This window comes from Somniosus microcephalus, chromosome 5 (genome assembly GCF_052327205.1).
Source record: "Somniosus microcephalus isolate GS21.2 chromosome 5, FLI_Smic_1.0, whole genome shotgun sequence".
NCBI classification, from domain to species: domain Eukaryota; kingdom Metazoa; phylum Chordata; class Chondrichthyes; order Squaliformes; family Somniosidae; genus Somniosus; species Somniosus microcephalus.
In genome coordinates this window covers 53641201-53785379 of record NC_140991.1, presented here as the reverse complement: position 1 = coordinate 53785379, position 144179 = coordinate 53641201, and positions in this window count along the sequence as shown.

Here is a 144179-nt window from a genome sequence, read left to right as displayed (position 1 = left end):
TTTAATACACAAGAAATTAGTCAAGCTTAACAACTACTGTAAAAATGTATTTTGTGTTGCTGCCACTTGCTGCTGTTCATATTACTATTTCATAAATTTACGCCATCCTCTGGGATTCTGCTGATCTCCTGCTGATGTTACGGCAGGAGATTGAAAGTTCCCCATGGAAATTCAGGGCCAGTATATTTATATATACAAGTGTTTGATTCCTCTAACACAGTACATTATATATACAGTGGTATCTCTGCAACACTGCATGTTATATACACAGGTGTTTAGAAGAATGAGAGGTGATCTCATTGAAACATACAAAATTCTTACAGGGCTTGACAGGGTAGATGCAGGGAGGATGTTTCCCCCGGCTGGGGAGTCTAGAACCAGTGGTCAACAGTCTCAGAATAAGGGGTCGGCCATTTAGGACTGAGATGAGGAGACATTTCTTCAGTCAGAGGGTGGTGAATCTTTGGAATTCTCTACCCCCGAGATCTGTGGAGGCTCAGTCGTTGAGTATATTCAAGATAGAGAGCGATAGATTTTTGAATATTAAGGGAATCAAGGGATATGGGGATAGTGCAGGGAAGTGGAGATCAGCCATGATCTTAGTGAATGGCGGAGCAGGCTCGAAGGGCCAAATGGCCTACTCCTGCTCCTATTTCTTATATTCTTATGTTCTTACGTTTGATTCTTCTGTAACACAGTATATTAATGTAACACAGAGACGCTGACATTACTCTGTGGGGCACTAGTGGATGAAATCTAGCACACTTGTCTTAAGTTCTCTCTGCTATCTGAGCAGAGATGTTAACCTGTTTAAAATGGATAAATACTGCCACTAACATAGCAGAGAGAGGAGCTTCAGACAAATGCGACAGTGTTCATCCTCTAGCATATCAACAACAACAACAACAACAACTTGTATTGATACAGCGCCTTTAACGTAGTAAAATGTCCCAAGCTGCTTCACAGGAACATTATCAAACAAAATTTGACACTGAGCCACATAAGGAGATACTCGGACAGGTGACGAAAAGCTTGGTCAAAGAGGTAGATTTTAAGATGTGTCATAAAGGAGGAGAGAGAGGTAAAGAGGCAGAGAGATTTAGGGAGGGAATTCCAGAGTTTAGGGCCTAGGCATCTGAAAGCACGGCCACCAATGGTGCAGCGATTAAAATAGGGGATGCGCAAGAGGCATGGCATAATCTGGGACCAGAGTTTCTTCAAATATATCAGTGTGATACATCTGTAGCTTAGAGTGTATTATTATATAAATTGTTACAAGGGAATAATGCTGGTGTACATATACAATAGCACACTGCCCTGCAGAGGTCTATAATTTTACTCCTGTACCTCTATCATATAATACAATATGTAGGAACATAGTGTACCAAAGTTTAACACTCCTATAAATATATCATATATAAATCTCTTGTACATAAATAACACATGGTGCTTTAGTTCTAACACTCCTGTACATGTATATTAATGTACTGCGTGTAGTTACTACATTCCTATACATGTATGATAATGCAATAGTTACACTTTTGTACACGTATATTACACACAATATACAGCAGAAAAACAGGCCATTTGGCCCAACTAGTCTGTGCTGGTGTTTATACTCCACATGAGTCTCCTCCCATTCCATCTCAGCCTCTCAGCACATCTTTCTATTTCTTTTTCTCTCATGTAAGAAGTCAGACAACACCAGGTTATAGTCCAACAGCTTTATTTGAAATCACAAGCTTTCGGAGCGCTGCTCCTTCGTCAGGTGAAGTGAAGAGTTGCATATAAGCACAGCATATATAGTCAGAGAATACTGCCAGATGATTACAGGTAATCTTTCTAACTGCCCTTTATCACACCTCGGCAGAGAGATAATCACAGCAATCAAAGGTGTGAATGGTGTCCAAACAGGTCAGTCAGGAAAACATTACATCAAAGAACAATGAGGTGGGGTCACAAGGGGTCAAATGTTGCAGGTGCTGGGGTCTGTATGAAAAACAAAAAACAAACAAAAAACTATTTTTTTGCTGGAAACCACAGCAGGTCCGGCCGCATCTGTGTAGAGAGAACAAGCCAACGATGACTCAAGTCTGGATGACTCTACATCAGGTGGGGTTACATGTAGTGTGACATGAACCCAAGGTCCCGGTTGAGGCCGTCCTCATGAGTGCGGAACTTGGCTATCAGTTTCTGCTCGACGATTTTGCGTTGTCGTGTGTCTTGAAGGCCGCCTTGGAGAATGCTTACCCGAAGATCGGAGGCTGAATGTCCTTGACTGCTGAAGTGTTCCCCGACTGGGAGGGAACACTCCTGTCTGGCGATTGTTGCGCGGTGTCCGTTCATCCGTTGTTGCAGTGTCTGCATGGTTTCGCCGATGTACCATGCTCCGGGGCATCCTTTCCTGCAACGTATGAGGTAGACAACGTTGGCCGAGTCACATGAGTGGTGCTCGTCTAGTTTCCTTTTGAATGAAGTTAATCCATATGCCTCAACTACTTCCTGTAGTAACGAGTTCCACATTCTAACCACTCTCTGAGTAAAGACATTTCGCCTTATTTCCCTATTGGATTTATCAGTAACTATCTTGTATTTATGACTATAGTTGCAACACTTCTGTATATATCATATAATAACACTCTAGTACATATGGAGTACATCTGGAATGCACTGCCTGAACGGGTGGTGGAAGCAGATTCAATGGTAACTTTCAAAAGGGAATTGGATAAATACTTGAAAAGGAAAGTTTTACAGGGCTGTGGGTAAAGAGCAGGGGAGTAGGACTAATTGGATAGCTCTTTTAAAGAGACACCATGGGCTAAATGACTGCCTTCTGTGCTGTAAGATTCTATGATATCACATTGCCCATTCTGTGTTATAGAAAAATTAAACTCCTTCAATACAATTCAACGGTAATTATGATAATAAATTATCACTCCACATTCTGCACAGCACATACTATTTTAGATTAGTTTTTCAAAAGAATAGCAACACTCATCTGTTATATATTAAAAAAATGTTGAGTGCCCATAATATTCCCTTGATATTGTGCCTGTAGGTGGCGCTGTGAGGGTCATGTCATGTGACCCATTAAGTATAGTGAGGCCCAACTAACATTACACGCCAACCCCAGTGGTCTGACCTTTCCCTTTCCATTCAGTTGGAAGAAGTACTCATTGTAAAAACCCAGACTTTTTATATCTGAAGACCCACTAAATGAACTCCCACATAGATGAAATTAATAGGTAGTGTCTGGAATTAATATCTTATATTTACTGCCCTATAGTTAAGCAGCCGGGAGGATGCAGTGTGAACAGATAACCTCAACTGTAATTCGAGCTGGTTTGCAATTGAAGCAGAATCTTCTTGCCTGAAATCTTTGTAGCAGGAAATAGTTTTGATGAAAAAGTCACCTTACAGGACTTCAGTAATTTAAGAAGTACTTACATTTCCTAGTTTGGAAGTACAGTCCAGAATCTTCTCCACAACAATTGCGAATAGTATATTCCTGCAATACATCATACATCAATTAGCTATCGCCTAGCTAAAAAATGAGTTAGTTTGCAGTTTATTATACCAACTGAAACCAAGGGCTGGATTTTGCCAGGCCTGGGGAGGCAGGTTTGGAGGCGGGACTGCTGGGAAAATGGCAGATTTTAGGGGTGGGTACCCATCCCGCCCCCAACCCGCCTGTGTGCCATCTTCCCAGGACGTGGTTAGCCGACCCGCGTTGGGTCCCGTCTCCTGGAGGCGGGAAGGGGATTACAGCTGTAATGTATGTACCTTTAAGGGAGAGAACTACTTTTTACAGCTCCTGTATACTGTAGTACCGGCAGTGACCACACCTGTATATAAACCCTGAGTAGTGATCTGTACAGTTAGTTCTAGAGTAACCCTCATTCAGTAAACACCTGTTGTACCGTTTCTCCTGCAGTCTGTGTCTTATTATACACAGACACAACATTGGCGACGAGCAGATTCGAACCTACCTGCAACTCTGCATCACCTCCCAGGGATTCGCTCCTGGAGAACAGTGGAAGGAGGTCGAGTCCAGAAGCACGGGCGTCGACCACGGGCAACTGCCCAGTCATCCAGCGGAGATTTGAGCATCGCAGGGGAGGCTGTCGAGAGCCAGGCTTGGCTTTCCAGTCACGGTGGTCCAGCGAAACGGGCTGGCAACAGGTACTGCGCAGACCCTTCCCGGACAGCGGCGGCTAGAGCCGACCGAGCAGCACAGAAAAAGGCCGAGCAGCATCAACGGGGGGGAGAGAGAGGGAAGAGCGCACAGGGCGCAGCCGGTGTTCAGGACCGAGCGGCGTCAATGGGGAGAGAGACGAGAGAGAGCACAGTGCAGCCGGTGTTCAAGGGCCGAGCAGCATCAACGGGGAAAAGAGGCGCGCAGGAAAACACGAGGCGCTGCCATTGCCACGAGGACCGCAGAGAGCGGCATTGGCAGCAGTGCAGGAGCAGTGCATGAAACCCACAGGGCATCGCCATTTGCCACGAGGACCACCGAGAGCGGCGTTGGCAGCAGCGCGGGAGACGCCATTTTAAGTCGCAGCGGGGAAGAAAGGAAAGCGCGGGAGACGCCATTTTAAGCCGCAGCAGGGAAGAAAGGAAAGCGCGGGAGACGCCATTTTAAGCCAGTCTAACCACACCCAAAAATGCCGAAGAGTGGCAGTATCACAGCGCTCGACAATGAAGTCGAAGATTGGATGACATATGTCGAACGCACAGAAGTATACTGCAAGGCGAATGAAGTGCCAGATGAAAAGAAAGCACTGGTATTGTTGAATTCAATGGGTGCAAAAACGTATGGCTTACTACGAAACCTAGTAACCCCAGAGAAGCCAGTGGAAAAGGATTTTGAAAACATAGTGTCAATCCTACAGGACCACTTAAACCCCACACCGCTGCTGATAGCAGAAAGATTTAAGTTTCACAAAAGGAACCAGCATAAAGATGAAAGTAATGCGTTAAAGTATTTAACGGAACTGCGCAAGCTATCGAAACACTGCCAGTTTGGAACGGGACTAGCAGATACTTTAAGGGACAAGTTTGTGTGTGGGCTTCAAAGTGAAGGAACCCAGAAACGGCTTCTATCAGAAAAGGATCTTACGCTGGACAAGGCTTTCAGCATTGCAGTATCACACGAAGCAGCAGCACGGGGTGCTGCAGAGATACAACGGAGGCCGCAAGAATATGGCACAAATGAAATGTCATACGGAACAGTGAAGTGCTATCGCTGCGGCAGAACAACACACGACCATAATGATTGCTGGTTCAAGGACAAAGTGTGCAGACAGTGTGGGAAAGCAGGACACATAGCAAGAGTCTGCAGGTCGGGAAAGAAAACCAGCAGCAAGAAATCTCCACAGGAGAAGTACAAGAAGGTACATAAGGTGACGGAGAGTAGTTCAGACGAACAGAAAAGTGATACAGACTCCGGAAGCAAGGAGCTGGGTTGTCTGAAACTACATAATGTGATCAAAACGGAGGATCACCAAACTATCTGGGTCATGCTCAAGATAGCAGGAGTCCAAGTGAAAATGGAATTGGACACAGGATCAGCCCTAACAGTCATAAACCGAAGGGACTACAAGCGGCTATTCTCACATATACCCTTGAGAGATACAAAGATTGTCTTGAAGACGTACACGGGGCAAAAAGTCTACGCCAAAGGTAAAATAAGGGTGAATGTTATATATAACGGCAAGGAAACACCAAAAATGGACCTATATGTATTGCCAGATGGAGGACCACCACTACTAGGACGTGAATGGATCCGGAAGATACAGCTAGATTGGCATTCCATACAAGCACTGACTGTAGATGCCAAAAAGGATGACGACGTCACACCTGGACGACTGTCAAAAATGCTAACTGACGCACAAGAAGTGTTCCAGCAGGGACTCGGAACACTAAAAGGCATAACAGCGATGATCAAAATAGAGGAAAATGCAAGCCCAAAGTTTTTTAAGGCCAGACCGGTACCTTATGCGATCCGCCCAGCCGTCGAAGCAGAGCTGGAACGTTTGGAACGTTCAGGAGTACTGTCCAAAGTGGACTGGAGCGAGTGGGCTACACCCATCATTCCTGTAATGAAGAGGTCGTTGAGTAATACGCCTGGGGAACCAAAGAAGGTTCGCATCTGTGGGGACCTTAAGGTGACAGTGAGCCCAGTCCTTCACACTGTACAATATCCGCTTCCGCGGATTGAAGATATTTTTGCCTCGCTATCTGGAGGGAAACGCTTCACTAAGATTGATCTGGCCCAGGCGTACCTGCAAATGGAGGTAGAAGAAGCCTCGAAATAGTACCTCACGATCAACACCCATAAAGGTCTCTACCAACACAACTGGCTGGTGTTCAGGGTAGCAGCAGCTCCGGCTATTTGGCAAAGGGCAATGGAACAAGTCCTGCAAGGGATTCCAGGGACCCAGTGTTATTTGGAAGACATCCTGGTCACGGGCGAAAATGACAGTGATCACCTCGCCAACCTGGAGCAGGTGCTCACTAGATTGAAGGAATATGGGCTCCAAGCTAATCGCCACAAATGCGAGTTTTTCCAGAAGCAGATCTCGTATTGTGGCCACGTTATTGATAAAGAGGGGTTACATAAGTCCCCTGAAAAGATTGAGGCAGTAGTCAAGGCTCCAGCACCGGAAAATGTGTCACAACTGAGGTCGTTCCTCGGGCTGGTGAACTACTACCATAAGTTCTTGCTGAATTTGTCTACCGTACTACACCCACTGAACACCCTACTGCAAACGGGGGTACCATGGAAGTGGAGTGATGAATGTAAACGAGCTTTCCAGAAGAGCAAAGCATTGATCACATCAAAAGAGGTGTTAGCTCATTTCAACCCAGCACTACCAATTCGGTTGGCGTGTGATGCACCACCCTATGGCATTGGAGTGGTGCTGTCGCACAAATTCCCGGACGGCTCGGAGAGGCCAGTAGCCTTTGCGTCTCGGTCACTAACCTCAGCCGAGCGTAACTATGCCCAGATTGACAGGGCGGCCCTCAGCCTAGTGTGGGGAGTGAAAAAGTTCAATCACTATCTGCACGGGCAGAAGTTCACCTTGCTGACTGACCACCAACCACTTGTCTCCATCTTTAATCCAAAGAAGGGCATTCCGGTGATGACTGCGCAACGGTTACAAAGATGGTCCCTGTTTCTAGGGCGAACCAATATGAAATCGAGTATAAGGGCACGAAACAGCATGGAAACGCTGATGGGCTATCACACCTGCCACTGCCTACTGCGGAGGAAGCACCAGCAGTGGATCCTGTCGAAATATTTCATTCAACTATAATTGAAGGCTTGCCAGTAACTAACGCTGGTATAGGGAAGGAGACCCGAAATGACCCGACACTGTCTCGGGTATATGATTTGACGGTGAAGGGATGGCCAGCACATGGCGACTCACTGTTGCCAGCATTTTCATCCAGAAGAGAACAGCTGTCAGTATGCCAGGGGACCTTGATGTGTGGATCCCGAGTGGTAATTCCACCCAAGTTAAGGGAGAGAGTGCTCAATGAGCTTCATGAAGGTCATCTGGGAGGGGTGAAAATGAAAAGCCTTGCTAGGGCTTATGTGTGGTGCCGGGAATCAATCAACAAATCGAGGACCTGATAAAGAGCTGCTCAGGATGCCAGAAGGTCCAAAATGCACCACCACATGCCCCTCTACACCCATGGGAGTGGCCCTCATCTCCATGGCAACGGGTGCATATTGATTTTGCTGGTCCATTCATGTACTCAATGTTTTTAATAGCCATGGATGCGCACTCGAAATGGCCTGAGGTGATCAAAATGTCCTCCACCACCACGGAGAATACTATTGCAGTCCTACGGACCATTTTTGCCAGGAACGGCTTGCCAGAGCAGATTTGCTCTGATAACGGACCACAGTTTGTGTCTGAAGAGTTTTGAAGATTTATGAAAAGGAATGGGAGAAGGCATTACACATCTGCCCCGTATCATCCAGCCACAAATGGATTGGCTGAGAGGTTCGTACAAACCTTTAAAAAAGCAGTAAAGGCCATGTGCGATGACGACATTCCACTGCAGCATAAGGTGGACAATTTCCTGTTAGCCTACAGAAATGCGACACATGCAGTCACCAACCAGGCCCCGGCCATGATGTTCTTTAACCGAAGGTTGAGATCTCGTCTGGATTTGCTCAGACTAAATGTACGAAGAGATGTTGAGAGTAAGCAATTCCAGCACATCAATGAGAAGCCGACAAGGAGCTTCAATGTGGGGCAACTAGTTTTGGCCCGTGACTACCGAACAGAGAAATGGCAACCAGGAACGATATGCACACGGCAGGGGCCACTAATGTACACAGTGGATGTTGGGGAGGACATTGTGAGACGCCATGCTGACCAGATCCTAGAGTCACAGGAACGAGTCAACCCCATGTCTCGGCCATACATACCTGGTGAGGAACCCAACGTACAGGTCGCATCTACCTTGGAAACAATAGCATTGGAAGCTGATGAATCAACTGACGACAGGGTGCTAGAATCACCTCCGCACCAAGAGCGAGACACTCGGGAAAGGCATTATCCAGAAAGAATCTGGAAGCCTCCCCTAAGACTGAATTTATAAATAGACTATTTTCAACTAATGTTGCATGTTAAAAGTGTTAATTGTAATTAGTTTGATATTTAATTGTTAAATGAGTGTTATGGTACTGTTAATCTAAAAGGGGAGGAATTGTAATGTATGTACCTTTAAGGGAGAGAACTACTTTTTACAGCTCCTGTATATACTGTAGTACCGGCAGTGACCACACCTGTATATAAACCCTGAGTTGTGATCTGTACAGTTAGTTCTAGAGTAACCCTCATTCAGTAAACACCTGTTGTACCGTTTCTCCTGCAGTCTGTGTCTTATTATACACAGACACAACAACAGCCACTTAACTGTCTGTTAACAGGTAGTTAACAGGCAGTTAAGAGGATTATCCCCATTTTTCCAACACAAGTGCAGGCTTCCCGACGTTGGGAAACCCAGCCAGGGTCACCGAGGCGAGCAGTGGGTCTGCGGGGGTTGGAGGGGTGCAAAAGTGTGCTGTGGAGGTAAGGGATGGGTGTAAGTGTGGAGAGGTAAGTATGTGAGGTGAGTGGAAAGTGATAGAAAATGTTTACTTACATTTGTTTTTTCTTGCAAGCTCTCGCATCTCACCGGCAGAGATGACAGATGGCTGCTGCATTCTCCGATGCAACAACCATCTAATTTCTGCTCACAAAAGAGGTTTGATGAGTCTTGAATACAGCCTATGATTTTCCATCCATCAATTGTAATGAAAGATGGAAAATAAAAGGACTGTGCGCCTGTGATCGTCTGAGATGTCCTCCTTGTGAGTGCCAAGTCACCCGGCAGCGGCAGATGTTGGAATCATATCTTCAATGCAATCGTTATGGCTGTGATTTGGATTTCATTAAATCTTCCCTACGAGATTACTGCTGTATAACTATTCTGAGCTTTCCATCATTCTTTGCATAGTCATATCTGAACACTGCAATGTAATAGCTTGTGATATATAGTTTAGTTGAAGATTCCATGAAGGAACGAGGCAGTCAAAAGCATGGTTGAAAAAGATAACAAGAAACAATTATGAGGGATTCAAACTTCTTTTTTTATTCGATCATGGGATGTGGGCATCGCTGGCTAAGCCAGCATTTATTGCCCATCCCTAATTGCCCTTGAGAAGGTGGTGGTGAGCCGCCTTCTTGAACCGCTGCAGTCCATGTGGTGAAGGTACCTCCACAGTGCTGTTAGGGAGGGAGTTCCAGGATTTTGACCCAGTGACGATGAAGGATCGGCGATATACTTCTAAGTCAGGATGGTGTGTGACTTGGAGGGGAACTTGGAGGTGATTATGTTCCCTATTGCTCTGGTCCTTCAAGGTGGTAGAGGTCGCGGGTTTGGGAGGTGCTGCCGAAGAAGCCTTGGCGAGTTGCTGCAGTGCATCTTGTAGATGGTACACACTGTAGCCACGGTACACCGGTGGTGGAAGGAGTGAATGTTTAAGGTGCTGGACAGGGTGCCAATTAAGTGGGCTGCTTTGTCCTGGATGGTGTCGAGCTTCTTGAGTGTTGTTGGAGCTGCACTCATCCAGGCAACTGGGGAGTATTTCATCACACTCCTGACTTGTGCCTTGTAGATGATGGAAAGGCTTTGGGGAGTCAGCAGGTGAGACACTCACCAAAGAATACCCAGCCTCTGACCTGCCCTTGTTGCCACAGTATTTATTTGGCTGGTCCAGTTAAGTTTCTGGTCAATGGTGACCCCCAGGATATTGATGGTGGGGCATTCGGCAATGGTAATTCCATTGAATGTCAAGGGGAGGTGGTTAGACGCTCGCTTATTGGAGATAGTCATTGGCTGGCACTTGTGTGATGCAAATGTTACCTGCCACTTATCATCCCAAGCCTGAATGTTGTCCAGGTCTTGCTCCATGTGGGCATGGACTGCTTCATTATATGAGGAGTTGCGAATGGCACTGAACACTGAGCAGTCATCAGTGAACATCCCCATTTCTGACTTTATGTTGGAGGGAAGGTCATTGATGAAGCAGCTGAAGATGATTGGGCCTAGGACACTGCCCTGAGGAACTCCTGCAGTGATGTCCTGGGGCTGAGATGATTGATCGCCAACCGCCACAACCATCTTCCTTTGTGCTAGGTATGACTCCTGCCAGTGAAGAGATTTCCCATCGATTCCCATTGACTTCAGTTTTACTAGGGCTCCTTGATGCCACACTCGGTCAAATGCTGCCTTGATGTCAAGGGCAGTCACGCTCACCTCACCTCTGGAATTCAGCTCTTTTGTCCATGTTTAGACCAAGTCTGTAATGAGGTCTGGAGCCGAGTGGTCCTGGCAGGACCCAAACTGAGCATCAGTGAGCAGGTTATTGGTGAGTAAGTGCTGCTTGATAGCACTGTGGATGACACCTTCCATCATTTTGCTGATGATTGGGAGTAGACTGATGGGGCGGTAATTGTCCGGATTAGATTTGTCCTGCTTTTTGTGGACAGGACGTACCTGGGCAGTTTTCCACATTGTTGGATAGATGCCAGTGTTATAGCTGTACTTGGACAGCTTGGCTAGAGGCACGGCTAGTTCTGGAGCACAAGTCTTCAGCACGACAGCCGGAATGTTGACGGGGCCCGTAGCCTTTTCTGTGTCCAGTGTGCTCAGCTGTTTCTTGATATCACGTGGAGTGAATCGAATTGGCTGAAGACTGGCTTCTGTGGTGGTGGGGACCTCAGGAGTAGGCCGATATGGATCATCCACTCGGCACTTCTGGCTGAAGATGGTTGCAAACGCTTCAGCCTTGTCTTTTACACTCACGTGCTGGGCTCCACCATCATTGAGGATGGGGATATTCATGGAGCCTCCTCTTCCTGTTAGTTGTTTAATGGTCCACGACCATTCACAACTGGACATGGCAGGACTGCAGAGCTTTAATCTGATCCGTTGATTGTGGGATCGCTTAGCTTTGTCTATAGCATTCTGCTTCCGCTTTTTAGCATGCGTGTAGTCCTGTGTTGTAGCTTCCCCAGGTTGTCACTGCATTTTTAAGTATGCCTGGTGCTGCTCCTGGCATGCTCTTCTACACTCCTCATTGAACCAGGGTTGGTCCCCTGGCTTGATGGTAATGGTAGAGTGTGGAATATGTCGGGCCATGAGGTTACAGATTGTGATGGAATACAATTCTGCTGATGGCCCACAGCGCCTCATGGATGCCCAGTTTTGAGCTGCTAGATCTGTTCTGAATCTATCCCATTTAGCACGGTGGTAGTGCCACACAACACAATGGAGGGTGTTCTCATTGTGAAGACGGGACTTCATCTCCACAATGACTGCTACCAGTGCTGTCATGGACAGATGCATCTGCGACAGGTAGATTGGTGAGGACGAGGTCAAGTAGTTTTTTCCCTCGTGTTGGTTCTCTTTCCACCTGTCGCAGGTCCAGACTGGCAGCTATGACCTTCAGGACTCGGCCAGCTCGGTCAGTTGTGGTGCTACCGAGCCACTCTTGGCGATGGACATTGAAGTCCCCCACCCAGAGTACATTCTGTGCCCTTGCTACTCTCAGTGCTTCTTCCAAGTGGTGTTCAACATGGAGGAGTACTGATTCATCAGCTGGGGGGGGCGGAAGATGGTAATCAGCAGGAAGCCATGAGACTTCATGAATTCCGGAGTCAATGGTGAGGGCTCCCAGGGCCACTCCTTTCTGACTGTATACCACTGTGCCACCACCCCTGGTGGGTCTGTCCTCCCGGTGGGACAGGACATACCCAAGGGTGGTGATGGAGGAGTTTGGGACATTGGCTGAAAGGTATGATTCTGTGAGTATGACTATGTCAGGCTGTTGCTTGACTATTCTGTGGACAGCTCTCCCAATTTTGGCACAACTCCCCAGATGTTGGTGAGGAAGACTTTGCAGGGTCGACTGGGCTGGGTGTGCTGTTGTCGTGTCTGTAGCCAGTGCCGAGGTCGATGCCAGGTGATCCGTCCTGTTTTATTCTTATTGTTTTTCGTAGCGGTTTTTTACAACTGAGTGACTTGCTAGGTCATTTCAGAGGGCAGTTAAGAGTCAAGCACATTGCTGTGGGTCTGGAGTCACATATAGGCCAGACCAGGTAAGGATGGCAGATTTCCTTCCCTAAAGGACATTAGTGAGCCAGATGGGTTTTTACAACAATCTGATAGGACAAGAAACTGTGGCCTAGAAATTCGGTATAGCCGCGTTTGGGGCGCTACAGCCGGGCGGTCACAAAACTTTGCGCCCGGCGCAACTTAGCGCCACCTTCGCCGATATTCAGTTGCATCACCCCAAGAGGTTGCTGCAGCGCTAAAGCAGGTGATGCACGAGTATCATAAGGTGCTAAGACGGCGATCTGGGGTGCTACCACCGAGGGCGGGCACAGCGCAGGTGCGGCGAGTTATTGATTGAAGGCAGACAGTCAGGCGCCGGTCAGCACTTAAAGGGGGAGGGTGGAATTGTTTGGCTGCCACGCCCTGCACACTGCAGCCCTGAGGGAAGGCCTGAACAGTGCTAATTCATCTGCTCCATGCCCAGGAGAATGGAGAAGCCAAGGGAGAGAGCGCAGCGCTTCGGCGAGGGTGACCTGAGGGTGCTGGTTGGCGCAGTTGAGCGCAGGCGCCATGTTCTGTTCCCTGAAGGTGGCAGGAGGCCGCTGCCCTCCGAATATCGGAAAGCCTGGAGAGAGGTGGCAAGCAGGGTCGCCTCCAACAGCGTGGTTGCCAGGACTCCCCTCCAATGCCCTAAAAAATTCAACGACCTCACTCGGGTTGTCAAGGTGAGTACCCTTTCCAGTATCCTCCTCATCCCTGCATGTGCTCCTCAGTTGATGGCCAAAGGGACGTGAAAGCCCTACTGCCCAGCCCTCATCCAGCAGTTATGGGACTGTCATGAAAAGTGTAGTGCATGTACCCGTCTACCTTTAAGGGAACTATTGAATGTAACCGTTCACCTTTAAGAGAACTACTTTAGGTGTGGCACTATTTGTTTGGCTTCTGTATACTGTAATACCGATAGTGACCACACCAGTATATAAGTGTTGTGGCAGGATTGCTGGGGCAGATTCGCCCGGACCTTCGAATAGTAAAGACCTGTTTGTTTGTTACTTCTGAAGTCTGTGTATTTATTAACTGCACAACCCACAGACTTTACAGTGGCGACGAGTCCGATCGTACCCTGCGGCAAGACTACCAAAGCAAGAAGAGCGTCGAAGAGAGGCAACCGCCCTCGTCGTGCTGCTGGAAGAAAACACGAGGCTGCAGCAGGAGAAAGGTGGAAGACTTTAGCAACAAAAGCTTCCATCTGCAACAGGCACTGACTACCCCTCTACCACGGTACAGAGTGAGCCGATCAGCAGGGAACAAGGCGGCCGAAGAGACTGTGAGTAGGGGAAGGTGTAGAGAATATCCGGAGGATAAGGGCAGAGCACTCGACCTCGGTCGAGGGGGAGCTGAGCCGGTCAGAAGTCGGGTCCAACGGCGTCGGGTGACAGCCGGACCGCGATCGGCGGGAAAAGCCGGGCAGCGCCGCAGCCACGAAGCGCTGAGACTGGGAGTAGGCGCGGGAAGAGAAACCCAGCCGCAGCCGGGGAGGGAAACACCGGTCTGCGAGAGGGCTGGGAGGCGAACAGGAACCGTGCGGGTGGGAGAGAGAGACAGAGCCGAGCAAGGGGAGAGAGACTGCGCGAGAGCCAGTCCAGCGGCTGAGCTGTCCTCCACCAACGGGGTACCCAGAGCCGGTAGAACCGAACGTGCGGGAGAGGGAGAGACAGAGCCGAGCAAGGGGAGAGAGACTGTGCGAGAGCCAGTCCAGCGGCTGAACTGTTCTCCACCAACGGGGTACCCAGGGCCGGTAGCACTGAACATGCGGGAGAGAGAGTGACAGAGCCGGGTACGGAGAGAGAGACTGCGCGAGAGCCAGTCCAACGGCTGAACTGTCCTCCGTTAACGGGGTGTACCCAGCGCCGGTAGAGCCGTGCGGGCGGGAGGAAAAGACAGAGCCGAGTAAGGGGAGCTGTGCGGAAGCCAGCCAGCGGCTGAACCTGTCCGCTGTGGGGGAAGCGTACCCCTTCCACCGGGAAGAAACGCGGGAAGCCGCCATTAGGCGGAGAAGACGCCAGAAGCGGGAAACCGCCATTGAAGTGGGCGGGGCGAGAAAGGAAGAGCGGGAAACTGCCATTTTCGCGGGAAAACCGCCATCTTAACTGACATACCGCCATTGAAGTGGGCGGGGAGAGAAGGAAAGAGCGGGAAACCGCCGATTTCGCGGGAAAACCGCCATCTTAGAAATAAACAAATAAATAAGAATACTTAAAGAAATACTGGTGCTGCTCCCAAGGGACGAAAGATGCCTAAGCGAGGGAATATTAACGACTTTAATTCTGAAATAGAAGACTGGGCCACGTACGTGGAACGCATAGAGATCTATTGCGAAGCCAACAAAATAGAGGAAGACGACAAGGCGATAACATTGCTAAACTCGATGGGGGCAAAAACATACGGGCTCTTGAAGCATCTAATAGCACCAAATAAACCAGCGGATCAGACCTTCGAAGAGATTGTGGCTGTGCTGAAGGACCACTTGAACCACACACCGTTGATGCTGGCTGAACGATTCAAATTCTACGCAAGAACGCAGAGGAAAGACGAAAGCAATGCGGAATACTTGGTCGAACTGCGTAGGCTAGCGAAATACTGCCAGTTCGGAGGGAATCTGACAGAAGCGCTGCGGGACAAGTTCGTATGCGGATTGTCCAAAGAAGGGACGCAGAAGCGACTACTGGAAGAGAACGACCTCACACTGGACAGGGCTGTCCTTATAGCTGCATCCCACGAAGCCGCAGCGAAAGGAACGGCGGAAATGCAACTAAAGGCGGCGGCACTCGGGGTGGACCAAATTACTTCAAGCACAACAAAATGCTACCGTTGTGGGAAGGCAACGCATGATCAGAATCAATGCTGGTTTAAGAACCAAGAGTGTAGGAAATGTGGCAAACTGGGTCACATCGCGAAGGTATGCCGGTCCGGGAAAAAGACCAACAATCAAAGGAAGCCACCACAAGAAAAGTACAACAAGGTACACAAGGTGGCTGAGAAGAGTTCAGACGAACAGAATTCAGACTCAGACCCAAACAACCAGGAGCTGGGTAGTCTGAGAATCCACAATGTGGGTAAAGAAACGGATCTACAGACCATCTGGGTCATACTAAAAATAGCTGGAGTCCAAGTAAGAATGGAGCTGGACACTGGATCAGCTCTATCAGTCGAAGGGACTACCACCGGCTATTCTCTCACATACCTTTAAGAAATACCAAGTTCGTATTACAGACATACACGGGGCATAACGTATACCCCGTGGGGAAAATAAGAGTCAAGGTGAGAGATAGGGGTAAAGAACACCCAAGAATGAACTTGTACGTATTACCTGAGGGAGGACCACCACTTCTAGGACGGGAGTGGATTAAGAAAATAGACATGGAAGGGCATTACCTAAAAGCCATAATGAGGGAGGACTCGGTGCAAGCTATTAGCTCAGATTCTGAAATGGATGATGATAAGACCAATTCGAATATGGAAGACAAGGCAAAAAGGGACTTGCCGATGATGGGGAAGAAAACGAAGACATGCAGAAGGACTTATGGTACCAAGAAGAATAAAGCTGCAGAGCAGAACTCCAGGTTGACAGAGAATTCTGAGCCTGTTCAAGCAAAGGATTCATCCACGACGGAAGAACACCGAGCTCGGACGCAAACTTATGTCAAAGTACGACAACAATTAGAACAGTTGAGTGACCGTCTCGTACAAGAGATGAAAAAGATGGAAAAGTTCTGGGACACCGAATGGGAGAACCTGGAAAGACAACAGAGACAGCTAGCTCAAGCAGTGAGCGACCATAGAGCCATCGTGGCCAAATACCAATCACATTCCCCTGATGCTGTTCAGGAACTAGAATATTTACAGAACGAACCAAAGGAAGAGGAATCTTCAGGAAGCCAGGATTTTATTCCAGTTCTTCTCTACGACTCCTTACAAGCAGAGTGTGAGAAGTTGAAAGAACAGTATGAACAGGCCCAGGCTACAATTCTGGAGGGGGTTAACTCGGCAGCCTCCGAAAAGCTAGTTTCAGTAGAAGCATATGAACAACTAAAGGTTGAACATGAGCAAGAAGTCCAAAGGCTGCAGGAAATTCTTGATGAGCTCAAGGCCAAGACAGACTCATCGGTAGAAGTTCCATCCATAGATGAGAAATTAGAGGTGAAAAACATGGCAGAGCATGAAAGACAGGATGTCCAAGAACTCATAAAAACATTGAAGGACACCCAAGACAAATATGAGGCGGCAATGACCGAGGTTCAACAACTTGAAGAACAGATTCAACTGGGAATCCTTTCAGTGGAAGAAAAGGAAGCTGTAAGAAACTCAGAGACTGTAAGAATGGTCCCTGAACATGAACTAGAGAGCATCAGGGCGCAACTTTTCCGAGCGCTGAAAGCCAAAGTTCAAGAGGAACGTAAGGTGGAAGTATTGGAGAAAGAGGTGGATGAAATGGAGAAGACTCTGATCCACCGTGTTCCCAGGGAAGAGTTAACGGTCAGCCAACTCCTTCATATGCTGAAGGACAAGACTCTGCAAGGGGAACAATCTGAACACGAGCTTCAATCTTCAGGGGGAACGAGTTCGGAGCTCTCAAAAGTCACGGAGATAGCTGAGGTGGCAACACAAATTTTACAAGGATGCCAAAAGTACGTTGAATCACGTCAAGGTGAACAGAAGAATGTGGAAACCGTTACTTCAGTAGAAGGTTTAAATAGCCTGATAACGCAATTCCCGATGGAAGGGAAGGTATTGAACTCACAAATGAGGTCTGTCGTGAAGGAATGGCAGATAACCCAGGAAGAGCGGGATGAATATGAATGCATGAAGAAGTCTTTTCAAGCAAGATGTCTAGGGAAGGAACCACCGTCGGCTAATGTCCAGACGGGTGAGGAGGAAGAAGAAGGCTCTCTCGCTGGCCTAACTCAGGACGAACCCGAATATTACCATGACCTGTTGAGTGACACTGAATATTACGAGGATGTGGTCTGCCCAGCTTGTGATGAAAACTCCCAAAGTGCTGAAATCCGGATGAAGCACTTAAGGTCTAAGGAACATTGAGAGTTGGTGGCGCTACAGCTGGCAGCCGAGAAAGGAGCTCCAAGAGTTTCAAAAAGGCAGAAAAGAAAAAGAAGAAGCAGAAGATAATAACTGTCTAAAATATTAGCACTTCTACCATTCCAGGCGGGACATTACGAAAGGAGCTAAATTAGTTGAAAAACTGGGAAAATGTCAAGACAGCCAGTTGGTTGTAAAAGTCCGCACTGCTGGTTCAACAGGACGAAAGTTCAAGCTGTTACGTCAAGAAAAAGGCTATGGAGGAGTCACGCTAGCCAGGTGAACCGGCTACACCAAAGAAATGTTGTTCGGAGCGAGTCAAGATCAGAGACTGAATCTATGAACTGTTTCCGCAGAGACTGAACCTGTGAACTGTTCCCACCGAGATTATATCTGTAAATTGTTTTATATGACATTGACTCCACCGAGATTATATCTGTAATTTGTTTTATAGGAAGTTGAAGATATGTATGTTTAACGGGGACTCTGTAAGTAATAAGCTAAAAAGGGAGGATTGTAGTGTATGTACCCGTCTACCTTTAAGGGAACTATTGAATGTAACCGTTCACCTTTAAGAGAACTACTTTAGGTGTGGCACTATTTGTTTGGCTTCTGTATACTGTAATACCGATAGTGACCACACCAGTATATAAGTGTTGTGGCAGGATTGCTGGGGCAGATTCGCCCGGACCTTCGAATAGTAAAGACCTGTTTGTTTGTTACTTCTGAAGTCTGTGTATTTATTAACTGCACAACCCACAGACTTTACAAAAAGCACTTGCATATTCAGGAGTTTATACACTGTCAGGGCTATTCCACCATGGGAGGCTGTGCAGGCAAGATCAGGGCTTCACACTGTCAGGGCTATTCCACCATGGGAGGCTGTGCAGGCAAGATCAGGGCTTCACACTGTCAGGGCTATTCCACCATGGGAGGCTGTGCAGGCAAGATCAGGGCTTCACACTGTCAGGGCTATTCCACCATGGGCGGCTGTGCAGGCAAGATCAGGGCTTCACACTGTCAGGGCTATTCCACCATGGGAGGCTGTGCAGGCAAGATCAGGGCTTCACACTGTCAGGGCTGTTCCACCATGGGAGGCTGTGTAGGCAAGATTAGGGCTTCACACTGTACTTAGAGGCCGTCCTCTCTCTTGCAGGGCAAGCTGGCACACGACCGGAGACAGCAGCGCCAGACCAGGGGAGGCCGTCCTGATATTAAGCAGCTCAGCGACCTAGAGCTGCGAGTGGAGCAGATCATGGCAGGACGGCTGATTGGCCCCGTCGCGACTGCAGATGCCGACCCTGTTCTGGGCGCCAATGGTAAGGTCCTCACCTTACAACAAGCCTGAAGGCTTTGTGTCTTAATGCGAGGAGCATTTGTAATAAGGTGGATGAATTGGCTGCACAAATAGAGGTAAACGAATATGATTTGGTTGGGATTACGGAAACGTGGCTCAAGGATGGCCAAGACTGGGAACTCAACATCCAGGGGTATTCGATATTCAGGAAAGATAGGCAAAAAGGAAAGGGAGGTGGGGTAGCATTACTGGTTAAAGAGGGGATTAATACAATTGTAATGAAGGATATTAGCTCTGATGATGTGGAATCTGTATGGGTAGAATTGAGAAATACTAAGGGGAAAAAACATTAGTGGGAGTGGTATATAGACCTCCAAACAGTAAGACGGAGGTTGGGGACGGCATTAAAAGGGAAATGAAAGAAGCGTGCAATAAGGGCACTGCAGTCATCATGGGTGACTTTAATCTACATATAGATTGGACCAACCAAATTAGTAACAATACTGTGGAGGAGGAATTCCTGGAGTGTTTACGGGATGGTTTCCTGGACCAATATGTCGAGGAACCAACCAGAGATCAGGCCATCTTAGACTGGGTATTATGTAACGAGAAAGGATTAATTAGCAATCTTGTTGTACGAGGCCCCTTGGGTCGGAGCGATCATAATATGATCGAATTCTTCCTTAAGATGGAGAATGAAGTAGTTGACTCAGAGACAAGGGTCCTCAATTTAAAAAAGGAAACTATGATGGTCTGAGGAGCGAGTTGGGTTGGATTGATTGGGGAATGGCACTAAAAGGGTTGACGGTGGATAGGCAATGGCAAACATTCAAAGACCGAATGGATGAGCTACAGACTTTGTTCATCCCAGTTTGGCATAAAAATAAAACAAAAAAGGTGACTCAACCGTGGCTAACAAGGGAAATTAGGGATAGCATAAGATCCAAGGAGAGGACATATAAATTGGCCAGAAAAAGCAATAATCCTGAGGATTGGGAGCAGTTTAGGAGTCAACAAAGGAGGACAAAGGGATTAATTAAGAAAGGGAAAATAGAATATGCGAGTAAGCTATCAGGGAACATAAAAACTGACTGTAAAAGCTTTTATAGATATGTGAAGAGAAAAAGATTGGTGAAGTCAAGCGTAGGTCCCTTGCAGTCAGAATCAGGGGAATTTATAATGGGAAACAAGGAAATGGCAGACCAACTAAATACATACTTTGGTACTGTCTTCACAAAGGAGGACACAAATAACCTCCCAGAGATGCCGGGGAACATAGGGTCTGATGAAAGGGAGGAACTGAAAGAAATCAGAATTTGTAGGGAAATGGTGTTCGGAAAATTGATGGGACTGAAGGCCAATAAATCCCCAGGGCCTGATGGTCTACATCCCAGGGTACTTAAGGAAGTGGCCCTAGAGATCGTAGATGCATTGCTGGTCATCTTCCAGAACTCGATAGACTCTGGAACAGCACCCATGGATTGGAGGGTAGCTAATGTTACCACACTATTCAAAAAAGGTGGTAGAGAAAAACCAGGGAATTATAGACCGGTAAGCCTGACATCGGTAGTGGGGAAAATGCTAGAGTCTATTATAAAAGATGTAATAGCAGAGCACTTGGAAAGCAGTGACAGGATCGGACAAAGTCAACATGGATTTACAAAAGGTAAATCATGCTTGACTAATCTACTGGAATTTTTTGAGGATGTAACTGGTAAAATAGATAAAGGAGAACCAGTGGATGTGGTGTATTTGGACTTTCAGAAGGCTTTCGATAAGGTCCCACATAAGAGATTAGTGTGCAAAATTAAGGCACATGGGATTGGTGGCAAGGTATTGACTTGGATAGAGAACTGGTTGGCGGACAGAAAGCAAAGAGTTGGAATAAACGGGTCGTTTTCCGAGTGGCAGGCAGTGACTAGTGGGGTACCGCAAGGATCGGTCCTAGGACCCCAGCTGTTCACAATATATATTAATGATCTGGACGAGGGAATTGGATGCAATATCTCCAAATTTGCAGACGACACAAAGCTGGGTGGGAGAGTAAGCTGTGAGGAGGATGTCGTGAAACTCCAGTACGATTTGGACAGGTTGGGTGATTGGGCAGAAACATGGCAAATGCATTATAATGTGGATAAATGTGAGGTTATCCACTTTGGTGGCAAAAACAAGAAGGCAGATTATTATTTGAATGGCAATAGATTGGGAGAAGGGGAAGTGCAAAGAGACCTGGGTGTTATTGTGCACCAGTCGCTGAAGGTAAGCATGCAGGTGCAGCAAGCGGTTAAGAAGACAAATGGTACGTTGGCCTTCGTAGCAAGAGGGTTCGAGTACAGGAACAAGGATGTCTTGCTACAGTTGTACAGGGCCTTGGTGAGGCCGCACCTTGAGTATTGTGTGCAGTTTTGGTCGCCTTACATGGTGAAGGACATTCTTGCCCTCGACAGCGCATCAGCAGCAACATTATCCTTCCCCGGACGATAAACTATATCAAAATGGTAACATGCCAACTCAATCCTCCACCTCATTATTTTATCATTCTTAATCTTTCCAAAATGTTTGACATCAAACATAAAGGACACAGGCCTAGAAATTGGGTTTTGGCTTAGCCAGGGCTTTAGCGCCGGAAATTAGTGCCGGCGCTAAGTCCCCTGCGTGCGCCAAAAATTCAGTGGCGCCGCGCCCAAATGGCTGCCGGCGCTACTGAAGGGTCTTAGCGCCTGGAAAAGGGCGCTAACTGCCGTTTCGCGCCGCAATTCCGGCGCTGCGGCACCCGATGCGGTGCGGCAGGCTGGGGAAGTGCAGGCCTCCTCCTTCCGTTAAGGAGGAGCTGCCTGCACCCGGCCGCGGCCCGCGCAAATCTCCTCAAAAATGAGCCCGGCACCTCGGACAAGTGCCGGGCTTGCATCTGTTCCGGGGGGGGGGAGAAGTCCGGGGAGGGAGCTGCGGGCAGGCGGCCGGCGGGAAAGCGGCCGGCCGCCGCGCCTCCTTAAAGCGCCGGCGCAGACTCCGGCAGCACTCGTTTGCCGGAGTCTTAGTTGCGGCTGCCACTGGCAAGGCGGCCGCAACTGAATTTCGGCTTGGGGCCGGGTTACCACGGCAACCGGGACGCTGCGCACACCGATGATGTCATCGGTGCCGGCGCAGCGCTACCGGTCTACCGCGGCGGAAGGGCCCCAGGCAATTTCGGCGACGGCGCCAATTGCAGCGCTAGGCCCTCTAGCGCCGCAAAATCGGCGCTAAGGGCACTGAATTTCTAGGCCATAGACTTTTGATCAGTTACCAACGTAAAATGTCGCCCCGATAAATAATGTCTCCATTTACGCAGTGCTTCTACTATTGCATACGCCTCTTTCTCTATTGAAGAATGCCTTTTTTCACTATTGTTCAAGGTACGTGAGAAAAAGGCCACAGGTCTTCCATTTTGGTTCAGAGTAGCCCCAATTGCAAAATCAGAAGCGTCCGTCTCAATCACAAAAGGAACCTGCTCATCAATAGAATGCACAACTGCTCCAAGGATATCCTTTTTAAAATTATCAAAACACGTCCTGGCCTCCCATGATAGAGGATATGTTGTAACCCGAATAAGAGGCCGGATCTTCTGTGAAAAATTTGCAATCCAATTAGAATAGTAAGAAAACAGTCCAACAACTTGTTGCAAAGCCTTAGAATTAGTAGGACAAGGTAAATCAATCAATGGTCGCAGACGTTCTGGGTCTGGTTTAATCTTGTTTCCCGAGATAATGTACCCCAGTAGATTTACCTCAGTGGTCGAAAAGGTACACTTCTCTTTATTGAAAGTTAAACCAACTTTTTCCGCAGCTTGAAGGAATCTTTCTAAATTAGAATCATGCTCCACCCTTGATTTGCCACACACCGTGATGTCATCTAAGTATGAAAAGGTGTCAGAGAGAGAGTTATCACTTATAAAAGCATCCATTGCCCGTTGAAAACAAGCAACACCATTAGTAACACCAAATGGTATTCGGCAAAACTGATACAGCTTTCCACCAGCCTCAAAGGCCGTATATGGTTGATCCTTCTTAACAATAGGAATTTGATGATAAGCACTCTTTAGGTCAATAGTGCTAAAAACCTTATACTGAGATACTTTATTGATAAGCTCATCAATCTTAGGCAAAGGGTATGCATCTAATTGAGTATACCTATTAATAGTTTGGGAATAGTCTATCACCATTTGTTTCTTATGTCTCTTGTTAGTCATGACAACTACCTGTGCCCGCCAAGGCGAACAACTAGGTTCAATGATTCCTTCCAATAAGGGACGTTGAACTTCAGAATTAATAAATTCTCTATCCTGACTGCTATACCGTCTTGACTTGGTAGCAATTGGCTTACAATCCGGCATCAAATTGGAAAAAAGTGATCATGGAGAAATGGATAAAGAGGTTAATCCACAAATAGATAAAGGTGGCTTAGTCCCTCCAAATGAAAGACTGAGAGACTCGTGTAACTGAAGCACATCATGACCAATCAAAATATCCGCACAGAGATTAAGCAAAACAGATAGGCGTATATCAGTATACGTATTACCTAAAAGAATCAATTTCACAAGGCACCAACCAGCTACTTGTGAAGTGAGAGTCGTCTGAGCCATACACACCTGATAGGAAACAGGCGAAATTTTCAAATGCTTCTCCTTTGCAAACTGAAGACTTATAAAACTCTCGGTACTGCCCGTATCTATAAGGGCCTTCACTTCCAACCCATTAACTTGGGCCGTAACTATAGCTTTGTTTAGGCCATGAGCAAATGCAGCAGAAATTGATGCAATAAACGCCCTATCTAAAGGCTGAATAGTCACAGAGGAGGTAATTGAACCTGATGATTTACACACACGTGCGTAATGACCTCTCTTGCCGCATTTACTACACACAGCCTCCCGAGCAGGACACTTCAGATGAGGGTGCCGGACGTTCCCACAAAAATAACACTTCTGAATCCTAGAGGCAACAGCCGCTGAAGTAGAAACTGTTTCAGAATCTAGTAAACCACTCCTATTAAGTCCACATAATTCCTTTTCATCCGGAACTGCCGAAACCACAGTCACAGGCCGATTAAAAAGAGCATAAGAATCCGAACTTCTCTGAGCCACATCCAATGTAGAAGCTTGCTCAAAAGCACTCTTAAGATCCAAAGTCTTATTTTCTAACAACCGCTGACGAATTGATCTAGACAGTAATCCATTAATAAAAGCATCCCGTACCGATTCTTCCTTATATTCTTCAGCCGTCACGGCCTTATAATTACAGTTAACACTAAGGCACCGAAGTGCTTGTAAATAAGTATCCAAAGATTCTCCCACCTGCTGCCTACGGGCAGATAGAAGGTGACGTGCAAATACCTCATTCTTTGGTTTAACAAAAATCTTTTCCAATGTAGAAATAGCCACTTCTTAAGTTTTACAGTCCAAAATATACTTATACACATCCGGAGCAATGTAGTTGATCAGCATATTCAGCTTATTTAGAGACTCTTGATCCAACACGCCCAAAAAGTTTTAAAATGTACAATACCAGTGTTTCCATTTATCATCCACTCCTGCAGAATTAGGGTCAGCATTGAATCGTTCTGGTTGAAGATATCGCTCCATTCTGACATAAAGTTAATAAATTGAAATGAAGAATAGATTTGCCTTTCTAATCTAGGCTTTATTAACTTAAAAATCCTGTAGCACATCTTTCAACACCCAGTCCCAGTCGGGACCAGCGGGAGCAGCGAGGAGGAGCTCGGGAGAAAACCCGGCGACCAGCGAGGCCCGAGACCAGTCGGGAGCAGCGTGGTGAGACCGGTATAAAAACCGGAGAGAGGCGAGGCCCGAGACCAGTCGGGACCAGCGGGAGCAGCGAGGAGGAGCTCGGGAGAAAACCCGGCGAGCAGCGAGGCCCGAGACCAGTCGGGAGCAGCGTGGTGAGACCGGTATAAAAACCGGAGAGAGGCGAGGCCCGAGACCAGTCGGGACCAGCGGGAGCAGCGAGGAGGAGCTCGGGAGAAAACCTGGCGACCAGCGAGGCCCGAGACCAGTCGGGAGCAGCGTGGTGAGGCCGATTTCGCGGGAAAACCGCCATCTTAGAAACAAACAAATAAATAAGAATACTTAAAGAAATACTGGTGCTGCTCCCAAGGGACGAAAGATGCCTAAGCGAGGGAATATTAACGACTTTAATTCTGAAATAGAAGACTGGGCCACGTACGTGGAACGCATAGAGATCTATTGCGAAGCCAACAAAATAGAGGAAGACGACAAGGCGATAACATTGCTAAACTCGATGGGGGCAAAAACATACGGGCTTTTGAAGCATCTAATAGCACCAAATAAACCAGCGGATCAGACCTTCGAAGAGATTGTGGCTGTGCTGAAGGACCACTTGAACCACACACCGTTGATGCTGGCTGAACGATTCAAATTCTACGCAAGAACGCAGAGGAAAGACGAAAGCAATGCGGAATACTTGGTCGAACTGCGTAGGCTAGTGAAATACTGCCAGTTCGGAGGGAATCTGACAGAAGCGCTGCGGGACAAGTTCGTATGCGGATTGTCCAAAGAAGGGACGCAGAAGCGACTACTGGAAGAGAACGACCTCACACTGGACAGGGCTGTCCTTATAGCTGCATCCCACGAAGCCGCAGCGAAAGGAACGGCGGAAATGCAACTAAAGGCGGCGGCACTCGGGGTGGACCAAATTACTTCAAGCACAACAAAATGCTACCGTTGTGGGAAGGCAACGCATGATCAGAATCAATGCTGGTTTAAGAACCAAGAGTGTAGGAAATGTGGCAAACTGGGTCACATCGCGAAGGTATGCCGGTCCGGGAAAAAGACCAACAATCAAAGGAAGCCACCACAAGAAAAGTACAACAAGGTACACAAGGTGGCTGAGAAGAGTTCAGACGAACAGAATTCAGACTCAGACCCAAACAACCAGGAGCTGGGTAGTCTGAGAATCCACAATGTGGGTAAAGAAACGGATCTACAGACCATCTGGGTCATACTAAAAATAGCTGGAGTCCAAGTAAGAATGGAGCTGGACACTGGATCAGCTCTATCAGTCGAAGGGACTACCACCGGCTATTCTCTCACATACCTTTAAGAAATACCAAGTTCGTATTACAGACATACACGGGGCATAACGTATACCCCGTGGGGAAAATAAGAGTCAAGGTGAGAGATAGGGGTAAAGAACACCCAAGAATGAACTTGTACGTATTACCTGAGGGAGGACCACCACTTCTAGGACGGGAGTGGATTAAGAAAATAGACATGGAAGGGCATTACCTAAAAGCCATAATGAGGGAGGACTCGGTGCAAGCTATTAGCTCAGATTCTGAAATGGATGATGATAAGACCAATTCGAATATGGAAGACAAGGCAAAAAGGGACTTGCCGATGATGGGGAAGAAAACGAAGACATGCAGAAGGACTTATGGTACCAAGAAGAATAAAGCTGCAGAGCAGAACTCCAGGTTGACAGAGAATTCTGAGCCTGTTCAAGCAAAGGATTCATCCACGACGGAAGAACACTGAGCTCGGACGCAAACTTATGTCAAAGTACGACAACAATTAGAACAGTTGAGTGACCGTCTCGTACAAGAGATGAAAAAGATGGAAAAGTTCTGGGACACCGAATGGGAGAACCTGGAAAGACAACAGAGACAGCTAGCTCAAGCAGTGAGCGACCATAGAGCCATCGTGGCCAAATACCAATCACATTCCCCTGATGCTGTTCAGGAACTAGAATATTTACAGAACGAACCAAAGGAAGAGGAATCTTCAGGAAGCCAGGATTTTATTCCAGTTCTTCTCTACGACTCCTTACAAGCAGAGTGTGAGAAGTTGAAAGAACAGTATGAACAGGCCCAGGCTACAATTCTGGAGGGGGTTAACTCGGCAGCCTCCGAAAAGCTAGTTTCAGTAGAAGCATATGAACAACTAAAGGTTGAACATGAGCAAGAAGTCCAAAGGCTGCAGGAAATTCTTGATGAGCTCAAGGCCAAGACAGACTCATCGGTAGAAGTTCCATCCATAGATGAGAAATTAGAGGTGAAAAACATGGCAGAGCATGAAAGACAGGATGTCCAAGAACTCATAAAAACATTGAAGGACACCCAAGACAAATATGAGGCGGCAATGACCGAGGTTCAACAACTTGAAGAACAGATTCAACTGGGAATCCTTTCAGTGGAAGAAAAGGAAGCTGTAAGAAACTCAGAGACTGTAAGAATGGTCCCTGAACATGAACTAGAGAGCATCAGGGCGCAACTTTTCCGAGCGCTGAAAGCCAAAGTTCAAGAGGAACGTAAGGTGGAAGTATTGGAGAAAGAGGTGGATGAAATGGAGAAGACTCTGATCCACCGTGTTCCCAGGGAAGAGTTAACGGTCAGCCAACTCCTTCATATGCTGAAGGACAAGACTCTGCAAGGGGAACAATCTGAACACGAGCTTCAATCTTCAGGGGGAACGAGTTCGGAGCTCTCAAAAGTCACGGAGATAGCTGAGGTGGCAACACAAATTTTACAAGGATGCCAAAAGTACGTTGAATCACGTCAAGGTGAACAGAAGAATGTGGAAACCGTTACTTCAGTAGAAGGTTTAAATAGCCTGATAACGCAATTCCCGATGGAAGGGAAGGTATTGAACTCACAAATGAGGTCTGTCGTGAAGGAATGGCAGATAACCCAGGAAGAGCGGGATGAATATGAATGCATGAAGAAGTCTTTTCAAGCAAGATGTCTAGGGAAGGAACCACCGTCGGCTAATGTCCAGACGGGTGAGGAGGAAGAAGAAGGCTCTCTCGCTGGCCTAACTCAGGACGAACCCGAATATTACCATGACCTGTTGAGTGACACTGAATATTACGAGGATGTGGTCTGCCCAGCTTGTGATGAAAACTCCCAAAGTGCTGAAATCCGGATGAAGCACTTAAGGTCTAAGGAACATTGAGAGTTGGTGGCGCTACAGCTGGCAGCCGAGAAAGGAGCTCCAAGAGTTTCAAAAAGGCAGAAAAGAAAAAGAAGAAGCAGAAGATAATAACTGTCTAAAATATTAGCACTTCTACCATTCCAGGCGGGACATTACGAAAGGAGCTAAATTAGTTGAAAAACTGGGAAAATGTCAAGACAGCCAGTTGGTTGTAAAAGTCCGCACTGCTGGTTCAACAGGACGAAAGTTCAAGCTGTTACGTCAAGAAAAAGGCTATGGAGGAGTCACGCTAGCCAGGTGAACCGGCTACACCAAAGAAATGTTGTTCGGAGCGAGTCAAGATCAGAGACTGAATCTATGAACTGTTTCCGCAGAGACTGAACCTGTAAACTGTTCCCACCGAGATTATATCTGTAAATTGTTTTATATGACATTGACTCCACCGAGATTATATCTGTAATTTGTTTTATAGGAAGTTGAAGATATGTATGTTTAACGGGGACTCTGTAAGTAATAAGCTAAAAAGGGAGGATTGTAGTGTATGTACCCGTCTACCTTTAAGGGAACTATTGAATGTAACCGTTCACCTTTAAGAGAACTACTTTAGGTGTGGCACTATTTGTTTGGCTTCTGTATACTGTAATACCGATAGTGACCACACCAGTATATAAGTGTTGTGGCAGGATTGCTGGGGCAGATTCGCCCGGACCTTCGAATAGTAAAGACCTGTTTGTTTGTTACTTCTGAAGTCTGTGTATTTATTAACTGCACAACCCACAGACTTTACAAAAAGCACTTGCATATTCAGGAGTTTATACACTGTCAGGGCTATTCCACCATGGGAGGCTGTGCAGGCAAGATCAGGGCTTCACACTGTCAGGGCTATTCCACCATGGGAGGCTGTGCAGGCAAGATCAGGGCTTCACACTGTCAGGGCTATTCCACCATGGGAGGCTGTGCAGGCAAGATCAGGGCTTCACACTGTCAGGGCTATTCCACCATGGGAGGCTGTGCAGGCAAGATCAGGGCTTCACACTGTCAGGGCTATTCCACCATGGGAGGCTGTGCAGGCAAGATCAGGGCTTCACACTGTCAGGGCTGTTCCACCATGGGAGGCTGTGTAGGCAAGATTAGGGCTTCACACTGTACTTAGAGGCCGTCCTCTCTCTTGCAGGGCAAGCTGGCACACGACCGGAGACAGCAGCGCCAGACCAGGGGAGGCCGTCCTGATATTAAGCAGCTCAGCGACCTAGAGCTGCGAGTGGAGCAGATCATGGCAGGACGGCTGATTGGCCCCGTCGCGACTGCAGATGCCGACCCTGTTCTGGGCGCCAATGGTAAGGTCCTCACCTTACAACAAGCCTGAAGGCTTTGTGTCTTAATGCGAGGAGCATTTGTAATAAGGTGGATGAATTGGCTGCACAAATAGAGGTAAACGAATATGATTTGGTTGGGATTACGGAAACGTGGCTCAAGGATGGCCAAGACTGGGAACTCAACATCCAGGGGTATTCGATATTCAGGAAAGATAGGCAAAAAGGAAAGGGAGGTGGGGTAGCATTACTGGTTAAAGAGGGGATTAATACAATTGTAATGAAGGATATTAGCTCTGATGATGTGGAATCTGTATGGGTAGAATTGAGAAATACTAAGGGGAAAAAACATTAGTGGGAGTGGTATATAGACCTCCAAACAGTAAGACGGAGGTTGGGGACGGCATTAAAAGGGAAATGAAAGAAGCGTGCAATAAGGGCACTGCAGTCATCATGGGTGACTTTAATCTACATATAGATTGGACCAACCAAATTAGTAACAATACTGTGGAGGAGGAATTCCTGGAGTGTTTACGGGATGGTTTCCTGGACCAATATGTCGAGGAACCAACCAGAGATCAGGCCATCTTAGACTGGGTATTATGTAACGAGAAAGGATTAATTAGCAATCTTGTTGTACGAGGCCCCTTGGGTCGGAGCGATCATAATATGATCGAATTCTTCCTTAAGATGGAGAATGAAGTAGTTGACTCAGAGACAAGGGTCCTCAATTTAAAAAAGGAAACTATGATGGTCTGAGGAGCGAGTTGGGTTGGATTGATTGGGGAATGGCACTAAAAGGGTTGACGGTGGATAGGCAATGGCAAACATTCAAAGACCGAATGGATGAGCTACAGACTTTGTTCATCCCAGTTTGGCATAAAAATAAAACAAAAAAGGTGACTCAACCGTGGCTAACAAGGGAAATTAGGGATAGCATAAGATCCAAGGAGAGGACATATAAATTGGCCAGAAAAAGCAATAATCCTGAGGATTGGGAGCAGTTTAGGAGTCAACAAAGGAGGACAAAGGGATTAATTAAGAAAGGGAAAATAGAATATGCGAGTAAGCTATCAGGGAACATAAAAACTGACTGTAAAAGCTTTTATAGATATGTGAAGAGAAAAAGATTGGTGAAGTCAAGCGTAGGTCCCTTGCAGTCAGAATCAGGGGAATTTATAATGGGAAACAAGGAAATGGCAGACCAACTAAATACATACTTTGGTACTGTCTTCACAAAGGAGGACACAAATAACCTCCCAGAGATGCCGGGGAACATAGGGTCTGATGAAAGGGAGGAACTGAAAGAAATCAGAATTTGTAGGGAAATGGTGTTCGGAAAATTGATGGGACTGAAGGCCAATAAATCCCCAGGGCCTGATGGTCTACATCCCAGGGTACTTAAGGAAGTGGCCCTAGAGATCGTAGATGCATTGCTGGTCATCTTCCAGAACTCGATAGACTCTGGAACAGCACCCATGGATTGGAGGGTAGCTAATGTTACCACACTATTCAAAAAAGGTGGTAGAGAAAAACCAGGGAATTATAGACCGGTAAGCCTGACATCGGTAGTGGGGAAAATGCTAGAGTCTATTATAAAAGATGTAATAGCAGAGCACTTGGAAAGCAGTGACAGGATCGGACAAAGTCAACATGGATTTACAAAAGGTAAATCATGCTTGACTAATCTACTGGAATTTTTTGAGGATGTAACTGGTAAAATAGATAAAGGAGAACCAGTGGATGTGGTGTATTTGGACTTTCAGAAGGCTTTCGATAAGGTCCCACATAAGAGATTAGTGTGCAAAATTAAGGCACATGGGATTGGTGGCAAGGTATTGACTTGGATAGAGAACTGGTTGGCGGACAGAAAGCAAAGAGTTGGAATAAACGGGTCGTTTTCCGAGTGGCAGGCAGTGACTAGTGGGGTACCGCAAGGATCGGTCCTAGGACCCCAGCTGTTCACAATATATATTAATGATCTGGACGAGGGAATTGGATGCAATATCTCCAAATTTGCAGACGACACAAAGCTGGGTGGGAGAGTAAGCTGTGAGGAGGATGTCGTGAAACTCCAGTACGATTTGGACAGGTTGGGTGATTGGGCAGAAACATGGCAAATGCATTATAATGTGGATAAATGTGAGGTTATCCACTTTGGTGGCAAAAACAAGAAGGCAGATTATTATTTGAATGGCAATAGATTGGGAGAAGGGGAAGTGCAAAGAGACCTGGGTGTTATTGTGCACCAGTCGCTGAAGGTAAGCATGCAGGTGCAGCAAGCGGTTAAGAAGACAAATGGTACGTTGGCCTTCGTAGCAAGAGGGTTCGAGTACAGGAACAAGGATGTCTTGCTACAGTTGTACAGGGCCTTGGTGAGGCCGCACCTTGAGTATTGTGTGCAGTTTTGGTCGCCTTACATGGTGAAGGACATTCTTGCCCTCGACAGCGCATCAGCAGCAACATTATCCTTCCCCGGACGATAAACTATATCAAAATGGTAACATGCCAACTCAATCCTCCACCTCATTATTTTATCATTCTTAATCTTTCCAAAATGTTTGACATCAAACATAAAGGACACAGGCCTAGAAATTGGGTTTTGGCTTAGCCAGGGCTTTAGCGCCGGAAATTAGTGCCGGCGCTAAGTCCCCTGCGTGCGCCAAAAATTCAGTGGCGCCGCGCCCAAACGGCTGCCGGCGCTACTGAAGGGTCTTAGCGCCTGGAAAAGGGCGCTAACTGCCGTTTCGCGCCGCAATTCCGGCGCTGCGGCACCCGATGCGGTGCGGCAGGCTGGGGAAGTGCAGGCCTCCTCCTTCCGTTAAGGAGGAGCTGCCTGCACCCGGCCGCGGCCCGCGCAAATCTCCTCAAAAATGAGCCCGGCACCTCGGACAAGTGCCGGGCTTGCATCTGTTCCGGGGGGGGGGAGAAGTCCGGGGAGGGAGCTGCGGGCAGGCGGCCGGCGGGAAAGCGGCCGGCCGCCGCGCCTCCTTAAAGCGCCGGCGCAGACTCCGGCAGCACTCGTTTGCCGGAGTCTTAGTTGCGGCTGCCACTGGCAAGGCGGCCGCAACTGAATTTCGGCTTGGGGCCGGGTTACCACGGCAACCGGGACGCTGCGCACACCGATGATGTCATCGGTGCCGGCGCAGCGCTACCGGTCTACCGCGGCGGAAGGGCCCCAGGCAATTTCGGCGACGGCGCCAATTGCAGCGCTAGGCCCTCTAGCGCCGCAAAATCGGCGCTAAGGGCACTGAATTTCTAGGCCATAGACTTTTGATCAGTTACCAACGTAAAATGTCGCCCCGATAAATAATGTCTCCATTTACGCAGTGCTTCTACTATTGCATACGCCTCTTTCTCTATTGAAGAATGCCTTTTTTCACTATTGTTCAAGGTACGTGAGAAAAAGGCCACAGGTCTTCCATTTTGGTTCAGAGTAGCCCCAATTGCAAAATCAGAAGCGTCCGTCTCAATCACAAAAGGAACCTGCTCATCAATAGAATGCACAACTGCTCCAAGGATATCCTTTTTAAAATTATCAAAACACGTCCTGGCCTCCCATGATAGAGGATATGTTGTAACCCGAATAAGAGGCCGGATCTTCTGTGAAAAATTTGCAATCCAATTAGAATAGTAAGAAAACAGTCCAACAACTTGTTGCAAAGCCTTAGAATTAGTAGGACAAGGTAAATCAATCAATGGTCGCAGACGTTCTGGGTCTGGTTTAATCTTGTTTCCCGAGATAATGTACCCCAGTAGATTTACCTCAGTGGTCGAAAAGGTACACTTCTCTTTATTGAAAGTTAAACCAACTTTTTCCGCAGCTTGAAGGAATCTTTCTAAATTAGAATCATGCTCCACCCTTGATTTGCCACACACCGTGATGTCATCTAAGTATGAAAAGGTGTCAGAGAGAGAGTTATCACTTATAAAAGCATCCATTGCCCGTTGAAAACAAGCAACACCATTAGTAACACCAAATGGTATTCGGCAAAACTGATACAGCTTTCCACCAGCCTCAAAGGCCGTATATGGTTGATCCTTCTTAACAATAGGAATTTGATGATAAGCACTCTTTAGGTCAATAGTGCTAAAAACCTTATACTGAGATACTTTATTGATAAGCTCATCAATCTTAGGCAAAGGGTATGCATCTAATTGAGTATACCTATTAATAGTTTGGGAATAGTCTATCACCATTTGTTTCTTATGTCTCTTGTTAGTCATGACAACTACCTGTGCCCGCCAAGGCGAACAACTAGGTTCAATGATTCCTTCCAATAAGGGACGTTGAACTTCAGAATTAATAAATTCTCTATCCTGACTGCTATACCATCTTGACTTGGTAGCAATTGGCTTACAATCCGGCATCAAATTGGAAAAAAGTGATCATGGAGAAATGGATAAAGAGGTTAATCCACAAATAGATAAAGGTGGCTTAGTCCCTCCAAATGAAAGACTGAGAGACTCGTGTAACTGAAGCACATCATGACCAATCAAAATATCCGCACAGAGATTAAGCAAAACAGATAGGCGTATATCAGTATACGTATTACCTAAAAGAATCAATTTCACAAGGCACCAACCAGCTACTTGTGAAGTGAGAGTCGTCTGAGCCATACACACCTGATAGGAAACAGGCGAAATTTTCAAATGCTTCTCCTTTGCAAACTGAAGACTTATAAAACTCTCGGTACTGCCCGTATCTATAAGGGCCTTCACTTCCAACCCATTAACTTGGGCCGTAACTATAGCTTTGTTTAGGCCATGAGCAAATGCAGCAGAAATTGATGCAATAAACGCCCTATCTAAAGGCTGAATAGTCACAGAGGAGGTAATTGAACCTGATGATTTACACACACGTGCGTAATGACCTCTCTTGCCGCATTTACTACACACAGCCTCCCGAGCAGGACACTTCAGATGAGGGTGCCGGACGTTCCCACAAAAATAACACTTCTGAATCCTAGAGGCAACAGCCGCTGAAGTAGAAACTGTTTCAGAATCTAGTAAACCACTCCTATTAAGTCCACATAATTCCTTTTCATCCGGAACTGCCGAAACCACAGTCACAGGCCGATTAAAAAGAGCATAAGAATCCGAACTTCTCTGAGCCACATCCAATGTAGAAGCTTGCTCAAAAGCACTCTTAAGATCCAAAGTCTTATTTTCTAACAACCGCTGACGAATTGATCTAGACAGTAATCCATTAATAAAAGCATCCCGTACCGATTCTTCCTTATATTCTTCAGCCGTCACGGCCTTATAATTACAGTTAACACTAAGGCACCGAAGTGCTTGTAAATAAGTATCCAAAGATTCTCCCACCTGCTGCCTACGGGCAGATAGAAGGTGACGTGCAAATACCTCATTCTTTGGTTTAACAAAAATCTTTTCCAATGTAGAAATAGCCACTTCTTAAGTTTTACAGTCCAAAATATACTTATACACATCCGGAGCAATGTAGTTGATCAGCATATTCAGCTTATTTAGAGACTCTTGATCCAACACGCCCAAAAAGTTTTAAAATGTACAATACCAGTGTTTCCATTTATCATCCACTCCTGCAGAATTAGGGTCAGCATTGAATCGTTCTGGTTGAAGATATCGCTCCATTCTGACATAAAGTTAATAAATTGAAATGAAGAATAGATTTGCCTTTCTAATCTAGGCTTTATTAACTTAAAAATCCTGTAGCACATCTTTCAACACCCAGTCCCAGTCGGGACCAGCGGGAGCAGCGAGGAGGAGCTCGGGAGAAAACCCGGCGACCAGCGAGGCCCGAGACCAGTCGGGAGCAGCGTGGTGAGACCGGTATAAAAACCGGAGAGAGGCGAGGCCCGAGACCAGTCGGGACCAGCGGGAGCAGCGAGGAGGAGCTCGGGAGAAAACCCGGCGACCAGCGAGGCCCGAGACCAGTCGGGAGCAGCGTGGTGAGACCGGTATAAAAACCGGAGAGAGGCGAGGCCCGAGACCAGTCGGGACCAGCGGGAGCAGCGAGGAGGAGCTCGGGAGAAAACCCGGCGACCAGCGAGGCCCGAGACCAGTCGGGAGCAGCATGGTGAGACTGATATAAAAACCGGAGAGAGGCGAGGCTTACCAACTCAGCAGCGGGGAGAGAGGTAAAAAGTAATCAGTGTGTGACGTCACCAGGGAGCAGGTAGGTGATTGGCTGGTGAGTATTTCTCTTTTTTCAATACAAGCTTGAATTCTGTGGTGTTAAATTTCTGTGGTGTAGTGGGGATAGTTGATAAATAAAGCGCCCTAGAGCATACCTGTAACTGGGGTATTGAATAAATTTTTTAAAGTAATTAAAGGGGTAAGTCATGGCAGGAGAGTTCAGACCCATGCTCTGCTCCTCCTGCTCTATGTGGGAAGTCAGGGATGCTGCCAGTGTCCCTGACGACCATGTGTGCGGGAAATGCATCCAGCTGCAGCTACTTGTAGACCGCATTGCGGCGCTCGAGCTGCGGGTGGATGAATTTTGGAGCGTGCGCGATGCTGAAAGGCTCGTGGATAACACGTTTAGCGAGTTGTGCACGCCTCAGGGCAGGGCAGCACAGGGGGTGACCATCAGGCGGAGCAACAAAGGCAGGCAGGTAGTGCAGGGAACCCCTGCGGACATCCCCCTTTCAAACAAGTATACCACTTTGGATACTGTTGAGGGGGATGACTCACCAGGGGAAGGCAGCAGCGGCCAACTTCCTGGCACTGGGGGTGCTCCTGCTGCCCAGGAAGGGGGGAAAAAGAGTGGGAGAGCAATAGTGGTAGGGGATTCTATAGTAAGGGGAACAGATAGGCGTTTCTGTGGCCGTAGACGTGAATCCAGGATGGTTTGTTGCCTCCCTGGTGCCAGGGTCAAGGATGTCACTGAGCGGCTGCAGGGCATTCTGGAGGGGGAGGGAGAACAGCCAGAGGTCGTGGTCCACATTGGTACCAACGACATAGGTAAAAAGAGGGATGAGGTCCTGCAGCAAGAATTTAGGGAGCTAGGTGAAGGATTAAGGAGCAGGACCTCAAAGGTTGTAATCTCTGGATTACTCCCGGTGCCACGTGCTAGTAAGTATAGGAATAGGAAGATAGAACAGATGAATGCGTGGCTAAAGGGATGGTGCAGGGGGAGGGCTTTAGTTTCCTGGATCACTGGGTCTGCTTCTGGGAAAGGTGGGACTTGTACAAGTCGGACGGTTTACACCTGAACCAGGGGGGAACCAATATCCTTGCGGGGAGGTTTGCTAGCACTGCTGGGGAGGGTTTAAACTAACTTGGCAGGGGGTTGGGGTACAGAGTGGAGCTATAGTAGGGGGTGATTTACGGCCAAATACAGAGGGAAAAACAAGTCAGCTGGGAAGGCAGAGCAAATATGTGAAGGCAAAAGAGAATATGGCAGGGCTGGAAGGCATTTATTTTAATGCAAGGAGTCTTGCAAATAAGGTGGATGAACTGAAGTTGTTGTTGAACACATGGGAGTACGATATTGTTGCTATCACGGAGACATGGTTGAGGGAGGGTCAGGACTGGCAGCTCAATATTCCGGGGTATAGAATCTTCAGGCGAGACAGAGGGGGGTGTAAAAGGGGAGGGGGTGTTGCAATATTAATTAAGGAGTCAATTACTGCTGTAAGGAGGGATGCTATATTAGCGGGTTCCTCTAATGAGGCCATATGGGTAGAACTTAAAAACAAAAAGGGGGCAAGCACTTTGCTGGGAGTGTACTATAGGCCCCCAAACAGTCAGGGGGAGATAGAGGAACAGATATGTAGGCAAATCTCAGAGAAGTGCGAAAATAATAGGGTAATAATAGTGGGGGATTTCAACTTCCCCAATATAAATTGGGACAGTCAGAGTGTGAAAGGCTTAGAGGGTGCAGAATTCTTAAAGTGCATCCAGGAGAGCTTTTTGAGCCAACATGTAGAAAGTCCTACAAGAGAGGGGGCGGTACTGGACCTAATTCTGGGGAATGTAGCCGGGCAAGTGGTGGAAGTGTCAGTAGGAGAGCATTTTGGCGACAGTGACCATAATTCGGTGAGATTTAAGGTGGTCATGGAAAAAGACAAAGACGGCCCGGAAATAAGGGTTCTAAATTGGGGGAAGGCCGATTTTAATATGATAAGGCAGGATCTGGCCAAAGTGGACTGGGAGCAGCTGCTTATAGGAAAATCCACATCAAAACAGTGGGAGACTTTCAGAAGGGAAATAGAGAGAGTACAACGCCAACATGTTCCTGTAAAGGTCAAGGGTGGGACCAACAAGCAAAGGGAACCTTGGATGACAAGGGATATACAAAAATGCATTAGAAATAAAAGGGGGGCTTTTGGCAGTTACAAAAGACTAAAGACAGAAGAAGCCCTAGAGGAGTATAAAAAGTGCAGGGGCATACTTAAAAAAGAAATTCGGAGGGCGAGGAGGGGCCATGAAATAACACTGGCGAGCAAAATAAAGGAAAATCCTAAGATGTTTTATAAGTATATTAAGGGCAAGAGGATAACCAGGGAAAGGGTAGGGCCCATTAGGGACCAAAGTGGCAATCTGTGTGTAGAGCCAGAGGATGTAGGCGGGGTTTTAAATGAATTTTTTGCATCTGTGTTCACTATGGAGAAAGACGATGCAGACATAGAAATCGGGCAAGGGGACTGTGACATACTTGAACATATTAGCATCGAGAGGGAGGAGGTGCTAGCGGTTTTAGCGGGCCAAAAAGTGGATAAATCCCCAGGCCCGGACGAGATGTATCCCAGGCTGCTGTGGGAGGCAAGGGAGGAGATTGCAGGGGCTCTGACACTAATTTTCAGAACCTCTCTGGCCACAGGGGATGTACCAGAGGACTGGAGAACAGCTAACGTAGTACCATTATTCAAGAAGGGTAGCAGGGATAAACCAGGGAATTACAGGCCAGTGAGTCTAACATCTGTGGTGGGGAAATTATTGGAAAAAATTCTGAGGGACAAAATTAATCTCCACTTGGAGAGGCAAGGATTAATCGGGGATAGTCAGCATGGCTTTGTCAAGGGTAAATCATGTCTAACAAATCTGATCGAATTTTTCGAGGGGGTGACTAGTGGGGTGGATGAGGGAAATGCTGTGGATGTGGTTTACATGGACTTCAGTAAAGCTTTTGACAAAGTCCCGCATAGGAGACTGGTCAAGAAGGTAAGAGCCCATGGGATCCAGGGTGCCTTGGCGCGTTGGATCCTAAACTGGCTGAGTGGCAGGAGGCAGAGGGTGATGGTCGAAGGTTGCTTTTGTGACTGGAAGCCTGTGTCCAGTGGGGTACCTCAGGGATCGGTGCTGGGTCCCTTATTGTTTGTGATCTACATAAATGATTTGGATGAGAATGTAAAAGGTATGATCAGTAAGTTCGCAGATGACACGAAAATTGGTGGGGTGGTAAATTGCGAGGAGGAAAGCCTCCGGCTACAGGACGATATAAACTGGTTGGTCAGATGGGCGGAAAAGTGGCAAATGGAATTTAACCCTGAAAAGTGCGAGGTGATGCATTTTGGACGGACAAATAAGGCAAGGGAATACACAATGAGTGGTAGGACCCTAGGAAGTACAGAGGGTCAGAGGGACCTTGGTGTACATGTACATAGATCCCTGAAGGCAGCGGAGCAGGTAGATAAGGTGGTTAAAAAGGCATATGGGATACTTGCCTTCATTAGCCGAGGCATAGAATATAAGAGCAGGGAGGTTATGATGGAGCTGTACAAAACGCTGGTGAGGCCACAGTTGGAGTACTGTGTGCAGTTCTGGTCGCCTCACTATAGGAAGGATGTGATTGCTTTGGAGAGGGTGCAGAGAAGATTCACCAGGATGTTACCTGGGATGGAGCGCCTCAGCTATGAAGAGAGGCTGGACAGGCTGGAGTTGTTTTCCTTGGAGCAGAGAAGGCTGAGGGGGGACCTGATTGAGGTGTACAAAATAATGAGGGGCATAGATAGGGTAGATAAAGAGGAACTTTTCCCCTTAGTGGGGGGGTCAATAACAAGGGGGCATAGATTCAGGGTAAGGGGCAGGAGATTTAGAGGGGATTTGAGGAGGAACTTTTTCACCCAGAGGGTGGTTGGAATGTGGAACTCAATGCCTGAAAGGGTGGTGGAGGCAGGAACCCTCACAACATTCAAGAAGCATTTGGATGAGCACTTGAAATGCCATTGCATACAAGGCTATGGACCAAATGCTGGAAAATGGGATTAGACTTGACAGGGATGGATGGGCGGCGCAGACACGATGGGCCGAAGGGCCTCTTTCTGTGCTGTAAAACTCTATGGCCTAGAAATTGAGTTTTGGCTTAGCCAGGGCTTTAGCGCCGGAAGTTAGTGCCGGCGCTAAGTCCCCCTGCGCGCGCCAAAAATTCAGCAGGGCCGCGCCCAAACGGCTGCCGGCGCTACTGAAGGGTCTTTGCGGCGGTAAATCGGCGCTAACTGCCGTTTCGCGCCGCAATTCCGGCGCTGCGGCACCCGATGCGGTGCGGCAGGCTCGGGAAGTGCAGGCCTCCTCCTTCCCTTAAGGAGGAGCTGCCTGCACCCGATCGCGGCCCGCGAAAATCTTTTAAAAAATGAGCCCGGCACCTCGGACAAGTGCCGGGCTTGCTTCTGTTCCGGGGGGGGGGGGGGGGGGGAAGTCCGGGGAGGGAGCTGCGGCCAGGCGGCCGGCGGGAAAGCGGCCGGCCGCCGCGGGGCCTTTAATGCGCCGGCGCAAAGACTCGTAAGACGCTGTTGCCAGAGTCTTAGTTGCGGCTGTCACGGGCGAGGCGGCCGCAACTGAATTTCGGCGCTGGGGCCCGTCGGCATGGCAACCGGGACGCTGCGCACACCGATGACATCATCGGTGCCGGCGCAGCGCTACCGGTCTACCGCGGCGTAAGGGCCCCAGGCAATTTCGGCGCCGGCGCCAAATGCAGCGCTAGGCCCTCTAGCGCCGCAAAATCGGCGCTAAGGGCACTCAATTTCTAGGCCTATGACTCTAAAGGCTGGAAAGAACTGAATTTAAGATGGCCACCACAAATCACATGACATCAACTACCAATGAGATTACAGCATATATTCCAAGGCAGGAAACAAACAACCAATCACAATACTTCTTACTAAACATAAAGAATAATCACCACATGAACCAATGCAGTGCATGGCAGCACTCATGCCTCCCTCGCTGCCGTCATGTCCTCACTCTAAAGCAACTCTTGTGCCTCCCTGCTTTCAGATGTGACTTGCCAGGTGAGGAGGCGGCCCCTCAAGCTGGCACTGTGTCGGACTCAGACCTAGAGGAGGAGGAAGAGGAAGCCGCCCCATCAGGGGCACCCTCGGCCGAGGCAGCCCATGGCCATGCTGGGGACATGTCTTCCTTGGAGGGGAGCAGGGGGGGGACGTGTCGGAGGAGAGTGATGCTCCAGGGACCAGCGGGCTGCAGCAACGCGGGAGGGGTGGGGAAGCTCGGCGGCCTTCTCCCCGGAGGGAGAGTGTGGCCTCCAGTCCTGCTACAGTGAGCACAGAGGAGGTGCGGCTACTTGCGGAAATGGGCGCCCAGGCTGAGCGCAGGCACACTGAGCTCATGGCTGCAGTGGCAATGATGCCTGACTCCATAGAGTCACTGGCAAGGAGTGTGCAGGAATTCGGGGCAGCACAGGCCAGGAGTCTGCAGGACTTCGCGGCAGCACAGGCGGCCTCCAGCCAAGTGCTCAGTCGTGCCGTGCATTCACTAGCTATTGTCATCCAGACACAGACCAGGGCAACATGGGCACTAACTGCTGCCACACTTGCTGGCTCGGCCAGGCATCGCCGGGGCACTCGCCATGCCGCAGCAGCCCAGCAGTCTGTGCTTCAGCAGATTGCTGCGCATGCTGCAGTGCTGGCCCGTGCGAGTGCCAGTGAATCAGCCGACCAGCGAGTGCCTGTGCTCTGTTAGGTTGGCAGCATTCCTGCAGCCAACTCTGTCACTCCTCCACTGCAGCTGCCACCACCTGTAGGACAGACTGCTGCCGCCCAAGCTGAGTTGAAGCAGTCAGCAGCCGGGCCCTCCAGGCCCAGAACTGGTCCAGGCCGACCCCCAAGGGCATCTGCTGTCTCACCAACTAACCCTCAGCAGCCTTCCCCCAGCCTTGCTGCAGCCACTGGGGTCCCATTGAGGAGGAGCTGCAGGGCGGGTAGGGGCCATGCCCGGAAGCGAGACGGATCACCCTCGCAGGTGAAAAAGTAGAAGGTATGGCCAATTTTGTTGTTTTTTATAAACAGGCCGAGACTGTTGTATTTCTTTTTTATATGAAGGCCGAGACTGGCGTTTTTGTTTTTTATATAAAGGCCGAGACTGGTGTGTTTGTTTTTTATATAAAGGCCGAGACTGGTGTGTTTTTGTTTGGGGGGTTTCTCTGAATTAGTTTGTCATGCGGGAAGGGCACAGAGTTATAAGAGTAAAAATTTTCTTTAATCGCACTGTCCATGTTTGCTTTTGGAAGTATTGGTTGCCTTGATCGGCTGAGGGCTTGCGGAGCGGCTACATTCATCTTCCTTCATTGGCACAAGCCATTCCCTGAGAGGGGACCTAGAACCGAGTTGCAATAAGCCGCAGACGGACAGCCCTTGCACTTTCTGCCTCCCTCCCATCCTGGTCCTCCTCCTCCTCCTCCTCCTCTGGTGGTCCTCCAATGTCTGCTGGCAGTGGCTGAGTCCTGCGGATAGCCAGGTTGTGCAGCATGCAGCACACGGCAACGAAATGGGAGGCTCGCTCAGGCGAGTACTGTAGGGCTCCCCCGGAATGATCCAGACAGCGGAACCGTTGCTTGAGCACGCTGATTGTGTGCTCAATGATGTTCCTGGTTGCTTGATGGCTGTCATTGTATCGCTGTTCTGCAGGGGTGCTGGGCACACAGAGCGGGGTCATCAGCCAGGTGCACAAAGGATAGCTTTTGTCCCCGAGAAGCCATCCTCGTGGGTGAGGCTGGGCCTGGAAAAGGTCTGCCACAGAAGTCTGGCGCAGGATGAAGGCATCGTGGCTGCTGCCTGGAAAGCGGGCATTGACAGCTAGTATGAGCTGCGTGTGGTCACACACCAACTGCACGTTGAGCGAATGGTAGCCCTTCCGGTTGCGGTAATCCTCGGCATCCTCCAGAGGTGCCTGCAAAGTCACATGCGTGCAGTCAATGGCGCCCTGCCCATGGGGAAGTCCGCTAATGCTGCAAATCCCATTGCACGCTCTTGCTGCTTGTCGAGGGTCATGGGGAAGGAGATGAACTGACATCTCCTTCTGAAAAGGGCATTGGTCACCTGGCAGATGCAGCAATGTACCGCGAACTGGGAGATGTTGGAAATGTCCCCAGTAGCGGATTGGAAGGAGCCAGTGGCATAGAAGTTGAGAGCCACCGTCGCCTTCACTGCCACCGACAGAGACATCCTGCTCCTCAGCTGTGGCTGCAGATCTCTCTGAAGCAGGTGGCAGATCTCTGTGACCACCTCCCTTCTGAATCGCAGCCTCCGAACACACTGCTCCTCAGACATGTTCAGATATGAGAACTGCTGGCGGTATACCCTGGGTGGGTAAGGCCTCCTGTGCCGATGCCTGTTGGCCCTTCTCCGTCTGGCCATGACTGGCAGTCTCTCACGGCGTCTCTGAGCCCTCTGAATGCAATGCTGTAAGCCAACGTTTGCACCCATTGCAGCCCCCATTAGATGTATCGAATTAATGCTATGGCACTGAAAGTTAATTACAAGTGCAAAGCTCTGGCCTGAAGCCAGAAGTACCTGAGCGAGTGTTGATTCAAACCAGAAAGCTCGCTCCCTTTGTCTCTCTCCAAATAGCAGGTTTTGCGCCGACGCTAAATCGTTACTGAATTTCGCGAGAGGCACAGATCGCGCCGCGCCCGGTCGCTAGATGCTTAGTGGCCCACTTCTCACTCTCTTAAGGCGCTAGTGGCTGGCGCAACCAACTGAATTTCTAGGCCCGTTACTTTGAAGTTCAAGATGATGGATTTAATCTTCTTGTATGTTTATTCTACATTAATGCCATGGTGTATGAATGCTAGGCTTCTGAACTCTCTGTGTAATTATATCATTGTCAAAAAGCACTTTGAAACTACTACTTATTTGGGGCTAAAAGATATTGTGCAGTGGGATCCTGTTAGGTCAGGATGCCCAAAAAATATTTTCGAGAACCAGAGTTCCACATGTCAGGAATTGAATGATCTCTGTAACCTCCTCCAGCCTGTCAACCCTCCCAGATTTCTGCTCCTCCATTTCTGGCTTCTTGCGCATCCCCGATTTTAATCGCTTCACCATTGGCGGCCATGGCTTTAGCTGCCTCTGCCCTAAACTGTGGTATTCCCTCCCCAAATCTCTGTGCCTCTCTACCTCGCTCTCTTCCTTTAAGATGCTCCTTAAATCCTACGTCTTTGACCAAGCTTTTGATCAATGCTCCTGTGAAGCACTTTGGGATGTTTTACTACATTTAGGCACTGTTGTTGTAGTTATGTTAGCGCTGACTAAATTTGGTATAGATTGGAATATAAATGCAAGTTCTTTCTTTCTTAGATTGGAATTAGGTGCAATTTGCCTTCAGAAATTTATTATGAGATTTCATTAAATTAAATACCACACTTTATATTGTTTATCAGTTATTTAGAAGAATTTTTGTGTTCATTGTGGTAAAGTTAGTGGTGAGAATGGATAATTTGTTTCACCCAGTATTAGCATCAAGTACTCCTCCATTATGTATAATAAAGGTGAGGGACATCAGTGCTAGGTTTCAGGATCAAGCTGAATATAAGGGTAAATTCACCTTCTTCTTCTTAGGCAGTCCCTCGGAACCGAGGATGACTTGCTTCCACATTAAAAATGATTTCGCAGGTGACTGATGAGTCCAATGCAGGACCTACAGTCTGTCACTGGTGGGGCAGTCGGTAGTTAAAGGGGCGGGTGGGTGGGGTGCTTGGGTTGACGTGTGCTCCTTCCGCTGCCTGCGCTTGACTTCCGCTTGCTCCTGCCGAAGAGATTCGAGGTGTTCGGCACCTTCCTGGATGCTTCTCCTCCACTTTGTGTGGTCTTGGGCCAGGGATTCCCAGGTGTCGGTGAGGATGTTACACTTTTTCAAGGAGGCTTTGAGGGTGTCCTTGAAGCGTTTCCTCTGCCCACCTGGGACTGTCTTGCCGTGCCGGAGCTCCGAGTAGAGCGCTTGTTTTGGGAGTCTCGTATCGGGCATGCGGACAATGTGACCCGTCCATCGGAGCTGATTGTGCATGGTCAAAGCTTCGATGATGGGGATGTTGGCCTGAGCAAGAACACTGACGTTGGTGCGCCTATCCTGCCAATGGATTTGCAGGATCTTGCGGAGGCAGTGTTGTTGGTACCTCTCCAGTGCCTGCTGTACATGGTCCATGTCTCTGAGGCATACAGCAGGGCGGGTATCACTGCTGCTCTGTAGACAATGAGCTTAGTGCCGGGTTTGAGGTCCTGGTCTTCAAACACTCTCTTCCTCAGGCGACCGAAGGCTGCACTGGCACACTGAAGGCGATGTTGGACTTCGTCGTCGACGTCTGCCCTTGTTGACAGTAGGCTCCCAAGGTATGGAAAGTGGTCCACGTTGTCCAAGGCCTCGTCATGGATTTTGATAATCAGGGGGCAGTACTGTGTGGTGGGGGCAGGTTGGTAGAGGACCTTTGTCTTACGGATGTTTAGTGTAAGGCCCATGCTCTCATACGTTTCGGTGAAGGTGTTGACGATGGTTTGGAGTTCGACCTCCGAGTGAGCACAGACGCAAGCGTTGTCTGCATACTGTAATTCGACAACAGAGGATGGGACAACCTTGGATCTGGACTGGAGGCGACGGAGGTTGAACAGTTTCTCGTTTGTTCTGTAAATTAGCTCCACACCAGTGGGGAGCTTACTGAGGGTGAGATGGAGCATTGCAGCAAGGAAGATCGAGAAGAGCGTTGGTGCAATGACACAGCCTTGTTTGACCCTGGTTTGTACGTGAATTGGGTCTGTGGTGGAACCATTGGTCAGGATCATGGCTTGCATGTCGTCGTAAAGCAGGCGGAGGATAGTGACAAACTTTTGAGGGCAGCCGAATTTGAGGAGGACACTCCATAATCCCTCACAGTTGACACTGTCGAAGGCCTTTGTGAGATCAAAGAAGGCCATGTACAGCGGTTGGTGCTGTTCCCTGCATTTCTCTTCTAATTGACGTGCGGTGAAGATCATGTCCATTGTGCCCCTTAGTGGGCGGAATCCGCATCGCGACTCTGGGAGGAGCTCTTCGGCCACTGGGAGAAGACGATTGAGGAGGATTCTTGTGATGACTTTCCCTGTGGCAGACAGCAGGGAAGCTCCTCTGTAATTACCGCAATCGGACTTGTCACCTTTCTTGAAGATGGTCACAATTACGGCATCTCTGAGATCCCCTGGCATGCTCTCCTCCTTCCAGATAAGAGAAATTAGTTCACCAATCCCATACTCTCAGCAGGGAGCCATGCTGGGAGGGAGCATTTGGGGCTTCACCTCTGCTGTAGCCCTGCCTCTGACTCGTTCTCCCTTTCAGCACAGCTCCCTTGCTAGGAACACAGGGTCAGTGAAGTTACCTTCTTAAGTTCTCATGACATTACTCCTACAATGTGCTTTAACTCCAAGGTGCTTTGAATCCCCTCAGAAAAGCATCCACTGCTGCATTCGTATAACATTTCCATTTCCCACACCAGCTGTGTGGCCTCCCTGAGTGAGTCAATTTAGTGTTGAAGATGGCAATTCTGTGCTGTGGATTAGTATCTACTAGGAACTGAATTGAGGCAGATCCAAACACATTTAAACTGACTGCCATCTATAGCAGGTAGAGAGGAAATTAGAGTTGCTTCAGTCTCTCAATTGGTAAGTGTACCTCCCAATATAGAACTGAGCTGTACACATCAGAACGGTGCCAGATTTGTCGTGTACTGAGGTAGCTGATGTCAGTCAGGGTGGCAGTGGAGATACTACAATTGGTGCAGAGAGCAGAACAATCAGATTCCCTGCTCCTGATCACGATCCTCCTGGAGAAATGTGGATGTCAGTTGAGGATAGGGCCAAGCTTGGCTGAATCCCATCACCCCAGTCGAATAATGTCTGAATTAGCACATGAAGAGTGGCCACTTATATGAAGTATTGGAGAGTACTTGGTGCAAGTGGTACCATGCCATAGCATGAGTCAGCAAGGGTGAAAGTGGTCACCGCCAGTAGTGCAAAAGGGGTTGATCGTGAATCGGCAGCCCATTTTACACCGCGCCTGATTTTTTTTCCGTTCACTTGCACAATGTTCAGCTCCGGAGCGGCAGCAGTGCGGACCTGTGTGGGAAGAGGCGGTGGCGGCGGCAGTATTTAAAAGCGACCCCGAGGCGGCGGAGCAGGTAGGCCCCGGAGCGGCAGCAGTGCGGACCTGTGTGGGAAGCGGCGGCGGCGGCGGCGGCAGTATTTAAAAGCGACCCCGAGGCGGTATTGGTGGTATTGATTTGAATTAATTTAAATTGAATTAATTTAAGGGTAAGTCATGTCAGGACAGCCCGGCCCCGCGGTATGCACCTCCTGCGCTATGTGGGAACTCAGGGACACTTCTTGTGCCCCTGACAACTATGTGCGCGGGAAATGTATCCAGCTGCAGCTACTGGCAGACCGCATTGCGGTGCTGGAGCTGCGGATGGAAGCATACTGGACCATTCGCGAGGCTGAGGACGTTGTGGATAGCACGTTTAACCAGTTGGTCACACCGCAGGTGAAGGTTGCAAAGGCAGAAAGAGAATGGGTGACCGCCAGGCAGAGTAATAGGCGCAGGCAGGTAGTGCAGGAGTCCCCTGGGGTCATCCCCCTCTCAAACAGATATACTGCTTTGGATACTGTTTGGGGGGATGGTGTATCAGAGGAAGGCAGCAGCAGCCAACTTCCTGGCACCAGGGGTGGTTCTGCTGCACAGGACAGGAGAAAAAAGAGGGGTAGAGCTATAGTAATAGGGGATTCTATTGTAAGGGGAATAGATAGGCGTTTCTGCGGCCGCAAACGAGACTCCAGGATGGTGTGTTGCCTCCCTGGTGCAAGGGTCAAGGATGTCTCAGAGCGGCTGCAGAACATTTTGGAAGGGGAGGATGAACAGCCAGTTGTCGTGGTGCATATAGGTACCAACGATATAGGTAAAAAATGGGATGAGGTCCTAAAAGCTGAATATAGGGAGTTAGGAGGTAAATTAAAAAATAGGACCTCAAAGGTAGTAATCTCAGGATTGCTACCAGTGCCACGTGCTAGTCAGTGTAGAAATAGAAGGATATTTCAGATGAATACGTGGCTAGAGGAATGGTACGAGGGGGAGGGATTCAAATTCCTGGGACATTGGAACCGGTTTTGGGGGAGGTGGGACCAGTTCAAACCAGACGGTTTGTACCTGGGCCGGGCCGGGACTGATGTCTTAGGGGGAGTGTTTGCTAGTGCTCTGGGGGAGGGTTTAAACTAAAATGGCAGGGGGTTGGGAACCTGAGCAGGGAGACAGAGGAAAGGGAAACAAGGATAAAAGCAAAAGATAGGAAGGAGAAAAACAAAAGTGGCAGTCAGAGAAATCAACGGTTTAAAACAAACATGGCCACAGTAAATAATAATTCTAATAGGTCTAAGAGCATTAAAAAAACAAGCCTGAAAGCCTTGTGTCTTAATGCGAGGAGCATTCGTAATAAGGTGGATGAATTAGCTGCGCAAATAGAGGTAAACGAATATGATATGATTGGGATTACGGAAACATGGCTCCAGGGTGGCCAAGGCTGGGAACTGAACATCCAGGGGTATTCAATATTCAGGAAAGATAGGCAAAAAGGAAAGGGAGGTGGGGTAGCATTGCTGGTTAAAGAAGGGATTAACACAATTGTAAGGAAGGATATTAGCTCTGATGATGTGGAATCTGGGTAGAACTGAGAAATACCAAGGGGCAAAAAACGTTAGTGGGAGTGGTATACAGACCCCGAAACAGTATTGCGGAGGTTGGGGATGGCATCAAATGGGAAATTAGAGATGCGTGCAATAAGGGCACAGCAGTTATCATGGGTGACTTTAATCTACATATAGATTGGGCTAACCAAATTAGTAACAATACTGTGGAGGAGGAATTCCTGGAGTGTTTACGGGATGGTTCCCCGGACCAATATGTCGAGGAACCAACCGGAGATCAGGCCATCTTAGACCGGGTATTATGTAACGAGAAAGGATTAATTAGCAATCTTGTTGTACGAAGCCCCTTGGGTCAGAGCGATCATAATATGATCGAATTCTTCATTAAGATGGAGAATTAAGTAGTTGACTCAGAGACTAGGGTCCTGAATTTAAATAAAGGAAACTACGATGGTATGAGGAGCGAGTTGGGTAGGATTGCTTGGGGAATGTCACTCAAAGGGTTGACGGTGGATAGGCAATGGCAAACATTCAAAGACTGCATGGATGAACTACAGAATTTGTTCATCCCAGTTTGGCATAAAAATAAAACAAAAAAGGTGACTCAACCGTGGCTAACAAGGGAAATTAGGGACAGCATAAGATCCAAGGAAAGGACATATAAATTGGCCAGAAAAAGCAGTAAACCTGAGGATTGGGAGCAATTTAGGATTCAACAAAGGAGGACAAAGGGATTAATTAAGAAGGGGAAAATTGAATGGGGTCGATTTTCTGCCAGCCGTCGGGTGGCTTTCCAGGCGGCCGGAGGCCGAAAATCGCCGAAAAAGCGGGTCACGACCCCCCCCCGCCTGATTACCCGCCGCATCCGACTTTCGGACCGCCGTTTCTCCGCGACCCGCTTCAGTCCCAGCCGCTGCTGACGGGACTGGTTGTCGGAGCACTAATGACCAATTATGACCTTGTTGAAGTAGATTTTCTGGGGCCGTTGCGAATTTGGGGATTTCCCCACCTGAAACACGCCTGCGGGGAACCCCGCTGATGAGACCTGGCGTGAAGACAGTTGGCTTGCTTGCTTGTAGCTGCAGGTCAATCGGAGAAGCTGCGATTTAAAGGGACAGCACTTGTATGTTGAAGGACCTTGTTGTTGCAGGTTTGGGGCTACTTCTTCAAGGCTTACGCACAGCTGTGGAAGGTTGGAGCCTCACACACTTCTCCAATGCAATCTCCTGGGAAGCCCCTCTCACCACCCTCACTCAGCACTTCCTCAGCGTAGGCATCTACGAGAAGCATGGGACGCCTTTTTTTCCTTCCCTTCTTGCCATTAGAGGATCTCCAGCAGCAGAGGCGGCAGCCACAGAACCAGCAACAGCAGGATCAGCAACAGGAGCACCAGGCTGCTGCTCACTCACCTGAAGCTGCACAGGCCAGAAGGGGCCAGTGCTTGGAAGTGGCTTGAGAGCACCTTGCTGCGGTTTAGGGGGCCATGGGGACCCGTTTCTGCACTGGCAGTCCTACTCAGAAGGACTTCCATGAAGATCTGGTTTATCTATTCAACAGCTGGCCAATGCTCCTCAAGAGATGTCATTCTCTTATGAGCACGCAACATGTTTTCCGTACCCTGGCGAGTTATCTTCTCCATGGAGGTTGCCAACCTTTCCATGGTGATGCGTTCATGCACCAATGACTCCACAAAGGCTCTGCTCATCATCGCTATGGACTCCTCCATTCGCTCCACACTCACAGCGACCCTGGAGACAAAACCCGCCAGAGACTCCTGCATCTGTGCATGGAGATCCATCACCTCTTCTCTTGTGGATGGACCCAGAGGCAGAGGGTCGACATGCAGCGCAGCTGAGCTGAACTGGCAGAGTCCTGCATCCTCCAACGAGGACTCTCCACTGCTGTCCCTGTCTCCAGAATTTGCTGAGGCTCACTTGTGAGCTGTGAAACACCAGGTGACAACACTACTCTATGTCTCGAAGATTCCCCCGAAGTGTGAGGGTCTGCGCTGGTGCTGGGTGCGCTTACGCTGACGCTGCACCCTCAGAGGTTGGAGCTTCCTCTGAGGACTCTGGCTGCACAGCCTCTTCCTCCTCCACAGTGAGGACGGGGGCTCTGGATGGTACTGTGGGGGAGTAAAGGAAGGAGTTAGAGATGTAATGCCAAGGTTCTTCTGGTGACTCCCAGCGAGTTGGCATCTGCTGACACCTGCATCCATGCAGCATTGGTCTCAGTGGGAGGCCTCTTCCTCCATGACCTAGGGAAGAAGACCTCCCTGTGGGCCCTAACCCCATCCAATAATGCCTGCAGTGAAGCCTCGTTGAATTTGGAGGCAGCTCGGGGTCTGGCACTGGCCACAGCTGCTGCAGGCTCCTCTGCCATCCTGGATGGTTCGTTTGGAAGCCTGCAGAGGAAGCAATGCTTGCTGTGGACCTTGAAAGCACCACGAATAATGACATCATACTGTGGGGATTTCTGACTTGAATTGGACAATTAGCAAGGCTTCCCACATGCTGGGAATTAATTGGCCACTTGAGGGAAAATTGCGTGGAGCTGGCTGATACATTTTTACATGTGTCAGAAACCCCACATTCGAGGAAACCCGACCATTTCCCACACAAGCCGAAAATCGGGCCCAATATGAGAGTAATCTTGCAGGGAACATAAAAACTGAGTGTAAAAGCTTTTATAGATATGTGAAGAGAAAAAGATTGGTGAAGTCAAGCGTAGGTCCCTTGCAGTCAGAATCAGGAGAATTTATAATGGGGAACAAAGAAATGGGAGACCAATTAAATACATATTTTGGTTCTGCCTTCACAAAGGAGTACACAAATAACCTCCCAGAGATGTTGGGGAACATAGGGTCTGATGAAAGGGAGGAACTGAAAGAAATCAGTATTTGTAGGGAAATGGTGTTAGGGAAATTGATGGGATTGAAAGCGAATAAATCCCCAGGGCCTGATAATCTGCATCCTAGGGTACTTAAGGAAGTGGCCTTAGAAATAGTAGATGCATTGCTGATCATCTTCCAACATTCGATGGAATCTGGAACAGTACCCATGGATTGGCAGGTAGCTAATGTTACCCCACTATTCAAAAAAGGTGGTAGAGAGAAAACGGGTAATTACAGACCGGTAAGCCTGACATCGGTAGTGGGGAAAATGCTAGAGTCCATTATAAAAGATGTAATAGCAGAGCACTTGGAAAACAGTGACAGGATCGGACAAATTCAAAATGGGTTTACAAAAGGTAAATCGTGCTTGACTGATCTACTGGAATTTTTTGAGGATGTAACTGGTAAAATAGATAAGGGAGAACCAGTGGATGTGGTGTATTTGGGCTTTCAGAAGGCTTTTGATAAGGTCCCGCATAAGAGATTAGCGTGTAAAGTTAAGGCACATGGGATTGGGGGCAAGGTATTGACTTGGATAGAGAACTGGTTGGCAGACAGAAAGCAAAGAGTTGGAATAAACGGGTATTTTTCCGAGTGGCAGGCAGTGACTAGTGGGGTACCGCAGGGATCGGTCCTTGGACCCCAGCTATTCACAATATATATTAATGATCTAGACAAGGGAACTAGATGTAATAACTCTAAATTTGCAGACGACACAAAGCTGGGCGGGCGTGTGTGCTGTGAGGAGGATGCCGAGAAACTCCAGTATGATTTGGACAGGTTGGGTGATTGGGCAAAAGCATGGCAGACGCAATATAACATGGATAAATGTGAGGTTATCCACTTTGGTGGTAAAAACAGGAAGGCAGATTATTATCTGAATGGCAATAGATTGGGAGAAGGGGAACGCGACCTGGGAGTCCTTGTGCACCAGTCGCTGAAGGTGAGCATGCAGGTGCAGCAGGCGGATAAGAAGGCAAATGGTATGTTGGCCTTCGTAGTGAGAGGGTTTGAGTACAGGAACAAGGATGTCTTGCTGCAGTTGTACAGGGCCTTGGTGAGACCACATCTTGAGTGTTGTGTGCAGTTTTGGTCGCCTTATCTGAGGAAGGATGTTCTTGCCATGGAAGGAGTTCAGCGAAGATTCACCAGGCTGACGTATGAGGAGAGATTGGGACGATTGGGCTAGTACTCGCTGGAGTTTAGAAGAATGATAGGGGATCTCATTGAAACTTATAAAATTCTGACAGGACTGGACAGACTAGATGCAGGAATGATGTTCCTGATGGTCGGGGAGTCCAGAACCAGGGGTACTTAGTGATAAGGGGTAGGCCATTTAGGACGGAAATGAGGAGGAATTTCTTCACCCAGAGAGTGGTGAACCTGTGGAATTCTCTACCACAGAAGGCAGTAGAAGCCAATTCATTAAATATATTCAAGAAGGAGTTGGATATATTTCTTAAGGCTAAAGGGATCCAGGGGTATGGGGAGAAGGCAGGGACCGGGTACTGAAATTGGATGATCAGCCATGATCGCATTGAATGGCGGAGCAAGCTCGAAGGGCCGAATGGCCTACTCCTGCTCCTATCTTCTATGTTTCTATGTTTATTCACAACTCCTCAGATAATGAAGCAGTCCATGCTCGCATAGAGCAAGACATGGACGACATTTAGGCTTGGGCTGATAAGTGGCCGGTAACATTCGTGCCACACAAGTGCCAGGCAATGACTATCTCCAACAAGAGAGAGTCTAACCACAGCCCCTTGACATTGAATGGCATTACCAATACCAAATCCCCCAACAACAACATCCTGGGGTCACCATTGACCAGAAACTTAACTGGACCAGTCACATAAATAATTTGGCTACAAGAGCAGGTCAGAGGCTGGGTATTCTGTGGCAAGTGTCTCACCTCCTGACTCCCCAAAGCCTTTCCACCATCTACAAAGCACAAGTCTGGAGTGTGATGGATTACTCTCCACTCAGAGCTTCAACACGGCAAGAGAGCCCCAAGTTGTCAGACGAAACACTTCAAGGACACCCTCAAAGCCTCCTTGAAAAAGTGCAACATCCCCACCGACACCTGGGAATCCCTGGCCCAAGACCACACAAAATGGAGGAGAAGCATCCGGGAAGGCGCCAAACACCTCGAGTCTCTTCGCCGGGAGCAAGCGGAAGCCAAGCGCAAACAGCGGAAGGAGCGCACATCAACCCAAGCACCCCACCCACCCGCCCCTTCAACCACCATCTGCCCCGCCTGTGACAGAGACTGTAGTTCCCACATTGGAGTCACCTGAGAACTCATTTTTAGTGTGGAAGCAAGTCATCCTCGGTTCCAAGGGACGACCTAAGAAGAGAAGGATTACTCTCCACTTGCCTGGATGAGTGCAGCTCCAACAACACTCAAAAAGCTTGACACCATCCAGGACAAAGCAGCCCACTTGATTGGCACCCCATCCACCACCTTAAACATTCACTCCCTCCACCACCAGCGTACCGTGGCTGCAGTGTGTACCATCTACAAGATGCATTGCAGCAACTCGCCAAGGCTTCTTTGGCAGCACCTCCCAAACCCGCGACCTCTTCCACCTAGAAGGACAAGGGCAGCAGGCACATGGGAACACCACCAACTCCAAGTTCCCCTCCAAGTCACACACCATCCTGACTTGGAAATATTCGCCGTTCCTTCATCGTCGTTGGGTCAAAATCCTGGAACTCCCTCCCTAACAGCACTGTGGGAGTACCATCACCACATGGACTGTAGTGGTTCAAGAATGTAGCTCACCACCACCTTATCAATGGCAACTAGGGATGGGCAATAAATGCTGGCCTTGCCAGCGATGCCCAGATCCTGTGAACGAATAAAAAAAAACTTCTATGAATAAGTAAGTTCACCAACGCTCAGCGTTGGGAGAAATTTCAGAAGACCCTGGAAAGAACATCCAATCTAGTTGATAATCAGTAAGTACAAAATAAAAAAACTGGCAAAATAATGAACCTGCTAATGAATGTAGAAGAGACTCAGCATGATGTGTAAAAGGAAGAGCTCTCTAGATTACCATGTATTGAAGCTGGATCAGTTCAGCCTTCTAACAAGTATATCACTGCCTAACCCTTGTACTGAATGTTTAATTGTAGTGTGTTACCAGGGCGTTGCCAGGTGATAAGTTGACAAAACACTCACTATCGTCGCTAAGAGAAGTGATTCAGTACCAGACGGCTTCCGCTGCTTCCAAATTCCAGACTAATCACCTGGGATTTCTTGCTCTTAGTAAGACAGTCTGAACATGTTCACTTAGTGCACTTTATTCAAATAATAATTGGCACAAGCAGTGAATGGAGCTGAGTAAATAACTGTGATACACTGGAAAACGTTTTTATTAGTCTTACACAACTTGTGTGACTTTGACAGCTTTTTAATTTAAACCTTTGGGACAGGAGACATAACAATTTATCTATTGAAGTGCCTAACTGAACCTGTAAAACAGTAATGCATGTGTGAGGCACCTGTGTGCATGACCCGGCCAATATTTATCCCTCAATCAACATCACAAAGAAAAACAGATGATCTGGTCATTATCATAGCGCTGTTTGTGGGAGCTTGCTGTGCACAAATTGGCTGCCATGTTTCCTACATTACAACAATGACTGCAATTCAAAAGTACTTAATTGGTTGTAAAGCGCTTTGGGACGTCCTGAGGTCATGAAAGTTGTTACATAACTGGAAGTCTTTCATGTGCATCTAGGGACATATGCACCATCTTTCCTCAGTTGGTAGCACCCTTGCTGTTGGGTCAGAGGATTGTGGGCTCAAGACCCACTCCAGGATTTGACCGCACAATCTATGCTACTGGAGAAGATAAAGGGGCATGGAATTAGGGGAAGGGGAGCAAATTGGATTAAAAACTGGTTAAAAGAAAGGAAACAGAGAGTGGGACTTAAGAGCAGTTTCTCAGAGTGGTTGGAAGTGGGTAGTGGTGTTTCACAGAGTTTTGTCCTGGAACTGCTTCTGCTCACTGTGTACATGAATGATTTGGATATAGGGCTAGAGGAAGTGATGTCCAAATTTGCAGACGATAGTTAAATAGGAGGCACAGTAAATAATTCTGAGGACCGAAGAAAACTGCAAGGAGATATTGATGAGGTGGTGGAATGGGCAAAAAAGTGGCAGATGGAATTCAATGTGAGTAAATGTGAGGTGTACATTCTGGTAAAAAAAATGATTAACTATTCTTTGAATATAGGAAAGCTGGGTGATGTGGAATAGTGGAGGGATTGAGAGATGGGTGGGGGTGGTGTTGGTGGGTGGGTGGGGGTTCAGCTTCACAAGACACTAAAAGCAGTACATCAAGTAAGTAAGGCCATAAAGAAGGCAACTGGAATACTGGGTTTTATGGGAAGAGGTGTAAGCTTTAAAAGCTGAGGTGCAATGGTGAATCTATCTAAAACCTTAATAAGACCACCGTTGGATTACTGCAGTTTTGGGCTCTACTCTATAGGAAGGATGTTGAGGCAACAGAGAGGATATAGTGCAGATTCACTTGGGTGGTGCCTGGTATCAGGAAATACAAATATGAAGAAAGATTTGAAAAATTAGGGCTGTTTTTAATTAGAACAGAGGAGATTAAGGGGTAATATGATAGAGGGGGCGAACTTCCGAGGGGTTTTCTTGCTCATCCGTCATAATTTTGGGAGAAGAGCCATGAAAAACACGGAAAAACGGTGTCAAATGATAACTGAGTCCCGGGTTTCCATGGCTCTTCCGCTGGTTGCGGAGGACAAGTGGGAGAACCCTCCTTTTAAATCCACCCCCAGACTGTTGCCTGTGATTGAGAAGTCCAGAATATGGGGATATAGATGTGATTAACTGCAAGAGATTGAGGACAGAGAGCAGGAGACACATTTTTACACAGGAAGTTTTGAGTTAGTGATTGACATAGGGACCGTTGCCAGCAATCTTCTTGTGGGTTCTCAAGACCAGCTGCTGTGACTTTGGCATTGACCCCGTTTGCGAGATTTGTCCGTGGTTTCCGCTGATCTTCCGTTGAGGTCACGGCGGCCAGTCGGAAAAAAACTCAGAGGAACTTCTTGCCTCATGTCACCATTTAAGAATAGGTTAGATAGGTGGTTGAATGAAAGAGGAATAAAGTGATATGGGAATGGGGGTGGGGAGGTACGCAGGATTAGGACTACTGCTTGTTTGCAGGATAAATACTAACATGGGCTGGCTGGGCCTATTTCTGTGTTGTAATTTCTATGTCATTCTATGATACTCCAGTATTGAGGGAGCGCTGCGTTGTCGGAGGTGCTGCTGTTTGGAAGAACCTGTGTCCTATTCTCCAAGGACTCCACAAGATTATTTGAAAAAGCGCAGTGTATTTTTAGTGGCTTTGACAACATTCATCCATCAACCAATCCAACCCGAAAGAAGTCAGACCAACTGATTCTTGTTGCTATGTGGTGAAATCTGCGATGCGGGTAATGTGCTTGTGAGAGGTCGACAGTGTATGTATGTGTAGAAGTTTCCCTTAATACATGTGGAATTCCTGCTGTGCCTGTGGTTTTGCAACATTGCCCGAAGGTCCTGTGCTGTCAATTTTTGTCTGATTATGCTCCTGTGAAGCACCTTGGGACGATTTACTATGTAAGTGCTGTATATGTAGGCAAGTTGTTGCTGTTGCTGTCGGTTCCAGCCTGTTTAATTTGTGGGGCAGCTTCCACAACACTAAAACAGTGGGAAAACAGCCACCGTTTTTAAAGTTGTAATTTGTGACTTTGTTTCTGGTTGGGGAAGAACCACATCACTGGCCAGTATGGCTCGGCATAAGCATGCTGGCTTGCAGTGACCTTAAAACATACCAACTACATGCATGTGGCAGCAGTATTTATGTTATCACCTGAAGCACCACTGTGTTCAGCTTTTACCCACTTAGCTACCGGAGGGGGGACTTTAACCATGATGTGGTTGCCTCTGTTCATTTGAAGTGAAAAAGGAAGAAGACCGGTGTTGGAGGCAAGCAGCAAAACTTTGCTGTGGTTTACCCACATAACAACCGTCACGGCCTCCGTGCATTTACAGAGAACCTTTAATGTAGAAAAACATCCCAAACGCTTCAGGGAGGTGTAATCGAAAAGATGGACACTGGGCAAACAAACATTAAAGCTCGGTCAAAAAAGGTGGGTTTGAAACTCTTTGATATAGTTTGTTTCAACTTCAGAAGACACCAAAATTACTATTCTTCCTCTGTCAGAGTATTGTACTTTGATCCATGCAGGTGAGAGAAATGTAGGTTCACAGGGGCTGAAGTAAGCAGATGTCCCTTTGTGTCAGAAAACTGTAACACTGCAAATGCAATACAAGGAAACAGACAAACCCGGGAGAAGAGAAAGGTGGCGAGGCAGAGGGGTTTAGAGAAGAAATTCCAGAGTATGGGCCATAGGGTAGGGTCAAGGGGGAAAGATGCACAAGAGGCTGAAGTCAGAAGAACAGAGAGTTCGGGGGAGGGGCGGGGGTGGAATGGGGTTTCTAGGGCTGGAGTAGGTTACAGAAATAGGGAGGGGCGAGGCCACGAAGGGATTCAAACACACAAATTTGAATATTAAATTTGAGGCATTGGGCGGTCTTAGTGATAGAGAAGATATGGGGTCGGAAGCTCAGCTTGGGGTCGAGCAGAATGCCAAAGTTGTGAATAATCTGATTCAGCCTGAGACAGTGGTCGGAGAGGGGGGTTGGAGTTGGTGGCAATGGAACGGAGTTTATAGGGTTCCAGTGGAGGAAGTGGCAGCTCATTCAAGACTGACAGCACAGAGGCAGTGAAGAGATCAAGAGAGGTGGTGGAGAGGCAGAGCTGGGTGTCACCAGTGTACAAGTGGAAGCTGACTTCATCTCTGGATGATGAAAACTTTGAGACGTTTCAGCATGAGAAGATATCATATAAATGTTAGCATTTATTTTATTATTCTTATAACCCAGGGATACAAATTTGGATTGGAAGTGAATTTACAGTTACTGCAAGTTAATTGTCCTCTCCCTATGTTTAAACTCTTTGAAATAGTTTAGTTCAACTTCTGACCACACCAAAATAATTTGTCTTTGAGTATTGTACTTTGATCCTTGCAGGTGAGAACAGTTTAGGTTCATAGGGGTTGCAGAAGGCAGATGTCCCTTTTGTATCTGTAAACTGATTGTAACACTGAATGAAATGCAAGAAGACATACAGACCTGGGAGATACAGAGCAGCAAAAAGACACAGGAAGGAAGGGAAGAGTAAGAGAGAAAACCTGAAAGAGAGAGAAGAGTGTGCATGGGTTTCTGATTCTAGTGATCAAATCTGGTGCCCATCATCAGCAGCTAATCATAACAATAATCAGACTGTGACATTATGAAAAATGAACTGTATATGTGGGACAAATGGGTCTGCTTCATATCCACTTTCCTGTCCTGCAAAGTGTAAACAGTGCTGATAAGTGGCACAAATTGTACCTCCGACTGCTTCCTGTTGTATATTCTGTTTATACCACAGGCTGAATTGAGTGCAACTAGTTTATGTTTATTTGAAAATACTTTTAAAGAGCATCACAGTGGCTTTGGCCAACGGCTTTTTTATTAAATGAAGAAACATAGGTCTCCCAAATAAACACTTTTGATAACTTTTATGCAGTTGGAAAAATATTCCTTTTTGTTCCTTCTCAGAACTAGTACTGAATTACAGATGGCTTGGCTTGACATCCAGTAATAACAAGGGTATTGGTCTTTGCAAATTGAGTTATGCCTAGCTGTGTCCCTGGGTGATGATGAGTGTTTCTCTGGTGACTTATTGTCCTGCAATATTGATCTGCACGTGGCTTGTGGAAAATAATTAAAGGGAGGACTGTAGGAGTCTACGTACCCCTAGCAAAAAATACTGAACTCGGAGAGGTTCAACAGAAAAGGTTTAATTCTTGAGACTGCATGTTGAACACAAAATGGCGTCAGAGCCTACACCAAGTCCGACTGCCTTTCATCAGTCCACAGCTTCGACTGCTCCTCCCCCGCTCTGGGCTTAACTATGTTGCAGATCGAGTTTCTTAAAGGTGTGATCCTTCTTAAAGGCATGACGCCTGATTTATAGTCTACAGATCGAAAAGCGGATTGTGTCCTTTCTGTGGTCGGTGCGCCACACAGCTCCCCCCAGAATCCGCTAGAAGGGAGTGTATGAACCGGCGTGGCGGCTTGATGGCACGGCCGGAACGGCTCTTGGCGGTTGGTGTCGGGAGCGGGGCGGTCGGACGCGTCGGGCTCTTAGGCGGTCTGCCCCGCGGTGGGGGTTGGCCCACTTGAACGGGTTCATCGGGCTCTAGGTGCGCCAGCTTGAGCCGGTCGACCGACACCTTGTCAGTTCTGCCGCCCACTTCGAGGAGGAAGAACTTGTTCCCCGTCTGGAGTACCTTGTACGGTCCGTCGTATAGGGGCCGTAGAGGTCCTCGGTGGGCGTCATGGCGCACGAAAACACATTTGGCCATGTGCAGGCTAGGTGGTACGCGGGTTGCTGGTTCGCCGTGCCGGCTGGTGGGTACCGGAGCGAACTGTTGTGCTCGGTTGGCGAAAGCGCGGCGTTGCTGGTCAGCCGACCAGGGGGTCGTGGCGGTGGGCAGGAACTCTCCGGGTACGCATAGCGGCTGGCCGTACACGAGTTCCGCCATGGAGGCTTGCAGGTCTTCCTTGACCGCGGAGCGTAGGCCAAGTAGCACCCACGGGAGGCGGTCGATCCAAGCCTCGTCCTCGAGGCTGGCGCGGAGGGACGCCTTCATGGACCTGTGGAATCGCTCGCACAGTCCGTTGGCTTGGGGGTGGTAAGCCGTGGTGTGGTGAACGGCCACCCCGAGGTTTCGGGCGATGGCGGCCCACAGATCAGAGGTGAACTGCGGGCCTCTATCCGACGTCATGTCGGAGGGGACGCCGAACCGAGCGACCCAGGTACCGATGAACGCCCTCGCGATGTCGGCGGTGGTGGTGGATGTCAGTGGAATGGCTTCGGGCCAGCGGGTGGTATGGTCCACGATTGTCAGCAGGTGCGTGTGACCTTGTGATGGCGGCAGGGGGCCGACGAGGTCGATGTGGACGTGGTCAAACCTTCTTTCTGGCACGGTGAACTCCTCGAGTGGGGCTTTGACATGCTGGTGGATTTTGGCACGCTGGCAAGCTATGCAGGATCTGGACCAGACGCGCACATCTTTGCGCAGGCCGCGCCAGACAAATCGGTTGGCCACCAGTCTAATGGACGCGCGGGTGCCGGGGTGTGAGAGGCCGTGGACGATGTCGAACACCCGTTTTCACCAGGACGCCGGGACTACAGGGCGGGGTTGCGCCAAGGAGGTGTCGCATTTGACTGTGATGGTGGATGGGCCGCAGGCGACGTCGGTCAGTCGCAGCCCTGGGAGGGTTGTGGGCGTGGAGAGCAGATCGGGGTCGGTGCGTTGCTCCGCTGCCAGTTGAGCATAGTCCACTGCCAGGTGGGCGCCGTGGACGGCGGGGCGGGATAGGCAGTCGGCCACCACGTTGTCTCGACCGGAGACATGCCGGATGTCCGTGGTGAATTCAGACACCGCGGCGAGCTGGCGTTGTTGCCTGGCTGACTACGGCTCCGCAGATTTCGCCATCGCGAATGTCAGGGGTTTGTGGTCGACAAACGCGGTGAAGGGGCGGCCCTCCAGAAGAAATCTAAAATGGCGGACTGCCAGGTACAGTGTGAGGAGCTCGCGGTCAAAGGCGCTGTATTTGGCCTCCGGGGGGCGCAGTTGGTGGCTGAAAAAGGCCAGCGGTTGCCAGGCCCCGTCGACCCACTGTTCGTACACGGCGCCGACCGCGTGGTCGGAGGCGTCCGTGGTGAGGGCCACCCTGGCGTTGGGCTGTGGGTGAGCGAGCATGGTGGCGTCGGCGAGCGCCTTTGGTCGAGTCGAAAGCGGTCAACATGTCCGCCGACCACTCGATCGCCATTCTGTCTTTCTTACCCCGGAGGGCTTCGTATAGGGGCCGCATGAGGGAGGCCGCTCCAGGAATGAAGCGGTTGTAAAAGTTGATCATCCCCAAGAACTCCTGGAGGCCTTTGATGGTGGTAGGCCGGGGGAACTGCTGGACAGCTTGCACCTTGGCGGGCAGGGGGAATGGCTCCGTCCTGCGTGATGTGGTGGCCGAGGAATTCGATCCTGCTGAGGCTGAATTGGCACTTGGCTGGGCTGATGATGAGCCCGTGCTCACTGAGCCGCTGGAACAGGGTGCGGAGGTACTCGATGTGTTCCTGCTTGGAGGAACTAGCTACCAGGATGTCATCCAGGTCGACAAAGAGGAACCTCAGGTCCCGGAGGACCGAGTCCATGAGCCGCTGGAAGGCCTGGGCCGCATTTTTGAGGCCGAAGGGCATTCGGAGGAACTCGAATAGCCCAAAAGGGGTGATTATGGCCGTCTTGGGAACGTCCGTGGGGTGGACTGGCACCTGATGGTAACCGTGCACCAGGTCGACTTTGGAGAAGACTGAGCGGCCGGCCAGTCTAGCCGAGAAGTCTTGAATGTGCGGTATGGGGTACCGATCCGGCGTGGTGGCGTCGTTTAGGCGCCGGTAGTCCCCGCAGGGGCGCCATCCCCCATCGGGTTTGGTGACGATGTGGAGTGGGGCGGCCCAGGGGCTGTTGGAGCGGCGGATGATGCCGAGCTGTTCCATTGTGGCGAACTCGGCCCGCGCGATCTCCAGCTTGGCCGGGTCCAGCCTGCAGGCGTGGGCATACACCGGTGGGCCTGTGGTGGGGATGAAGTGTTCTACCTCGTGCTTAGCAACTTTCGCGGAGAAGGTCGGGTTGGTGAGGGCTGGGAACTCAGCCAGGAGTGCTGAGTAGTCGTCCGTTGAGCGGGCGCGGCACTGCCACGCCATTTCGGCAGGTTGGGGGGGAGCCATGGCGCCCGGGATAGGTGACATGGTGTTCATGTCCACGAGGCGGCGCCGAGGCATGTCGATCAACAGGCCGTGGGCGCACAGGAAATCCGCACCGAGGAGCTGGGAGAGCACCTTGGCGGTGATAAACTCCCAGTGGTAGCGGCGGCCTGCGAGGTCGATGGTGACGGTGCGGGTGCCGTACCTCCGGATGTCGGTGCCATTGGCGGCAGCCAGCGCAGGGCCATGGCTGTTGTGTCTGTGTGTTGATAGAGACACTGAAGACAGGAGTTGGTTTCATAGGTGTTTACTAAACAAAGTCTGGAGGGTAACTAACTGATACAACACAATATACAGGCTTATATAGCCCGAGTGGCCATTACCGGCATTACAGTACACATGGGGCTCTTAAAGGCACATACACTACAATTCCTCCCCTTTTAGCCAACCAGTACATAATATTTTAAGTAATTATTAATTACATGTTACAAGAAAAATAATCTACACATTGCTGCAGTTAATTAACTATAAGTCAGTCTCTCAGGAGGCTTCCTGACTCGGTCCGGATAACGCCTCGGTGGTGTAATCGTTTCTGGTGGTGTAGTAGGTTCTTTTGGCAAGGCTGATTCGGCTTGAATGCCAGTGTCGGGTTCATCGGGTTCCAGTATCCCCGGATCGGAGGTAGATATGGGCATCTCTACTTCATCGTTAGGCGTATAGAGTTGTGGTGTAGGTTGTCCCTTTTCGGATGACTCTATGATTTGGTCAGCATGGCGCCTTATTATGCTTTCTCCGATGTCCATGGTATACATCAGCGGTCCTAGTCGTGTGCAGATAGTTCCAGGCTGCCATTTCTCGGTACGGTAGTCCCGGGCCAAAACTTGTTGAACTATCTGGAAGGTTCTAGTTGGTCGTTCATTCATGCCTTGAAATTGCCGGTTCTCCACGTCCCTTCTGATGTTGGGCTTGATCAAATCCAGCCGGCATCTTAGGCTTCTATTGAAGAACATCATGGCGGGAGTTTGGTTTGTAACCATATGTGTTGCATTCCTGTATGCGAACAAGAAGTTATCCACCTTGTGCTGAAGTTTTATGACTTCATTACCCATGGCCTTTATGGCCTTCTTGAAGGTCTGGACAAACCTTTCAGCCAATCCATTGGTGGCGGGATGGTATGGGGTGGACGTGTAGTGCTTAACCCCATTGCTTTTTAAGAACTTCCTGAATTCTTCGGACACAAATTGCGGTCCATTATCAGAACAGATCTGTTCCAGCAGCCCATTCCTGGCAAATATGGTCCTTAATACTGTGATGGTTTTTTCCGTGGTGGTGGAGGACATCTTTATTACCTCCGGCCAATTGGAGTGTGCATCAACCGCGATTAAGAACATTGAGTCCATAAATGGACCAGCAAAGTCGATGTGTACCCTTTGCCAGGGAGATGAGGGCCACTCCCATGGATGTAGAGGGGCTTGGGGTGGAGCGTTTTGGACCTTCTGGCATCCTAGGCAGCTCTTGGTCATTTCTTCGATGTCTCCATCGATACCTGGCCACCATACAAACGCCCTGGCTAGGTTCTTCATTTTCACTCCACCCAGATGCCCCTCGTGAAGCTCCTTTAGAACTTTATCCTGGAGTTTGGGTGGCATCACCACTCTGGATCCACACATCAAGGTTCCTCGGCACACTGACAGCTGTTCTCTTCTTTGCGAGAATGCTGGCAACAGTGGTTCGCCATGTGCTGGCCATCCCTTCACTGTTAAATCATAGACTCGTGAGAGAGTCGGGTCATTTCTAGTTTCCCTTTCAATGACAGAATTTGTTACTGGTAGACATTTGACTATGGCAGAGTGGAAAATCTCCACTGGGTCTACGGTAGGTGCTTCTTCTACCGTTGGCAACGGTAGGCGCGATAACCCATCAGCATTCCCATGCTGTTTTGATCCTTTGTATTCTATGTTGTATTGGTGTGCCCCTAGAAAAAGGGACCACCTCTGTAGCCTTTGCGCTGTCATAATGGGAACACACTTTTTAGGGTTGAATTTGGAGATGAGGGGCTGATGGTCAGTCAACAAGGTAAATTTTTGTCCGTGTAGGTAATGGTTGAATTTCTTCGCTCCCCATACCAGGCTGAGTGCTTCCCTGTCGATTTGGGCATAGTTACGCTCAGCTGAGTTCAATGAGCGTGACGCAAAAGCTATCGGCCGTTCCGAGCCATCAGGGAATTTATGCGATAATACTGCTCCCACGCCGTAAGGGGATGCATCGCACGCCAGTCTGATTGGCAGTGATGGGTTGTAATGAGCCAAAACTTCTTTGGATGTGATTAAGTCTTTGCATTTATGGAAGGCACGTTTACAGTCTTCGCTCCATTTCCAAATTACTCCTGTTTGTAGCAGTTCATTAAGAGGGTGTAGAAGAGTTGATAAGTTCGGTAAAAATTTATGATAGTAATTTATTAATCCCAGGAACGACCTTAATTGTGAAACATTTTCAGGTGCTGGGGCTTTTATGACCGCTTCAATTTTTTCAGGTGACTTATGCAACCCTTCCTTATTAATTATGTGGCCACAATATGATATTTGATTTGGGAAAAATTCGCACTTGGGGCGATTTGCTCGTAGGCCCCGTTCTCTCCGAAAACCAGTCGATTGTACTGGTACAGACCTTTGTGTGTATTTATCGTGAGATTTTTTTTAGAGGCCTCTTCAACCTCCATCTGTAGATATGCCTGTGCCAAGTCAATTTTGGTGAAACGTTTCCCTCCAGATAGTGAGGCGAAAATATCTTCTATCCTCGGAAGAGGATACTGTACCGTGTGAAGGACCGGGGTTTACAGTCACCTTGATGTCTCCACAGATGCAAATTTTTCTCTGTTCTTCAGATTTATCATTATTCAATGCTTTCTTCATGACTGGAACGATGGGTGTTGCCCACTCGCTCCAATCTAATTTGGATAATACGCCTGCCTTTTCCAAATTCTCCAGCTCTGCCTCGACTGCTGGACAAATTGCGTATGGCACCGGTCTTGCCTTAAAAAACTTGGGAATTGCTGCATCTTCCACTTTTATTGAGGCGGTGATGCCTTTCAAGGTTCCTAGTTTCTCTTGAAACACTTCTTTGGCGTTGGCCAAGATGTCTTTTAATCGTTCAGGTATGACGTCATCATCGTTTTTTTTCTTACTGGTCACCGTCAGTGCCTGAATGGAGTGCCAGTCTAAACGTATTTTCCTGATCCATTCACGTCCCAACAGCGGTGGACCACCATCTTGTAGAATGTATAAATACAACTTTTGTATTTCCTTGCCGTTGTATACAACAGGCACCCTTATTTTTCCTTTGGGGTATACTTTCTGCCCCGTATATGTTTTCAAGATAATGGCTGTGTCTTTTAAAGGTATATGCGGAAATAGCTGCTCGTAATCCCGTTGATTTATGACGGTCAGAGCTGATCCTGTATCTAGCTCCATTTTAACTGGGGACCCTGCTATCGTGAGGGTAACCCAAATGGTCTGGTAATCATCTTTGGCAATTACATTATGTAATTTGAGACAGCTTAGTCTCTTGTTTTCGGAGTCGCTATCGCTCTTCTGGTCTTCAGAGCTACTGTCCGTCATCATTTGTACCTTTCTGTACTTTTCTTTATTGATTTTTTTTTTCCTGTCTGTGTATTTTTTTTGTCCAGATCGGCATACCCGTGCAATGTGTCCAATCTTTCCGCATTGCCTGCATGCTTTGTCCTTGAACCAGCTGTCCCTCTGGTCATGGGTGGATCTGCCGCAGCGATAACATCTCTCGAAACCCTGTGTCATTTCATGGGTGCCGAAGTCCTGTGTCTTTTGTTGTATCTCTGCAGCTCCTCTTGCGGCTGCTTCGTATGATACAGCCATACTGAAAGCCTTGTCCAGTGTTAAATCTTTTTCAGAAAGCAGCCTTTTTTGTGTTCCTTCACTTAAGAGACCGCAGACGAATTTGTCTCGAAGATAATCTGCTAGTCCTGCCCCGAATTGGCAGTGTTTTCATAGCTTTCTTAATTCGGTGAGGTAATCAGTGTTACTTTCATTCTTGTGTTGATTTCTCTTGAAGAATTTGAATCGTTCCGCTATCAGCAGCGGTGTTGGGTTTAAGTGCTCCTGTAGGGTATCAACAATTTCTTTAAAATTCTTGTCCTTTGGTTTGGCTGGAGTGATTAAATTTCGTAACAGCCCGTATGTCTTTGCGCCCATTAGATTTAGCAGTACTGAAGCTTTTTTTTCATCTTCTATTCCATTTGCGGTGCAATATACCTCCACTCTTTCCACATATGTGGTCCAATCCTCTATCTCATTATCAAAAGCATCAATATTGCCAGACTTAGGCATCCTAGAAATAAAATGGCGCTTCCCGCACTTTTCTTTCTTTTCTGCAGAAAAGATATGGCGCTTCCCGCGCTTCCCCGCCGCTGCTGCCGATGACAACGCTGTTTCCCGCGGTTTCCATTCTTTTTATTTATTTATTTACAGTTGGAGACTCGTTCCCGCCGGACTCTCTCTCTAGGTCTGAACGCCGACCTGCTTGCAGCGCCGGCCGTCTCCCGAGTGCTCCCTCCCCGTCTGTTACTGTTTGCCTCCGCTTTCGCTGCTTGGCCTATCTGTAGAGCCAGCCGCTGGAGCCCCAGCCCGATGCCCAGGAAGGATTATTGCAGTACCTGCCACCAGCTTGGCTAGCTGGTGAAACCACAGCTTTTTCTTTTTCTTGATTTTTCTTCAACTTTGGACGCCAGAGGAATCGATGTCCTTGAGGTGCTGCCGAATTGCAGGTAAGTCCGTTTCCAATTCGTCACCACTGTTGTGTCTGTGTGTTGATAGAGACACTGAAGACAGGAGTTGGTTTCATAGGTGTTTACTAAACAAAGTCTGGAGGGGAACTAACTGATACAACACAATATACAGGCTTATATAGCCCGAGTGGCCATTACCGGCATTACAGTACACATGGGGCTCTTAAAGGCACATACACTACAGCGGCCGCCTCGCTGGATCTCGAGGGTGGACGCGGGGATGATGCTGCGCTGCGCGTCCATGTCGCATAGGAAACGGCGTCCGGAGGCGCTGTCCGTAACGTACAGCAGCGCGCCTGCTTGCCCCACGGCCATCGTGTAGGCCGGTGTGGGGGCGGTTGGAAACGTGCAGGGATGGCTGCAGCGGCGTGCCCGTGCGCCGAACCGGGTATGGAAGTAGCAGTAGCCCTGGGTCGGAGGGCTTGGGGGACGTGGGGGCCTGGGGGGCCTCGTGGCCAAGCTGTGTGGCCGCGCGATAGAGGGTGGAGCGTGCGCCGATGCTGTGGAGGCCAGGTCGGGGTTGACGGCGTGGTTGGAGCCGGCGGACAGGAACTTATCGGCTTCGTTGGCCAGGACCTCGAGGTCCGTGAGGCCGGACGCCACGAACGCCGGGCGGATGCTGCGTTTGTGTCAGCCATGGTTACGCTTAGGAGTCGTCCTGAGCGTCGGGGTCATCAATATAGGAGTCTACGTACTCCTAGCAAAAATGACTGAACTCGGAGAGGTTCAACAGAAAAGGTTTAATTCTTGAGACTGCATGTTGAACACAAAATGGCGTCAGAGCCTACACCAAGTCCGACTGCCTTTCATCAGTCCACAGCTTCGACTGCTCCTCCCCCGCTCTGGGCTTAACTATGTTGCAGATCGAGTTTCTTAAAGGTGTGATCCTTCTTAAAGGCATGACGCCTGATTTATAGTCTACGGACCGAAAAGCGGATTGTGTCCTTTCTGTGGTCGGTACGCCACACGGACTATCTTCCCCATGAGCCTTAATGTGCTTCACAGTTGTGTGGTAGGTTAAACTTTGCATCTCTGATTCTTTACATTTGAGTTTCTGATCATGAGGAGGAGCTGAGAAGAGCACAGATTCTTATCCTCAGGGAATTAGTGAAAATTAGAGGCCGAACTATCTTTTAACTCCTCTTGTGCACCGTCCAGTGATAGCTTCAGAGCAGAACTGGAGGTTAGCGAGAAGATTACACATTCATTCCGTTACCTCTGTGTGTTGCCTAACCCTGGAAGGCATGTGAAAGAAGAAAGAGAGAAAATATAAAAGGTCATATTTAACTGACTTGGAAAATTTAATCTAAATACAGGTAGGCTGAGATCATCCACTTCAGACTGCACTGTTCCTTTCCCCCACTCCCTTTCTTTCCTGAAGACTGCTGGGCATGGTTACACAGATTCTGGTCACCTACCTCCATCAATACCTCATCTAATCATGTGTGAGCTTTCGAAGAATAGTGGCAGACTATTCAAGCTTAGGACATCACAGCTCAGTCTTAGAATTCCACATACATTCACTTCAATCAGGGTTGTTGGACAGTGATCCATAACTGGAAATCTTAGGCCTAGAAATTCAGTTGTTAGCGCCAGCCACAAGCACTTTAAGAGGCCGAGAAGCGGGGCGCGAGTCGCGATCTGTGCCTCTCGCGAACTTCAGTCAAGAATTAGCGGCGGCACAAAACCGCAGCGCCCGCTCAGCTGCGCGTGCAGATCCTGACGTCATTTGATGGTGCAACGCCCTTGGTGCGCCCCGAACCGGAACTTCAGTGGCGCCGCCCTTCTGTGCGCCTGGCACCCCCAGTGACTGGTTGAGTGGAATGGTTCCCAGTCGCTGGGGGGTGCGGGGGGCGCTATTTAAAGGGGACTCTTCCTGCATTCTTTGTGGCAGCCATTTTGTTCCACGCCTTCTGTGTGAGAGAGAGAGATTTGGAGAGAGACAAAGGGAGAGAGCTTTCTGCTTTGACTCAGTGCTCGCACAGGTACTTCTGGCTTCAGGCCAGAACTTTGCAGTTGGATTTAACTTTCAGTGCCATAGCCTTGAGTCGCCACATATAATGGGGGCTGCAATGGGTGGAAACATTGGGTTTCTCCATTGCATTGAAAGGGCTCAGAGACGCCGAGAGAGAGTGCCAATCATAGCCAGACGGAGAAGGGCCAACAGGCGTCGGCACAGGAGGCCTTACCCACCCAGGATATACCGCCAGCAGTTCTCATACCTCAACATGTCTGAGGAGCAGTGCATTCAGAGGCTGCGATTCAGAAGGGAGGTGGTCACTGAGATCTGCCACCTGCTTCAGAGAGATCTGCAGCCACAGCTGAGGAGCAGGACACCAGCTCCTTCCAATCCGCTACTGGGGACATTGCCAATATCTCCCAGTTCGCGGTGCATTGCTGCATCCTCCAGGTGACGAATGCCCTCTTCAGAAGGAGACGTCAGTACATTTCCTTCCCCATGACCCTGGACAAGCAGCAAGAGCGCGCAATGGGATTTGCGAGAATAGCGGGCTTCCCCATGGTCCAGGGCGCCATTGACTGCACACATGTGGCTTTGCGGGCGCCTCTACAGAATGCCGAGGATTACCACAGCTGGAAGGGCTACCATTCGCTCAACGTCCAGTTGGTGTGTGACCACAGGCAGCTCATACTAGCTATCAATGCCCGCTTTCCAGGCAGCAGCCACGATGCCTTCATCCTGCGCCAGACTTCTGTGGCAGACATTTTGGAAGCCCCGGCTCACCCAGGAGGCTGGCTTCTCGGGGACAAGGGCTATCCTTTGTGCACCTAGCTGATAACCCCGCTCCGTGCGCCCAGCACCCCTGCTGAAGAACGATACAATGACAGCCATCAAGCGACCAGGAACATCACTGAGCACACAATCGGCGTGCTGAAGCAACGGTTCCACTGTCTGGACCATGCTGGGGGAGCCCTACAGTACTCGCCTGAGCGAGTCTCCCATTTCGTTGTAGTGTGCTGCATGCTGCACAACCTGGCTATCCTCAGGACTCAGCCACTGCCAGCAGACATTGGAGGACCACCAGAGGAGGAGGAGAAGGAGGAGCACCCAGATGGGAGGGAGGCGCAAAGTGCAAGGGCTGTCCGTTGGCGGCTTATTGCAAGTCGGTTCTAGACCCCCTCTCAGGGAATGGCTTGTGCCATTGAAAGAACATGAATGGAGCTGCTCCAAAAACCCTGAGGTGGTCAAGGCAATAAATAGTTCAAAGTGCAAACATGGACAATCTGAATAAAGAAATTTTTTTATTTTACAAACTCAGTGCCCTTCCTGCATGACAAACCAAAACAGAGAAACCCCCCCAAAAAACAGTCAGGCACATAACTGGCTCTCACAACCTGGTGAAAATCAGCAAAACAGTTAAACAAAAATGACCATGATCCTTGGCCTTCATAAAAAACTCAACATACCAATCTCGGCCTTCATAAAAAACTCAACATAACATTCTCGGCCTTCATAAAAAACTCAACATAACATTCTCGGCCTTCATAAAAAACTCAACATTTTGCCACAACTCCTACTTTTTCCCCTGCGAGGGTGATCCGCCTTGCTTGCGCGAATGGCCCCTTCCCGCCCTGCAGCTCCTCCTCAATTGGACCCCAGTGGCTGCAGCAAGGCTGGGGGAAGGCTGCTGAGGGTCACATAGTGAGTTGGCAGATGCCCTTGGGGGACGGCCTGGACCAGCTCTGGGCCTGGAGGGCCCGGCTGCTGACTGCTCCAACTCTGCTTGGGCGGCAGCAGTCTGTCCTACGGGTGGTGGCAGCTGCAGTGGAGGAGTGACAGTGTTGGCAGCAGGAATGCTGCCAATCTGACAGAGCAAGGCACTCCCTGGTCGGCGAGACACTGGCACTCGCACGGGCCAGCACTGAAGCATGCGCAGCAATCTGCTGAAGCACAGACTGCTGGGCTGCTGCGGCGCGGCGAGGGCCCCGGCGATTCCTGGCCGAACCAGCGAGGGTGGCGGCAGTTAGTGCCCGTGTGGTCCTGTTCTGTGTCTGCATCAGACCAGCCAGTGAATGCACGGCACGACTAAGCACTTGGCTGGAAGCCGCATGTGATGCAGTGATGTCCTGTTGGCTCCTGGCCTGTGCTGCCCCGAATTCCTGCACACTCCTGGCTTGTGCTGCCCCGAATTCCTGCACACTTCTTGTCAGTGACTCTATGGATTCAGGCATCCTTGCCACTGCAGCCATGAGCTCAATGTGCCTGCGCTCAGCCTGGGCACCCATTTCACCAAGGAGCTGCACCTCCTCTGCGCTCACTGTAGCAGGACTGGTGGCCGCATTCACCCTCCGGGGAGAAGGCCGCCAAGCTTCCCTACCCCTCCCGCGTTGCTGCAGCCCGCTGGGCCCCGGAGCTTCACCGTCATCAGGCACTTCCCTCCTGCTCCCCTCCAGGGAAGACATGTCCCCATCATGGCCATGGGCTGCCTCGGCTGAGGGTGGCACTGATGGTCCGGCTTCCTCTTCTTCCTCCTTGCCTTCCGAATCACTCACAGTGCCAGCTTGAGTGCCCGCCTCCTCACCTGGCGAATCAGCATCTGAAAACAGTGAGGCACAAGAGTTGCTTTAGAGTGAGGACAGGGCGGCAGCGAGGGAGCCATGAGTGCTGCAATGCACTGCATTGGTTCGAGAGTGGCAAAGGATGCTGGTGTGAGGCACAAGTGGAAAGAGAGAGGTCAAAAAGGTCATGACCTTACCATTGCTGTCCACAACGGGGTCGGCATCTCCAGTGGCGACGGGGCCAATCAGCCGGCCTCCCATAATCCGCTCCACTCGCTGCTCCAGGTCAGTGAGCTCTTTAAGTTCAGGACGGCGTCCCCCGGTCCGTCGCTGCTGCCTCTGATTGTGGGCCAGCTTGCCTTGCAAGAGAAAGGACGGGCTCTCAGTACAGTGTCAAGCCCTGATCTTGCCTGCACTGCCCCCATGGTGGAATAGCCCATACAGTATCAAGCCCTGATCTTGCCTGCACTGCCTCCCATGATCGAATAGCCCTGACAGTGTCAAGCCCTGATCTTGCCTGCACTGCCTCCCATGATTGAATAGCCCTGACAGTGTCAAGCCCTGATCTTGCCTGCACTGCCTCCCATGGTCGAATAGCCCTGACAGTGTGTAAAGTGGTGAATGTGCATGTGATTTTCATGAGAGTCCCATAGGTGTTGGATGAGGGCTGGGTATTGGGGCTTTCAGGACCCTTTGGCCAGAAAGTCAAGTGCACATGCAGGGATGAAGAGAAAACTGGAAAGGGTACTCACCCTGACAACCCGAGTGAGGTCGTTGAACTTCTTCCTGCATTGCGTGGGTGTCCTGGGGATCATGCTGCTGGAGGTCACTCTGTTTGCCACCTCCCTCCAAGCTTTCCTGTATTCGCTGGGCAGCGGCCTCCTGCCACTGTCAGGGAAGAGGACAGGTCGCCTGCGCTCCACTGCGCCAACCAGAACCTTCAGGGCACCCTCACTGAAGCGCTGCGCTTGCTCCCTGGCCTTCTCCATGGTCCTGGGCGTTGCGTTGCGGAAGCAGGTCTGTCCAGGCCTAGATTCAGGGCTGCAGTGTGCAGGGCATGGCAGCAAACCAAATTGACCCTCCCCCTTTTAAGAGCTGACCGGCGCCAGCGTGTCTGCCTGCAATCGATAACTCGCCGCACCTGCGCTGCGCCCGCCCTCGGTGGTAGCGCCTCGGCTCGCCGGCTTAGCGCCTTATGATAGTCGTGCATCGCCTGCTTTAGCGCAGCAGCAGCCTCTTGGGGCGATGCAACTCAATTTCGGCGAAGGTGGCGACCGCCCGGCTGCAGCGCCCCAAACGTGGCGATACTGAATTTCTAGGCCCTAGTCTTTTTTTAAATTGTAATCCAATTTATCTGAGGCCAATTGTATACCCTTACCACCTCCCCATTTGCGAAGTGCTAATTCAACACAAGCTTGAGCACGAGAACTTCCTGCTGTCAATGGCTCAGCTACTCTGCATAAATTGGCGGTGTAGGAACGGAGGTTCCTATCAAAAAGACTGAGTTCGACTCAGGTAATTAAATGAATGAACTTTAATGAAAACTGCAGTGTCCGAGTATCAATAATACACGGACTGCAGGAGAACAATAACAACAGGTATTTACTGAACAGAGGGTAACTTAAGACTGAAGTACAGAAGCCTGCTATGGCTTTATATACAGGGGTGGTCACTGCCGGTACTGCAGTATAGAATCAGTTCTTCTCTTAAAGGTACATACACAACAATTCCTCCCCTTTTAGATAAACAGTACATAACATTCATTTAACAACTAAATAATAACTAATTACAATTACAATTTTCTCTGTACTACATACATCAACTGAAATAATCCTTTATAAGTTCAGTCTTTGAGGAGGCTTCCTGATCCTGACTGGATAGCGCCTTTCTCGAGTATCCTGTTCTTGCGGCGGAGTTGATTCTGGCTCATTGTCATTGGTTGGTTCGTCAGCTTCCAATACCACTGCTTCTGAGGTAGACGCAATCTGTACTTCGGGTTTATTACCAGGTGCACATGCTTGTGGTATGGGTTTGGCTTGTTCCTGTGACTCTAGAATCTGGTCAGCATGGCGTCTCACGATGCTCTCTCCAACGTCCACTGTGTACATTAGTGGTACCTGCTGTGTGCATATCGTTCCTGGCTGCCATTTTTCTGTTCAGTAGTCGCGGGCCAAGACTGGTTGCCCTATCTTGAAGCTCCTGGTTGGCTTCTCATTGATGTGCTGGAATTGCTTATCCTCAACATCTCGTCTTATGTTTGGTTTGAGCAAATCCAGGCGACATCTTAGCCTTCGGTTGAAGAACATTATGGCTGGAGCTTGGTTGGTGACTGCATGTGTCGCATTCCGGTAAGCAAACAAGAAATTATCCACCTTGTGTTGTAGTGGTATGTCGTCGTTATACATCACCTTTATTGCCTTTTTAAAGGTCTGAACAAACCTCTCAGCCAATCCATTTGTGGCTGGATGATATGGGGCAGATGTGTAATGTTTCACCCCATTATTCCTCAGAAACCTCCGGAAATCCTCTGACACAAACTGTGGCCCATTGTCGGAGCAAACCTGTTCTGGCAAGCCATTCCTGGCGAAGATGGTCCGTAGGACTGCAATAGTTTTCTCCGTGGTGGTGGAGGACATTTTGATGACCTCTGGCCATTTCGAATGGGCGTCCATGGCGATTAGGAACATTGAGTCCATAAATGGACCAGCAAAATCAATGTGTACCCGTTGCCATGGAGATGAGGGCCACTCCCATGGATGTAGCGGGGCCTGTGGTGGAGCGTTTTGGGCCTTCTGGCATCCTGTGCATCTCTTGGTCATATCCTCGATTTCTTTATCGATTCCCGGCCACCACACAAGCGCCCTGGCTAGACTCTTCATTTTCACTCCTCCCAGATGACCCTCATGAAGCTCATTCTGCACTCTATCTCTCAACTTGGGTGGAAATACCACTCGGGATCCACACATCAAGGTCCCCCGGCACACTGACAGCTGTTCTCTCCTTGGCGAGAATGCTGGCAAAAGTGAGCCGCCATGTGCTGGCCATCCCTTCACCATCAAATCATAGACCCGAGAGAGTGTCGGGTCATTTCGGGTTTCCTTCTCTATACTTGAGTTTGTAACAGGTAGACATTCGACTATGGTCGCATGGAATATCTCAACAGGGTCCACTGCAGGTGCTTCCTCTACCGTAGGCAATAGTAGGTGCGACAGCCCATCAGCGTTTCTATGCTGTTTCGTACTCTTGTACTCTATGTCGTACTGATGTGCCCCTAGAAAAAGTGACCATCTTTGCAGCCGTTGCGCCGTCATCACCGGAACGCCCTTCTTTGGGTTAAAAATGGAGACCAGGGGCTGATGATCAGTCAGTAGGGTGAATTTCTGCCCGTGCAGATAGTGATTGAACTTCTTCACCCCCCACACCAGGCTGAGGGCCTCCCTGTCAATCTGGGCGTAGTTACGCTCGGCTGAGGTTAACGAGCGCGACGCAAAGGCTATTGGCCTCTCTGAACCGTCAAGGAATTTGTGTGACAGCACCGCTCCGATGCCGTAGGGAGACGCATCACATGCTAACCGAATCGGTAGTGTTGGGTTGTAGTGGGCCAATACTTCTTTTGAAGTGATTAGGCATTTACATTTCTGAAAGGCACGCTTACACTCATCACTCCATTTCCATGTTACTCCAGTTTGCAGCAGGGCGTTCAGTGGGTGCAGAATTGTAGATAAATTCGGCAAGAACTTATGGTAGTAGTTCACCAACCCGAGGAACGACCTCAGTTGCGACACATTTTCCGGTGCTGGAGCCTTGACTACAGCCTCAATCTTGTCCGGCGACTTATGCAACCCTTCCTCATCAATCACGTGGTCACAATACGAGATTTGTCTCCTGAAGAACTCGCATTTGGGGCGGTTGGCTCATAGCCCATATTCCTGTAATCTAATGAGCACCTGCTCCAGGTTGGCAAGGTGTTCACTGTCATTTTCGCCCGTAACCAGGATGTCGTCCAAATAACACTGGGTCCCCGGGATCCCTTGCAGGACTTGTTCCATCGCCCTCTGCCAAATAGCCGGGGCTGATGCTACCCCAAATACCAGTCGATTGTACTGGTAAAGGCCTTTGTGAGTGTTTATCGTGAGGTATTCCCTAGATGCTTCTTCCACCTCCATTTGTAGATACGCTTGGGCCAGATCAATCTTTGTAAAGCGTTTCCCTCCAGATAGTGAGACAAAAATATCTTCTATCCGTGGAAGTGGATATTGTACTGTGTGTAGGACTGGGTTCACAGTTACCTTGAAGTCCCCACAGATGCGAACCTTCTTCGGCTCCCCAGGCGTGCTGCTCAATGATTTCTTCATTACAGGAACGATGGGTGTGGCCCACTCGTTCCAGTCCACCTTGGACAGCACACCCGAACGCTCCAGACTCTCCAGCTCTGCTTCAACGGTTGGGCGGATCGCGTAAGGCACCGGTCTGGCCTTAAAAAATTTTGTGTTTGCGTTATCTTTTAATTTTATCGTTGCCGTTACTCCTTTTAGAGTCCCAAGTCCTTGTTGGAACACCTCTTTCGCGTCAGTTAGAATTTTTGACAGTCGTCCAGGTGTGACGTCATCATCCTTTTTGTCAGTCACAGTTAGCGCCTGAATGGAATGCCAATCCAATTGTATTTTTCGGATCCATTCACGTCCCAATAATGGTGGTCCTCCATCTTGTAGTATATATTGATACAGTTTCTGTGTTTCCTTGCCGTTGTATTTAACTGGCACCCTTATTTTTCCTCTGGGGTAGACTTTTTGCCCCGTGTATGTCTTCAATACAATGGACGTGTCCTTCAAGGGTATGTGTGAGAACAGCCGCTCATAGTCTCGTCGATTCATGAGAGTTAGGGCTGATCCTGTGTCCAATTCCATCTTTACTGGGGACCCTGCTATCATGGGGGTGACCCAACTGGTTCGGTGATCGTCCTTTGCGATCACGGCTTCAAGTGGTCCACCGAGATGTGATCCGGTTTCCCTCCGACGTCGACCAAAAAGGATTTGTCACCCGGTTCGATGACGCGGAAAGGACCAGTGTAAGGAGGCTTGAGCGGATCCCAGTGAGCGTCGTGTCAGATGAAGACATACTCCGCATTCTTCAGTCCCCGTGGCAAGTAGGAGGTCTGCAAACCGTGATTTGACGTAGGTATCGGGGCAAAGCATCTGGCCGCTTCTTGGTGTCGAACGAGTTGCTGGGAGGCGGACCATGGCTCTGTGGGAGAAGGGAGGAAATCTCCTGGTACACGGAGCGGCTGGCCATAGACGAGTTCAGCTGAAGACGATTGTAGATCATCTTTGGGAGCCGTACGGAGACCCAACAGGACCCATGGGAGTCTGTCCACCCATCCTGCGCCTTGAAGACTGGCCCGAAGAGAGGCTTTAAGCGACCTGTGGAATCGCTCGCAAAGGCCGTTTGCCTGCGGATGATAGGCAGTGGTGCGATGAAGTTTGGTACCAAGCCCCTGAGCCACAGTGTTCCAAAGATCTGAGGAAAATTGTGGCCCGCGGTCAGAGGAGATGTCCGCCGGTACCCCGAAACGGGCGACCCAATAGGAGATGAAAGCTCTAGCGACGTCTGCCGAAGTGGTGGAAACCAAAGGAATTGCCTCTGGCCACCTAGTGGTACGGTCCACAATGGTAAGGAGATGAGTATAACTCTGAGAAGGCGGAAGCGGCCCTACAAGGTCCACATGCACGTGGTCGAAACGACGCTCCGGAACAGTAAACGCAGCCACTGGAGCCTTGACATGATGCTGGACTTTGGCCTTCTGGCATACGACGCAGGTATTAGCCCAGTCACAGACATCAATGTGCATACCTTTCCAGACGAACTTGGCTGACATAAGCCATTGCGAAACCTTCATCCCTGGGTGCGACAACCCGTGTATGGCATCAAAAACCCTCCGGCGCCATGCGACTGGCACTATGGGACGAGGAACTCCAATGGAAACGTCGCAAAGGAGCGTGGCACCTGCGTCCTGGAAGACGACGTCGGTCGCTTGGAAGCTGGAGGGCACGGTTCGATATGATTGGACCTCCGAATCCGAAACCTGATCTGCCGCCATGAGGGCGTAGTCGATCCCCAGGTGCACCGCTTGGACTGTCGCACGGGAGAGGCAATCTGCCACCAGGTTGTCCTTACCAGACACATGTTGAATGTCCGTGGTAAATTTGGAAATGAACGTCAAGTGACGTTGTTGACGAGCGGACCACGGTTCGATGGTCTTGGCCATGGCGAACGTAAGGGGTTTGTGGTCGACAAAAGCTGTGAAGGGCCGCCCCTCCAATAAAAACCGGAAATGGCGAACTGGGCTTCAGCCTGGATGAACCAGGCGTCTGGTTGTTGCGCCCAGAACTGTGGCAGTTTCAGCGTGACGGCGTTCGTGTCCATGTCGAATCTTCCACGAAAATCGTCCGTAGAAGTCGGGGTCACCAATGTAGGAACGGAGGTTCCTATCAAAAAGACTGAGTTCGACTCAGGTAATTAAATTAATGAACTTTAATGAAAACAAATGAGTTTGAACTGGAAACTGCTAGGGCACATCAATAACAGGTCTATTCTCCTTGAGGGCTCCACGAGGACTGATCCCCTGATCAGGAGAGTGACGTCATGACGTCATCACGTCATCATGTTCTTCCCGCCATTGGGGCATCACATGACTAACGGCATGACATCATCACGTGCTGTAAAGGTAACCGACATTGTACAGTCAAACAGTGTAATTAAAGGTACAGGTACAGACAGTAACTACATTGCTGTTAAAGGAATTATGTACAACCGCTCTGAGTCCTTTGGTGGCTCCGCCACAGCAGAAACTTTAGGGCAATAATGCCTAAAAATGTACCCGTCGAATATATATTTAAATTAGACCCTTCAACGCTTCCGTAAACTGATACTTTTGGAACACATTTGTCTTCTGAAACATCCAGGGCTGAATTTCCTCAGAGATCCTCCTGCTCCTGCTCCGTAACTGCACCAGAAGTGCAGGGTAAAGCCCGTTTATGCATGTAAACGGGGCTTCTGCCGCACTTCCGGTGAAGTTACTTTGACTGAGCAGGGTAAACTACGAGGAAATTCAGCCACGTGTATTCAAACTGTCTCTCATAGGTGGCTCAGTGAAATAATGATTAAAATGCGTCCAGCAAATTGGAATAATAGGCTTCTCCCTTTTTCTTAGGCAGTCCCTCGGAACTTACGATGACTTGCTTCCACATTAAAAATGAGCTCGCAGGTGGCTGATTAGTCCAATGCGGGACCTATAGTCTCTATCACAGGTAGGGCAGACGGTGGTTGAAGGGGCGGGTGGGTGGGGTGCTTGGGTTGACGTGCACTCCTTGCGCTGCTTGCGCTTGGCTTCCGCTTTCTCCCGGCGAAGAGACTCGAGGTGTTTGGCGTCCTCCACTTTGTGCGGTCTTGGGCCAGGGATTCACAGGTGTCGGTGGGGATGTTGCACTTTTTCAAGGAGGCTTTGAGGGTGTCCTTGAAGCGTTTCCTCTGCCCACCTGGGGCTCTCTTGCCGTGCTGGAGCTCCGAGTAGAGCGCTTGTTTTGGGAGTCTCGTATCGGGCATACGGACAATGTGACCCGTCCATCGGAGCTGATTGAGCGTGGTCAGAGCTTCGATGCTGGGGATGTTGGCCTGAGCAAGAACACTGACGTTGGTGCGCCTATCCTGCCAATGGATTTGCAGGATCTTGCGGAGGCAGAGTTGGTGGTACCTCTCCAGTGCTTTGAGGTGCCTGCTGTACATGGTCCATGTCTCTGAGGCATACAGCAGGGCAGGTATCACTGCTGCCCTGTAGACCATGAGCTTAGTGCCGGGCTTGAGGTCCTGGTCTTCAAACACTCACTTCCTCAGGCGACCGAAGGCTGCACTGGCACACTGAAGGCGGTGTTGGACTTCGTCATCGACATCTGCCCTTGTTGACAGTAGGCTCCCCAGGTATGGAAAGTGGTCCACGTTGTCCAAGGCCTTGTCGTGGATTTTGATAATCGGGGGGCAGCACTGTGTGGCGGGGACAGGTTGGTAGAGGACCTTTGTCTTACGGATGTTTAGTGTAAGGCCCATGCTCTCGTATGCTTCGGTGAAGGTGTTTACAATGGTTTGGAGTTCGACCTCCGAGTGAGCGCAGACGCAAGCATCGTCTGCATACTGTAATTTGACGACAGAGATTGGGACGACCTTGGATCGGGACTGGAGGTGACAGAGGTTGAACAGTTTCCCATTTGTTCTGTAAATTAGCTCCACTCCAGTGGGGAGCTTACTGAGGGTGAGATGGAGCATTGCAGCAAGGAAGATTGAGAAGAGCGTTGGTGCGATGACACAGCCTTGCTTGACCCCGGTTCGTACTTGAATTGGGTCTGTGGTGGAACTGTTGGTCAGGATCACAGCTTGCATGTCGTCGTGAAGCAGGCAAAGGATTGTGACAAAATTTTGAGGGCAGCCGAATTTGAGGAGGACACTCCATAATCCCTCACGGTTGACACTGTCGAAGGCCTTTGTGAGATCAAAGAAGGCCATGTACAGCGGTTGGTGCTGTTCCCTGCATTTCTCTTGTAATTGACGTGCGGTGAAGATCATGTCCATTGTGCCCCTTAGTGGGCGGGATCCGCATTGCGACTCGGGGTGGAGCTCTTCGGCCACTGGGAGAAGGCAATTGAGGAGAATTCTTGCGATGACTTTCCCTGTGGCAGATAGCAGGGAAGCTCCTCTGTAATTACCGCAATCGGACTTGTCACCTTTCTTGAAGATGGTCACATTTACGGCGTCTCTGAGATCCCCTGGCATGCTCTCCTCCTTCCAGATAAGAGAAATTAGTTCATGAATTCGCACCAGTAGTGCTTCTCCGCCATGCTTTAGTGCCTCGGCGGGGATTCCATCTGCTCCTGAGGCCTTGTTGTTCTTCAGTTGTCGGATGGCCTTTTGAACCTCATGCCGGGCTGGGCGGACGTCATCGTCCGAGCGAGGGATTGCAAGGACGTCCGCATCACCCGCGCCATGACAGGAGCTGATGACTGCTGGACAGACCACCGCCTAATCCGCTCTGTTATCTCCATCAATGTAGCCCCAAAACAGCGGCGGCAACAGAAACAATGCCGCAGGAAAATTAATGCTGGAGCACTCAATGACCCCGCTAAGAAAGCCCTATTCAGCCTGCGCCTCACAAACAACCTGATGACTCCCAGTGATGCAGAGACACAGAGTGCCCACAGCATCTGGCCTGCACTCAAGGCCTCCATAATCAGCACCTGTGAAGAGACGCTCGGTCACTCAACCAGGAAACACCAAGACTGGTTCGACGAGAATGACCAGGAGATCCAGGAGCTAATAAGCCGCAAGCGCAAGGCATTTCTGATCTGGAAACAGCAACAGAACTCGAGAGCAAGAAAGCAGCTCTACAGAAGCCTGAAGGCCGAGGTCCAACAAAAAACTCGCGACCTAAAGAACAGATGGTGGGTGGAGAAAGCGCAGGAGATCCAGCAGCTAGCTGACAACCACGACGTGCGTGGATTCTTTAGCGCAGTCAAGACCATCTACGGCCCAAGCACCCTCGGCCCTTCCCCACTGCGAGCGAAGAACAGAGAGGTACTCATCAAGGACAGGGAAGGTGTCAGTGCCCGCTGGAAGGAGCACTTTGAAGATCTCCTTAACCACGACTCTGTCTTCGACACGAGTGTCCTCAACTCCATCCCACAGCAATAGGAGCCTATCATCAGTAGGACATTCAAAAAATATCCTTTTCTACCAGCCTAGTGCAAATCTGCTCCTTCACATTCCATTCCAGCTCTGTGGTCAAGCAGTGGGCTGTTTTATTGCAAGCATCATTGAAATATTTTCTTTATAATGTGATATAAGGACTCTTTCCTGACAATAACTTAAAGCACATTTATATTATTCTCACTTTGAAAATAATAAAACCATAACTCAGCACCAGTCACAGCCAACAGATAGCTTGATGTGCAGGTAATCACAGTCTGTCTCCAACTAATTCCATGTTGAGCGGCACTTTGGCTGTCAAACCTGATGCTGTCATTGCTACTGATCAGTTCTTCAGTGTTTCTTGGATTAAGGATAAGTGTGCAGGCAAAAGTCACTGAGCCGCGGTCAAGATATTGTTTTCCTGTCGTCTCTCACACTCCCAATGAATTCCATTAAGAAAGCTCATTTGCACATAAGTGCTGTAAATCTTTTACCGTACATAGTGTGATTCAGTTGTTAATCCTATTAGCAAGCGTGCCTTGATGATATCACTATTGTTCCGCATTTACATTATAATAAACGTTAGACTGATGATTTTGTAACACCACAGGAGATCGCAATAATATCCAGGAAAGTAATACTGCTCCAAAGTAGGCCGCAATGTTCCTTGTGGGGCCCGGAAGAACACTTCTGCTCCTCTTGGCCCCACATAGGAAAGTTTTAGACGCACCAGTTGGGCTTCTTCAAAGGTCTTCAAACCAGTTGCAGATCCACCGTTGACTCACAGGAAAGCCACAGCAGCAGCTAGTGATGTAATAGGACCCCGATGTGCATTCATTTATGATGCCCTCACCTGCTTTAGGTGGGTGTCTGAACCGCCTGCTAAACCCTGCAGATTAACATTGCAAACAGTCGGATATAGTCAGGATTTGAGCAGGCAAGTAATCTGTTCATTTTTAACAAGCAGCCCCTCCCTCCCACCCCCACGCCCCACCCGCCCCCCACTGTTTCCACCGAGCAGGTATGGTTAAAATCGACCAGTATATGTCAGTTTGAGAAATTTCTTTTTATTCTTGTAAAACAATGCTTGAATCTTTGCAAAACTGGGAAAGTAACTTCAATGAAGATGAAAGCCTGCATTCCAGTAAACATTGTTCCAGACATTAGAAAGAATGGAGAATTATTTTTGGTACACAGACAGAAGTCAGAAGATGAATTCCACTCACAGACCACTCAGAACCTATGCATCACATTTTGTCTGGCACTATTCAGATGCCGTAGACTACAGTAACGAAGAAACCTTTCAGCTAATTTTACTGTTTGCAGGCGCTGTTTAAAGAATGGAGGTAAAACTGCAGAGCTATACCAGGATCTGGAGCGTATTCATTACCTATCTGTCTATTTTGCACAGTAGGACAAAAAAAGTTTCTAAGAGGAGTGTAGCACTTGATGAGGCCAATAATGCAGTCCTGTCATAGTGCTGGTGGGACCCTGTGCATTGTGTACATGGGATACAAGTAAGTACTGCAAAGAAGTTGCCCTCTTTGGAGCTGAGGTACACCCACTGATTGGGAACACTCTTCAAAATGCATGGGTAGAAATGACCATGCAAGTCAATGCACAGGTCATGGGTGTAGATGAAGAAAACATGTTCTGAACTCATGAAGATTACCAGCGTATGAATACCTATGCTTTGCCTACTTTTAGTATATGGTCTTATGATGAATGCCAATGACAATTCATTCTTACCATGGTGCTGCTTCACTGACGCAACATGCAAAACACTTGGGCAAGCCTTCAGCGCATTGACACATGCACATACCTGCCCATATGGCTCCAGGATATAATTTGTTGCTGGCACACAAATATGCATCCAATGTCACACATAAATCTTGAAAGTTAGGACAGAAAGCATACTGCCATCACAGCTACTTGCATGTTGCGTGCTGGCGGAGTCACAAAAGGGGGTATGTAGGCTGAGCCCTAAGGCGTGACGTGTCCCTGCTCTTCCAAATTCTAATGTATGTGTGTTTTCTATCTTCTGAGAGGAAAGGGCAAAACCTAACACGGAAACAAGTGTGAATCAGAGGGGGGCCTTAACAATTATCTCCCATTGACTTTTTATGGGTAGATGGCCTACAGATTCTGGGGACAGAGGCCATATAGGGAGTGGGGGAGTCTAGGGTCCAAGGCCTCCTCCAAACTCTTAATAAAGGACAAGGCAGGTCCCAACCATTGAGAGCACCAGTGGTGGACCAATAAACCTGCTCCGACCTTCTCACCATGAGCAGCAGGCTCTCTAAATTATTAGGATGCATTGCATAGAGGGTGTGGGCGAGGGAGAGGTTGCTGGCTTTGTGGTGGCTCAACTTCTTTTCACTAGCCCTTCAAATTCAGTCAGTGAGTCACATTTGCCTATCAGCAGTACGTCTGGTCGAAAAAGCGACAAAAATCAACTTTTCAAAAACCAGTCAATCCCACTTTTAGGAACTGATGTTCTCCAGCAAACAGCATGGAAACTGCCAAACACCTGTTTCAAATGGGCAAGCAGCGCACACAGAATTGAATGGTGAGAAAATACTAGGAATTCATCACGGGACATATTTATTTGAATTGCATGAATTTTGGGATTACAATAAGACCGATGCATACTAGTGGTGCGTCCAAATAAAAAAAAGTCAAACTTCTGCTGAATGCAAAGTGTGCTGCTGTTGGGGCTTGCACTTCCCTCCACGACTCCACACTGCCAGCGAGAAGATGGTTCCCAAGGGTTTCATCAGGGAATGAAGAGGTACAAAGGGTCGAAAGAGTAAAGCAAGACAAGTTGGTGAGAAAGAGGAAATCTGGTTGAGGAAGGCAAAAATGGAGAAATCTCCAAACTAAGGGAATCCAAACTGAAATGGATGCATACTAAAGCACAGAGTATGAGGCACAATTGGGGTGCTCGAGTCATCGGGAGATAATTTCTGAGTGGAGCGTATATTGAGTGGGCGGTGGACGGGGTGTGCACTGTGCCTGCCCAGAGAAGTCAGCGAGGGGCTTGTGCCATTTCTGTAGTCAGGCCAAAATTACATTAATTCGGCAAGGTGCCAGCGTACTTTCTGACATGAAAGGGCTAAACATAACAGACAGGAACAAGTGTGAATCAGAGAGGCCCTCACACGAGAGAAAGTGAGCAAAAACATACAAGAAGGTGGCTTTCTGTAGGCATATTGGGAGTAAGAAGATAGCCAAGGCAGGGATAGGGCGGCTTTAATTACATTGAAACTGCTTTGGAGTCCTTAATGAACGGACTGCATGAAAATGCTCTTAAATAGAGGCCTTGCTGCAGAATGGCATTCTGTGCATTGGGTAACAAACGAGCCCATGGCATGCTCACCTAATAATACCCCAACCCTTGCCTAAGTGGGACCTTTACTATCAGCACATGATGGGATAATCAACCCCTATATCTTCCGTGAATAGACAAGTTGCAGCCAACATTTCCAATCTCTTTCTCTTCAGAAAGGGGTCAGAGGTTAGAGAATGAACAGTTTTAAAACATGTATATTTTGAATCATTTCTTGCAGCTAATTTATCTACAGGGCAAATTATAACTGTGCTTTCCTGAGTGCATTGACCTATCAATGCGGTACATTCTTGTTAAGGAATTAAGCTGTTTGACTCCCAAATATTAGTCATCCATCAAGAATATTCGTTCGACAGGGACTGACATTAAAATGTTGGGATAGCTGTTCATTCCTAAATATTTCAGATATTTTAGGTGTGATGAATAGCAATTCTAAAATGCCTACACAGGGTGCTGCAGAGGTGACTGCGATACTTTTGGTTTTTTTTCACAAGTGCAAATGATCCATAACTCGTGAGTGTTGCTTGCACCAGTGAATTGTGATGGCTTTTTCTCACAAATGAAAGAGCAATTAGAACATGGCCTAATCCATCAAGGCATTCTATTAATCAGTATTTGCCCACATAACAGTCACCGCACTTCAAAGCAATTCATTATACGCGAAGCACTTTGCAATGTTTCCAAGAGACATGCCACAAAAAATAATGTTTTCTTTAAACAGGCATCGCTAGGCTGCAGGTTAAAATGGATCTGGAGCATTGAATTGTGAGTTGACAACTTTACAATTGTGTTAACTGTGTACTGGTTGCACCAGTGCGAGAGCGGCAGTGGTGATTCTTACACCCGGGTGGCTCAGTGGCTAAAATGCACTGCTCAGTGAGATATTGACCCGTACAGACCAACAACAAAAAAACGGTCTCATGCTTCGATCCCTGGTCTATATTGAATCAGCTGACCTTAGGCAGAGAGAGAGTGGCAATTAACCTCAGACTAGAGAGCGGAAAAATCAGCCAGGTTTCTGTAGTGTATGTAACCGTCTACCTTTAAGAGACTATTGTATGTAACCGTTCACCTTTAAGAGAACTATTTTAGGTGTGGCACTACTTGTTTGGCTTCTGTATACGGTAATACCGACGGTGACCACACCGGTATATAAGTGCTGTGGCATGATTTATTGGGCAGATTCGCCCTGACCTTCGAATAGTAAAGTCCTGTTGTATGTTACTCCTGAAGTCTGTGTCGTAATTAACTGCACAACCCACAGACTTTACAGTGGCGACGAGTCCGATCGTACCCTGCGGCAACAATAATTTCAAAGCAACGAAAGAGCGTCGAAAAGAGGCAACCGCCCTCGTCATTCGGCTGGGAGAAAACTCAAGGCTGCAGCAATAGAAAGGAGGAAGACTTTAGCGACAAAAACTTCCATCAGCAACAGGCACTGACTGTCCCTTCTGCCACGGTGACTGTGAGTAAGGGAAAGTGAAAAGAATAGCCGGAGGATAAGGGCTGGGCACTCGACCACGGTCGAGGGGGAAAAGGAGCCGGACAAAAAGTCGGGTCCAACGGCGTCGTGAGAGACCGCGACCGGCGGGAAAAGCCGGGCGGTGACCGAAGCCACGAAGCGCTGCGACCGGGAGCGTAGGCGCGGGAAGAGAGAAACTCAGCCACAGCCGGGGAGAGAAGCACCGGACTGCGAGAGGGCTGGGAGGCGCGATTGGGGTCCGAGCGAGCGGGAGAGGCAGAGCCGACCAAGAGAGACTGCGCGAGAGCCAGTCCAGTGGCTGAACTGTCCTCCGTCAACGGGGTGTAACCAGCGCCGGTAGAGCCGAGCGAGCGGGAGAGAGGCAGAGCCGAGCAAGGGGAACTGTGCAAGAGCCAGTCCAGCGGCTGAACTGTCCTCCGTCAACGGGGTGTACCCAGCGCCGGTAGAGCCGAGCGAGCGGGAGAGAGACAGAGCCGAGCAAGGGGAACTGTGCGAGAGCCAGCCCAGCGGCTGAACCTGTTCGCCGTCAACGGGGTACCCAGAGCCGGTCGCCCTGCCATAAAATTTAAAAAAAAGGGAAAGCCTTGAAGCCGACGCGCAGGCTGTGAACCTGAAAGCCAGCGGCCGTCGCCCGTGGGGAAAGTGTACCCCTTCCGCCAGGGAAGAAACGCGGGAAGCCGCCATTAGGCGGGGAAGAAGACAGAAGCAGGAAACCGCCATTGAAGTGGGCGGGGAGAGAAGGTAAGAGTGGGAAACCGCCATTTTCGCGGGAAAACCGCCATCTTAGAAAAAAAAAGAAATAATAATTTAAAGAAATACTTGTGTTGTTCCCAAAGAGAGGAAGATGCCTAAGCGTGGTAACATCAACGATTTTAATTCCGAAGTAGAAGACTGGGCCACGTACGTGGAACGCATTGAGATCTATTGTGAGGCCAATAAAATAGAAGAAGATGACAAAGCTATAACCTTGCTGAACTCGATGGGCGCAAAGACATATGGGCTCTTGAAGCATCTACTAGCACTAGCTAAACCGGCGGATCAGACTTTCGATGATATTGTGGCTGTCCTGAAGGACCACTTGAACCCTACACCGTTGATGTTGGCGGAACGATTCAAATTCTATGCGAGAACGCAACGGAAAGACGAAAGCAACGCAGAATACTTGGTCGAACTGCGTAGACTAGCGAAATACTGCCAGTTTGGAGGGAATCTGACAGAGGCATTGCGAGACAAGTTCGTGTGCGGGTTGGCAAAGGAAGGAACGCAAAAGCGACTACTCGAAGAGAACGACCTTACACTTGACAGGGCTGTCCTTATTGCAGCATCGCACGAAGCCGCAGCGAAGGGAACTGCGGAAATGCAGCTAAAGACAGCAGCACTAAGTGTGGATCAAATTACCTCGACAACAACAAAATGCTATCGTTGTGGGAAGACAACACACGACCAGAACCAATGCTGGTTTAAGAACCAGGAATGTAGGAAATGTGGCAAACTGGGTCACATAGCTAAGGTATGCCGGTCAGGGAAGAAGACCAACAACCAAAGGACCAACAACCAAAGGAAGCCATCACAGGAAAAGTACAACAAGGTACACAAGGTGGCTGAGAAGAGTTCAGACGAACAGAATTCAGACTCAGACCCAAACGGCCAGGAGCTGGGTAGTCTGAGAATTCACAATGTGAGTAAGGAAGCTGACCTACAAACTATCTGGGTCATGCTAAAAATAGCTGGAATCCAAGTGAAAATGGAGTTGGACACTGGATCAGCTCTATCAGTCATAAATCGAAGGGATTACCACCGGCTATTCTCACATATACCCTTAAGAGATACCAAGTTCGTATTGCAGACATACACGGGGCATAAAGTATACCCCATGGGAAAGATAAGAGTCAAAGTGAGAGATAGGGGTAAAGAACACCCAAGAATGAACTTATACGTACAACATGAGGGAGGACCACCACTTCTAGGATGGGAGTGGATCAAGGAAATAGACATGGAATGGCACTATCTAAAAGCCATAACGAGTGAGGACTCGGTGCAGACAATCAGCTCAGATTCTGAAACGGATGACGATAAGACCAACCCAAATATGAAAGACAAGGCTGAAATGGACTTGCCGACGAAGGTTGGAAAAACGAAGGCATGCATAAAGGCTTATGCTCCAGAGAAGAACAAAGTTTCAGAACAGAACTCCACCGAACAACGACAACCTAGTTCGACAGAAAATTCTGAGCCTGTTCAAGTTACGGACATATCCATGACGGAAGAACACCGAGCTCGGACTCAAACTTATTTCAAATTACGACAACAATTAGAACAATTGAGTTACCGTCTCGTACAAGAGATGAAAACAATGAAAAAGTTCTATGACACCGAATGGGAGAATCTGGAAAGACAACAGAAGCAGCTAGCTCAAGCAGAGAGCGACCATAGAGCCATCGTGACCAATTACCGATCACATCTCCCTTATGCTGTTCAGGAGTTAGAATATTTGCAGGAAGAAGCAAATGAAGAGGAATCTGCAGGAAGCCAGGATGTTATTCCAGTTCTTCTCTACGACTCCTTACAAGCAGAGTGTGAGAAGTTGAAAGAACAGTATGAACAGGCCCAGGCTACAATTCTGGAGGGGGTTAACTCGGCAACCTCCGAAAAGCTAATTTCAGTAGAAGCATATGAACAACTAAAGGTTGAACATGAGCAAGAAGTCCAAAGGCTGCAGGAAATTCTTGATGAGCTCAAGGCCAAGACAGACTCATCGGTAGAAGTTCCATCCATAGATGAGAAATTAGAGGTGAAAGACATGGCAGAACCTGAAAGACAAGATGTACAAGAACTCATAAAAATATTAAAGGAAACCCAAGACAAATATGGGGCGGCAATGACCGAGATTCAACAACTTGAAGAACAGATTCAACTGGGAATCTGTTCAGTGGAAGAAAAGGGAACTGTAAGAAACACAGAGACTGTAAGAATGGCCTCTGAACATGAGCTAGAGAGCATCAAGGCGCAACTTCTCCGAGCGCTGGAAGCCAAAGTACAAGAGGAAAAGAAGGTGAAAGCATTGGAGGAAAAGGTGGATGAAATGGAGAAGACTCTGACCCACAGTGTTCCCGTGGAAGAGTTAACGGTCAGCCAACTCCTTCATATGCTGACGGACAAGACTCTACAATGGGAACAATCTGAACACGAGCTTCAATCTTCAAAGGGAAGGAGTTCGGAGCTCTCAACAGTTATGGAAATAGCTGAGGTTGCAACACAGATTTTACAGGGATGCCAAAAGTACGCTGAATCACGTCAATGTGAACAGCAGAATGTTGAAACAGCTGCTCCAGTAGAAGGATTGAATAGCCTGATCAATCAATCCCCGAGGGAAGGGGAAGTATTGAAATCACAAACGAGGTCATTAGTGAAGGATTGGCAGGAAACCCAGGAAGAGCGGGATGAATATGAACGCATGAAGAAGTCTCTTCAGGAAAGATGTCTAGGGAGGGAACAACAGTCGGCTAACGTCCAGTTGGGTACGGAAGAAGTAGCAGGCCCTCTCGCTAGACTAGCTCAGGACGACACCGAATATTACCATGACCTGTTGAGTGACACTGAATATTACGAGGATCTGGTCTGCCCAGCTTGTGATGAAAACTCCCAAAGTGCAGAAATCAGGACGAAGCACTTAAAGTCTAAGGAACATAGAGAGATGGTGGCGCTGCAGCTGGCAGCTGATAAGGGAGCCCCGAGAGTCTCCAAGAAGCAGAAAAGAAAAAGAAGAAGCAGAAGATGATAACCATCAAAATCATTATCACTCCTACCAGATCATGCACGTGGGCCCTACAAAGGGAGATAGATCAGTTGGAAAGTAAGAAAAATTACCAAGGCAACACAGCTGTTTGTAAAAGTCAGCATTGCTGGTTCAGCAGGACGAAAGTTCAAGCTGTTACGTCAAGGGGAAGACTAGTGGAGGAGTCACGCTAGCAATGTGAACCGACTACACCACAGCGATGTTGTTCGGACCGAGTCAAGACTAGAGACTGAATCTATACACTGTTCCCACAGAGACTGAACCTGTGAACTGTTTCCCACAGAGACTATATCTGTAAATTGTTTACCTGAAGTTGAATATATGTATGTTAATGAGAAATAGTATGTTGTAAGCTAAAAAGGGAGGATTGTAGTGTATGTAACCATCTACCTTTAAGAGACTATTGTATGTAACCGTTCACCTTTAAGAGAACTATTTTAGGTGTGGCACTACTTGTTTGGCTTCTGTATACGGTAATACCGACGGTGACCACACCGGTATATAAGTGCTGTGGCATGATTTATAGGGCAGATTCGCCCTGACCTTCGAATAGTAAAGTCCTGTTGTATGTTACTCCTAAAGTCTGTGTCGTAATTAACTGCACAACCCACAGACTTTACAGTTTCTGCTCCTGATCATTATCTGAATAAGCTGGGATACAGATCCACAGGCCAGTGCCCCTCGCTATCTAGGCCACATGGCCTTTTTTCATGTGTATGGCCACTCTTCATATCTCAGCCCACTGTGGTCTCCAGGTATTATTGGCCTGTACACTGTATCCCAGGATAAGTTAGCACATTCAGTTAGCACATTCAGGAGAGATGGGGAGATAATTGGGGTGGGGGGAGGGGGGAATGTTTTAATCACATCATTGTGTAAGTCACACCCAGATTGCACACAATGGTGTCCTATATATTGAAGTTTTACAATGTATCAGTTTTATTTCCATTGTGTAGCGTGAGAAATCAGCCTTACTGCCTTAATAAACTACTGACAATAACCAGAAAATAAATACCAGGCTGATAGCTAAAAAGCTACAATTCCGAGAGTTTTTTTTTATTCGTTTATGGGATTAGGGCATCGCTGGCAATGCCAGCATTTATTGCCCATCTCTAGTTGCCCTTGAGAAGGTGGTGGTGAGCCGCCTTCTTGAACTGCTGCAGTCTGTGTGGTGAAGGTACTTCCACAGTGCTGTTAGGGAGGGAGTTCCAGGATTTTGACCCAGCGACGATGAAGGATCGGCGATATACTTCTAAGTCAGGATGGCGTGTGACTTGGAGGGGAACTTGGAAGTGGTGGTGTTCCCATGCGCCTGCTGTCCCTGTCCTTCTAGGTGGAAGAGATCCCAATGACTTAATGAGGAGAATTTCCTCCGGCCCGTATTTCTAATGAACTGTAACCCATTCTTTTAGAAAGGTTTGTACAATTTCATCAGAAATACCGAACATAGGAAATCATTGGGTTATATCTACGATGTCACTACAGGTAAATTTTATACAAAAGCAAAATACTGCAGATGCTAGAAATCTGAAATAGAAACAGAAAATGCTGGAAATACTCAGCAGGTCAGGCAGCATCTGTGGAGAGAGAAACAGAGTTAACGTTTCAGGTCGATGACCTTCATCAGAACAAACTTTTACATTATTGTTATTATTCCTTTGCCCCACTATCCTCTCAAAGTAGAATCACAGATAACATTTTTTTTAAACACAAGAACATTAGCACTACGCGGATGGTGTCTGTTGTTGTTTCAGGTCGACGACCCTTCGTCAGAACTGGTAAAAGTTAGAGATGTAACAGATTTTAAGCAATCTCCTTTTGCTTTGTACTATCATACCTTTTGTCATTTAATCTCTCCTACCATCCACCCTATCACAGACCTTCCCTTTGGTTCTTTCCTCCCGTCCTCCCTTTCCCTGCCCCTGCACTTACTTAAAATCTGTAACATCTCTAACTTTTCCAGTTCTGATGAAGGGTCATCGACCTGAAACGTTAACTCTGTTTCTCTCTCCAAAGATGCTGCCTGACCTGCTGAGTATTTCCAGCATTTTCTATTTTTATTTTAGGTAAATTTTATAGTTTAGTACTCCCAGCACGAGTTCCATGTGATGAGAGCACATGTTATGAATTTGAGCACAGAGGTTAGCGCATCAGGTCTGCAGCCAGCATGATTTTAGGAGTGCTAATTCATAAGATTTACCCCTCAGTGATCTATGGAACATCCTCCCCACCTCATGAGAGCAAAGATGAGCAGTTTATGAAGGTCAGCAGGGCTCCCTGTTGATTACAACCTTAAATTCAATGGGCTAGATTTTCAGTCACTTGCGCCAGCAGTTAGCACCTTAAGAGAAGTGTTTTTCGGGCGCTATGCGTGTAGCGCCCAGGCGCAGCGCAGTTTGCGCCCCGCCCCAAATTAAGTTGCCCGTTAGCGCCGGCGCAAAGTTTAGCACCCGCCCGGATGCGCGCGCAGAAAATGACGTCACATCCTCGTGCAACGCCCTTTGTGCGCCCCGATTCCAAACTTCAGTCGGACCGCCCCATTGTGCGGCCGGCGGCCAGAGCGTTTGGAAAAAGGAACGCAACACAACCAGCGTGGGCCCCGGGGGGCGCAAATTAAAGGGGACGTTCTCTCCAGTATAAAGGCCAGCCTTTTTTCAGAAAACACTCTTGTGCAACGCATTTCTGGAGACACAACAAGGAGGATAGCTAACTGGTTTCAAGCAGCAAGAGCCAGGTATTTTTGGACTCAGGCCAGAGCGCTGCAAGTGGCCTTTTGAAATTAGAGTGTTTGCCAGGATTTGATGGGGGTTGCATGGGGTGCCAACGCGGAGCTGCAGCTCCATGTCCGTAGGGCTCGCAGACGCATTGTGAGAGGGGCAGCCCTGGCTAGAGGCAGAGGGGGCTACAGGCGTCGGCCACGTAGGCCTTACCCAGTCAGGCTATACCGCCAGCAGCGCTCCTACCTAAACATGAGTGCCGCGCGATGTGTTAAAAGGCTCCGATTCCGAAAGGAGGTGATTGCAGAGATCTGCCACCTGCTTCGCCGAGATCTGCGGCCAAAGCTCAGGTGCAGGACGTCTCTGTCGGTGGAAGTGAAGGTGATGGTGGCATTGAACTTCTATGCCACCGGCTCCTTCCAATACGCTGCTGGGGACATAGCAAACATCTCCCAGTACGGCGCGCATCGCTGCATCCGCCAGGTGACCGAAGCACTGTTCAGAAGGAGAAGCCAATTCATCTCCTTCCCCATGGCCCTGGAGAGCCAGCATCAGCGCGCATTGGGATTTTCCAGACTCGGGGAATTCCCCTTGGTGCAGGGCGCCATTGACTGTACGCATGTGGCTTTGCGGGCCCCTCTGGAGCATGGCGAGCAGTATCGCAACAGGAAGGGCTACCATTCTCTGAATGTGCAGCTGGTCTGTGACCACAAGCAGCGCATCATGGCAGTCAATGCCAGCTTCCCAGGCAGCAGCCACGATGCCTTTATCCTGCGGCAGAGTACTGTGCATGACATGTTCCAGGCACAGCCTCCCCCAAGAGGATGGCTACTCGGGGACAAAGGCTATCCTTTGTGCACCTGGCTCATGACCCCGCTCCACGCGCCCAGGACCGCTGCTGAAGAGGCCTACAACGAGAGCCATCAAACCACCCGCAACATCATCGAGCTAACTATTGGGGTCCTCAAGCAGCGGTTCCGCTGCCTTGATCGCTCCGGAGGAGCTCTCCAGTATTCGCCGGACCGGGTCTCCCAATTTGTGGTGGTTTGCAGCATGCTACACAACCTGGCTATCCGCAGGACTCAGGCACTGCCACCTGACGTTGGACCAGCACCTCAGGAGGAGGAGCAGGAGGAGCATGAGGAGGAGGAGGAGGAGGAGGAGCAGGAGTACGTTCCCAGAAGGGAGCGACCAGGGCCAAGGGCCGCACGACGCCACCTTATTACACGGTACTTCTAAGCCCCCTGTCAGGGAATGGCCAGGGGCCATGAGGGAAGATGAATGCAGCCGCTCCGCAAGCCCTCAGCCGGCGAAGCCAACAAACACTAAGAAGAACAACCATGGAGACTGCATGAATAAAGATAATTTTTTATTACACAAAAATGAAAAGCCCTTCCCACATGAATCCCCAAAAACAATAAACGGGCCCCACAAAAAGCCCAACAAACGACTCACTCCCACAAACTGGGGAGGAGTCACTCCACCTTTCTTCAAACCAGGCCTCAACGTCGGCCTAACGCAAAAAATAAGCCCTCCAACAACACAACCATGGGCAAAATAAAGATGGCCACCGCCATATAAAAGGAAAGCTGCCCACACCCTCTACTGAGTGGCCCGCGAGGGCGAGACCTTGCCCAGCCTTTTGCCTCCCCTGCCCGGCCTGCTGCTCCTTCGCAAGCTCTGCCCAGTGGCTGCTGCGAGGCTGGGGGAAGGCGCCTGAGGCTCAGATGCCCTTCCGCCAGATGCCGCTGGGGGGCGGCCTACACGGCGTTTGGGCCTCGAGGGGCCGTCTGCTGAGTGGCGCACCTGAGCCTGGCCACCATCAGCTACAGCCGCTTGCCCTTGACGCCCCAGTGGGGGAATGGCGGCGACGGATGGCGCAATGTGGGCCAGCTGGCGTCTGGGATGCGCTGGCTGGTGCTGTGGCGCGGTGGCACTCGGCCGGGCCCGCACTGCAGGATCCGCAACAATCAGCCGAGGGGCGGCTTGCTGGGATGGTCCAGTGCGGCGGCTGCCCTGGCGATGCCTGCCTGAGACAGCGCGTGTGGCAGCAGTGAGTGCCCCTTTGGTCCTGCTGTGCGTGCGCATCACAGCCGCCAGGGTCTTGACGGCATCAGTCAGCATGCGGCCACTCGCGGCAGTTGCTGCCCCGAACTCACGCACACTGGTCGCCAGCGACTCGATGGCCTCAGGCATGCGCCCCACCACGCTCATGAGCTCCGTGTGGCGCCGGTCCGAATCCTCGGCCATCTTATCCAGCTTCCGCACCTCCTCCGAGGTGAAGGTGTCCGGACTGGAGTCGCGACTCTCCCGCTGGGGAGGAGGGGGCCGAACTAGGGGACCCTTGCCGCGTTGGTGGCGGCGAGTGTGCCGAACAGCAGCACTCCCCTCTGATCCTTCCCCCCTTTGGGGGGAAGGCCGCAGGCCACGCGCACGGCTCCTGGGTGGCTGGACGCCACTGGTCCCAGAAGCTGCATTGCCCTGCGACAGTTCCTCCAGGCACTCATCCAGTGAGGAGGTGTCAAGCATTTCCTCCTCTCCTGCGGGACGTGACTGTTCCCCCGAAGGTCCGGCTTGATCCTCCTCCTCCTCCTCGTCGGAGGTGCTGTCACTGGCAGCTTCAGGGTCCTGGTCGTCACCAGCTGAAAGCAGGAATGCACAAGAGTAGCTTCAGAGTGAGGAGACGGCGTCAGCGAGGGAGTTAGGACTGGTGGCATTCAGCGCATTGGTGGGACAGTGGCAAAGGAGGTAGCTCGGATGGGCCAGTGCGACGCGAGAGGGCCAAAAGGCGAGGTCCTTACCATTGCCGGGCAGTGGAGGGTCGGATACTCCGCACGCTGTGGGGACAATCACACGGGCTCCCATGAGCACACACACGCGCTCCTCCAGCCGAGTGAGCTTCTGCAGCTTGGCGCGGCCACCCCTGGCACGCGCCTGGCGATTAAACACTACTTTAGCCTGCAAGAGAAAGGACGGGCTGTAAGTGCGCAGTGAAGCCCTGATGTAGTGTGCACTGCCTCCCATGGTGGAATAGCGTGGACAGAGTGAAGCCCTGATGTAGTGTGCACTGCCTCCCATGGTGGAATAGCGTGGACAGAGTGAAGCCCTGATGTAGTGTGCACTGCCTCCCATGGTGGAATAGCGTGGACAGAGTGAAGCCCTGATGTAGTGTGCACTGCCTCCCATGGTGGAATAGCGTGGACAGAGTGAAGCCCTGATGTAGTGTGCACTGCCTCCCATGGTGGAATAGCGTGGACAGAGTGAAGCCCTGATGTACTGTGCACTGCCTCCCATGGTGGAATAGCTTGGACAAAGTGTAGAGTGCCGAATGGCCATGTGATGCTCATGACTGTCCCAATGCTGCTGGCTGAGGGCTGGCCAATAGGACTTTCAGCTCCCTTTGCCCATCATGTCAGGTGTACATGCAAGAATGAGGAGGAGACTGGAAAGGCTACTCACCTTCACAATCCTGGTCAGTTCGTTGTATTTTTTACGACATTGTTTGTGGGTCCTGGGGGCATCGCCAATGAACGTCACCCTCTGGGCGATCTGCTTCCAGGCTTTGGTGTAGTCGTGGTGGGTTGGCTTCCTCCCACTCTCTGGGAACAAGATCTTGCGCCTCACCTCCAGAGCTGTGACCATTATGTCCAGATCACCCTCTGAGAAGCGCAGGGCACGCTGACGGGCCTTCTCTGGCGTTGCCATGACTCCCTGGGGCTGAGCAGCAGTGTTGAGGCCTCTTTGCAAGGCTGCAGTGTGCAGGGCGTGGCAGCAGACCAATTCGTCCCTTCCCCCTTTAAGAGCTGGTCGGCGCCACGGGGTCTGCTGTCAGTCCAAAAATGACCGCACCCGCGCTGCGCCCCGCCTGGGCGCTATCCCTCTGGACCGCCGGCTTAGCGCCTAAAGATAGGAGTGGAACGCCTCTTTTAGCGCTCCACCAATCTCTTAGGGCGAAGCCACTGAATTTCCGGCAACGGGGCGCTACTTTGGGGCGGGCGCTAACTTCGGGCGGGCGCTAAGGTTAGCGCCCCAAAACTGTCTATACTGAAAATCTAGCCCAATGTCTGTTATTTTTGCGTACACATAGGCCTAGAAATTCACTGGCCTTAGCGCCGCTTTTGAGGCGCTAGAGGGCCTAGCGCCGAAGTTATGGCCAGTTTAGAAATTGACAGGGGCCCTAAATCGGCGTTAGGCCGGTAGCGCTGCGCCGGCACCGATGACGTCATCGGTGTGCGCAGCGTCCCGGTTGCCATGGTAACCCGCCCGAACTCGGAAATTGAGTTGCGGCCGCCTCGCCCGTGGCAGCCGCAAGCAACGTTCTGGCAGAGGTGCCTTACAGAACTTTGCGCCGGCGCATTAAAGGCCCCGCGGCGGGCGGCCGCTTTCCCGCCGGCCGCCTGGCCGCAGCTCCCTCCCCGGACTTCCCCCCCCTCCCCCCCCCCCGGAACAGAAGCAAGCCCGGCACTTGTCCGAGGTGCCGGGCTCATTTTTAAAAAGATTATCGCGGGCCGCGGCCGGGTGCAGGCAGCTCCTCCTTAACGGAAGGAGGAGGCCTGCACTTCCCGAGCCTGCCGCACCGCAGCGGGCGCCGCTGCGCCGGAATAGTGCCGCAATGCGGCGCGTGGCGCCAGTTTTGAGGCGCTGAGACCCCTCAGTAGCGCCGGCAGCCGTTTGGGCGCGGCGCTACTGAATTTTTGGCGCGCGCAGGGGGACTTAGCGCCGGCACTAACTTCCGGCGCTAAAGCCCTCGCTGCGCCAAAACCGAATTTCTAGGCCATAATGTGGAGAGAATGGGAGCATGAATATATGGAGAGGTGTAGGTGGAAGGGTAATTAATCTGATTGTGATTTGTCCTCAGGGTAATAGGACAACAAAAGAAAGTCTAGAAGGAGAAAAGGCCATTCAGGCCATCAAGCTTACTCCATCCAAAGACTATTCAGTCATGGACTTGCGTCTCACATCATCTGTTGATCTCCTACTTTATTTTCCATCCTCAACCTCCCCTGAAAAAAACAATCAAACAATATTGTTAAATATCTCTATAACCCTTAAACTTGCTTCTCAATTTAAAGATGCCAATTGACCTCAAATTAACCACCTTTAACTGGGAGTTGTGAATAGTACTGCAAATTATTTGTGGAAGGCTTGTCATTGGCCAATAAGTAACTGAGTATATATTATAGAATTTTTTGCAGTGTTTTCCCTCTTCTCCCTTCCTCCATTCCTAGGGTCACTAACTTGTGTTTCAGTATGCAAGCTGCCATCTTCCTAAGTGCCCATTCTTCATCTGAACTTATGACAGTAGATTGTTGGTAGTTTGTTTGACCATGACAGATAGCAGAAACTGCCTGATTTTTTTCTCATCCAGTCTCCATTTTCCAGTAGGAATCATTAGATAGTGAACAGGAGCTTTTCCTTCCTGATTTTTTTTTTACCCTTGTTGGTCCCGGGACCCTAAAGCCAAATGTGGCACCCTGACTGCCATATCTTCTGAGATCAAGTAACTCAGTGCAGACTGGTGATTCAATAAGCTATTATGTTAGCTTGCACTGGGTATAATCGGAAAGAAAGACTTGCATTTATACAGCGTCTTTCACGACCACCGGATGTCTCAAAGCGCTTTACAGCCAATGAAGTAGTTTTTGAAGTGTAGTCACTGTTGTAATGTAGGAAACGCGGCAGCCAATTTGTGCACAGCAAGCTCCCACAAACAGCAATATGATAATGACCAGATAATCTGTTTTAGTTATGTTGATTGAAGGATAAAAATATTGGCTAGGGGCTAACTCCCCTGCTCTTCTTCAAAACAGTGTCATGGGATCTTTTACGCCCAGCTGAGAGAGCAGATGGGGCTAGGATTTAACATCTCATCTGAAAGACAGCACCTCTGACCATGCACCACTCCCTCAGTACTGCACTGGAGTGTCAGCCTAGATTCTTGTGCTCAAGGTTTTGGAGTGGGACTTGAACCCACAACCTCCTGACTCAGAGGCGAGGGTGCTACCCACTGAGCCACAGCTGACACAATTGGATAAAATTTGGGGTAAATTATTAGTCATAGAGTGAACTCCATAAACACACTAACCCTCCAACAAATTCTGCTGCTGATACATACTATTACAGACTGACAGTATTTTTCAAGTAATTATCAATGTTCTGCCCTCAACAGTGCATTCTTTAATAGGAGGAAAACAAGCAAGCAGACATGAGTCAGAGAGTAGAAGATTTTGTTAGTTTTATCTCTGATAACTCACTGCCAACATTTTAAATGGCGACTGGTTATAGATGATTACTGTACCATTAACTGATACTGAGACAGGGAGTTAACCTGACTGTGACTGAATACAGAAGGAAAAAAACAAATTAAACTTCTACTATAGTGCAGCATATCACAACAACAGACACCATCCACATAGTGCTAACGTTCTTGTGTTTAAAAAAAATGTCATCAGTGATTCCACTTTGAGAGGATAGCGGGGCAAAGGAATAATAATAATGTAGACGTTTGAAGATGACACAACACTGTGTGAGATAACAAAATGTGTTGGAGAAGCACTTATTCTTAAGAGGATCTGGCTCAGCACTTGGGTATGATGATTGGCAAGTGAGCTCTAACATAGATAAATGTAAGGTTATGCATGCTGGAGCTGGCAACTGCACAATGGGAAAAGACAATGTAGAAGGTGGAATATGAAAAAGTTTCGGGATAAAGAATAGAGGTTACTCAGAAAATGTCAGGACACTGAATCAGTAACATACAGAATGTGGAAAAAAAAATACCCAAGTGTGTGATGGAATTCTCATTAATTGTAAATTCAAGGTGTTACCATTGATTCTTTATGTAATAATTATTGATTGCATTGAGGCAGATCTTAACTTTGTGCGATAGTATAAAACGGGTATAAAAAACAGAAAATGCTGGAAACACTCAGTGGGTCCGGCTGAGTATTTCCAGCATTTTCTGTTTTTATTTCAAATTTCCAGCATCTGCAGTATTGTGCTTTTGTTATTAGTATAAAAGGGGCGATAAGGAGGCGGCAGCCCGTTTACATCTCCCCCAATTCTTATTTCCGTTGACTTCAATGCAAATAAAATTCAGGAGAGATGTAAAATGGGATGCTGATTCGTTATTACCCGTTTGACACAATCACGCAATGCGCAATGACAAGATCTACCCCACTATTTCATGGTACAGGAAACTTTCGATTAACCGGCCACTAAATAACTGGAAATGTCGGTTAACCGGCAAAATTCAGGAGTCGGTTCAGATAACTTTTTTTACTTTTAGTTACTTTTTTTTACTCATTTCTGGCTGTGCAAGCGTCTAACTGAAGCTGTTGCTAAGCTACAGAGACGCTTGCAAGCTGTGCTGATTGTTTTGAAGCTGTTGCTAAGCAACAGGGTTTGTTGCTAGATACAGAGCTCAGAAGCTCCGTATGTTTTAACTATAGCGCTCGACTCTCCGGCATTGTTGATAGACCGGCACCAGTTCAGTCCCATCCGTGCCGGATACCAGAAAGTTTCCTGTAATAGTTGATTAATTGATAGTGTTTTTAAAAAGTATTTTCACATTAAGGTAAGTTAATTTACATTATGTTCACAGAGTACTTCATACATTATTATCTTCGATGTTGGCATTGACTATGAAGGCAAGACTACGTTTTTCTGAGAAACCAATGTAAAAGGTCAAGGATCTTAGTGCAAGATAAAAGATAATGTGGAGAAATGTGAAGTTATCCACTTAGATAGGAAAAATAGAAAAGCAGAGTATTTTTTAAATGGTGAGAGATTGGGAAATGTTGGTGTTCAGAGGGACCTGGGTGTTCAGAGGGACCTGGGTGTCCTTGTACACGAATCACTGAAAGTTAACATGCAGGTACAGCAAGCAATTAGGAAAGCAAATGGTATGTTGTCCTTTATTACAAGAGGATTTGAGTATAAGAGTAACAGGCCTAGAAATTCATTATAGCCACTTTTGGGGCGGTAAAGTCGGGCGGCCGCTAAAGTTTGCGCCCGGCGCAAATTCGAGGCCACTTCGCCGATATTCATTAGCTTCGCCTTAAGGCCTAGAAATTCATTATAGCCACTTTTGGGGCGGTAAAGTCGGGCGGCCGCTAAAGTTTGCGCCCGGCGCAAATTCGAGACCACTTCGCCGATATTCATTAGCTTCGCCTTAAGAGTTTGCTCGAGCGCTAAAACTGGCGATGCACGGCTCTCTTTAGGCGCTAAGCCGGAGGTGCTGAGCGATACCGCCGAGGCCGGGCGCAGCGCAGGTGCGGCCATTTCTTGATTGACAGCAGACACCCTGGCGCCGGCCAGCTCTTAAGGGGGAAGGGTCGACTTGGTCTGCTGCCACGCCCTGCACACTGGAGCCCTCCAGCTAGGCCTGAACACTGCTGCTGGACCCATATAGCGCCTCAAAGTATGGAGAGGGCCCGTGAACGAGTGCAGCGCTTCTCAGAGCTTGATCTGAGGGTGCTGGTTAGCGCTGTGGAGAAGAGACGCCATATTTTGTTCCCAGACAATGGGAGGAAGCCGCCGGCCCGCGTCTACCGGAGAGCCTGGAGGCATGTCGCCACCAGGGTGACATCGAACAGTGAGGTCCCCAGGAGCGCGGTACAATGCCACAAGAAACTAAATGACCTCGCCAGGATTGTCAGGGTGAGTACCCTTTCCAGTGTCCTCCTCATCCTTGCATGTGCACCTCACATTATGGGCAAAGGGACCTGAAAGCCCTAATGGCCAGCCCTCATGCAGCAGCTATGGGTCAGTCATGAACATCAATTGCACATTGTACACTTAACACACTGGCCAGGCTATTCGACCATGGGAGGCAGTGCACACAAGATCAGGGCTACAGACTGGCCAGGCTATTCGACCATGGGAGGCAGTGCACACAAGATCAGGGTTACACACTGTACTTAGAGGCCATCCTTTCTCTTGCAGGCCAAGCTGGCCAATAATAAGAGGAGCCGGACTGTGACCGGGGGAGGCGGACCCCAGATCCAGCCGCTCACCGAGCTGCAACAGCGCGTGGAGCACATCTTGGGTGCCCGGGTGATTGGCCCCGTTGCATCTGGAGATGCCGACCCTGTTCTGGGCACCAATGGTAAGGACATCATTTTTTGGACCTCTCTCGTCCCACTTGCGCATCAGATCTACATCCTTTGCCACTGTCCGACCAATGCGCTGAATGCCACCACTCATGCATCCCTCGCTGACGCCCTCTCCTCACTCTAAAGCTACTCTTGTGCCTTCCTGCTTTCAGATGGTGAGGAGGAGGTCCCTGAAGTTGCCAGTGACAGCCCCTCAGAAGAGGAGGAGGAGGAGGAGCAAGAGGAAGGCGGCCCATCAGGGGAACCCTCAGCCGCGGCAAGCCATGTCACTGTAGGGGAGACGTCTTCCCTGGAGGGGAGCGTGGCGGAAGTGTCGGAGGGGAATGTAGCTCCTGGGACCAGCGGCCTGCAGAAACGCGGGAGGGGGGTGGAAGCTCAGCGGCCTTCTCCCCAGAGGGGGGAAGGGTCGGAGGGGAGTCCAATTGCTGGGCCCAGCGGCGTCCAGCAATGCAGGAAGGGTCGGCCAGTTCGGCAGCCTTCTCCCCAGAGGGAGAGTCCGGCCTCCAGTCCGGAGACGGTCAACGCCGAGGAGATGCGCCGCCTCGAGGACATGTCCGCGGACTTGGAGCACCGGCACACGGAGCTCATGGGGGTAGTGGGACGGATGCCTGAGGCCATCCAGTCCCTGTCTTGGAGTGTCACCAAATTCGGGGCCTCTCTGGCAGCGACTGGCCAGGTGATCAGTGGTGCCGTGCAGTCACTGGCTGCTCTGATGCGGTCTCAGAACAGGGCAACACGGGCACTCACTGCTGCCACACTCGCTGTGTCAGCCCGGCATCGCCAGGGCACCCGGCGCGCTGCAGCAGCACAGCGGTCTGTCCCTCGGCAGATTGCTGCGCATGCTGCAGTGCTGGCCCGGGCGAGTGCCAGTGTCTCAGGCGACCAGCGAGCGCCTGCCATCCGCCAGCTTGCCCCCATTCCTCCAGCCGCCACTGCCACTCCCCCAGTGGAGCTGCCACAAGCTGCTGCAGCGACTGATGCTGGCCAGCGACAGCTGCAGCATTCACCAGCCGGCCCCTCGAGGGCCAGACCTCGTCTAGGCCGACCCCCAAGGGCATCTGCCGTCACGACATGTGCCCCTCAGGAGCCTTCCCCCAGCCTTGCAGCAGCCACTGGCCTCACTTTGAGGAGGAGCAGCAGGGCGTCCAGGGGCCGGCAAAGTTTGCAGAGGGCATCGCCCTCGCGGGACACAAAGTAGAGGGTGTGTCCAAATGTTGTGTTTTGTGGAATGGTTGTTTTTTGAAGGCCGAGGATCAGGCCATTTTTATTTACATCTTTGGTTAATCCTCCCCAGGTTGTGGGAGTGACTCATGTGTGTGAGTGTTTTTTGGGGGTTTCGTGTGTTCTTGGTTTTCATGTGGGAAGGGCCTTGAGTTTGTACAATAAACCATTTTATTTATTCACATTGTCCATGTTTGATCTTTGAAGTGTTTGTTGCCTTAACCGGCTGAGGGCTTGCGCAACGGCTGCAATCATGTTCTTTCATTGGCACAAGCCATTCCCTGACAGGGGGCCTAGAAGTGACGTTCAATAAGCCGCCGACGGGCGGCCCTTGGACCTTGTGCCTCCCTCCTGGGCTGGTACTCCTCGTCCTCCTCCTCCTCATGCTCCTCCTGCTCCTCCTCCTGAGGTGGTGGTCCAACGTGAGGTGGCAGTGCCTGAGTCCTGCGGATAGCCAGGTTGTGCAGCATGCAGCAAACGACGACGAATTGGGAGACTCGCTCCTGCGAATACTGGAGGGCTCCCCCGGAGCGATCCAGACAGCGGAACCATTGCTTCAGGACGCCGATTGTTTGTTCGATGAGGTTCCTGGTCGCTTGATGGCTCTCGTTGTATGCCTCTTCAGCAGGGGTCGTGGGCGCGCGGAGCGGGGTCATGAGCCAGGTACACAAAGGATAGCCTTTGTCCCCGATAAGCCATCCTCTTGGGTGAGGCTGTGCCTGGAACATGTCAGCCACAGTTGTCTGTCGCAGGATAAAGGCATCGTGGCTGCTGCCTGGAAAGCGGGCATTGACAGCTAGGATGCGCTGCCTGTGGTCACACACCAGCTGTACGTTGAGGGAATGGTAGCCCTTCCGGTTGCGGTAATCCTCGGCATGCTCCAGAGGTGCCCGCAAAGCCACATGCGTGCAGTCAATGGCGCCCTGCACCATGGGGAAGCCCGCTATTCTTGCAAATCCCACTGCACGCTGCTGCTGCTTGTCCAGGGTCATGGGGAAGGAGATGAATTGACGTCTCCTTCTGAAAAGGGCATTGGTCACCTGGCGGATGCAGCAATGCACGGCGAACTGGGAGATGTTAGCGATGTCCCCAGCAGCGGATTGGAAGGAGCCGGTGGCATAGAAGTTGAGAGCCACCGTCACCTTCACTGCCACCGACAGAGACGTCCTGCGCATCAGCTGTGGACGCAGATCTCTGTGAAGCAGCTGGCAGATGTCTGCAACCACCTCCCTTCTGAATCGCAGCCTCCTAACACACTGTGCGGCAGACATGTTGAGATAGGAGAACTGCTGGCGGTATACCCTGGGTGGGTAAGGCCTCACTTGGCGACGCCTGTTGCCCCCTCTGCGTCTAGCCAGGGCTGCCACTCTCTCACGGCGTCTGTAAGCCCTTCCGACATAAGGCTGAAACTCAGCGTTGGCACCCAATGCAGCCCCCATAATATGCTGGCAAACACTGAGATCTCAATGAAGGCAAAGAGAATTGCACAGCTCTGGCCTGAAGCCAAAAAGACCTGTCCTAGTGTTGGGCCAAAGCAGTAAGCTCTCTTCCTTGGTCTCTCTCCAAAAATCCGTTGCACAAGAGTGAATGCTGCAAAATGGCTGCCCTTTATAGTGCAGGGTAAGTGCCCTTTAATTTGCGCTCCCCGCGGCCCGCCTCGGCTGTGTACCGTTCCACTTCACAGTCGTTAGGGCCGCCCGGCGCACAATGGGGCGGCGCGAGTGAAGTTCCGGTTCCGGGCACACAAAGGGCGTTGCACGACGAAATGACGTCATGATGTGCGCGCGCAGCTGAGCGCGCGCAAAGACTTTGCACCGGCGCTAAATGTCTACTGAAGTTGGGGCAAGGCGCAGATCGCGCTGCGCCCGGGCGCTAAGCGCCTAGCGCTCGAGATCTGCTCCTCCTAAGGCGCTAACGCCTGGCGCAGCCAACTGAATTTCTAGGCCACAATGTCTTACTGCAATTATATAGGGCCCTGGTGAGACCACACCTGGACTGTACTGTGTACAGTTTTGGTCTCCTTATCTAAGGAAGGATATACTTGCCACAGAGGGAATGCAACAAAGGTTCACCAGATTGGTTCCTGAGATGGGGGGATTGTCCTATGAGGAGAGATTGAGTAGACTAGGCCTATATTCTCTAGAGTTTAGAAGAATGAGAGGTAATCTCATACAAAATTGAAACACACAAAATTCTTACAGAGCTTGACAGGGTAGATGCAGGGAGGATGTTTCCCCTGGCTGGTGAGTCTAGAACCAGGGGTCACAGTCTCAGAATAAGGGGTCGGCCATTTAGGACTGAGATGAGGAGAAATTTCTTCACTCAGAGGGTGGTGAATCTTTGGAATTCTCTACCCCAGAGAGCTGTGGAGGCTCAGTCGTTGAGTATATTCAAGACAGAGATCGATAGATTTTTGAATATTAAGGGAATCGGGGGATATGGGGATAGTGCAGGGAAGTGGAGATGAGGTAGCAGATCAGCCATGATCTTATTGAATGGCGGAGCAGGTTTGAGGGGCCAAATGGCCGACTCCTGCTCCTATTTCTTATGTTCTTATGTTGTTATATCAGCAAGGTTGAGAAGGTAAATCAGAATGAGGTGAATAGATGTCACCCAGCTTGGGATTTAAAAGCCTGATGACTATAGGAGGAAGGAACGATGGCGGGTGGTCCTGGGAAAGAATAGGTTAAAGAAGAGACTGCGTGACGAGTCTCAATTTGAACACAGTGAGAATGTAGGGAGCATAAAAGGTAGGATGGGGCATCTGTAGTTTGAGGAACAAGAGGGGTAAGTTGCGAGGAGCATTAACCCTTGAGGTATTGATGAAATAGAAACAGAGATGAAAGGTTGTGATGGGGTGAGAGAGATTGGAGGCTACAGATGAGAAAGGGATTGACTGTCAGACAACAAGCTCTTTCTTCACAGAAAAACTTGGACTCTTCAGCCTTGAAAGGAGGCGAATGAGAAAGGACCTTAGAGAGTTACATAAGTTAGTAAGTAGAATAGCTGCAACAGACGTGGAGACAAGATGCTGCTCTGTAAGTAGAAGGCCTACTTCGAGAAAGACTTTAGGGATTGAGTAATCATTCCTCTTCCAGGAAGTGGTTTTCGCTTTTTTAGACAGTCCTGCCGAGAGAACTCAACTGACAGGATTGTCTGTTTAACTGTTTCATGAACTGGTTCAAAGCTGCTGTATTAGTTTACAATACAAAATATTGTTTGATGATTACTGCTTAAGCCATGCCTAAACTCTACAGTGCTCTGGTCATACTCCACTTTGAATATTACCTCCTGTTCTGGTCACTGAAACGCGAGTCATTCAAACACTGGAAGTACTGCAGAGAAGAGCCACAAGATTGATACTTAGGCCCCAATTTTCGGCTTGTGTGGGAAATGGTCGGGTTTCCCCGAATGTGGGGTTTCTGACACACAAAAAAATGTGTCAGCCAGCTCCGCGCAATTTGCCCTCAAGTGGCCAATTAATTCCCAGCATGTGGGCAGCCTTGCTAATTGTCCAATTCGTGTCAGAAAGCACCACAGTATGATGTCATCATTCGTGGTGCTTTCAAGGTCCATAGCATGCACTGCATCCTCTGAAGGCTTCCAAACAAACCATACAGGATGGCAGAGGAGCCTGCAGCAGCTGTGGCCAGTGCCAGACCCCGAGCTGCCTTCAAATTCGACGAGGCTTCACTGCAGGCATTATTGGATGGGGTTAGGGCCCACAGGGAGGTCCTCTTCCCTAGGTCAGGGAGGAAGAGGCCTCCCACTGAGACCAATGCTGCATGGATGCAGGTGTCAGCAGATGCCAACTCGCTGGGAGTCACCAGAAGAACCTTGGCATTACATCTCTAACTCCTTCCTTAACTCCCCCACAGTACCATCCAGAGCCCCCGTCCTCACTGTGGAGGAGGAAGAGGCTGTGCAGCCAGACTCCTCAGAAGAAGCTCCAACCTCTGAGGGCGCAGCGTCAGCGGAAGTAAGCATACCCAGCACAAGCGCAGACACACACACCTCGGGGGGACCTTCGGGACATAGAGTAGTGTTATCACCTGGTGTTTCACAGCTCACAAGTGAGCCTCAGCAGATTCTGGAGACAGGGACAGCAGTGGAGAGTCCTTGTCGGAGGGCGCAGGACTCTGCCAGCTCAGCTCAGCTGCGCTGCATGTCGACCCTCTGCCTCTGGGTCCATCCGCAAGAGAAGAGGTGATGGATCTCCATGCACAGATGCAGGAGTCTCTGGCAGGTTTTGTCTCCAGGGTCGCTGCGAGTGTGGAGTGAATGGAGGAGTCCATAGCGACCATGAGCAGAGCCTTTGTGGAGTCATTGGTGCATGAACGCATCACCATGGAAAGGCCAGGGTACGGAAAACATGGTGAGTGCTCATAAGAGAATGACATCTCTTGAGGAGCGTTGGCCATCTGTTGAACAGAGAAACCAGATCTTCATGGAAGTCCTTCTGAGTAGGACTGCCAGTGCAGAAATGGGTCCCCATGGCCCCCTAAAGCGCAGCAAGGTGCTCTCAAGCCACTTCCAAGCGCTGGCCCCTTCTGGCCTGTGCAGCTTCAGGTGAGTGAGCAGCAGCCTGGTGCTCCTGTTGCTGATCCTGCTGTTCCTGGTTCTGCTGCTGCCGCCTCTGCTGCTGGAGATCCTCTAATGGCAAGAAGGGAAGGAAAAAAAGGCATCCCATGCTTCTCGTAGATGCCTCCGCTGAGGAAGCACTGAGTGAGGGTGGCGAGAGGGGCTTCCCAGGAGATCGCATTGGAGAAGTGTGTGAGGCTCCAACCTTCCACAGCTGTGCCTAAGCCTTGAAGAAGTAGCCCCAAACCTGCAACAACAAGGTCCTTCACCATACAAGTGCTGTCCCTTTAAATCGCAGCTTCTCCGATTGACCTGCAGCTGCAAGCAAGCAAGCCAACTGTCTTCACGCCAGGTCTCATCAGCGGGGTTCCCCGCAGGTGTGTTTAGCGTGGGGAACCCCTGAAAGTCGCAAGGGCACCCGAAAATCGGCTTAAACAAGGTGGTAATTGATCATTACTGTTCCGATGGCCAGTCCCGCCAGCGGCGGCCAGGACAGAAGCGGGTCGGAGAGAAACGCCGGTCCGAAAGTCGGACGGGGCGGGGAATCAGGTGGGAGGGTCACGACCCGCTTTTTCGGCCCCCGGCCGCATGAAAAGCTGCCCGACGGCTGCCAGAAAATCGGGGCCTTAGCATCAAAGGATTAAGTTATGAAAAAAAACCAACTTATATTTACATAAAAATGTTAATATTATCAGTTTCACTTTATTACACATGCTGCTACTTGAATGGGCGCGAGCATCCCTTTCTCATCTGTAGTCAAAAAGGCTCAAATTGCTTCACACAGTGAATTTATTTTGACGTCCAGTGACCACTTATAATATAGAAAAGACTGGAAAAATTTGGGCTTTTCATTTGTGAAAAAGGGCATTTGAGAGAGGTCCTCATAGAGGTATATAAGATAATAAACATTGTAGAAAAAATAAATCCTGTTCACTACTTCAAGCACTCCCGGGATGGTCGGCCAAGTCCCAACTAACACTTAGCACCAGCCGGGTTGTCAATTTTATTTCAGGGACGCTCCCTGGCTGCGTTTAAAGTCCTGCTCCATCGCTTATTGAGACCTTTCTGCCTCCTTCATTTTGCCCATGCTGCTCTGCAGTCTCCCCATGTGGCAGCTGTAATGAGGGAAAAGAGGCAAAAGGCAAACTAGAGAAAGGAGAAAAAGGGAAAGTGCAAAAATAAGAGCAGAAAGTAAATGAAGTGTGAGAAGAGAGAAGAAAAAGTAGAGAAAGACGAAAGTGGAGAATAATGGAAGTGAAAGAGAGCTGAAAATGAGATACTGATGTATGGGGAAGAGAGAAGAAACAGAAGTGGAGGATGGGAACAAAACATGGGACTACCAGTATTCTTAGCAGAGAGGCATGACGGACAGAAGGGGTGAAATTCCACAGCACTGAAAAATGGGCGCGGGCACCGCGATGCGTGATATGTTCGCGCCCGTTCAAGTAGTAGCATGTCAACTTCGTGCTGCCTGCTAATGATAATGATTGCAGCGCACAGCCGAGCACTGAACACGCTGCTGTCAGGCTGTGTGCTCAGCAGAGGGCTGAAGTTTGTGATGTTCGAGTGCGGTTAGCTTTACTTAAAGCGAGCCGGCGCCTCTTAAAGGCAGTCTGCACCTCTTAAAGGTGAGCTGCCTTCTGCTGATGAAAACTGGTAAAAGTGCTTCAGCACTAACCCAAATGGCTCAACAGCCCATGGAAATGGCACCCAGTGTCTCGGACATGGCATTCGAGCTTTGTGCAGGGGTCTGAACACTGGAAGAGAGGTCCTTTACCCACAGGGGCCAGGAGGCCCTCCAGAAAGAAGGACGTGGGACCAGATCGCCAAAGTGGTCACTGCCAGCAGTGTCGCCCCCAGGACCTGGCTCCAGTGCCCAAAGAAGTTTCATGACCTCAGACCACTGGTCAATGTCGGTGAATGCATCTTCAAAAGCCGTCTCCTACCAACTCTACCACTAGCCTCACACACTGCTCAATGCACGACCTTCCTTTAAGAGCCAAAGCCTTGCAAATGTTCAGCAGTACTCCCTGAACTCCCTTCACACTTTAACAACTTTTTAAATGTATTACATCAAGCCACCACTCCAATAAAATGTAAAGAAACCAATACAGAAGCAAAAATCTAAACTTAACTGAAAGTTGCGCATGTCCCTTTAAGAAGTGCTGACAGGGGGGTCCGTCGTACAGCTGCACGCACATTCTGCTGTGCGTGCTTTGGAGAGGGCGCTAAAAGGAGCGGCGTTGTCCAAAATACTAGATTGTGCATCAATTCAGTGTTGCACACTGATTGACGTCACGATCTGACTAATTTCCATATCTGGAGCAAGTACTGGCAACGGCAGCGCTGCCGACCTGCTCAAAATGACGGCTGCCGCGTTGCGCACCGGAAACGAGGTGGCCGCCATTTTTTCATCCAAACCGGCCTTATCGACTGGCACAAACGGGCTGAATTCCACGGCCTGAGTATTTTGCTCAAAAAAGTTAGAATCACAAAATCTGATAGTATTGTTCAAATTTATTGTCAAGAATAAGTGGCTTGAGCCCGTCGTCAGCTCAGACATGTGGATAGGGCAGTCACGTGAGCAGGCACCCAATGACCCTGCCATCATTTTACCAGTGGTTACATCTATGACTTAAAGCTGATTCCTGAGAGTAGGACAAAGTGGCACTGGTTCAAATTCAAAAAATGCTAATTTTGAATGGTGTTGGGAAGTTCTTCACACACACAGTGGTCAATACACAGACTACACGTGCAAGTAATAAAATGAAGGCAAAATCCCTGGTGTTTTTTAAGAAATGCTAGATGCTGTGATGCAAGGACTAATGATCCTTTCTGCACAGATGAACTAAGATGGGTCATATTTCCTTCCTCATCTGTATCTCTCTTGTGATAGTGTGACTAATTTTTTGTTAAAGTGAAGTATAGAATATACTTTGATACAATAATGTAAAGGTAGGTTAAAATCACAGTCGCATTCGGGCCTTTCTTCACCCAACATACACACTTCCAGTAGTAGCTACAGGATAGTGATCAGCAACAATGCATATTTAAAAAAAATTCATTCACGGGATGTGGGTGTCGTTGCCAAGGCCAGCATTTATGGCCCATCCCTAATTGCCATTGAGTAGGTGGTGGTGAGCCACCTTCTTGAACTGCTGCAGTCCATGTGGTGAAGGTACCTGTACTCCCAGAGTGCTGTCAGGTAGGGAGTTCGAGGATTTTGACCCAGCGACGATGAAGGAATGGCGATATATTACCAAGTTAGGATGGTGTGTGACTTGGAGGGGAACATGGTGGTGGTGGTGTTCCCATATGCCTGCTGCCCTTGTTCTTCTAGGTGATAGAGATCACGGGTTTGGGAGGTGCTGTCGAAGAAGCCTTGGCGAGTTGCTGCAGGGCATCTTGTAGATGGTACACACTGCAGCCACCTTGCACCAGTGGTGGAGGGAGTGAATGTTTAAAGTGGTGGATGGGGTGCCAAACAAGCGGGCTGCTTTGTCCTGGATATTGTTGAGCTTCTTAAGTGTTGTTGGAGCTGCACTCATCCAGGCAAGTGGAAAGTATTCCATCACACTCCTGACTTGTGCCTTGTAGACGGTGGAAAGGCTTTGGGGAGTCAGGAGATGAATTACTTGCCACAGAATACCAAGCCTCTGACCTGCTCTTGTAGCCACAGTATTTATGTGGCTGGTCCAGTTAAGTTTCTGGTCAATGGTGACCTCCAGGATGTTGATGGTGGGGGATTCGATGATGGTAATGTCATTGAATATCGTGGGGAGGTGGTTAGATTTTCTCTTGTTGGAGATGGTCATAGCCTGTCACTTGTGTGGCGCGAATGTTACCTGCCACTTATCAGCCCAAGGCTGAATGTTGTCCAGGTCTTTCTGCAAGCGGGCATGGACTGCTTCATTATCTGAGGAGTTGTGAATGGAACTGAACACTGCAATCATCAACGAACATCCCCATTTCTGACCTTATGATGGAGGGAACTTCATTGATGAAGCAGCTGAAGATGGTTGGGTCTAGGACACTGCCCTGAGAAACTCCTGCAGCGATGTCCTAGGGCTGAGATGATTGGCCTCCAACAACCAAAACCATCTTCCTTTGTGCTATGTATGACTCCAGCTGGTGGAGAGTTTTCCCCCTGATTCCCATTGACTTCAATTTTACTAAACTCCTTGATGCCACGCTCAGTCAAATGCTGCCTTGGTGTCAAGGGCACTCACTCGAACCTCACCTCTGGAATTCAGCTCTTTTTTCCAAGTTTGGACCAAGTCTGTAATGAGGTCTGGAGCTGAGTGGTCCTGGCGGAACCCGAACTGAGCATCGGTGAGCAGGTTATTGGTGAGTAAGTGTCACTTGATACCATTGTCGATGACACCTTCCATCACTTTGCTGATGATTGAGAGTAGACATATGGGGCGGTGATTGGCCAGATTGGATGTGTCCTGCTTTTTGTGGACAGGACATATCTGGGCAGTTTTCCACATTGTCGGGTAGATGCCAGTGTTGTAGCTGTACTGGAACAGCTTGGCTAGTGGCGCGGCTAATTCTGGAGCACAAGTCTTCAGCACCACAGCCGGGATGTTGTCGGGGCCCAAAGCCTTTGCTGTATCCAGTGCGCTCAGCCATTTCTTGATATCACGTGGAGTGAATTAAATTAGCTGAAGACTGGCTTCTGTGATAGTAGAACCTCAGGAGGAGGCCGAGATGGATGAGTCAGGCACATTTTTGTCATCCATGGTGTCTATCTGAAACCAGGAAACACCAAATAAATATATGTAAATGAATTATAGAACCATACAGCACAGAAGGAAGCTATTTGATGCATTGTGCCTATGCCAGCTCTTTGAAAGAGTTATCCAATTAGGCCCTTTCCCTTTTGCCCTGCAAAATTTTCTTTTTCAAATATATATCCAATTCCCCTTTGAAAGTCCCTGTTTCAGGACCCTACTGCCATTTTCAACTTTGTCAGAGCTGGATTCGCCTATTCTAAAATCTGTCTACAAATCCTGGGTGTGTAAAGTCAGGAGGAACGTTGTGCCCATGTCATTTAAAGGAATCCTCAACTGCCATTAGCTAAGTACTTAGTAAGTTTCTTTTAAATGCTAGTGGGCTTGTGTGCCCAGTTATGGCTGTGTTGGCTGCTGCTGTGGCTGACTATAAGAATTATGGCATGTTGTTCTTTTGGAGCTGGGAGAGAATTTTTGCCCGTGGACTGATGCACAAAGATTCTCTGGCAACATGGGCGTGCTGCTCAGTCTGCCATTGTGGCCGGAGGACCAGGAGGAGGAAGAGCAGCAAGCAGGAGTGAGGAGACCTGCAGCTTCAGGGAGAAGAGGGCGGAGCAGTGAAAGCCGTAGGTGTTTATGGGAGAAGAACATTGTACCTTCAGTTCAGTGAGGAGCAGTGTGTTCGGCGGCTCTTTTGCACCAGGATGACCATTGCAGAACTATGTCACCTGCTACAGCATCAACTGCAGCCCAGTACCAGGTCTTTATTGCCCGTGGCCCTAAAGTTGACTGTAATTTGCGGAGAGGTATAGCAATGGGGGGAGGCTTGGGGCGGGGGGGACGGCTAGAGATGTCTTGCAATTGCTGGGGCAGCAGGTGGTCTAGGGATGAGCAATAAGAGGTGTGACTAGGAGATCTACCTTAGCAGTTCTGGTCAAATCATTGATTTTGTTCACACAGCTGCCAGGCCCTCGGTGCCAGGCTACAAGCTTCTCCTGCTTTGCCACCTCTGCCCACTGTTGCTGGGCTATTTGCTTTAGCACCCATCTCAGAAACAAGACCTTCTTTCTCCTGCTGACCTCCTCCACAAGGATCTCTACCACGCCGTTTGAAAATCCAAGGGCACTTGCAGTACTCATTCTCATTGCATTCTCCACTTCAAGCACAGAAACATGCAGCACAGGTAAAGCCCACCTCCCCTTTAATAGATGCAAGCTACCTTTAAATGGTGTCACTCCCGCCCGGATTACCACCCCCAATGGGCAAGTTGCCAATAACCAGTGCGAGTAGTGCCAATAGCTCGCCCATCATATGGAAATGGGGCATGACCCTGAAAATGGTTCATGCCTTCTGGGTCACATCATCAGGCGTGCGCCTCGGATGGCCCGCCCACTTTGTGCCCATTTTGGGCATAAAATCCCCCCCCCACTCCAAATGAGTTAATTGTAAGTGAGGTTAAAGACAATAGTTAAAGAACTCGGGGGCATAGTCTCAGGATAAGGGGTCGGCCATTTAAGACTGAGATGAGGAGGAATTTCTTCACTCAGAGGGTTGTGAATCGTTGGAATTCTCTGGCCCAGAGGGCTGTGAATGCTGAGTCTTTGAGTATATTCAAGACAGAGGGAGATAGATTTTTGGACTCTAGGGGAATCAAGGGATATGGAGATCGGGTGGGAAAGTGGAGTTGAGGTCGATGTTCAGTCATGATCTTATTGAAGCAGGCTCAAGGGGCTGTATGGCCTACTCCTGCTCCTATTTCTTATGTTCTTATGTTCTGTTGCCAGTCTCTTTGTCCCCAATTGCCCTTAAGTCTGTGGATTCTCTAATCTCCTGCATTTAGGGAAGCAGTGGTGATGAACTGAGCAACTTCCTGCTATATGGGACATTTGAATTAGCTGATTTAATTACAGCAACTTCCATCAATGAGCCCACTCCATCCCTGAGTGAGGTAAAGGCAATTATTTCAGATTGGGTGCATACAGCAATATTAAAATTCTGGGTACAATTATTTCCACTGCTCTTCCAAAGGCAGCACTTATGATGGTTGTCAAATGTAAAACAAAATAGGTGCACATTCTAAGTTTTTCATTAGTCAGGATGTTACATAATATACAGTCTGTTTAAAAGATGCCTGAAAAAACAAATTTAAGGCATTTCAATGATGTTTTGGTTAAACAAAAAAAACTAGCAAGGGACTGTAAAAGCTTCACAAAGGCAGTTGCATTTTCTTTCAATGACAGCAGCTGTGGGAAGTTTCCTATTTTCTGAGAATGTCGCCCCTTGACTCTTAGTTAACTCTTGTAGATCTATGTGAGAGAGCGAGCACGAGAGAGGGAGAAAAAGAGAGAAAGAGAGAGACTCTTGCGAGAGAGGCCACTCTCAAAATGCTTGAACGTTCCTTTGCTTCTAAGAGAAACTTGTATGAAAGGGTAAACATTCACAGCAATTATGCTGAATGTGCTTTTCCTCCCATTTTTTTCTCTTGTCTGCTGAAGGTACAACTCATGCAGGAGCACAGTGGTGCAGCAACTTTCCAATACCTCACCCAAGTGTCCAACCTTGATAGCAATCTTAATCTTAAGCAGTGACTGTCAATGCGATATTTGATCATGGGGGCACACAGCAGACCTTAATTCTATCCTCACTCGACATCCACACACATGCACCTTCCAACAGCGGTAATGAATATTTTTATTGAGTTCCTCACAATGCTCTCCCAGTGCGGCCACCCTGTAACCAGAGATTATTCTAGAAGCCTAGGTAGAAATATCAATGTAATTACTGTAGAAATTACTTTTTTTACATTATTGCTTGTTCATTTTATGTGCTGTCTTTTATTTATTTTATGTCTGCTTTATTTATATTTAAAGTATGTATACGTGTATATGTCGGTATGTGTTTTTTTGTGATGGCACCGATGAAGATGGCTGCCGTCCTTGCGAGCTCCGTGCGTACCAGGCAGCGAAATGTTCTTGGTGCTCTTGGCTCGTCAAGAAAAAAGCATTTCACTGACTAGATTACACTTCTTGTATTTAGTTATGTGACCAATAAAATTGAAATTGAAATTGAATAGTGATCAAAATGTTTCTTTTCTTCCTTTCTTAGCCCAGGAATACTGAGACTCTATGGCCAGGCCAGTCCAGTTGAAATCAGCTAACTCAGCACAGACCAGGGATGGAAAACATTCTGAATATTTTTAGAGGACTGGGGCATTTAAAAAAGAATGTGTAACAGATCTGCTTTCTGATCGTTTTAACATAAAGCATGTGGAACCCATAAAAAAAGATACAATACAGCCTCTTTAAGGGAACTGACAATATTTATTTTAAACGACATGGCCTGTTACTATATGAGTTCCTTTAAAGGCCGAGGGTTAGGGGAAAACGATCACGAACACAAATTGCCAGATGTGGTCCTATGAGGACATTTTGTTTGTGTATTTCAGCAGCGAAATGCTCAGGTGATTTCAAATAACATTTTGTGAGCCAAAATAATCTGAGAGAATTTTTAAAAAAAACATATGGAACATAGCTAAAACATAGAACATGTTTTACTACTCTGCCATCTGTTTTCTTTCAGCTGCTGAAGTAGTCAGTTTTGGAGGTACCTCCAATGGTTCAGCTGGTTAAAACAATGAGTAGTTGAACCATGTAGACCAATAAGGTCCTCCATTATTCGGTTCATTGGCACTACCCTCGCTTGGGCCCATTCATACCTATCCAATCATAGCCAGAGTATCTCTACCAATAGCTTCTCTTCCTGCCTGCCACACCTTCAGTTTGGGAGTCCCCCAAGGTTCAATCCTTGGCCCCATCTTCTTCCTCATCTACATGCTGTCCCTTGGCGACATTATCCTTAGACATAGCATCAGCTTCCACATGTATGCTGAAGACACCTAACTCGACCGCTCCACCACCTCTCACAACCCTTCGACTGACTCTGTGCTATCAGACTGCTTGTTTGATATCCAGTTTCGGATGAGCCATAAGTTCCTTAAGCTAATGATAGGGAAGACTGAAGCCATTGTCTTTGGCCCCCACCACAAACTTTGTACTCTTGCCACTGACTCCATTCTCCCTCCCTGGCCCCTGGCCACTGTCTCAGACTGAACCAGACTGTTTGCAACTTCCGGCATCCATTTCAACCCCAGGCTGTGCTTCCGATCCATATCCTTTCCATCACAAAGACCGCCTCCTACCACCTGCATAACATCGGCCGCCTCCGCCCCTACCTCGTACATTTAGTGCTGAAACCATCATCCGCGCCTTTGTCATCTCCAGACTCGACTATTCCAATGCTCCCGGCCGACCTCCCATCTTCTATACTCTGTAAACTCTAGCTGCTTCTTTCCTATCCCTCAGCAAACTCTGCTTGCCCATCACCAACATTCCCCGTAAGCTGCACAGCCTCCTGCGCAGCCCATTCAAATTGTTGAGCATGTGCGGTATCTACAATGTGAAAGCCGGTGAACAGCCTACGCGGGACCTTGCAGATGACTGCCCGGCTGCGCAGTTTAGTGGGAACATTGCCCATCACCCCTGTCGAGCACTGCAACCCCCCAAACCCCCACCCCACGAGCTCTTCATTCTTCTGACGCTGGCTTCTTGTGCATCCCCCCCACCCCCTGCCCTTTGCCCCACCATTGGTGGCCATACCTTCAGCCGTCTATGCCCCACACACTGCAATTCCTTCCCTTAAACTTGTAACTCGACACCTTCGCCTCATGTAAAAACAGCCTCGTTAAAACCTACCTCTTTGAACAAGATTTTGGCCACCTCTCCTAATGTCTCCTTCTTTTGCTCAGCATCTGCTCTTTTTCCTTACGCCTCTGTGAAGCACCTTGGGACATTTAGTCTACATTGTCGACGACGCTATATAAATGCAACTTATTACTGTCACTATATGGGCTCATGATGAAGGGGTGAGGTACTGGAAGGCTGTCAGCACCCTTGGAGCCCTATCCCAGCATGTGTTACAGCCTTCCAAAGAAGAGGGAAGAAACCTGAGGAACAAAATACGCTGCTTTTAACAACTATCAAAATTCTCTACTAAGCATTTTCTAACATTCTACCCCCTTCAAAAAATATGCTGCTCGACCAAAGATTTTCTGTTCAATGTGCCAATCTAAATATCCCTTAACAATAGTTCATAGTTTTACTGAAACTTTTAAAAAAAGTTACAGAACAGAGGTCGAGTGATGTGTAGGGTTATGGTCCTAGAATCAAAGGTTTGTTAAACATAAAATGAAATACTTCCCTATTTAACACTATGTGCAGACAATTCCTTTTGCCTGTGTTCCAGGAAGCAGTCAACTGTGTTCCTGTAGCCCACAATAACTTGTGCATTGTAAAGTGTACACCCTGTTCAGTCATAAAACATATCAACAATAGTGGACTCTGTGTAATATTTATATATTGGAACATTAACAAAGGCCTATTCCCTTGCCTTGTTTTCCTTCCTAAAATGTTGATTTTACACATGAATGGGAATGTACAGTGGTCTTACTTTTATTTTTCCCTGCTTTAAAACTATTATACATACATTATTTTAATTAAAACAAAAAGAAAATACTGCAGATGCTGGAAATCTGAAATAAAAACAGAAAATGCTGGAGATATTCAGCAGGTCAGGCAGCATCTGTGAAGAGAGAAACAGAGTTAATGTTTCAGGTCGATGACCTTTCGTCAGAACTGGAAAAAAGCAGGAAATGGAACAGATTTTTAAGCAAGTGTAGGGGCTGGGAAAGGGGGGAGGGGATGAAAGAACAAAAGGGAAGGTCTCTGATAGGATAGAAGGCAGGAGAGGTTAAGAGAAATTGGCCTAGAAATTCAGTTGGTTGCGCCAGCCGTTAGTGCCTTAGGAGGAGTAGATGTCGGGCGCTAGGCGGCTAGCGCCCGGGCGCAGCGCGAACTGCGCCTCGCCCCAACTTCACCAGAGATTTAGCGGCGGCGCAAAGTCTTTGCGCGCGCTCAGCTGCGCGCGCAGATCATGACGTCATTTCCTCGTGCAACGCCCTTTGTGCGCCCCCAACCGGAACTTCAGTGGCGACGCCCCATTGTGCGCCTGGCGCCCCTAGCGACTGTTACAGTGGAACGGTGCTCAGCCGATGTGGGGCGCGGGGGGCGCAAATTAAAGGGCACTCCTCCTGCACTATAAAAGGCTGCCATTTCGCAGCACTCCTTGAGAAACGGATCTTTGGAGAGAAACCAAGGTAGATAGCTTTCTGCTTTGGCCCAACACTCGGACAGGTACTTCTGGCTTCAGGCCACAGCTTTCCACTAGTCTTTGTCTTCATTGACATCTCATTGTTTGCCAGCATATTATGGGGGCTGCAATGGGTGTCAACGCTGGCTTTCTCAATTACATCCAAAGGGCTCACAGACGCCATGAGAGAGTGGCAGCCCTGGCTAGACGGAGAGGGGGCAACAGGCGTCGGCAAAGGAGGCCTTACCCACCCAGGGTATACAGCCAGCAGTTCTCCTATCTCAACATGTCTGAGGAGCAGTGTGTTCGGAGGCTGCGATTCAGAAGGGATGTGGTCACAGAGATCTGCCAGCTGCTTGGCGGTGATCTGCAGCCACAGCTGAGGAGCAGGACGTCTCTGTCGGTGGCAGTGAAGGTGACGGTGGCTCTCAACCTCTATGCCACCAGCTCCTTCCAATCCGCTGCTGGGGACATTGCCAGCATCTCCCAGTTCGCCGTGCATTGCTGCATCCGCCAGGTCACCAATGCCCTTTTCCAAAGGAGACGTCAGTTCATCTCCTTCTCCATGGCCCTTGCCAAGCAGCAACAGCGTGCAATGGGCTTTGCAGCATTCGCGGGCTTCCCCATGGTGCAGGGCGCCATTGACTGCACGCATGTGGCTTTGCGGGCACCTCTGGAGAATGCCGAGGATTACCGCAACCGGAAGGGCTGCCATTCGCTGAACGTCCAGCTGGTGTGTGACCACAGGCAGCTCATCCTAGCTGTCAATGCCCGCTTTCCAGGCAGCAGCCACGATGCCTTCATCCTGCGACAGACTTCTGTGGCAGACATGTTCCAGGCACAACCTCACCCGCGAGGATGGCTTATCGGGGACAAAGGCTATCCTTTGTGTACCTGGCTGATGACCCCACTCCGTGCGCCCAGCACCCCTGCTGAAGAGGGATACAACGAGAGCCATCAAGCGACCAGGAACATCATCGAACAAACAATCGGCATCCTGAAGCAACGGTTCCGCTGTCTGGATCGTTCCGGTGGAGCCCTACAATATTCGCCGGAGCGAGTCTCCCATTTCGTGGTCGTTTGCTGCATGCTGCACAACCTGGCTATCCGCAGGACTCAGCCACTGCCACCAGAGATTGGAGGACCACCTCAGGAGGAGGAGGAGGAGGAGGAGGACCAGCACAGGAGGGAGGCACAAAGTGCAAGGGCCGCCCGTCGCCGGCTTATTGAACGTCGGTTCTAGGCCCCCTCTCAGGGAATGGCTTGTGCCAATGTCAGCAGATGAATGTAGCCGCTCCACAAGCCCTCAGCCGAGCAGGGCAACCAGGACTTAACCAAAAAACCATGCACACTGCAATGTAACCACAATAATTTATTGAAAACCTCTGCCCTTCCCACATTACATGCTCATGTGGAGAAGGCCCCTCCAAAAACACAAAACTACCAGTCTTGGCCTTACAAAAACAAAGAAAGACACCAGTCTCGGCCTTACACAAAAACAACTGCACCAGTGTCGGCCTTACAACAAGCACCAGGCATTTGTGCATACCTCTACTTTTTGCCCTGCGAGGGCGATGCCTTGACCCTTGCCTCCCTGGTGCAAGGGTCAAGGATGTCTCGGAGCGGGTGCAGAGCATTCTGAAGGGGGAGGGGGATCAGCCAGTTGTCGTGGTACATGTAGGTACCAACGATGTAGGTAAAAAGAGGGAGGAGGTCCTACAAGCTGAATTTAGGGAGTTAGGAGCTAAATTGAAAAGTAGGACCTCAAAGGTAGTAATCTTTGGATTGCTACCAGTGCCACGAGCTAATAAGTTTAGAGAGATTAAGATAGATAAGCTAAATACGTGGCTTGAGCGGTGGTGCAAGGGAGAGGGATTTAAATTCCTGAGGCATTGGAACCAGTTCTTGGGGAGGAGTGACCTGTACCAAGGGGACGGTCTACACCTGAACTGTGAGGGAGCCGATGTCCTCGGGGTAATATTTTCTAGGGCGGTTCGGGAGGATTTAAACTAATTTGGCAGGGGGATGGGAACCTAGGTAGTGGAAAAGAGGGAAGTCATATGAAGTCAGAAATAGATGGTAGAAAGGTGAGAAGCAATAAGCAAAGGAGAGAAACACAAAGGGCCAAACTAATTCATAATGAGAGTGTGAAAAAAGCAAGCCTGAAGGCTTTGTATCTTAATGCTAGAAGCATTAGGAACAAGGTGGATGAATTAGTTGTGGAAATAGAGGTAAACAAGTATGATTTGATTGGGATTACAGAAACGTGGCTGCAGGGTGGGCAAGGCTGGGAACTTAACATCCAGGGATATACAATATTTAGGAAGGATCGGCAAAAAGGTAGGGGAGGTGGGGTAGCATTGCTGGTAAAGGAGGGGATTAATGCAATGGAAAGGAAGGATATTAACTCGGATGAAACAGAATCTGTATGGGTAGAAATGAGAAATAGCAAGGGGAGGAAAACGTTAGTGGGTGTGATATATAGGCCTCCAAATAGTAATATGGAGGTGAGGGAAGGCATAAAAAGGGAAATTAGAGAAGCGTGCGATAAGAGCACAGCTGTCATCATGGGTGACTTTAATTTACATATTGATTGGACTACCCAAATTAGTAAAAATTCTGAGGAGGAGGAATTCCTGGAATGTTTTCGGGACGGTTATCTGGACCAATATGTCGAGGAGCCAACTCGAGATCAGGCCATTTTAGACTGGGTATTGTGCAATGAGAAGGGACTTATCAGCAATCTTCTTGTACGAGGCCCCTTGGGTCAGAGCGATCATAATATGATCGAGCTCTCAGTCGAGATGGAGAGTGAGGAAATTGAATCAGAGACTAAGGTCCAGAACTTAAATAAAGGGAATTACGAGGGTATGAGACGGGAATTGGGTAAGATTGATTGGGTGGTGTTTCTGGGGGGATTGACAGTGGATAGACAATGGCAAGCATTCAAAGATAGAATGGAAGAATTCCAGAACATGTTTATACCGGTTTGGCATAAAAATAAACCTAAAAAGGTGACTCAACCGTGGATAACGAGGGAAATTAGGGACAGCATAAAATCAAAAAAAAGGGCATATCAACTGGCAAAAAAAAGCACCAGACCGGAAGATTGGGGGCAGTACAGGATACAGCAAAAGAGGACAAAGGGATTAATCAGGAAGGGGAAAATAGAATACGAAAGTAAACTTGCAGCAAACATAAAGACAGACTGCAAAAGCTTTTATCGGTATATCAGGAGGAAAAGACTGGTAAAATCCCAAGTCGGTCCCTTGCAGTCCGATTCGGGAGAATATATAATGGAGAATAAGGAAATGGCAGACCAATTAAACTCATACTTTGGTTCTGTATTCACAAAGGAGGACACAAATAACCTCCCAGGAATATCGGCAAACATAGGGACTAATGAGAGGGAGGAGCTGACAGAAATTAGTATCTCTAGGGATATGGTGTTGGGTAAGTTGAGGGGACTGAAGGCCGACAAATCCCCGGGGCCTGATAAACTACATCCTAGGGTACTTAAGGAGGTGGCCCTGGAGATAGCAGATGCTCTAGGGATCATCTTCCGGAACTCCATTGACTCGGGAACAGTACCCGTGGATTGGAGGGTAGCTAATGTTACCCCAATATTTAAAAAGGGGGGTAGAGAGAAAGCAGGGAATTATAGACCAGTAAGCCTCACATCGGTTGTGGGCAAAATGCTAGAGTCCATTATTAAGGATAAAATAGCGGAGCACTTGACAAATGGGGAAAGGATCGGACAGTCAACATGGATTTACAAAGGGTAAATCGTGTTTGACTAATCTGCTGGAATTTTTTGAGGAGGTAACTGGTAGAATAGATGGGGGAGAGCCAGTGGATGTGGTGTACCTTGACTTCCAGAAAGCCTTTGATAAGGTTCCACACAAAAGATTATCATGCAAAATTAAGGCTCATGGGATTGGGGGCAAAGTATTAACGTGGATAGAGAACTGGCTGGTGGATAGAAAACAGAGAGTTGGAATAAATGGCTCGTTTTCGGAGTGGCAGGCAGTGACCAGCGGGGTGCCGCAAGGATCTGTCCTGGGACCCCAGCTGTTCACAATATATATAAATGATCTGGATCAGGGAATTGGATGCAATATTTCCAAATTCGCTGACGACACTAAACTAGGAGGAGGGGTGGGCTCTGATGAGGATGTCAGGAGGCTACAGTGCGATTTGGACAGGTTGGGGGAATGGGCGGATACGTGGCAGATGCACTATAATGTGGATAAATGCGAGGTTATCCACTTTGGGGGTAAAAACAGGAGGGTAGATTATTATCTAAATGGCAATAGATTGGGAGATGGGGAAGTGCAGAGGGACCTGGGTGTTCTTGTGCACCAGTCACTGAAGGAGAGCATGCAGGTGCAACAGGCGATTAAGAAGGTAAATGGTATGTTGGCCTTCATATCAAGGGGGTTCGAGTATAGGAATAGGGATACCTTACTACAGCTGTACAAGGTGCTGGTGAGACCGCATCTGGAGTATTGTGTACAGTTTTGGTCGCCCCATTTGCGGAAGGATGTTCTTGCCATGGAAAGAGTGCAACGGCGATTCACCAGGCTGATACCTGGAATGGCGGGAATGACCTACGAAGAGAGATTAAATAGTTTGGGCTTGTACTCACTGGAGTTTAGAAGATTGAGAGGGGATCTCATCGAAACATATAAAATTATGGCAGGCCTGGACAGGCTGAATTCAGAGAGAATGTTTCCAATGGCCGGGGAGCACAGAACCAGGGGTCACAGTCTAAAAATAGCGGGCAAATCATTTAAAACAGAGATGAGGAAGAATTTCTTCACTCAAAGAGTGGTGAGCCTGTGGAATTCCCTGCCACAGAGGGCTGTGAAGGCTAATTCAATAAATATTTTCAAGAGAGAATTGGATATATTTCTGAAGGCTAAGGGGATTAAGGGTTACGGAGAAAAGGCGGGGACGGGGTACTGAACTGGTAAGATCAGCTATGATCTCAGACGAAGATCAGCCATGATCTCATTGAATGGCGGAGCAGGCTCGAAGGGCCGAATGGCCTACTCCTGTTCCTATCTCTATGTATCTATGTATCCTTGCCTGGCCCCTGCCCGCCCTGCTGCTCCTCCTCAATGGGAGCCCAGTGGCTGCAGCAAGGCTGGGGGAAGGCTGCTGAGGGGCAGATGGCGAGACGGCAGATGCCCTTGGGGGTCGGCCTGCACCAGCTCTGGCCTTGGAGTGGCCGGCTGCTGACTGCTCCAACTCTGGCTGGGCGGCAGCAGTCTGTCCAGCAGCTCGTGGCAGCTGCAATGGCGGAGTGGCAGTGTTGGCTGCAGGAATGGTGGCAACCTGGCAGATCGCAGGTACTCGTTGGTCGCCTGAGACATTGGCACTCGCACGGGCCAGCACTGCAGCATGCGCAGCAAACAGCTGAAGAACAGACTGCTGGGCTGCTGCTGTGCGGCGAGTGCCCTGGCGATGCCTGGCTGATCCAGCGAGATGGCAGCAGTTAGTGCCCGTGTGGCCCTGGTCTGTGTCCGCATGACACCAGCCAGTGAATGGACGGCACAACTGAGCACTTGGCTAGAAGCCGACTGTGCTGCCGCGAAGTCCTGCAGACTCCTGGCCTGTGCTGCACTGAATTGTTCCAGACTCCTGGCCTGTGCTGCACTGAATTATTGCAGACTCCTGGCCTGTGCTGCTCCGAATTGCTGCACACTCCTTGACAGAGACTCGATGGAGTCAGGCATCCTTGCCACTGCAGCCATGAGCTCAGTGTGCCTGCGCTCAGCCTGGGCGGCCATTTCCTCTAGGAGGCGCACCTCCTCTGCGCTCACCGTCGCAGGACTGGAGGCCGCACTCACCCTCTGGGGAGAAGTCCGCCGAGCTTCCCCACCCCTCCCGCATTGCTGCATGCCGCTGGGCCCCGGAGCTTCACTCTCCTCTGACCCTTCCCCCCGGCTCCCCTCCAGGGAAGACGTGTCCCCTACATCGCCATGGGCTGGCACGGCTGAGGGTGGCACTGATGGGCCGGCTTCCTCTTCCTCCTCCTCGTCTTCCGAAGGGCTGACAGTGGCAGCTTGAGGGCCCGCCTCCTCACCTGGCGATTCACCATCTGAAAGCAGGAAGGCACAAGAGTAGCTTTAGAGTGAGGACAGGGCGGCAGCGAGGGAGGCATGTGTGGTGCCATTCACCGCATTGGTCGGACAGTGGCAAAGGATGCTGATCTCATGCGCAAGTGGCACGAGAGAGGTCCAAAAGGTGATGCCCTTACCATTGGTGCCCAGAACAGGGTCGGCATCTCCACTGGTGACGGGGCCAATCAGCCGGCCTGCCATAATGTGCTCCACACGCTGGTCGAGGTCGGAGAGCTCTTTGAGGTCAGGACGGCCTCCCCCGGTCTCAGTTCGGTTGCGCCGGTTGTGCGCCACCTTGGCCTGCAAGAGAAAGGACAGCCTCTAAGTACAGTGTGTAGCCCTGATCTTGTCTGCACTGCCTCCCATGGTCGAATAGCTTGTACAGTGTGTAGCCCTGATCTTGTCTGCGCTGCCTCCCATGGTCGAATAGCTTGTACAGTGTGTAGCCCTGATCTTGTCTGCAATGCCTCCCATGGTCGAAGAGCTTGGACAGTGTGTAGCCCTGATCTTGTCTGCAATGCCTCTCATGGTCAAAGAGCTTGGACAGTGTGTAAAGTGCTGAATGTGCAAGTGATTTTCATGCCAGTCCCATAGCTGCTGGATGAGGGCTGGCCATTAGGGCTTTCAGGTCCCTTTGCCCATAAAGTGAGGTGCACATGCAAGGATGAGGAGGACACTGGAAAGGGTACTCACCCTGACAACCCGAGTGAGGTCGTTGAACTTCTTCCGGCATTGCACAGGATTCCTGGCAACCACGCTGTTGGAAGACACCCTGTTGGAGACCTCCCTCCAGGCTTTCCGGTAGGCGCTGGGCAGCGGCCTCTTGCCACCTTCTGGAAACAGAACATGGCGCCTGCGCTCCACTCCGCCAACCAGCAGCCTCAGGTCACCGTCGCTGAAGCGCTGCGCTCTCTCCCTGGCCTTCTCCATAGCCCTGGGCGTTGTGCAGGTGAAGCTGAAGTGGTCAGGCCTAGGTTGAGGGCTGCAGTGTGCAGGGCGTGGCAGGCAAACAAATCCACCCGCCCCATTTAAGAGCTGACCGGCGCCAGAGTGTCTGCCGTCAATCAAGAACTTGCCGCACCTGCGCTGCGCCCGGCCTCGGGGGTCTCGCTCAGCACCGCCGGCTTTGCGCCTAAAGATAGTCGTGCATCACCTGTTTTAGCGCAGCAGCAACCTCTTGGGGCGATGCGACTGAATATCGGCGAAGGGGGCGCGACTTTGCGCCGGGCGCAAACTTTAGCGGCCGCCCGACTTTACCGCCCCAAAAGTGGCTATACTGAATTTCTAGGCCATTAAGAGATATTAAGAGACATTAAGGGGGAGAAATTCGGTATCGCCCCATTTGGGGCGCAGTTATCGGCTGGGCGCAAAGATTAGCGCCTGGCGCTAATTATCGTCTCCGACTGCAAACGTGGCTTTTATCGCCCCTGGAGGTGATTGGAGCGCTAAATCAGGTGCTACACAACTCTCTTAAGGCGCTAAGGCCGAGGAGCGAGACGCTACCTCAGAGGGCGGGCGCAGCGCAGGTGCTGTCAGTTAGCGATTGAACACAGACACACTGGTGCCGGTCAGTTCTTAAAGGGGAGGGTCGATCTTGCTCTGCAGCCACACCCTTCTCACTGGAGCCTTGGATCTCGGCCTGGGCAGACCTGTGGCTAAATGTAGCAGCCATACACTAAGGAAAGGGCCAGGGAGCGAGCACAGCGCTTCTGCGAGCGAGCTTTGGAGGCTCTGGTTCGCGGGGTGGAGTGCAGAAGATCCATTCTGTACCCAGAGAGTGGCAGGAGGCCTTTGCCACGTGAGTACAGAAGAGTGTGGAGGGAGGTGGCTCAAAGCGTTTCCTCAAGCAGCATGGTGCCTAGGACCCATGTGCAATGTAGGAAAAAGTTCAACGACCTCACTCGGGTCGTCAGGGTGAGTGCCTTTTTTTTCAAAACCTCTTCAGCCCTCCATCTCAACCTCACTTTATGGCCAGAGGGTCTTGAAAGCCCCAATGCCCAACACTCATCCAACACCTATGGCCCTTTCATCAAACAGACACGCACATTCCACACTTTGCATACAGTAAGGGCTATTCAACTATGGGAGGCACATCAGGCAAGACCATGGCTGCATACAGTAAGGGCTATTCAACTATGGGAGGCATATCAGGCAAGACCATGGCTGCATACAGTAAGGGCTATTCAACTATGGGAGGCATATCAGGCAAGGCCATGGCTGCATACAGTAAGGACTATTCAACTATGGGAGGCATATCAGGCAAGACCATGGCTGTATATTTACTCAGACGCTGTCCTTTTTCTTGCAGGCCAAGCTGTCTCATAATAGGAGACAGCAGCAACGGACCGGTGGAGGGCGGCCTCAGCTTCAACTACTCAGCGATCTTGAGGAGCGCGTCCACAGGATTGTGGCAAGCCGGGTGATTGGTCCCGTCGCCACTGGAGACGCCAACCCCGTTCTGGACAGCAATGGTGAGGTCATCACCTTTTTGTCCTCTCTCCTTCCACTTGTTCCTCACAACGGCAGCCTTTGATACTTTCAATGCAAATCACTAAATCGCTGCACTCATGCCTCCCTTGCTGCCACCCTGTCCTCACGCTAAAGCCACTCTTGTACCTCCCTGCTTTCAGATGGTGATTCACCAGGTGAGGAGACGGGCCCTCAAGCTGCCAGTGAGAGTGAAGCTGAAGGCGAGGAGGAAGAGGAAGCCGGAGCATCAGCACCACCCTCAACCGAGGCAGCCCATGCCCATACTGGGGACACACCTTCCCTGGAGGGGAGCAGGGGGGAATGGTCTGATGAGGGTGAAGCTCCAGGACCCAGCGGGCTGCAGCAATGCGATGGGGGTAGGGAAGCTCGGGGGCCTTCTCCCCGGAGAGAGAGTATGGCCTCAAGTCCTGCTGCACTGGACGCAGACGAGGAGCGGGCCCTCGCTGAAATGAGCACCCAGGCGGAGCAAAGGCACACTGAGCTCATGGCTGCAGTGGCAAGGTTGCCCGAATCCATTGAATCACTGGCAAGGAGTGTGGAGCACTTCGCTGTAGCACAGGCGGCTGCCACGCAAATGCTAAGTGCTACAGTGCAGTCAGTGGCTGGTCTCATGCAGAAGCAGACTGAGGCCACGCGAGCACTGACTGCTGCCACCCTCGCTGGATCGGGCAGATTTCCCCGGGGCTCTCACCGCGCCGCAGCAGGCCAGCAATCTGTGCTCCATCAGATTGCTCCCGATGCTGAAGTGCTAGCCCGTGGGAGTGCCAGTGTGTCGGTCGTGCAGGGAGTTGCTGTCCTCTCTCAAGACGACAGCATTCCTGCTGCCACCACTGGCACTTCTCCACTGCAGTTGCCACCACCTGTAGGACAGACTGCTGCCGCCCATGCAGAGTTGGTGCAGTCAGCAGCCGGGCCCTCCAGGCCCAGAGCTGGTCCAGGCCGTCCCTCAAGGGCATCTGCAGTCTCAGTTTCTGACACTCAGCAGCCTTCCCCCAGCCTTGCTGCAGCCACTGGGATCCCATTACAGAGGAGCTGCAGGGTGGGAAGGGGGCAATTTTGCAAGGGAAGCAGATCACCCTTGAAGGGCAAAAAGTAGGAGGTGTGGCAAAATGTTTTTCATTGTTTGACCACTGAGCCAGCGCAGGCAGACAATCTTCAGCCTTCTGACCATCACCTTGCTGTTGGTGAGCCTTGACAATGGGGAACCTTCCTGTGGGCACTTTTTATGGGGGCTGCATTGGAGGGGAACGCCCTGCTGCTGAATCATCTGGAAAGGGCACTGAGACGCAGGGAGAGGGGGGCGGGCATGGCCAGACGGAGGAGGGCCAACAGACGTCGCCACATCAGACCTTACGCTGGCAGGGTTTTCTGACAGCAGTTTTCCTACATGAACATGCCGGAGGAGCTGTGTGTTAGAAGGCTGCGATTTAGAAAGGAGGTGGTGACTGAGCTGTGCCAGTTGCTTCAGCCAAATCTGCAGCCTCAGATAAGGTGCAGGACATCTCTGTCGGCAGCTGAGAAGATGGCTGCAGGCCTGAACTTCTACGCGAGCGGCTCTTCTCAGGCTTCGCGTCAGAGGCTGATCAGAAGTAGCTTCTAGGCCCCTCTCACGGAATGCTTGCTGCCATTCCAAGAACAGGAATGGAACCGGTCTGATACCCTCAAGCCTGTGAAGGGCAAGATGCATGTAAATAGCAGGCATGGCCATTGTAAATGAAGAAAGTGTTTCATTACACAAAATGTGGTTCCTTCAAACATGAGAAAGCTATGGCAACAGAAAGCAAAACTAATACACTGACACATAACTGACTCTCACACCCGGGAGACTGTTCAAAACATAAATCACATTCCGACCATCTTCCTTGGCCTTGATTCCACTGCGCCAACCAAAGCATCCAATGCCCCATCAGTGAGGCGTTCCGCCCTCTGCCTCACCCTTTCCACGTCTTGCTAGGCTGGTGCGCCACAGGTAGGCTCCCACCGCTTTGAAGGCCTACAAGGCAGTGAGTGTGTCTGGTGATGCCAATTGACCTACCCCTTTAAGAGCTGGCCGGCGCCACTGTGTCTCAGGGAAAGTGATTATTGACAGCACCCTCGCTGCGCCCCGCTGCCGCGAAATTGGGTTGCGCCGCCGGGTTAGCGCCTGAAGAATAGCATGCAGCGCCTGATTTAGTGCCGCAATCACTTTTAGGGGCGCTGCAACCCAATATCACGCTAGGTGGTGCTAAATTGCGCCTGGCGCTAATCTTTGCGCATCGCCAGGACTAGCGCCCCAAACGCGGCTATACCGAATTTCTAGGCCTATGATTCTATGGGTGGCAACAGTGATCTTCTAGAGCTTGCTCAATTATTGTAGACTATCTAAAGGGGGAATTTTGCGGAGATTGTCCTGAACTAACCACAAGGTTTTTCTCTCTGTCTTTTTGCCCTTGGCAGGGGACAGCATTACCAGGGTTGCTGGTTCTATGTATGAGATTACACTTTATACTTGATGGGGTGAGCTGGATGGGCCAAATGGTCTTTTCTCACCGTAATGTTTGTAACAAGAACAGTGGGTGATATTCTCTCGATCTAGTTCAGCAACACTGAGGCCAAGTGTGGCATCCGTACCATAACCCAGAAGGAGGAGTTGCGTGGGATAGCCCTGGAGTCTGGTCAGAAAGTTGGGATTTACAAGTTCAGGGGTAAAATATGAACCAAAAACTTTTGCCTTGCCCATCATCCCTTTTGTCATGTGATCGCTCCTGGCCTCCAGCCTATCACAGACCTTTCCCTTTGTTCTTTCCTCTCCCTCCCCCACTTTTCCCTGGCTCTGTACTTGCTTAATAACTGTTAATCGCTAACATCTTCCTGTTCGCCCCAACCTATCTCTGTAACCTCCTCCAGCCCTACAACCCTCCGAGATCTCTGCACTCCTCCCATGCTGGCCGCTTGTGCATCACCAATTTTCTTTGCTCTATCATTACCGGCCGCGCTTTCAGCTGCCTAGGCCCTAAGCTCTGGAATTCCCTCCCTAAGCGTCTCCGTCTCTCAACCTCTCTTTCCTCCTTAAAACCTACCTTTGACCAAGCTTTTGGTCACCTGTCCTAATAACTCCTTAATGTGGCTCAGTGTCAAATTTTGTTTGATAATCGCTCCTGTCTACTATGTTAAAGGTGCTATATAAATGCAAGTTGTTGTTGTTGTTCTGATGAAAGGTCATCGATCTGAAACGTTAACTCTGTTTCTCTCTCCACAGATGCTGCCTGTCCGGCTGAGCGTTTTTCAGCATTTTCTGTTTTTATTTCAGATTTCCAGCATCCTCAGTATTTCGCTTTTGTTTACAATTATTGTAGACTGGGTGAGTTGCATCTTTGTGGACTGAAATCTTAAGAATGGGTCAATGTCGGCCAAAAAAAATAACATAGTGCAGGTTTAGATGATTTCAAGTTTATCATGTCTTTCCCTGCCTTGTAAAGAGGGCTTATGCAGTTAACCTTTTTTCATTTCCTATCTAAAGCAGGAAACCTCCTTAAGTGGTGCTGGGTCACTGCGGCCAGCTCATGACACTGAATACATAGGAGGAGCTGACCTCAGACCTAAAATTACTATACTTAGAACATGGGTTTCGGTAATTACTCCATGGCCATTGAGACATGAGTTGAACACCAGCCTCTCCTGATTCTAAACAAATGAAAAAAATATTGGAGTCAATTTTCGAGTCTGGCATACGGTGGGCAGGGTGAATGCTCCGTCTGTAAGATGAAGTAGACGGGATGGACTGATCAATTTTTGTGGCCAAGCCTGGTAAACTGGTGAGGTGCCAACGCTGCTGACTGACAACTCACCCTTTGGGAGGGCACGAGATCCGGGGGTTGGGGGGTGGAGGCATAGACTGATCCGGGCCTACAGCAGCACCTTTAAAGGGAGGGCTCAAGAGATTGGGGCAGGTCAGTGGAACAGCAGATTTAAGTGGCAGGGAAATGTAATGTGCACACTCAGCAGCAAGGAATTAAATTTAAGGGCGTCTTTAAGGCTTCAAAATCCCCAAAAGAATGAAGTAAAGATCATTGGCAGACCTGCTTCCAGCTTTACCTGACTGCGGCTCCTGATCCCTTTACGTAGCGCTGCAAATGGCCGCCTCCAAGCCTATCTCATTAAATGGCGGAACAGGCTCGAGGGGCCGAATGGCCTACTCCTGCTCCTATCTTCTATGTTTCTATGTTTCTATAATATTCATGGCTTGTAGGCAAGCTGAGGAAGCAGTGGTGACACCAAAATAATATCGAGGTCCTAACTGCGTCATTTGCCACCTATTTAAATATATTAATGAGGCTTCTGCCTGTTTCCGGCAGGAGCGCTGATCACCTAAACCGAGGTCCAGCTGAAACTTCAAACATGCAGGCTCCAGTGGTAATTTGTCGATTTATTTTGTTTAAAAAAATTGTCCTTTAACCGCCCCCATTTACGCCTATAAATGGAGCAGTAGCCAGATGAAAATCAGCCCAGTTGAATGTGACACTAGCTGGCCATTAGCATATGAAGGCCGTTGTTTGTCACTGCGCAAATTGGCTGTCGCGTTTCCCACATTACAACAGTGACTACACTCCAAAAAAGTACTTCATTGGCTGTAAAGCGCTTTGAGACATCCGGTAGTCGTGAAAGGCGCTATAGAAATGTAAGTTTTTCTTTTTCTTTCACTGTGATTGGAGCTTATCTTTCAGCATAGTTCCATACAATATTCAGTTTTGTTCAGCTTCTGCACATAAATAAATTAAACCAGTATTAGACTTTTAAGCTCATTTTTTTTTCCTATTTCAAATTTTCTCCCCTTCTCTTCTGAAGAAGAAGAAATAAAATTAATTTCTATTACACCTTATATGTGCTCAGGATGTCTCATAGTGCCTCATAGCCAATTAATTACTTTTGAAGTGTTGCCATTATTATGTAGGTAAATGCAGGAGCCAATTTGCCACAGCAAGGCCCCACAAACAGCATTGAGATTAATGACCAGTTTTGGTGGTATTATTTGAGAGATGCATGTTGTCCAGGACATTAGGAGACTCCCTGCTCTTCTTCTAAAAAAGTGTAATGGGATTTTTTACATCCATCTGAACAGGCAGACAGGGCCGTGGCTTAACACTCTGTCTAAAGTGCAGCAGCTGCCTCAGTGCTACACTGACATATCAAGCTAGATTATGTACTCAGGAGCTGGAATGGGGCTTGAATCCACAATCTTTTGACTCAGAGGCAAAACGTACTACACTGTACCAAGCTGAAGCCACTCAATGCTACTGCTACAGAGGTGGACAAATGTCAGTCCAACTCCGGCATCTCCACACCATGGCTACAGAGGTGAAGGGAGTTCTAACCCTAACCCTAAGCCTTCTCCTAGCTCCCAACACCCACCAGGTACCTCAACCAGGTGCCCATTCTTCCTGTGTTAGTCTAACTATTTGATCATGTATCATAGTATCAGATCATACAGCACAGAAGGAGGCCATTCAGCCCATTGTGCCTGTGCCGGCACCTTGGTATAGCTATCCATTTAGTCACAGTCCCCTGTTCTTTCCCCATAGCTCTGTACTTTTTTCCCTTCAAGTATTTATGCAATTTCCTTTTGAAAGTTACGATTGAATCGGCTTCCACCACCCTTCAGGCAGTGCATTCCAGATCATAACGCGTGCTGAGTAAAAAAAAATGTTTCCGCATGTCACCTCTGGTTCTTTTGCCAATCAACTTAAATCTGTGTCCTCTGGTTACCGACCCTTCTGCCACTGGAAACAGTTTATCCTCATTTACTCTATCAAAAACCGTTCATGACTTTGAACACCTCTATCAAATCTCCTCTTAATGTCGGACATCACAGTCAACCTCAGTCCTGTCCTTACTTGATATCCAAATTCCAGAAGCAGTCACTGAATCGTGATCGGGGGTTGATGGCCAATTGCAGTGTCCTTATTGGCTGAGATCAGCTAGCTCAGCACAGACCGAGGGTTGAACCCTGGGACCTTCCAGGTCTGTAGAGTTCAGCAGCTGGTGCGTTTATTTACTAAGCCACAAATGTGCATCCAGGAAACATTTCTTCCCACAAAAGGCTGTGAGAATGTGGAATGCACTGCCACAGAAGAACACAGATGCAAAATCATTTAAGATGTTTAAAAAAGGGAGATACTGTAGGTACTTACTGGGAAAGATATTAAAAGATACAGAGAAAGCTGGGAATTGAGATTAAAAAGATGGCACGGTTGACAAAATGGTGGAGCAGACTCAATTACCTGAATTGTCTGCACCTGCTTTTGTATTTCTAAGACATCAGTGATGCACCAATTTCATCCTTAAAACACAAGAGGGAGGCCTGGCAGTACGTATTACAAGATTAATTTCTGAATGAAGGTAGAATTTTGCACATAGGAATATTGGCCCTGATATTGACAGGGGCAGTTTTTCTGAGTTGGGTTGGGGGGGGGGGGAGTTTTGGCCAACGAGGTCCGGGTTTACCCGCATGCTGTGGAGTTTTCACTCCGCAGCGTGTGTATTTTTTATTTCACAGGATCCCCGTCTGGAAGTTAGCCTGATTGACAGGCTTGGCTTTTAGTCGGGCAGGGAGCACTCCGGAGCAGGCCGCAGCCCCCAGGTAAGGAGCCTGCAGCTGCTAGTGGGAGCATGGAAGTGTTCCAATCCCCAATCCCAGGGGGTGGGGGGCGGGTCTGATCTCGAGAGGGGTCCGATCCCCGACCCCGAGGGGGGGTGTTGGTCTTTGGATGGGAGGGAGTCTGATGGGGGGGGCGAGAGGGAGGTAGTCTGATTGGGGGGGGGCGCTGAGGGGAAGCACTCCTGCTCCTCCTGGCCCATAAGCAGTGCTGTAAAGGCACTTACCTTCCCCCCGAAGCTGTCCTCGCCCCCATTGAGCTGCGGGGTTTCCTGAGGCCTGGGAAACTCGGCCGGCCACTGTTAAACCTCTAAGGGAAGTTAAATGTGAGGCTATTGCAAAATACTGCCGATGCTGGAAATCCGAAATAACAACAGAAAACGCTGGAAAAACTCAGCAGGCCAGGCAACATCCATGGAGCGAGAAACAGAGTTAATGTTTCAGGTCGAAGACCCTTCATCAGAACTGAGAAAAAAGCAGGAAATGAAACAGATTAAAAAGCAAGTTTGGGGGCTGGGAAATGGGGGAGGGGATGAAAGAACAAAAAGGAAGGTCTGTGGGAGGTGAAGAGACATTAAGAGATATTCAAGGCGAGACGAGATGGTAATAGGACAGGTAAAGAAACAAAGGCTCCCAGCTTCATTATAATATGTAAATGACCAACCCGCCTCCTGGGACCAGGTTGGCTGCCCGCCCAATAGCCTGCCCCCATTGAACCCAGAAGTGTGGGTTGGGGTCGGATTTAAGATTAAAAAAATTTTAATATCACACCCAACCCTATCCCACCCATATTTGGGGATAAAATTCACCCCATTGTATCCAATAATATAATTATGCTTTTCACTACTCACCTGGATGAGTGACTGCAACAAGAAGCTAGAAGCTTGACACCGTCTGGGACAGAGTAATCCGCTGGATCGGTGCCTTTGCCACTGGATTCACTAACCATCCCATGCACCACTCACACTCTGTGGCTGCAGTATTTATCATCTAGACGATGCACTGCAACAGCTCATCAAAATTATTTCTATGGCACCTCCCTGTACTGTGTGACCTGTACCACCTAGAAGGAGAACAGCAGCAATGTTGTGGGAAGACCATCATCTCCAAGTTCCCCTCCAAGTCAAACACCATCCTGACTTGAAACATATATCGCCATTTCTTCTTCATCGCTGGGTCAATATCCTAGAACTGCCTACCTAACACCATTGTGGGAGCACCATTACCACAAGGAATGCAGCGGTGGAAGAATGCCCACCACCGCCTTTTCAGGGAAATAGGGATGGGAAAAAATTCAGCCTTGCCAGCATCACTCACATCCCGCAAACAAATAATTAAAAAGTGGAATATTGTGTAATTCCACTGAGGGATAAAGCAGTGGGTAGCTGAGCCATACAGAGCAGGAAGGTTGCTGGTTTGATCAGCAGCCTGTGCAGAATTAGCTTCTCTGAACCAGATAAGCGTCTAGATGCTACAATGGCCTCAAGACCCTTGGGTTCAGGAGGGAGAAACCAGTCAATGCTCCCGCTCATGATTCCTCCTGGAAATGTGCATATGATGAGGACAGGATCAGTTTCTCTCATGATGCCAACATTCGCTGTCTAGGCTGACATATGAGGAATGGTCATTTGGTTGAGGTAGCGGAGGGTGAGTGGCACCCATGGACACCCATCCTACAAGGAATCAATATCTTCAGGATAAGAGGAAAGGAGAAAGAAAAGAAATTGAAAAAAATCTGTAAAATTTAGATGCAGTGGAAGTTCTGAAAATTTCCCATCTAATACCAGTGTTAAAGAAGTCAGGTTGACTTGTTGGTGAGGTTGAGAAGGTTAAATGGCGGAGCAAAGAAGTTTAGCTGTTACCATTACCAGTAGCAACATATCACCATGACACTCAGTATTAGTCAAGAGGCTGCTGGTGAGCTAAGAAGTTAGCATGTTTTAAAAAAAAAAATAATCATTCACGGGATGTGGGCATTGCTGGCAAGGCCAGCATTTATTGCCCATCCCTAATTGCCCATAAGATGTGCCTCTCAAAAACACCTTTCTTGAAGAGATTACACAGCATTAATGTCACATCACAAGCATATTTGGAGATTGCACTGTTCAAATTCATTAATCATAATGTTACTGAAGGAACTGCAGTAATTCAGCAACAAGGTAAGGAGGAGCTTCAAAGTGATGCTGAAATCTTTATCAGTCTACACTGAGTCGATTCAGGTTTTTCCAACTTTGAAAGTTGGTGGTAAGGTAAGCCATGTTAATAATGAAATGTTAATTTCATCCCCCTACTCAATTTTCTGCCCCTCCCCTATTGGCTCACACTAGGTTCAAAGGGGAAAAAATTCAGCTGGTTTGCCCCTCCCGTTAGCGTCTTAAGAGGGCCCTAATGGAGCGCAACGCACTAGCGCCTGTGCGAGGTGATATCTGCGCTTCTCGCGGAATTGACCGGAATTTTGCGGTGGCGCTAAACAATACCGCCCGATCTCCTGCGCACGCAGATCTTGACGTCATTCGAGCGTGCAACGTCCTTGTGGCGCCCCGGAATGGAAATTGAGTGGTGCCCCCCTCCTTTCCGCCTGGTGCAACCAATGACAGGTAGACTGGAATGCTTCCCAGTCGCTGTGGGGCTGGGGGGCGCTATTTAAAGGGGGCCTCTTCCTGGCTTTTTGTGTGGTAGACATTTTTACACAATCGGCGTGCTCAAGCAACGGTTCCGCTGTCTGGACCATTCTGGAGGAGCCCTGCAGTACTCGTCTGAGCGAGTCTCCCACTTCGAGGAACAGCACCTCATCTTCCGATTAGGCACTTTACAGCCTTCCGGACTCAACATCGAGTTCAACAATTTCAGATCATAACCTCGGCCCCCATTACATTTTTGCTTATATTTTATCCACATCTTTGTTTTGGCCCTTTCCCCCCCCTTTTTCTCTCTCCCACATGGCAGCTGTCTCCCATTCTGCCAGCGCAGTTCACACCTAATCTAGAGCCGTCTTTTGTCTCCACTAGTCCTATCACCATCTCGTCTCGTTTTGAATACCTCTTAATGCCTCTTCACTTCTTTTGTTCTCTCCCAGCCCTGCCTTTCGATCTATTTCATTCCCTTTCCAGTTTTGAAAAAGGGTTAGACCCGAAACGTCGACTCTATTTTCTCTCCACGGATGCTGCCTGGCCTGCTGAGTTTTTCCAGCATTTTCTGTTGCTATTTCTCCCACTTCATTGTTGTGCGCGGCATGCTGCATAACCTGGCAATCCTCAGGACCCAGCCAATGCCACCAGGCCTTGGAGCACCACCAGAGGAGGTGGAGGAAGAGGAGGAGGATGATCATCAGCAGCACCAAGGCGGGAGGGACGCACACAATGTAGAAACTGGAAGGGCCGTCGATCAACGGCTGATAGCAAGCTGCTTCTAGGCCCCTGCTGAGGAAATGGCTTCTGCCATTGAGAACAACATGAATGAAACCAACCCGCAACCCCTAAGCCGGCCAAGGCAACAATGATTGCAAAGACCAACAGGTACATTTTGAATACAAAAGCGTATTTATTTTACAAACTGTGTGTGTCATTTCCGCATGACAAACTAATAGAAAGAAATACAAAAAAAACAGTCATTAACATAACTGGTTCTCACAACCTGGAGATAATGTCCAAAACACTAAAAAAAATTTGACCATGAACCTCGGCCTTTAATAAAAAAATGAACAACATTTTGTCACACCTACTTTTTGCCCTTCGAGGGTGATCTCCTTCCCTTGCGCACTTGCCCCCTTCCCACCCTACTGCTCCTCTGTAATGGGACCCCAGTGGCTGCAGCAAGGCTGGTGGAAGGCTTCGAATTATCACAACCTGAGACTGCAGATGCACTTGAAGGACGGCCTCAACCAGCTCTGGGCCTGGAGGGCCCGGCTGCAGACTGCACCAACTCTGCATGGGCGGCAGCAGTCTGACCTATAGGCGGTGGCAAGTGTAGTGGAGAAGTGACAGTGGTGGCAGCAGGAATGCTGTCATCATGAGAGATAACAGCAACTCCCTGCTCGACCGACACACTGGCACTCCCATTGGGCAGCACTTCAGCATCCGGAGCAATCTGCTGGAGCACAGATTGCTGGCCTACTGTCGCGTGGTGAGAGCCCCGGGAAAATGTGTCCGAACCAGTGAGGATGGCAGCAGTCAGTGCTCGCGTGGCCTCAATCTGAGTCTGCATGAGAACAGTCAGAGATGGGGTCATGGCAGCCAGTGACTGAATTGCAGCACTAAGCATTTATGTGGCATCTGCCTGTGCTACAGCAAAGTGCTCCACACTCCTTGCCAGTGATTCAATGGATTCGGGCACCCTTCCCACTGCACCCATGAGCTCAGTGTGCATGTCCATCGCCTGGGTGTTCATGTCAGCGATGAGCCGCTCCTCCTCTGCGTCCAGTGCAGCAGGACTCGCTGGCATACTCTCCCTCCAGGGAGAAGGCCCCCAAGCTTCCCTACCCCCATCGTGTTGCTGCAGCCCGCTGGGTCCTGGAGCTTCACCCTCATCAGACCCTTCCTCCCCTGCTCCTCTCCAGGGAAGGCGTGTTCCCAGTGTGGGCATGGGCTTCCTCGGGAGAGGGTGGTGCTGATGCTCCAGCTTCCTCTTCCTCCTCGCCTGCAGCTTCACTCTCACTGGCAGCTTGAGGGCCCGTCTCCTCAGCTGGTGAATCACCATCTGAAAGCAGGGAGGTACAAGAGTGGCTTTAGCGTGAGGACAGGGTGGCAGTAAGGGAGGAATGAGTGCAGCGATTTAGTAAGTTGGATTGAAAGTGTCAAAGGCTGGTGGTGTGAGGGACACGTGGAAGGAGAGAGGACAAAAAGGTGATGACCTTACCATTGCTGTGAGGGGTTGCAGCTGAGGCCGCCCTCCACCTGTCTGTTGCTGCTGTCTCCTATTATGAGATAGCTTGGTCTGCAAGAAAAGGGACAGCGTCTGAGTAAATATACAGCCATGGTCTTACCTGATCTGCCTCCCATAGTAGAATAGCCCTTACTGTATGCAAAGTATGGAATGTGCGCGTGTGTTTGATGAAAGGGCCATAGGTGTTGGATGAGTGTTGGGCATTGGGGCTTTTAAGACCCTCTGGCCATAGAGTGAGGTTGAGATGGAAGGATGGAGAGGTATTGAAAAAAAGCCACTCACCCTGACGACCCGAGTGAGGTCATTGAACTTTTTTCTACATTGGATTTGGGTCCTGGGCACCATGCTCCTTGAGGAGATGCTCTGAGCCACCTCCCCCACACTCTTCTGTACTTGCGTGGCAAAGGTCTCCTGCCACTCTCTGGGTACAGTATAGATCTTCTGCGCTCCACCGCGCCAACCAGAGCCTCCAAGGCCCGCTCGCTGAATCGCTGTGCTCGCTCCCTGGCCCTCTCCATAGTCCTTGCCTGCCAGATTTAGCCACAGGTCTCTCCAGGCCGAGATTCAAGGCTCCAATGAGCAGGGTGTGGCTGGAGAGTAAGATCGACCCTCCCCTTTAAGAACTGGCCGGCGCCAGTGTGTCTCTGTTCAATCGTTAACTGACAGCACCTGCGCTGCACCCGCGCTCTGAGTTAGCGCCTCGCTCCTCGGCCTTTGCGCCTTAAGAGAGGTGTGTAGCACCTGAATTAGTGCTCCAATCACCTCCAGGGGCGATAAAAGCCAAGTTTGCCGTCGGAGGCAATAATTAGCACCAGGCGCTAAATTTTGCGCACGGCCGATAATGGCGCCCCAAACAGGTCGATACTGAATTTCTCCTCCACTATCTTAAAATGATCCTTACATAGTATTACATAGGGGTTGATTTTCATTGACCCATGGAGTCGGGATTGGAGGCGTGTGGGGGGTTAAAGTCCCGAATTCAGGGGTCCCGAAACCATCCCACCCTCAACCTGCCTCCATGTAAGTTTCAAAGCAGGCAGGTACCCGCCCCGCACTGGGACCCGCCTACCCAAGGCGGGAAGGGATTAGTGCCAATTAATTGCCTGTTAGTTAACAGGCAGTTTTTAGCCTAATCCCTATTTTAAAGCTTGAAGTGTGGGATTCCCAACGGCTCCAAACCACGGCAAGTTAGAAGAGTCGGGCCGTTGGGTTGATGGACTTGGAGGGGTCGAGATGTTGGTGTTCAGGTAAGTGATGAGCGCATGAGTGCAAAGGTAAGTGTGTTTGGTGTGTCTAAAGTGTGTAAAGAAGTTTAAATTACCTGTACTTACCTTTACAGCCTTCCTTCCTCTAGGTTTCGGGAGTCCATCATCTAACCGGCACAGAAAGCAGAATGGCTGCGAACTGTCAAAAGTGACAGTCTGCAACTTTCTGTGCCGGTGAGGTTTCTAACTGAGTCTGTGTAGAAGGACTCAGGTTAGAAGTAAGACTGCCAGTGTTTGACAGCTTCAAACAGCTGTGAAACACTGATATTTTATCTGTCAAAACGTCTTGACAGATGAAATTTCAGTCTGTGACGTCACCTGTTGCCGGGTGGCCCTTAATTGGCCTGCTGAGCCCACTGGGCGGGCTCAACAAGGTCAATCAAGTTAAAATCGTGTGGATTGGCCGCATTTCAATGGAGGCGGGACTACAACCCCGAAAGTTGTAGTCCCGCCTCCTTCCCAACTTCTGAATGAAAATCACCCCCATAGTATTTACAGCACAGATACAGGCCACTTGGCCCAACAGGTCCATGCTCCTGTTTATCCTTCACACGAGCCACTTCCCACTCTTCTCCATCGAACCCCATCAACACATCCTTCTATTCCTTTCTCCCTCATGTTATTATCGAGTTTCTCCTTAAATGCATCTATGTTAGCCACCTCAGCTACTCCCCTTTTATCTTGCTGAACTTTGCCTTTTCCCAGGCCAGCATCCTTATCTTTAACTCTTAATTAAACCTTTCTATTCTTACATTAAACCTAATAATGATGTGGTCGCTATTTCCCAATTAGTTATTTGCCCTACTTCATTTCCAAGAATGAAATCAAGCAATGCTTCTTTCCTTGTTGGGCTGGAAACAAACTGACCTAGGAAGCAGTCCTCGATGTATTCTGTAAACCTCCCTGACTTTGACCACATTTATTCCAATCTGTCTTGAGATAGTTAAAATCATCGAGTGGTATCGCCATGTGGTTCTGACATCTCTCTCAGAATGGTCTACAAATCACATTCCCTGTCTCACCTTCATCGTTTGGTGGCTGAGAATTCACAGAATCACAGAATCACAGAAACCCCACAGTGCAGATAGAGGCCATTTCGGCCCATCGAGCCTGCACCGACACATATCCCACCCGATCCCCGTAACCCCTACACCAACACATATCCCACCCTATCCTGTAACCCCACGTATTTAATCCCCCTAACACTAAGGGTCAATTTATCATAGCCAATCAACCTAACCTGCACATCTTTGGACTGTGGGAGGAAACCGGAGCACCCGGAGGAAACCCACGCAAACACGGGGAGAATGTGCAAACTCCACACAGACAGTCGCCCGAGGCCGGATTCGAACCCGGGTCCCTGGCGCTGTGAGGCAACAGTGCTAACCACTATGCCACCGTGCTGTTGTACCATTTCTCTTCCTATTTCTTAACTTGATCCATATGGAATTATGTCATCATGTAACTCTTGTGACTCCTTACATTGTAGTGGTATGATTTGTGGGTACGGTGGCATCGTGGTTATGTTACTGGATTAGTAATCCAGAGGCCTGGACTAATGATCCCAAGATGTGAATTCAAATTCCACCACGGCAGCTGGGGAATTTAAATTCAGTTAATTAAATATATCTGGAATAAAAAGCTAGTATCAGTAATGGTGACAATGGAACTACCGGATTGTCGTAAAAACCCATCTGGTTTACTAATGTCCTTTAGGGAAGGAAATCTGCCGTCCTTACCTGGTCTGGCCTATATGTGACTCCAGACCCACAACAATGTGGTTGACTCTTAACTGCCCTCTGAAATGGTCTAGTTGTCAAGAACGTGGCTCACCACCAGCTTCTAAAGGGCAATTTGGGATGGGCAGTAAGTGCTGGCTTTGCCAGCAATGCCCACATCCAAGGCACAAATTTAAAAAAATCCTTCACTAACACTGCCACCCCACTCCTTTGTTCCCCTCAGTATCTCTCTTGAAAATGTTATAACCAGGGATATTAAGTTCCCAGTCCTGTCCAAACGTAAGCCACATCTCTATTATAGCTACTAGAGCATCCCCTCCATAAAGGACAAGGGCAGCAGGTGCATGGGAACACCACCACCTCCAAGTCACACACCATCCTGACTTAGAAGTATATCGCCGATCCTTCATCGTCGCTGGGTCAAAATCCTGGAACTCCCTACCTAACAGCACTGTGGGAGTACCTTCACCACACGGACTGCAGCGGTTCAAGAAGGCGGCTCACCACCACCTTCTCGAGGGTAACTAGGGATGGGCAATAAATGCTGGCCTTGCCAGCGATGCCCAGATCCCATAAGCGAATAAAAATTTTTTTTTTTTTAATGTTTCTATCTTTCCAATTATGTTTTGAATGCTTTGTTTTACTATGTTAAAGGCGCTATATAATTGCAAGTTGTTGTTGCTTTGTTGTGTATTTAAATATATACCACTCTAAGGCCTAGAAATTCAGTTGCGTTTGCGCCCACTTACTGGCTATAGAGTGGGTTGCGCCGGAAGTTTTTTACGCCCGAAATTGAGGTCGTCCCTAACATCGGCGTCAGCCGGTAGCGCTGCACTGGCACCGATGACGTCATCGGTGTGCGCAGCGCCCCGGTTCCAATGGTAAACCGTCCCGATGGCCAAATTCAGTTGCGGCCGCCTCGCCCATCGCGGCCGCAAACAGCGTTTGCAAAACGGTGCCTTGCAGCTCCGAAAGGCCGGCGCATAAAGGTGGAGCGGCGGCCGGCTGCTTTTCCGGCGGCCGCCTGCCCGCAGCTCCCTCCCCGGACTCCTGCACCACCCCCCCGCGGCATTGGTGTGTGACTCCCGCGAGCCCGGCACTTCTCCGTGGTGCCGGGCTCATTTGCCGGGGGAATCCAGCGGCGATCTCACGGCTGCAGGCAGCTCCTCCTTAAGAGAAGGAGGAGGCCTGCAGTACCCCAGCCTGCCGCACCGCATCGGTTGCCGCAGCGGCAGCTGGGCGCCGGAAACTGACATTCTTCGCCCCAAACGAGGCGGCCAAACCCTGCAATAGCGCCCACCGCCGTCTTGGGGCGGCGCTACTGAATTTCAGGCGGGCGCTAGGGGAATGCGGCCCAGCGCTAAATTTTGGGCACTAAAGACCTGGCGCGGCGAGACCGAATTTTTAGCCCTAATTGTTTTGGAATGTTGCCCTTATTCTTTTTCCGGGTCTTCTCATTTACTTTTTTGATATCCCTTGCCCCTTCCCAACGGTGTTTTTGTCTTTCACTACCTCAGGCTATTTTTTCCCTTTCTCCTCTGAGCGTGTTCTTGCACTATTTATTTCAGCTAAGCCTTCTGCTTCCATTCTTATGGTTTTATTACTCCTGCTCCCCCTCTCTAGTTTTAAACCTAGACTTTCCCTACCCAATACAATACAATACAATACAAATCGCTTTATTGGCATGATAAGGTACATCTTATGTTGCCAAAGCATCAAAATACATTTATGGTTGAACACATAAACGCGGTTCCATTCATACAGTGTATAAACAGGTATATCCCTGAGTTTATAAATATATTTTCGCCTTGTTTATATATACTCTTGTCTTACCATTGCCATATTAGTTTAAATCCTCTCTCACTGCTCGACCTGCTCTCCACAGGGACATTAGTACCACTTTGGTTCAGGTGAAGGCTGTCCCTTCAATAAGCCTTCCCTCGCTCCAGAACTTACTCTAATCCCTCAAAAATGTGAATCTTTCCCTCCCGCAGCCACATCCTCATCTTCTTCGCCTTAAGCTGTCTGGCATGCAGCCCAGGGCCTCAAATTAGCACTCTTGAGGATTTGTTTTTAACCTAGTGAAAAATATCTTAAACTTCCTCTGCATGACCTTAAACATACTTCGATCTATGTCATTGGCTCCATGACTTGTGGCTCCTCGCCTTCCCTTTCCAGGGGCTTTCCCACCTGTTCCATGAGGTCCTTCGCCCTGGCATCAGGGAGGAACATACCATTCAGGACTCTGGTAAAAATTAAAAAATAAATCTGTACATCTGATAATAGAATTTCCCATTTCTACCACTCTCCTACTCTTGTAGTCTACCTGCCTTTCACCCCTCTTGCTCCAATGGCTGCAATGTTGCCCAGGACCACCCTCCTCTGTGTCGCTGTGACTGTCCACCTCATACTCGGCCAACACGATTACATAGGATTACATAATCAGCACAGGAACAGGCCATTCGGCCCAACTAGTCCATGCCAGCATTTATGATCCACCAGAGCCTCCTCCCATCTTTCCTCATCCAACTCTATCAACATAACCCTCTATTCCCTTCTCCCTCATATGCTTATCTCGCCTCCTCTTAAATGCATCTGTACTTTTCGCTTCAACCACCCCCTGCGGTATTGAGTTCCACATTCTCACCACTCTGGGTAAAGAAATTTCTTCTGAATTCCCTAATTGATTTCCTGGTGACTATCTTACATTGATGGCCTCTAGTTTTGCTCTTCCCCACAAGTGGAAACACTCTCTCCGTTGATGAGCCTGAATATCCACAAGGTTCTCCCAATCTCTGGCTGCATCTTTGGGGAAGATATGCTGAAACC